Source organism: Acinonyx jubatus, chromosome A1 (genome assembly GCF_027475565.1).
Source record: "Acinonyx jubatus isolate Ajub_Pintada_27869175 chromosome A1, VMU_Ajub_asm_v1.0, whole genome shotgun sequence".
Classification (NCBI taxonomy): Eukaryota; Metazoa; Chordata; class Mammalia; order Carnivora; family Felidae; genus Acinonyx; species Acinonyx jubatus.
The window spans coordinates 2,153,464-2,297,642 of NC_069380.1; the positions used below are offsets into that span (position 1 = coordinate 2,153,464).

General features: G+C 40.6%; 2 protein-coding genes and 1 long non-coding RNA gene across 5 annotated transcripts in view; all 3 read right to left on the reverse strand.

Annotated features, from left to right (window-relative positions):
• Positions 1-16,260: 16,260 nt before the first annotated feature.
• On the reverse strand, positions 16,261-86,763 carry ZDHHC20 (zinc finger DHHC-type palmitoyltransferase 20). 3 transcript variants are annotated; one of them, XM_027064530.2, is made up of 13 exons: positions 86,420-86,761; positions 61,762-61,788; positions 57,244-57,347; positions 51,367-51,487; positions 43,657-43,726; positions 42,077-42,109; positions 40,884-41,004; positions 31,325-31,457; positions 27,423-27,549; positions 24,181-24,270; positions 22,666-22,781; positions 21,492-21,569; positions 16,261-19,761 (listed from the first exon to the last, which is right to left on the reverse strand). In XM_027064530.2, the coding sequence occupies exons 1-12, from the start codon at positions 86,535-86,537 to the stop codon at positions 21,532-21,534; spliced, it is 1,098 nt and encodes a 365-aa protein (XP_026920331.1). In that variant the 5' UTR covers positions 86,538-86,761; the 3' UTR covers positions 16,261-19,761; positions 21,492-21,531. The 3 variants fall into 3 exon arrangements, with proteins under 3 accessions (XP_026920331.1, XP_053062534.1, XP_026920333.1); XM_053206559.1 differs by lacking the exon at positions 21,492-21,569; XM_027064532.2 differs by lacking the exons at positions 16,261-19,761; positions 21,492-21,569 and adding an exon at positions 23,126-23,170 and having other exon boundaries at positions 22,660-22,781; positions 86,420-86,763.
• A 19,069-nt stretch (positions 86,764-105,832) lies between these two features.
• Positions 105,833-112,787, reverse strand: LOC128312506 (uncharacterized). The gene is made up of 2 exons (XR_008291908.1): positions 112,609-112,787; positions 105,833-107,159 (listed from the first exon to the last, which is right to left on the reverse strand). It is a non-coding gene; the product is annotated as an uncharacterized LOC128312506 (long non-coding RNA).
• Positions 112,788-115,263: 2,476 nt separating this feature from the next.
• The window catches only part of MICU2 (mitochondrial calcium uptake 2), a 137,764-nt gene continuing 108,848 nt past the window's right edge, over positions 115,264-144,179 (reverse strand). The window contains exons 8-12 of the mRNA XM_027064533.2: positions 134,632-134,729; positions 124,338-124,509; positions 119,132-119,240; positions 118,516-118,673; positions 115,264-115,915 (exon numbers count right to left, since the gene is read on the reverse strand). Coding sequence (XP_026920334.2) covers positions 115,811-115,915; positions 118,516-118,673; positions 119,132-119,240; positions 124,338-124,509; positions 134,632-134,729 — 642 coding nt within the window. The 3' untranslated portion in view covers positions 115,264-115,810. The remainder of the gene's footprint in view (positions 115,916-118,515; positions 118,674-119,131; positions 119,241-124,337; positions 124,510-134,631; positions 134,730-144,179) is intronic.

Consider the following 144,179-nt stretch of genomic DNA (forward strand, 5'->3'; position numbering starts at 1 on the left):
GATACAGAGTACCTAGAACACTTATATACTGATAAGAATATAAAATGGTGCAACCACTTTGGAAACAACTTGGAAATTCCTTTAAAAGTTAAACATAACAATTATCATATGACTCAGCCACTCTACTGCTGGGTACTTACTTAAGATTGATGAAAGCATGTGTCCATAGAAAGACCTAAATGTTCATATCAACCTTTAATAAAAAAGTAGAAACAAGTCACTTTCATCTGATGAATGGATAAACATTTGTTGTACATCCTTGTACAAATGTACACAAATGAATGACCTGATAAACACAATCGGATCTGAGTGAATCTGAAAATAATTATGCTGATTGAGAAAAGCCCCATGACCCCATAAAATACATTCCATTTGTATGAAATTCTAGGAAATGCAAGCTAAGCCATAGTGATGGACCAGTGGCTGCCTGGGTTTAGAGATGGGTAGGCAGGGAGGGTCAGGAGGAAGGGATTGCAGACTGGCATAAGGAACTTTTGGGGTGGTGGATTATTTTGTTATCTTGATTGTGGTGATGATTTTCATAGCTGTATAGATGTAAAATCTTATCAAAATGCACATTTTATGTATGTGCATTTTATTCTATGCTAATTATTCCTTAACAAACTTGTTTTAAAAGTTGTCGAATATTTCCCAAAGTGATTTAAAAGCAGTTTACGTTCCTACCAGCAATGTAGGAGAGTATTGTTAATTTGTACTTCTCTGATGACTAACAAAAGTTCAGCATATTTTAACATACATCTTGGCTGTGCAGCTTCTTTTCTGAAGTAACTATTCAAGTCTTTTGCATATGTTTCCATTTTTATTAATGAATTGTAGTTGTGTCTGGATACAAGTCCTTTGTCAGAAATTGTTTTGTGACTATTTCTTTACAGTCCGAGCCTTGTCAAATTCATTTTCTTAACAGTTTTTGGTTAGAATTTGCCAATTTTCACATCTCCAAAGGCAAGGGAATTAAAAACAAAAATGAACTATTGGGACTTCATCAAGATAAAAAGCTTCTGCACTGCAAAGGAAATAATCAACAAAACTAAAAGGCAACTGACGGAATGGGAAAAGATATTTGCAAATGACATATCGGATAAAGGGCTAGTATCCAAAATCTATAAAGAACTCACCAAACTCCACACCCGAAAAACAAATAACCAGTGAAGACATCAATAGACACTTTTCCAAAGAAGACATCCAGATGGCCAACTGACACGTGAAATGATGCTCAACATCACTCCTCATCAGGGAAATACAAATCAAAGCCACACTGAGATACCACCTCACACCAGTCAGAGTGGCTAAAATGAACGAATCCAGAGACTACAGATGCTGGCGAGGATGTGGAGAAACGGGAACCCTCTTGCACTGTTGGTGGGAATGCAAAGTGGTGCAGCCGCTCTGGAAAACAATGTGGAGGTTCTTAAAAAAATTGAAAATACAACTACCCTATGACCCAGCAATAGCACTGCTAGGAATTCACCCAAGGGATATAGGAGTGCTGATGCATAGGGGCACTTGTACCCCAATGTTTATAGAAGCACTTTCAACAATAGCCAAATTATGGAAAGAGCTTAAATGTCCATCAACTGATGAATGGATAAAGAAGATGTGGTTTGTTATTTTTTAAATTATTTTTATTATTTTTATTGTTTTTAAGATGTGGTTTATACATACAATGGAATACTACTTGGCAATGAGAAAGAATGAAATCATATCACTTGCAGCAACGTGGATGGAACTGGAGGGTATTATGCTAAGTGAAATAAGTCAGAGAAAGATACCATGTTTTCACTCATATGTAGATCTTGAGAAACTTAACAGAAGACCATGGGTGAGGGGAAGGGGAAAAAAAGTTACAAACAGGGAGCACCTGGGGGGCTCAGTCAGTTAAGCGTCCGGCTTCAGCTGAGGTCCTGATCTCGCGGTTCGTGGGTTCAAGTTCCGCATCCAGCTCTGTGCTGACAGCTTAGAGCCTGGAGCCTGCTTCAGAGTCTGTGTCTCCCTCTCTCTCTACCCCTCCCCTGCTCATGCTTGGTGTCTTTCTGTCTCAAAAATAAACATTAAAAAAATTGAAAATAAAAGTTACAGAGAGGGAGGGAGGCAAAACATAAGAGACTCTTAAATATAGAGAACAAACTAAGGGTGGATGGAGGATTAGGGGAAAGTGGGTGATGGGCATTGAGGAGGGCGCCTGTTGGGATGAGCACTGGGTGTTGTATGGAAACCAATTTGACAATAAAGTATATTAAAAAAAAAAGAATTTGTCAATTTCAACAAAGTCTAATTTATCAATTTTTTGTTGTTGTAATTGCTTTGGTTGTTTCTTGTGGGGCTTGAACTCATGACCCCTAGATCAGGAATCACATGTTCTACTGACTGAGCCAGCCAGGCACCTCTTGTATTCTAAGAAATCTTTACCTGTGGCCAAATAATGACGATTTTATTTTTTCCGCTAAAAGCTTTAGTTTTTCCTTGAATATTTAACTCAGTGCTCTCTCTCTCTCCTGTTGCTTGGTGTGTGGTATCCAGTAGGAATCAAAGTTCACTTTTGTTTTGTTCCCTCTGTTGGGTCAGTATTGTCTGTTCAAAAATACCCCCCTGCCTTAAATTCGTACTGCATCTCTGTTGAAAATAAATCGACTATATGAGCGTGGGTGTATTTCTGGACTCCGTTCTGTTCCATCCATTTGTTTTGTAGCTGTGCCTACGTCACACTGTCTCCATTATTTTTACTTCAGGGTAAATTTTGAAATGTAACTTCTGCAGCTTTGGTCTTCTTTTTCAAAGTTGTTTTGGTTCCTCTAGGTCCTTTATGGTTCCACAGACATTTTACAATCAGCTGTTCAGTTTCCTAAAAATACGAAAAGCCTGCTGCGATCCCACTTGGCGTTGTATCGAATCTGTAAGTACATCTAGGAGAGAAATGACATGTTGAAGATATTGAGTCTTCCACTCCCCCAATGTGTTAGCTCTTCATTTATTTAATCTTGTCTCAGCAATGTTTTGCAGTTTTCAGTGTGGAAAACTTTTGTTTTCCTTTAACTATTTTGTGCCTTTGATACTAGTGTATAGGGATACAATTCATGGTTTCTATTGACCTTGATCCTGAGCCCTTGCTAATCTTATCATAGCAATTTTTTTCATTGTTACTGATTCCTTGGAATATTCTAAGGAATTGTCATCCACAAATAGGGATAGGTTTACTTATTTTCTGTTGTTTTTCATTTTTCTTCTTGCCTTACCAAATAGGATAGGACCTCCAGAAAGGGATAGGAACCTCCAGTATTACCGTAAATAGAAGTGATCAGAGTGGGCATTTTTCCTTGTTCCTTATATTCCTGGTTTCCTGAGCATTTTACCATTAATAATACTGAAGTTTGTAAAATGCTTTTCCTGCATCCACTGATATGATCGTTTGGTTTTTCTGTATTATTCAGGTAATACGTTAGATTGTATTAGTTGACTTTTTATTCTTTTTAAAAAAAGTTTGAGAGAGAGAGAGAGAGAGCACGAGTTGGGGAGGGGCAGAGAGAGAGGGAGAGAGAGGATCCCAAGCAGGCTGCACGCTGTCAGTGCAGAGCCTGATGTGGGGCTGGACGTCACCAACTGTGAGATCGTGACCTGAAATCAAAAGCCAGCCACTTCACTGACTGAGCCACCCAGGTGCCCCTGTGTTAGTTGATTTTAAGATGTTTAACCAATCTTGTATTTCTGAGATAAAACCTGCTTGGTCATGATATATTATTTTTATTTATTGCTGGATTTGCTTTGTTTGGCTAAGGATTATTTTGCCTATGTTTATGTTGGAACTTAATTTTTTGTAATGCCTTTGTTAGTTTTGACATTAGGGTTATGCTGTACCTAAAATAAGTTGGAAACTTTCCTCCTTTATCTTCTGAAAGACTTATGTAAGACTGGTATTATTACTTCCTTAGATATTTGATAGAACTCACCAATGAAACAATCTGAGTTTGGTGTTTTCTTTGTGGTGAAGTTTTGCTTTGTTTTGTTTTTTCCATTTTATTATTCACCATGACTCATTCATTATAGTGAAACATCTATTCACTGCTTTCCAGCATTCCCTTTTTTTCTGCTAATAATTCTCTGATTTTCCTCCAGGGAATTATCCCTCCTTTTTCAGCCTTTTGCCCCAGCTGGAACTCTTGATTCATCTCAAACTCAGCCAGTGAGCACATCACATACCTATGGTTGCAACTGGTGCAGGAACGGTTATGTGATCCACCAAGGGTCCGTGGGGCACAATGATGCTTTTCCTTGGAATGCTGGGATACAGATACTTCATATTCCTATTGAATATGAACCTTCAAAGCTTAGTAGCTATGGCTGCTGTAGTCATATGGAAAATGGATCAGTCACATGGAAAATGGATCCAAACTCTGAAGAAACAGATCCAGGTCATTGCTGCTTCCTTCTTTTATTTTTCTTTCTTTCTCTCTCTTTTCTTTCTTCTTTCTCTTTTCTTTCTGATGTTGCAAGAATCCTTATCATTTTTTGTTTTTGTTGTTTAGACATTATCTAGGAATAGGTCTGCTGGCAATGAATTCATTTACTTTTTTAAAATTGAAACATAGTTGACACAGTGTTACGTTAGTTTCAGGTGTACAACACGTGATTCAATGTCTAGGCTCTATCTTACGCCATGCACCATTGCACCAAAAGTGTAACTACCATCTGTAACCACAAATTCACTTAGTTTTCATTGAGAAAGTCTTGATTTACATTTATTCTGGAATAACATTATCATCAGATATGGGATTCCGCATTGATAATTCCTTTCTTTCAGCACTTGAAAAACGTGTCGCTTCCTTCTTGCCTCGTATTTTCAGATGAGAAATCCAAATCCACTGCCATTCTTCTTGTTTTTCCCTACAGGTAAGGTGTCATTTCTCTCACTGCTTCCAAGAATCGTTTCCCTTGTCTTTTAGTTTTCAGAAGTGATTACGATGGGTGTTGGCTTGGGTATCTTTGTATTGTTTGAGAGTCACTCAACTTCTTAAATCTGTAGGTTTCTGTATTTTGTCCAATGTTGGAATGTTGGAATTTTTTTTTGTTCTAGGCCCACAGGTCCTTGAGGCTCTGTTCTCTCCTCCTCGAGGGGAGTTCCTTTCTGTTGTTCGGATTGGGTAATTTCATTATTCTATTTTCAACTTCACTCTTTCTTCTGTTCCCTCCATTCTACCTACTGTTGAGCCCATCCATTGTATTTTCTATTTTGGTTATTGTATTTTTCAGTTCTAGAACTTCCATTTTTCTTCTTCATAGCTTCTATTTCTTTGCTGAGACTATTTTTCATTTTGCTTCAAGCATGTTTATAATTGCTCACTGGAACATTTTTATGATGGCTGTCTTAAAATTCTTGTCAGATAATTCTAACATCTGTGCCAGTGCCTATTGTATTACCTCTGAAGTTGAGGTTTTTCTGGTTCTTGGTATGATTGATTTTTTATTGTATCTTGGACATCTTAGGTACGAGTGACCTCGGGTCTTCTTAGATCTTCTGTTTTAGCAGGTCTCCTCTGACACTACTCACCCTGCCCGCAAAGAAATAGGTAACGTCTCATTTCTGCCAAATGGGTGTGAAAGTCCAGGTTTTCCCTTTGACACTCCACTGGGGACAAGGGGTACCTCCTTATTGTCAGGCAGAGGTGGTATTTTGGGATCCTCACTAGGCTTTCACCAACCACACCTCTGGTCGTTGAAGCCTCATTATTACCCCCCACCCCACCCCATGTAGTCTCTAATGTCACTGTGGGAGGGGTGAGGTTTCATTATTATTAGATGGTGGTGAAAGTTCCAGTTTCCCTCCTGGTTTTCTCTGATACGACCCCAGCAGGATGGGGTGGGAGGGGACCTCATTACAGCTGAATGAGAGTAGAAATCTAGGCTCCTCACTGGGCTTTGCTGGTAGGGTAAGGCTAGGGCTGCATTTTGGTGGTTGTGTGTATGTAAGTGTGCTGTTTGACTCAGTAAAGTAGTTATTGTCTAAATGTTTTGTCTTGATAGGTGTTCCTTTCTCGGTCTTTTGGCTGCAGAACAGGCTGCTCCCATTGGTGTTCCACACTGCCAGCTTCTCCCACACCCAATATTAGATATATGTGGCAAAAAAGAAATGTTTCTTGGGTCCTGAGGTTCCTAAATGGTCTTTCTCTCCACTTTTTTGACCCTTATGTTTTTTATGTAATATCCAGAAATTTTTGTTGTACTTAGTGGGAGTCATAGGGGGAATTATTCAGTCTTGTTCTAGAGCTGGAAGTCCTGGAGAAATTTTGGATTACAAACTCACTGTCTTTGCCACTCAGATTTCCTTTCATCTTATCAGTTTTGGTAAGTTGTGTTTCTTTAGGGATGTTTTATCTAAGTTATCAAATTCATTGGCATAACGTTTGTAATATTCCCTTTCTATTCTCTTGATGTCAGTAGGATCTGTAGTAACTTCTTCATTACTGATACTAGTAATTTATGTATTGATCGAGACTTTGCTAATAACTTTAGTAATGCTTCCAGAGAACTTTTGGTTCTATTAGTTTTTGTGCTATTTTTCATATTCTACATCATTATTCTCTGGTCTTATTTTTACCTTCTTTTCGTTTGAGCTTCATTTGCTTTTCTTCTTCTGGCCTTTTAATTTAGATCGATTTTGAAGGTTCTTGAAAATACAAGCATTTAAATATTTAATTTTCCCCGTATGCACTTCATTAGCTGCACAAGACAGGTTTTGAAATTTTGTATTTTCATTATCATTCAGTTCCAAGTATTTACTAATTTCCTTTCTGATTTTTTTGACCCACTGATAGATTTTTTAAAAAAATGTTTAATTTTGAGAGAGTGAGCAAGCGAGAGAGCACGAGTAGGGGAGGGTCAGAGAGAGAGAGAGGGAGAGAAAATCCCTCTGTCTCTGCACTATCGGCACAGAGCCCAATGTGGGGCTTGATCCCATGAACCATGAGATCACGACCTGAGCCAAAATCAAGAGCTGGATGCTTGACTGACTGAGCCACCCGGGTGCCCTGACCCATTGATAGATTTATATGCTACGAAAGGACAAATCCTTCCTGAATTTTTCAGTGTTCCTACGAAGTCTTAACCTCCTGAGCTGTAAAACTGATTTTAAGGTGCTTACTTTTAACTCCCCTAGAAATAATAGATTTTCATATATCACTTTGCAGCCATTTGCCCCTGAAAGGTAGAACTAATGCTTACCATCCAAAAGATAAGAGAATAATCTCTTTAGGAGCCAAATGGTTACGTTCCAGAGTAGAGACCTAGGCTAATGGCAAGGGTGACTGAATGAATAACCCAGACCTCAGGAGTGATTTTGAACATTATTTTCCTTTTAGTCTCCCCTCCAGGGAAATAGAGTTACATTTCAAAGGGTAAGGACCCAGGATCCTTCCTCCTCTCATTGGACAGAAATTCTCTAAGTGCAGAAATTCATATTTTCAGGATTCCTCTCTGACAGTATAATCGCCCCGCCACATATGTAGGTATACACAGTCTGAGTTCATCGTCGGCACAGTGTTAGGCATGCGGGGACTAATAATACTGCAATGTCATTCTGGCTGTTCTTAATGTGAATTAGGCTGACCTCTGACCAAGGTGACTGGTGTTTCTGCTAGTATCTATACAAATACGTAAGAAAGGTAACATCACAGATCCTTCACTTAATCAGTGTGTCTTTTAATTTCCAATAATTTAAGCTCTTCTAGATGTCTTATTGCTATTAATTTAATGTTATGCTGTCACGGTAATAAGACATTGAAAACGATTTCAGCCTTTTAAAATTTATTGAAATTTTTTTATGGCTCACCATGTGGTCTTAGTGAACATCCCATGAGTGCATTCTAAGGTTAATGGGTGAGGTGTTCTGAAATGTCAGTTACGTCAAGGTGGGTAATAGTGTCATTCAAGTCTCTTTATATTCTTACTTTATATCCTGACTTTTGGTATAGCCATTTTATCAATTATAAAGGAAGGGGTTTAGAATATCCTATGACTGCAGGTTTGTCTGTTTCTCTCTTTAGTTGTTTTCATGTATTTGAAGCTTTGTAATTAGGCACATAAAAATTTGCAAGCATTATGGCTTCCTAAAGCCTTGATCTTTTTTTTTTTTTTTTTAATTTTTAATGTTTATTTTTGAGAGAGAGAGACAGAGAGTGTGAGCAGGGTAGAGGCAGAGAGAGAGGAAGACACAGAATCCAAAGCAGGCTCCAGGCTCTGAGCTGCCAGTACAGAGCCCGACACGGGGCTTGAACCCACGAACTGCGAGATCATGACCTGAGCCACAGTTGGATGCTTAACCGACCAAGCCACCCAGGCACCCCTAAAGCCTTGATCTTTTATCACTATGAAAGTATATTTTATCTGATGACTAATGTTTGCATGATGTATATTTTTTCATCCTTTGACTTTCAAATTATCTTTGTGTTTAAAATACATTTCTTAGAGATAGCATATAGTCAGAATAGGGTCTTGTGTTTTTTTTTTAATCCAATATGACAATTACTGTCTTTGTAGTATTTAGTGTATACTTACATTTAAGTATACATTTAAGCATACATTTAACTTACATTTAAGTTATGAGTAAAGTCTGCCATTTTGCTATTTGTTTTCAATTAGTCTCATTTGTTTTTTTGTGTGTGTGTCTCAGTTCCCCTCTTGACTTCTTTTGGGCTAACATTTCTTATTATTCCATTTTGACTCCTTTGTTCACTTTTTGACTATACCTCTCTGCAGTATTTTTTAGCGGTTTCTTCAGGAATTATGAAATACCTCTTTAACTTATCAGTCTATTTAGAGTTAATATTATACTATTTTCACTACAATTGTATAGTTCCATTCACCAACCCATCTTTTGTGCTTTTACTATGTTACAAATCTCACAATATAGCACTATACTTTGTTTTAAACAAGGACCTCTTAGAAATTTTTAAGTTTAGTTTATTTTGAAAGAGAGAGAGAATGCAAGTGAGGCAGGGGCAGAGAGAGAAGGAGAGAATCCCAAGCAGGCTCACACCATCAGCACAGAGCCCCAAGCAGGGCTCGAACTCATGAACTGCGAGATCATGACCCGAGCCAAAACCAAGAATTGGATGCTTACCCGACTGAGCCCCCCGGGCGCTCCTAAACAAATACATCTTTTAGAGAAGATAATAAAATATAATTTTACAAACTTATCTATACACTTACCATTACTGTAATCGTTTCCTGTCTATAGATCTGATGCACAAAATTTGTATTTCCTATCTAGATATCTCTTCTAAGCTCCAGATTAAAATATCCCATTATTTCACATCTTTACCGAGATGTTATCTCCAAGTTAAAATGTTCAAAACCAGGGGTGCTTGAATGGCTCAGTTGGTTAAGCGTCCAACTCTTGATTTCGGCTCAAGCCATGATCTCATGGTTCATGGAATCGAGCACTGCACTGGGCTCTGTCTACACTGTCAGTGCAGATTGGGATTCTGCTTGGGATTCTCCTCTCTGTCCCTCCCCGGCTCACGTGCTCACGCTGTCTCTCTCTTTCAAAATAAATAAACATTAAAAAAATAATAAAATGTTCAAAAATGTTCAAAACCAAACTATTCACCCCAAAGAATCTTTTCTCATTAACCTATTATGGAAATTCATATTTTCTCATACCAGAAGCCAGAAACTCCAAGGCAACGATTCCTCATATTATTATTCTTACTTATTTGCTGCCCTTTTTCTTTTAAAAAGTTGTTGTTAAAAATGGAAAACTTTCTGTTCCATCCATTTTTGTTCCTCCCTTATACCTTAACTTGAACATGAGTAATTTGCCCACTGAGTGATCTATATGAGCAGCACAATAAAGACCGTATGTATTATTTCACACTGACTTTATTTCTAGCCACAATTCTAAATCACTCTTATACTATGTTCAATAAATTATCCCTAACTGAAACCAAGAGAGTCATTTGCGGTGTCAGCGCAAATCCCACAAGCTTCGTGACATACGTGGGTGGGGGCGCCCGGGTGGCTCAGTCGGTTAAGCGTCCCTCCAACTTCGGCTCAGGTCATGATCTCGCGGTTCGTGGGTTCAAGCCCCATGTCGGGCTCTGTGCTGACAGCTCACAGCCTGGAGCCTGCTTTCCGATTCTGTGTCTCCCCCTCTCTCTGTCGCTCCCATGCTCTGTCTCTCTGTCTCTTGATAATAAATAAAAAAACATTTAAAAGAATTAAAAAAAAAAAAAAGCTTCATGACACACGAGTCTGATTGCAGCCGGGGAGCTTTATCTCCACAGTCAAGGATGGTTTTGTTGATTGTACTCTTTGTTTATGCTGACAACTTCTGTTTGTTGAAATTTCCAAGAAGCAGATGTTACTTTGTATTTATTTTGATGCCACAGGAATTTCACTGAGCTGATTCCTATGATGACTGAAAAATTCATGTAGTATATAACACACGAAGCAAAACATGAACGATCCCTTCACGGCCACCCTACTTACTCCTGCCCCTTTTCCAACCGTCTTGGTGCTTCCTTCCAATCTCCTTCAATGCTTTTATGTATGTTTTTCTCCTCAAGTTTAAAAGTATTATGTGCCCATCACAGAGAACTAAAAAGTAATTCGGTAACAGAACAAACTCGCTTATAATCACAAAATCAGAGCCCAGTACCCAGGCACACACACTTTGTCTATGACTGGGGGTCATACACATGGTTTTGCGTCTTACATTTTCATGTATTGTGAATAATGTCCTGTGTCAGAGTCTGAAAGCACTGGTAGTTTTATCAATATGACTTAACACCTCCAACTCAGACCATAAGGAAAGGCAGTTTAGTCTTTGCTAGGAGAAAAGTATGTTTCATCTTAGAAGCAGGAAAGAACATCAGGCCTCTGTAAATATTTCAATTAGAAGGGCCCCTTTTCTCTTAATAATCAGTGTAAAATACAGCACTAAGCAACAAAGCACAGAATATATAACTGAATGCTTCTAAGACTAATCATTATTTGATCTATATACTACTAGAGTATTAGCAAGAAAGCATGTTTTCCATTTAATTGCTTAACAATGTATCTATATAGTTACATAAAATGCTGATTGACATCCATTGATCTGCAGCTATAATCTAAATATAAACACATCTGTAGAACCCTAACCTTGTACTGCCTTTTCTCTCACTCACAAACCAATGAATAAGTACTGAATGGATACTTCTCAAAGGTGCTTTGGGGCGCCCGGGTGGCTCAGTCCATTGAGTGTCTGACTTTGGCTCAGGTCATGATCTCATGGTTCGGGGTTCAAGTCCCGTGTAGGGCTCTGCACTGACAGGTCTGAGCCTGCTTTGGATTCTGTCTCCCTCTCTCTCTCTCTTTCTCTGCCCCCCCTCCAAAATAAATAAATAAACATTTAAAAAAAAAAAAAGGTGGTTTAACAATTCCACCTATAAAATATGTCTCCAATTCTACATAAAACTAAACAAAGATATTTTAAAAATGTTATTCTACTCGGTGTTTCAAAACAAGAAATGTCATTTCACCCACTTCAAAGGCATGTTAAAGAAAACACACATATGTGGACCTTCTGGCTCACAGGAGGCCAAGGAGCAATTCTCTTCAGTGTTCCTGAATCTGGGTTCATCCAACACCAGCCACCTCCTCCATGCTGCGTAAGTTCAACCCCAAGGAGATCAAAGTCGTGCCACCTCTGCCCTGGCTCCTCACATCGGCCTCCTGGGTCAGTCTCCAAAAAGGTTGGTGATTACATCACCAAGGCAACGAGTGTCAGGAAGGGTCTGAGGATAACAGTAAAACTGACCATTCATCGGTATGACAGGTCCAGACTGAACTGGTACCTTCTGCCTCTGCCCTGATTATCAGAGCCCTCAAGGAACCGCCAAGAGAGAGAAGCAGAAAAACACTAAGCGCAGTGGAAATACCACTTTTGATGAGACTCAACACTGCCTGACGGATGTGGCACTGATCTTCAGCCAGAGAACTCTCTGGAGCCTGACACAGATCCTGGGGACTGCCCAGTATGTGGGCTGCAATGTTGATGGCCACCACCCTCGTGACATCATTGACGACATCAATGGAGGTGCAGCCGAATGCCTGCTAGTTAACAACTACAAAGGAAAAGTATTTCAATAAAGGATCATTTAACAACTGAAACAAACAAACAAACAAACAAAAAACAAAACAAGCCCCAGACCACCAAAAACCCCTCGCACATATGGAACGAAGTATGATTTGGAGTGTTTGCTAAAAGCAAACAGACTGGCAGCGGACCTTTCCTTTCATGCGTTCTTCTGTCACTTTTCCAGTAAAGAGTCACAAATGTGATGCACAGGGATGGACCAACCACATCGGTTCCAGAAGACAGTCCTCTTTTGTAAACCCCATCACAGGACCTTAGGTTTTGAATTTAACAACCAAGAAAAAAAAAGTATGAAAAACCACATTATTTTACTATTTGTAATGCACATCTTCACTTCAAAGTGTCTGGAAAGACCAGATGTTAAAATACGGACCCACAGTGTTCACTCTGCACACAGCCGTTTGGAATAAAGGGCACAAGGGGACGGCCGGCTACAATCTGAAAGTGTCGCCTAAATAGGAACATTCTGGCCAATTCTTTCCTTACTTCTTTGTCTTCACAGCCTATCTCAAGGACAAAATACAGGCAATGTTGTACTTCAGGGGTAGATGAAGAATTTCACTTCTAAAAGTAATGTTTAAAAGTCTTTCTTACAAACTTAACCAAGAAAGTATACGAAAGTATTTATTAGCTCCCTATTTGTTATATGAAATTAGAGCACGCCCTTTTCTGTTATATACACCACATATAAGCGACACTACAGTAAACGTGCATAATTCCCTTCTCACTCTCCTCCACCCACTTGGTGAATGTGTAAGTTATTTCTCAGAGTGATCTACTGTTTCTATTAGAAAGACAATCTAAGACTATTGAAATATTCACCCTATTGTTGTATATCATATGTAACATATGACAAGCACACCTAAGCACGTAGAAAAGCTACATATTTTAAATAAGGACTTAAGTTTAATCACTATATACACTACGTGCAGGACGCTGGAAAACCATGCACATACGGACAACAGTTCCAACACATTCTGGGGAAACCCTTCCCCATCCCTCACTGTCTTCTCTCCTTCCCTCGAACTCTGGAAACAAGCGTGGACCTGAATCCAAGAAGCGATGCAGAGATTGCATTTCCGCAAGTCGTTTCCGGATGATGTGTCTCTTGAGTGAATTTTAACAGAAAGACGATCGCAAAACAGGTCGTTTTTCTAACTGGACTTTCAGCATACGTCGACAGCTTCTCTGCATCGAGAAAGGCTACAGATTGCAAACAGGGGCTTGAGGTTTATTGTAAAAGGCTGAGCAAAGTGTCACCGCAGCTTGTCCACCCTGTATGCACAGGTTTGTCGTTGGCAAACCTTCCCAACAGGCGGTCGTCCCTTCCAGGCAGCCACGAGGTACTGTTCATGCCTGGCACCGAGAACGCCCGGGGGCCCGCTGACGTCCTGGGCCCGCTCCGCCTGCCGGCACCCCGGCAGATTCGGGCCTGGGAGCTTCCCCTGCCATTCCAGTGTGTGGGTCCTGGGGTCCCCGTATGTCTCCGGCGGCAGCCTGAGGGCAGGAGCAGCTGCGACCCCACCCGAGTCAGCCCCGGACTCCCCCTGGTCCCAGCACTCACCCATCCTCTGGAGCAGGTGCTCCACAAATAGGTGGAGTTTGAACCCACAGGTACACAACAGGTACTTTGAAGCCTCTAGGTGGGATCTCACCATGTGGGCAGAGCGCTGCGATTTGATTATTTCACGTAATGTCTTCAAGATCGTTCCAGTGGAGACACTTTAGTTTTGATGAAAATAGCTACACGTGGCCTCTTCTTCAAATGCCTTCATCGTGGTCTCTGGAAAAGAGTGACATAATTTAGCAGATTTCCTATAAATGAACACTGGTATTCCTTTCGTACTGCTTTTACCAAAGCCTCTCAAACAACTCGCCTTATGTGTGTATCTCTAAGTATGAAGATTACGCACAGTGAAACTTGGGACATGTATTGCCAAATTACTTTTTTAGTAAAGTGAAGCCATTTTACGTTCCCGCCAAAATGCTTCTTTAGCAACACTGGCTATTATCTACCATAGGCAAAAATACTCTTATTGGTGTTTTCACTTGCATTTCTTTAATTAATGAAGCCAAGTATCTTTTATCCGCTATTATTGATCCGTATTTCTTTCGTGAATTTCTTCTTATTGTTGTATCTCCATTTTTTCCTATTAGTGCTAATTTTCTTAATTTTGCAGGTATTCAAATCTGTCTTGCTTTACGGTCACCAGCGTTGTGCCCACTTAGAAATCCCTTTCCTAGCCCATTATTAAATCCATTACCCATGGGTTTGGGGATTTTTTTTTTTTTTTTTTGCAGTATTTGCTTTCACTATCTAACATATCATGACCAATTGAAATTTGTTCTGATGTAGGATGTGAAGGACTTTTTCCCCAAATGGCTAGCATATTGGCCCAGCATCATATATCAAATAACTGATTTCTCCCTCACTGATCTATAGAATATCTAACCCATCATTTTTCTTTTTTAAAAGTAACATGCACATAATACAAAAATACATTAGTGAGAGGGCACACAGTGAAATGTATGTAACCTATTCCACCCCCCCCCCCCCACCCGTTTCCTCTCTGGAGACACTAATAGTTCATTGTGTATCCTTTCAGATAGTCTCTTACATTAGGCCACCGTAAATGGCAGTGGACATGCGGTTTCCAGTCTTTTGTTGCTTTAAACAGCTCTGCAACGAACATCCTCATGTACCGCTTATAATGCGTAAGTAAATCTGTAATACTCCCCAAAGTAGAACTGCTAGGTCAGAGAACATGGACATTTGAAAGCCTGGTTTTTCCAAACTGCTCTCCAATGATGCTGCCCCATAAATTTATTCTTCCACTAAAATGTGTGAAAGACCGACTAGTATTTTTGAAGTTTGGGATAATTTTATAGGCTCTGATGCTCACTTGTGAGAGCTTGGGACATGACAGATTAATGAACATGAAATTCTTTCCTCCTATTGTTTTCTGAACTTCCGTGTTCATTTTGTGGGTAGTTAGTAAAAAAAAAAAAAAAGTCCTCAAGAGTTTATAGTCCAGTGAGTTGACTCCAAAGTACATGTGACTAATCTATGGCTAAATTAAATTAGTAATAGCACAGCGATGCTAACTTGGCCTGGAGGCCACGGGGAAGTATGATGTAAGTATGATTTCTACTGTATTGGGAATCCTGGATGAAGAGAATTACCTTGTATGGAGAATGGGCTGACAGGTGGTGACATTCTTGCCGGAAGAACAGCAGGAGGGGAGTTAAGGAACCTTAAATCCTCTTTATCAAATGGAAGGCACGGATATGCAGGGGTTCAAGAAAATGAGGCTAACTTCACAGAGCTGTTAAAACATTCATAAAAACCTGTTACACGCAAAAGACTAAATGTTAGTTTTCATCCCTCCAGATTCTGGAGTACCTGAGTATAAAACAGGTAAAAGAGGCCAACATCTTTTCCAGAATGGTTCCGAAAAGCTAACTTACGAGAAGTGAGAAAAGTAAGGCCGATGTGATGTCACTACTGCTCTTGGTGTCAAAATGGCCTCTTGACCACTTAGTAGTCTGTCCTCCTTCCTACCTCAAACACGGTGCTCTAAATTACCCCCCCCCCCACCCCCGCCGTCCTGCCAATTAAAACAGAAAAGGCTGCTGCATCCCTACCGGTTCTTGCAAACGTTTTGAAATTTTGCTAGTCTAAAAATTGGAATCACGGCTCTCAGAACCTTCCTGTTTTATCCAGCAGCCTCAAATAACAAAACCGCTGATTTGGAAGGGAATGAGAATACAAATGTCAGAAAGAACTCTACACAAGATAAAACCCATTATTCAGCATTCTGACAACCACAGTTCAACTTTTACAGGGTTTCCAAGGTACTTACAATCCTAAAGTGACTTTTGAATTGAAAGTTAACATGTTCAGAAAAAGCAAACTTAAAACGTTTTGAATAAGCAATCTCTGGCCTACATAAACTACAATACGTTTGCACTCAAATAGCACCTGTCTTAGATGTGGTTAGCGCAAATTATTAGCTACTTCTTTAACTAAACACTATTTTACCAAATTTCCAAAAGGATCAAAGTAACAGTTATTCTCTCATTTGATATATACCACTTTATAACAACAAAAATCTGTTCAAATACAAGACTTTATTTTTATTTATTAATAAGGTAAATATAATGATTTTTGAAAAAAAAAGTTTAAAAATGTTCAGCCTTCATGTTAATGTAGGTTAGGCCATCCAAAAGACAAAGCAGAGTTAACATTAAGTCATGGTCCAGGATTATACTTATGAGAAACAAATACAGGACTTACGGTACTTGTTAAGTAAAGACAACCAAAATAAACTGTATTTCAAATTTGTTTCTATAAAAACATATTAAAGACCATTTTAAAATAGTATCCATCTTTTCTTTCATATGGGCATATAGCTTCATTTGCAATCATGTACAAATATAATAAACTTGACTAATAGCTTTCGTAATCTTTTAATACAAATACAATTCCTTCCTCCTTTATGCAACCCAACAAAGTAATAGCAAGTGAAGTCATTAGAAAAATATGGACCTTTCTGAATCTATATTGCATTTGTAACTTAGATTGGAAAATACAGTTCAGATCATATGAAACACGTGGATTTCAGGTGTACACATCACCTGTGCCTTGCAAATGATCAGATATGGTCTTTATTTTGGCTGAAATGCAAAAATACGATTAATTTCTTAATAACAGATTAGTTAAAAATAGTTTCCATTGATAGCAGTGCTAGTCCTAGAACAAAATGTAAGCAAAACATATTTGTAAGTCACTGTCTATTCAGTGCCCCCAATATACAGATCCTAAGCCCTTAATATACATTTGCTTTAAAGATTAATGAATGGACATCTCACATGTCTGATAATCTTTACTTTAAACAATCCTGTAAACATAGTCAAAATCTTTCTAAAAGAAGTAAAATTCAAGTAAACATTGCATATTTGATTTAAACTAACCTTACAGTTAAATTCGCTTATGACACATTGGATGAAAATCATTCAATACGCAACAAGGTTTTAAAAAATCATCCACATGTAAAAATGGAACTGAACTCTGTAAACATGTTCATGTTTAAGAACTACTGTAGTGCAGCTGCTCTTTGGTTTGGCATAATGATACCGGTCAGACGCCTCAGGTACCGAACATTCAAGTAAATCTGTACCCAGGCAAAACCAAGACTCCTGGTGGAATTTGTCTTTAATGGCAATGGCAGGACCTGAAATCCAACTTTATTTTCCTTAAATATATCAAAGTGTTCGAAGGACCAAAGATAGAGTACTAATAGATTTCGACAGGCCTTCATTTTGACCTTTGCCCCTAAAGAGTTGATAGCACTAATCAATCAATACCAGTCGAAACACCAAAGAGGCAACCTTGCCGTGACTCCCAGGCCATTTGTAGGCCCCTGCTGAATGACCATTAACATGTATGAATAAATCAGCCAAATATCTAGAATGTGGCAAAGTGCTGGCCATAAATTAAACCAAAGGTAACTAAGGCAAAGGCTTTAAGTGAAAACTTTTGAAAAGGTGTTTGCTCTACTATTAAAGATGACGTTAAATAAAACTTAAAAGAGAAAGATTACGTCACCACAAAAGTGCCTGAATAGGTTAAAGGGGAAAGACTATGTTTCCTCAACTGTTAATCAGGTGCATGCAAATCCTGTGATCTAAATGTAGAAATACTCACAAAAAGTACCGGGAGAACATTTCTGAAAGTAGTCAGGTAAGTTTAAACGTTCACAATGTCCTTACAATACATAAACCGCCAAAGTGAAGTGATTTTTTTAACTCCCTTAACTCGCATACTTAAAGGTCTTCTAGAGTCAAGAGTATTAGGACTACAAAGTTCAAATAAAGGTATAGGAACCATTGTAATACTATTCCAAACTGTATTTTCAAAGTAACTCATTCCTTTGGTTCAAAGGGAGAAAACATTACTTCCTATTAAAATCTAATATTAGCATAGCCAATGGAATTAGACAAATCCTATAAACTGAAGATCTGGAACAGCTGACTAAAAATTTATGCTACATTAGGAAATTACAGAGCTATCCCTACAGCGTATGTTTGGCATACAGAAGGTACCTCCAAAATACTTGGTGGATGAATGAAATATAAGGCTAATTTTGCAAAATTAGGAGTCAAAGAATGTGAGAGGTCATCCAGTCTAACTCATGCATAATACCCCTTCCTCCAATCCTATTTTACAGAGAGATAAACTGTAATGGTCAATATTTACAGATGCTGGTTAAGATTCAGCTCTATCCAATACTGGAAGCAATCAATCATTTTGGTTTGTGTGTGCACACAGGACTAAACAGGACAAATGAGGTAACATTTCTATGTTGTTTCTCCTTTACAGGGTACAGTATTTCCCCTTAGAATTAATTCAACAATTCCTGTCGCTTAGACTGGATTTCCAAAGGAAAAGGATTTCCAAAGGAAGTCAGATTTCAAAATTGGCACGAATAGTGGAATCCACTGCTCACAGACTGGAAGTTTTAAATGGACTACTCAGGTTAGAATTTCTCTCCTGAAGGTAGAATTATGCTAAGCAGTTTTATTCTAGTTCAAATTGCATTTTAAGTCACCGTTTAAGCTTTATAGCATCGCTGTAAAAAGTTTCCAAGCAATTTTTAGTAATCACCTAAACTGACATTTGAAAGTCAACAGCATGTGTATCCTAAATACCTTAGGACGACAAGTAATTTTTAACAGCTTACAAAACCTGCCCATCTTCCTCTTTACTTTTCTCCTAGCCACTGCCACTGTTCTGTGTCCAATATTCCTATAGCACATGTGCCTTTGTGTTTCCCTGCCCATAAAAATACCCATGAAAGTTCAACAAAAAAGGAATTTGAAAGCAGAGAAAACCAAAAATATTTCTACTTAAGCCTTGGGCACAACACTACATTACATGGTTGTATTAATGCTTAGAACTAAGCCCTCAATGAATTATACAAATGTGCTCCATGTTTTAAATAACTATATTTAGATATCTGAATCTTTCTGAGTGTTGTTTTATAGCCAACAATAAAAAAACTTTATTATTAAAAATGTTGAAAAGTATAAAACAGTAATTATAAATTAGCAAACACCCAATAAAAAAAAGTTATTTTCTTTTCCTTACACAGTACAAGCAACAGTAAGTGGATATTATCGATCACCTTCAGCCACCACACTGCCCTACATGTACTTCACTTAAGACAACTTCTCAGCTTGTTGGAGTGAGAATTTATATGGATACAAAGAAACGACTCTAACAATAGAACTCAGGTGTCAAAAAAATACATCTGCCATGTTAACACGTGTTTTGATAGCTCATACTGTAGCATCTCATAACAGGTAAGTGTTATTTCCAAAATAAGATTAAGTCACTTTTGTAGCAGTCAGTCGATGTAGCACAAACGGGCTTATGTTAGATTAAGGCATCTTCCTGCTCTGGAGTAGTGCTTCTGTGGATCCAGCGATCTGTACAAAGGCTTCCTTTTTTAAAAAATATATCTTCTGTTATACTTCAATTATTTCATTCCATTGATCATTTTCTTGCAAATAAAACTGAAAATATCAGTCCATAATATGTTTTTATAAACCTACAAAATCAGAAACAATTGAGTTACTGGTTAAAACTTAATTTTATAGTTCTGAAAATAAGATTTATTAAGCGGTTCTGTGGGCTAAGGTATAAAGCTGCTAAAATAACAAGACCGGACACAGGGGCGCCTGGGTGGCTCAGTCGGCTGCGCGTCCGACTGCGGCTCAGGTCATGATCTCACGGTCCGTGAGTTCAAGCCCCACGGCAGACCCTGTGCTGACAGCTCAGAGCCTGGAGCCTGCTTCGGATTCTGTGTCTCTGTGTCTCCCTCTCTCTCTGTCCTTCCCTTCCTTGTGCTCTGTCTCTCTCTCCTTCAAATATAAACAAACACTTAAAAAATAATAAAATAAAATAAGAAGGAAATAAATACTTTAATACAACTAATACTGTAATAATAACAAAGATTTTTATAAGCAGCAAGTAAGGGGTACTGCTGGCTTTCTTCCTCAGAAGCAAACGAGAACATTTTAAAAGAGGTGGATTCTTTTGGTTCTCCCTTACTGTTAACTTGGACATAACCTGCGAGGACATCTTTACCCACCCCTTCCTAAGACTGCTAGAGCATATAGGGAGGTACCCACAGCAACATTTATAGATTGTTGAGGATTTTCAACAACCACTAGCATCAGACATTCTTCCACCCACATTAAGAATTCTAGAACCAAGGCTATACCACAGCCACAGTTCTTGGTGGGCATGGTCACCTCATGACACACAGTCACCACTCCTCTCCAGAGTCCAGCCTGACACAAGCCCACCCTGAGAGCCTCTGTTCTGATTCTGCTAGGTCTCACATAGGCTCTGCCTGTTACCTTGGACCTGGGCTCCAGGTCCTTTGTGAGGAACTGAATGCTAATGAAAACTGCTGAGCAAGGAAGCAGATGCTCCCCTGATTGAGACTGCAGATGAGAACTCCCTGAAAAGATGAACTCCTGCCACAGAAAAACTGACAATAAAGGGACATTGTCTTCAGTTGCTGTTTGTGGTCATCTGTTATGCAGCAAAGGGTAACCAATACAGGTTACGAGGAAGACTTCGGAACAATCTAATAGCTGCCCAAGATGCTCCCAAGTCATCGAGAGAGCCCCCAACTGAAACAGAGAGCCGTCTTTGTTTCAAAGCATCGGGAGACACGGAGCTCACTACATCCCTCACAGTTCAACTTAGTTACACCACCTACTTGCACTAAGGTTTGTGTTTAGTCTGTCTGGGAAGTTCCTGGTTGCCAGTGACATTAATTTCCTCTGGCTGCTGTCTCGGGCTGGCCAGACAGAGATCAGCTGCTCAGCGTGGCTGGCTACAGGAAACTGCTCTTTTGTTACCTCTTTTCCAACTAGATCGCATCAGCGAACCTCTGCAGTCTTTTCTGCAGCCACTCTTCTCTGGATCAACATCTTTCTAATAGTAGGCAAAAGCCATCTTGTTTTTCTTAAACTAATTAATAAGACACCGTTTACTGAAAAGATTAGTCGTCCACATACCAACCCAAAAAAGCTTTTATTAGCTTCTTCATTAACCTACCAATACATGTTTACTAGGACTGTGCTAGAAGTGGTAAGAAAAATGGGATTTAGGCAGCTGTTACCTTCCAATCTCTTCTTAACCACCTAATTTTGCTGATATAATTGAAAGAGTAAAAAAAAAAAAATGACTTGCAAATTGTTTTGAGATTAGAAAACATGAAAATAACTGCATTTGTTCAAGGAGATTACCTTTATACTGTCTTACCTTGTTCTTATTCAAATGGTTAGTTATGAACCAGTGGTACTCAATTTTCTATTGCCACTGTAACATGGTTATTTGTCCCTGTAAGCACATAATTATATACGACATGACACAAAAAAAGAAGTATTACGTTTCTGGCTAAATGGTAGAACTGATGATCACAGTAAAAGCAACTCTTACAAAAGCACTATATTATGCTTATGGTTATCAACCATAACCATATGCTCTTGGAGAACCCAGAAGCGCTAAGAGCTAAAAGTCTGGTTTTAGGCTTATATTTGTGAAAATGTCCATTGGCTTTGAAAGCAGCCATAACTGTGAAGCCCATGAATGAATTTTTCCTTTGACCTTATACATGGGGTCTGATGATCCTAATGAATACTAATTTAAGAGAATATCCTAATGATACGAATTCAAGAGAATAACTTAAGCATTGCGAAGAGCCAAAAACAAACAAAAAATCAGAAATTCTGACAGCAGGCTTTCAAGTCTTAGGGTATTTCCCTTGGTACAAAATGATCTGAATGTCCAAACCATTTTCCTACAGAGCAAGATGAGGACAGTGCTATTACTATCGCTATTAAAAACCGCCATGCAAAGAGTGTAGCTTGTAATGCACGTTAAATGGCCAGCCTATGTCATAAACCTGGCCTGGTTCGAAAGACCACCTCTGTCTTGTCAACTGTTCTACAATGAATCCATAATTCACGAAATGATTAACAGTCATCATGAAAAGGTTAAAATATTTTTGGTGCACTCTTTTTATATATTAAGGCAGCAAAGACTACAATGCATTTCAAAAATTATTTTCAAATAAGCAAAATTAAGACCCTAGAGAAAAATCTTGTTTAAACGCTATTCAGAATCGTGAGTGCCAAAAGAACTTTCTACATCTGAGGTCAAGAAACACATGGCTGGGTAACAAAAGGCAAGTCCAACTGTGTCAACAGAACAGAACAGAACACAGGAGTAGCCACTACACTTTCTCCAACCTTTTCTCCATAAAAGCTACCAATAAACACTGACACCCCATATGTCAGATATTCCATTAAAAAGTCTCTCGTATGTTAGTATTTTCAAATATGGTGTTATTTTGATTTTTCCACGTTTGGTAAACCTGGTTGACTTCATCTGAACCAGAAAAGGCAGTGTTTTCGAGAAGACAAGTAAGTATTACCTGATCTGACAGTGCCTTCCTCAGATTCATTCTCTGTCCACTGAGATTCACTGTCCAACAATCGGTTTTTTGATTCACTAAGCGGTTTGATAGGAAAGGGTTGACTTGAGCCAATACTGAAAAGAGGAGGAAAATAATTCAGTAACTAGTTTAGTGCTCAATTAATACTTAATTAATAAGCAGCAAATTAGCATTCCTTCTCCTACATATGTGAGGGCAACTCATGAGGTCTCAGCACTCTTAAAAAACTCTATCTTCGAAAGAAAAATATGCCCCCAACCCCCAACTGAATGGCTCTCTAGACCCAAGAATCTCCATTCCAACAGTGCCAATGAAAACTATTAGACGAAAGAAAAAAGTTCCAAAGGCTGGTGTGAAACTTTTAAAACGTGTTAGTCAAGAGCCGTTAAGGTAGCACAAGGTGGGGATCTAGGTCTGTGGCCAGGACAAAAAAAATTACCTGTCATTTCCCAAGTTTTCTGCTTTCTACCTCTGCAGTTTAGATCTAAGGGGAAAAAACGATTTAGTGACTCAGCGTAGGCTTACTTTTCTTGCTAAGAGACCCGGGGAGGGAGGGAGTGGAGGAACGGAAGGAGGAAAAGGGAAGTAGTGTTCCTTGCGTACTTACTACGGGCCAGACACTGTGCTGGGTGCATCAGACACAGGTCAAGCTTCACAATAACCCTTGGAGGCAGCTGTGATTGCCCTCGTTTGACAGAGCTGGAAACCGAGTGTCACACAGCTGAGGTGACTGGTTCAGACCCACAGTAAGAGTTAGAGTTCTAAGGTCCAAAGGCTGGAGGTTCTAAGGTCGACGTTCTGATATTAATGGGCCGGCCTGGAATTTAGAATCCCTCCTCCCCCGCAATTTATTTCTGTCTTAAATAAATTTCAACTGTTTCACTTTGACAGAAGCATCTCTATCTTCTTTAAAATTTCATTTAAAATGAGCTATTTCTCTGAATTTATGAATCGGATTGCTTGGCATGGAAATACCGAGAAAATATCTCCTAAGATGAATGAATGAGAAAAAATTTTACATTTGTATTTTTGACATCCTCATTAATATTATTTTCACACCGCAGTTAACATCTGTTTATCAAAATATAATGATGGATCGCATGACCAATTTCTTTGAAAAAAATAGAGCTGATACAAACCAACAGAATCAAATCTTGAAAGAATATCTTAGTTTCTAGAAAGATGTAGCATATTTAGGATAGCCATGTTTCCTGGTTGGCCCAGAGATTTCTAGTTCAACTATTAATAGCAATAGCAAGCATTCTCTTTCTTACTATTAAAAGTGTTATGGTTTGGATGATAAAAAATACGGCTGTCTTCAACATATTAGGTAAACACCCACATTAACTCTCAGTTAAAAACCTTTTATGTAGAATTTCTCTTTGCCTATGTTGGCTCACAAATTACTACTGTATTTATATGTGTGTACAACACACGCACACACACAGTTTGCTTTACAATGAATACAGAAAAACTTGATGACAAGAAGCACACCTTCTAGCATATTCATTTTGATCTGTAACAGGAGCTTGTTCTGGATCCATCCCCACAAGGCGAGTTGGAAAAGTGCACCCATCACCCAAGCTGCATAATGAAAAATATCAGCAATAATTTAAATCATATTAATGTAAATCAAAGTGTTCAAATTTAATAACCATTCTTCAAAGTCACAGTATAAAGAAATTATATGTTGTCATTACAGAGAATAATTCTTAAAATTTTCTAATTTAGAGGGTTGCTCTTCTCTTATAATTTACATGTATTTAAAAACAGTATCTTTCATGACTACTAAGATTATAATGCCTCTTATAAAACCTCAAACATAGGTATTCAAGTACCAGGGAAGCTGATAATGAAAAACTTGGGTAATTAAGACTATAATTATTATTAAGATTATGCTGCCTCAAACACAGGTAATCAGATATTTGGGTAAGTGACCTGCTCACCACTATCAGTTAGGACATCATAAAGGCACAAAATGGAATTCAAGATGTAAGTTCCACATATTTATTCATTTGACAAGTATTTATTAAATGCCTACAATGCTCTGGGTACTATTATAAGAGGTAGGGATAGAGCAGTGAACAAAGGAGAAGAAAATCTCTGCCTTCAAGAAGTTTACAATTAAAAAATTATAGACACATCTTCACATTTTAAAAATACCAAAAGTAGGTAAAACGGACTTTCACTTCCAGCCAAGATGGGTTAACTGGTAAATGTGACCTCCTGTCATGAACAACCAGAAAACTGAATACTATATACAATAACTATTTTCCAAACAGGCAACACAGAACTGTAGTGTCTGAAAGAAGAGAAACCAACCAAGTGAGTCCCAGCTTTCTGCCAGGACCTGGGCACCACCAGGGGAAGCAGAGCAAGGTCGTCTCATTGAATTGAGGTTTCAGAGATGCACGTTTCAAGGTGATGTGCTTGAATCTACTGGACAGAGCTGAGGAAGGGCAGATACGCAGAGGAAGGCCTATGGCAGTGTGCACAGCATTTCACTGGAGTCTCGTGGTGAATGCTAAACTACACATGTGAATCTGGGAGAAGAACAACTGGGAAGTACGAGAGAACAATCCATGAAGCTCCTACAGCACTGGAAGGCATTCGAATCTGACCAGCCACACTAGAGAGATCTTACTGTACGTCTGGATTCGGTAGAGACCCCAGCTTGCTCTCGCCTGTGTTGCAGGGCTAAACCTGCCCTAAAGAAAATGCTACTTTAAACCCAACGTAACAAAGCTTAAAACAGCCTCAAAAGGACCACACTAAAAACACAAGTAACTGCCAAAGGGAGAAAGCAAAATTTAACACACAAAATTCAAAATGTCTACCACCTAATAAAAAATTACTAGCATGAAAAGTAGGAAAATGGGATCCACAGCTAAGAAAAAAACAGTTACTAGAAAAGAATTAGAAATGACTATGAAAACTTGAAGCAATCACTTTAAATTAGTGACTATAAATGTCTGTGAATTAACAGGAAAAATGGACATAATGAGAAGAGAAATTTAAGATATAAAAAAAAGAACCAAAATGAACTTCTACAAAAGTTCAGAAGAAAAACACAATATTCTGTGCATTCTGAAAAACACAATATCTGAAATGAAACATTCATTAGATGAGCTTAACAGCAGAGCGGACATCACAGAAGAAAAGATCAGCGAACTATCCAAACTTCAGCAGGTAGAAAAAAAAGATGGGGGGTAGGGAAAAACAGTAACGACCTGTGGGTCACGATCAAGCAATTTAACATACATATATTTAAGGGTGCCCGAAAACCCAGTGCAGGGAGAGCATGGGCAGACATGATTAAAATTATTTAATTGTGATGAAAACTATAAATTCATAGATCCAAGAAGCCTAATGAATCCCAAAGAGGATAAACACAAAGAAACCATACATCATATCAAACTGCTTAAAATCAGTGATCAAGATAACATCTTAAAAGAAGCTAAGGAGGAAACAAAAGACCCGGTAATTTACAAATAGTGGAATAAAGATGAATGAGGCTGATTTCTTGTCAAAAACAATGCAATCTGTAAATTAATGGAACAACATCTTTAAAGAATGGGGGAAAAAACAACCAAACCAGTCAACACTGAAATTGCTACTTAGAGAAAATAATCTTAAAAAATACTAGTCCGTGTTCTACCCAGTCGGAGTGGACGACCTTGTAATACAGGAGACAAAGGAGATTGGTACACTTAAAGATACAGCGATAGGATCTGCCAAATGAAACACAGAAAAAAGACTAAGAAACGGGCAGCGCATCGCTGAGCTGTGGTAGAACTTCTCGTGTACGAATATACATGCATTCTTCTTATTTGAAGAAATAATGATTCAAACACTTTCCAAATCTGATGAAAGTTATAGAATCACAGCTCCAAGAAGTTCAACCAATTCCAAGCACAAGAAAAACGAACAACATACCAAACAATATATACCAAGGCGCATCCTAATCAAACTGCATAAAACTAGTGATGAAAAGCCCATTTTAAAAGCACTCAGTGAAAAAGACACATCACATGCAGAGTAAAAAAGAATGACTGCAAACTTGTCAGACAAAAATGTAACCCAGAAGACCATTAAAGCAATATCCAGAATTATGGGCCAAGCAGAATGTTTTTCAAAAGTGAAAACAAAACGTTATTTTCAGACAAACTATAGGAAGTGCAGCAAATGAAGAGAAGAAAATCCCGTAGCATGGATAAATATGTCATTCGAATTTCAAATATTTTTTTCCTTTTCTGTAGTGACTCTGATACATAGATAAGCCTAAGACGCCTGGGGTCTGGGTGACAAGGAAACTATGAATCATCTCAAGCATTTATTTTCATTTAAATTTGAAGTTAAAAATTGCATTATGTGTTGGGTCTTCGATTTAAAACACAACAGAATGATCTGTGATGGAATCTTTGAGATGTAGCTGGTAAGTATAAATTCTTACCATTTTCTACTTCAAACAACTTAATTACATTTTGCAGGAGAAAGTGATTGTTATTTTTATGAATCATTTTTTCCGCTTTCCAAATATATGCCCAAACCAAACCCTCTTTTGCCCATGTAATAAAAAACATGAAAAATAAAATATTTTATATAATCAAGATATTCTGAGCTTTCATTCTCCAGGCCCATAGGATGTCATATACAGTATCCTGTGAATCTTAACACATTTAGCCAGAGACTATCACAGATTCTGTAATTTCTGAGACCTGCGTTTTATAAATTACCTTGAAAATATTGGAAGTAGCCAGTATTTCTTTTCATCGCCAAAGACTTGTCTCCAATTTTTACTGCATCCAAGAGAAAAACCATTTCCATCAGGTCCATATGAAAATGTGGGTGAGCGGAATGATTCTGTTATAGATACACAGATTAAAAAAAAGAATTAATCCACTGAATAATTATATAAGGATGGAAAGTAGCAATTTTCTTGCTTACTCTTTGATATCAAAGTTTTATAAATATAATTTAAAACAAATATTTGTAACAATTAAAAGAAACTTCTCAAACTTATTTGGGAAAAAAATACTACCTCGGAGTATTTCATCATCTTTATAAAATGAAAATGTGAGAAGAATTATCTAATATTACTAAAAAATCTACTGAAGTGTGTTCATTATATCTCCCTTAAAAAACAAAAGTTTATGGGGTGCCTGGATGGCTCAGTCAGTTAAGCATCTGACTATAGCTCAGGTCACGATCTCACGGTTCCTGAGTTCAAGCCCTGCATCGGGTTCTGTGCTGACAGCTCAGAGCCTAGAGCCTCCTTCACACTCTGTGTCTACCTCTCTCTCTCTCCCCCTCCCCCGCTCACGCTCTGTCTCTCTTGAAAGAATAAAACATAGAAAAAATACTTATTTTGAGACAGAGAGCATGTGCACACGCATGCAAGTGGGGGAAGGGCAGAGAGAGAAGGAGAGAGAATCCCGAGCAGGCTCTGTGCTGACAGTGTGGGGCTCGAACCACATGGGGCTTGAACCCATGAACTGTGATAGCATGAGCTAAGCCGAAATCAAGAGTCAGATGCTTAACTGACTGAGCTACCCAGGCGCCCCTGTATCTCCCTTTTAAAAAAAGATATGCTAACTCTTGTGACTTCACTCATTCATTACTTATGAAATGCTTACCACGTGCCTGTTGGCACAGTACCAGATGTTTGAGATCCAAAGGTAAATCAGATGAAATTCTTAAAGAACCGACAGTCTAATAAAGTCTAACAAAACTGCACTGTGACACAGATACAGGTGTGAATGGGGGTGGCAGTACTTGAACATGATCTTGAACGATGAATAAAAAAAGAGGCAGATGCTAATCAGAGACCATTATTTCAAACTTGGCTGCTAAATGATCCATAGTGAGGGCTGAAGAAAGATACACTTCTCACCAGAAAAATGAAAAATGTTTTTTTTTCCTTTATTTAAAAGTACAATGCGTTTTAGCATGTTTTATAAGCTATGGGTAAGAAGCCAGGGAGAGAGGAATTGGGAAAGGTTGATGATACAGAACAGTAAAGTAAAAACTGATGCAAGAAAATTCTAGAAGAAATGGGACAGCCTCTAGAAGAGTTCTAAAGATTAACCTTAGATACCAGAAAAGACATTTGTCCTCAGAATTTGGAGGCAGCGTGACAGTGATGGGTTTGAAAGGAGAAATGTCTGTGTGAGGTTACAAGGGTGGGGGGAAGGCGGTTAAAAATTTACCTGTGGCAACTTCTAATTTTTTCAGAAACACACGACATGTGACTGCCAAAGAGAGTAGAGGACCCAAGTGAGGTCTGAGACCTGCACACATCACTGTGGGAGTAAGACTGCCTTCCCCAGCTTTCTGCACCTCGACATACGTGTGGATAAGGTGAAGCGCTGGGGAATGCAGGCAAATTCGGTGGCATACAGAAAAGGAGATGAAAGGATGAAGAATGGCCAGACAGTGGAAACTTCCAATGGAATTCAGGGACTCCTCAGGTCCAAGAGAATAAAAGGTTCAGCATTAGTTTATGGGAATGATTAGCCACCACAATCAAAGACAGCTTGCCTGTCTGGGATGATCGCAGTTGCCTGAGTATAGAAACTCTTTAAATTGCAGAACGGGCCTCAAGGTAGGTAGGTGACAGTAATGGAGAGGGGTAGAGGGGACACCTCAAAGGACACAAGAGCAGGACTCTGGAAGAAGCAATGCAGAACCAGCCCAAGGTCAGGAGTGTGGAAGGTGAGGCTGTAAAGGAAGTGGAGCGTCCGGGTAATGATTTTTCGAAGTGTGGGTTAAAACACCCGGATAGGTGTTTTCCACATCCAATAGGCTGTGAAATCGACTCAGTGGTTTGTGACCAGCATTTCTTTTCAATGAACTAGAACAGAAAGTATTAGAGTACATTGCAAATAAAGATTAATAATGTTTTATAAATTTTTTGCTTATTTTATTTATATAATTTTATAAATGTGTGCATGCACTAGGTCACGATACAAATGATGCCTTTCTTGCTGGAGTCACAGGCAAAAAAGTTTGAAGAAGACTATTTAAAGAGAACGGGTTTCCCATGAAACACTGCTCTCTCATAACAACAACGCTGGGCAGGAAACGAAGCAGGATTAGAACTGTAAGTGTTCCAAGTGTTAGGGTTAAAAAGTTGAGGTGCTCAGGCTCCCATCTGAAGCAGTCAGCTATGACTCAGCTTCAACTGAAGGACGCCAGATAGGAAACCGGGCCCACTGTTACCAGATTTACCAATTTCTGAAAAGAATTCTACTTTTCTATAGGAAATCTCTCCCTTTCTAGTTCGGGTGGTTCATAAGGACTGGACTTTCCATGTAGGCTGCCTTTTATCACTGCCGTTAAAGACAAGGAGATGGCAGGATATCTGTGAACAGGGTAATGAATTAACCACTAGACACCAGAAAGTTTATTTATACAGAAAAGGGAGGAATGCATGTTGGGACTGAAGGAGGTGGGCTGGGAAAGAAAGGGCACAGAAATCTTTACCATGGAGCCCATCATGCCTTAAATGACTCAGTAGAACACAAGGTTAAAATAACCTAGAGACATATCTAAAAGTCTCCCTGAGATGTCTTTATCTTTCTGCATTATAATCTATCTGCCTCTAATTCTCCTGTTAGACATATGGCTTTAGATGGCAGGGAGTCTTTGACTTTCCTATGAAACAATGTGACAAATCCCTATTTTGTCTTTTTTTTTTTTTTTAATTTTTTATTTGAGAGAGAGAGGGGGAGTGTGAGCAGGGTAGAAGGGCAGGGAGGATCTCAGTTAAGCTCCATGTTTAGCACACAGTCCAACGTGGGGTTCAATCCCATGACCCTTGGGATCACGACCTGAGCCGAAATCAAGAGCTGGATGCTCAACTGACTAAGCCACCAGGTGCCCCAACAAATCCTTATCTTGTACTTTGGTACATTAGCCAATGCCTAAATATTTCGATTAGAGCACGGTAGCTGCTTACACGCTAATAGCTTAGTTTGAGCAATGAATGCCACATCACCCTTATTTAGGAAATGTTTGTCCAATTATTTTAATACTTCACTGAGTTTCTCCCCTATATTGTACTTTAAAAAATGAACAACAAAAAAAAAGGAAATAAATACTGATATTAGTGATATAATACATAAATTTCACTGTCAACTGACATAAAGCCATGTTAAAAACACTACTCAATCAGGGAAAATGCCAGTCAGTGTGCAATCAACTGTGGGGGAAAAGAGTAAAAGACACATGTTTTAGCTAAAAAAAAAAAAAGCTGTAAATGAGGATTCAAAATTTTTTTTTTTTGCATTCAGAGAATGAACTTCCTTATAACATGTAAATCTACTATCTACCTTTATAGGTTGATTTTTGAAAAAGCATTGTATAAACACAAGAAACAGCTTTTATTTACTAAAATTTATGCAGTCGGTTCTTTTATATACAATGCACCACTGAAAATACATACAAAAGCCAAACTCATTTCCTCAACCTTCAAAATAATGAACGTTTACATTTATTGTACACCCATTGTTCTTATCCAGTCACAGTCTTAATACGGAACTGTTTTACACTTCTTTAGCATCTATCTTCTCATGATACTTCATACTCGTTTATGGTCATTTTCCTAAATAATTAGGATTTCTTTTAACCTACTTACCTATTGTTGTTCTGTTTCTTCCAACCAGCCAGCAGTGGTAGCTGAAAAGTGACAGGACGCTGATGAAGAACATTGTAGACACAAAGAAAAGAAAAAGTACGTGGAACTTTGCACGTGTATCAGAGAGTTCATTCTGAGGAAGGAAAAAAGAAGACTCAACTTTAGAATCGTCAGCCTCTAAGATATATTATTATCTGGTTCTTCCTAAAGACTGCCGAATCTACCAAAACTCTTGCCAGATATGAAGACTATGGAGTAAATTGAGGTAATAAATCCAAAGGCAACATCTCCAAAAACAGAAAATTGGCATTATCAAAGGAGCTTGCTTATATAAAAGGTGGAAAAAGTCATTTTAAAAATTACTCTTAAACATTTAAAAATTTTAGTAATGTTTTCAATAAGGATGCACTTTTTTGCTCAACATTTTCTTTTGTACTTTACGCATATCTTCATATGCTTTCCCCAATATCCAGGATATACAATGGCTTTCCTTATCTATGCCAAAATATTTGCTTATTTTAATGACACATGCTGCTAATCAGACACTAACTGTGATAAATTTATCTTTAATTTCTACTTTTGGAACACCACAGCAAATATCCCCATGCCCTCAGTTGTCTTGATTCCTACCTTTTTTATCCTCGTTCAATTCCTCCAGTCTTTTTCGGTAATTAGCAGTTTTGGTAAATACATTTACCACAAGGTATTAGTGAATGGAAACAGCTTCTCTGTCACCCGTTCTTATGGCAATATTCATTTTAACAGAAGCAAAACCTTAACCTGGAATTATTATCTATTAATAGGAGACAGAGGAAGCCCTTAAGTGTTGGCTCTTAAAATAAAACCGTCCATATGGTTTTCCACTAGAGCACGAGGTGGTTCTGCTTGACTGAAACATTGTTTACAGGGTAAATGGAAGGTTTTTAGCATTAGATGATTCTTTCATCTTTTTCTCTTCTCTCCCAGAGTAACCACAATGTGTTTTCAATACATCAAGTGATTCTTCTAACTTCCCATCTTGTGAAGCAAATGAGTTTTATACGTATTTACTAGAAATGTCACAAGAATGGCATGGCAATGATGTTCTTTTACCTTTGGACAACTCTCTGTAGATTTCCTGCGGCAAAGCTTGTACAAATAGAGATAATGTATTAAGAAACCAAATTTTATACAAAATTATCCTGAACACTACTTTTATAGATCTTTTATGTTTTGAAGGAACACTAAGATGTTGCTCTCTAAAGGTCGTTGACATTTCCTCCAAAAACACAAAAGAGAACACAGACACGAATATTTAGCTCTTCAAGCACATTCAAGGTACACTTTAAACAGACACTTTTACACTGTTTTTAAAAATGGAGATTTATATCTAGGAAAAAATAAAATTCATTTTTTTTTTTTTTAGCAAATAGCTCTTATTAAAAAACTTCTGATTAGTGGTTTCTTTCTAAAAACTGTATCTGAGAATTTCTTACCACCTTCACTGCTACCGCAACAGCCTTCTCAGAGGTGCTGTCCTTTACCCTGCCGTCTAGTTTCAGCTCGGCAGTCAGGGTGACGCGTTACAGTGAGACCACGTCACTCCTCTGCTCCCGTTTCACTCAGCGTGAAAGACAACATCCTTGACACTCTCCGAGGCCCACTGCCTGGGCTTCGCATCACTCCCGTTCTCAGTCATTTTACTCCAGCCACACTAGCCTCCTCGCTGTTACACGAACACGGTGGGGGTGCGCCTACAAAATTTGGGGCCTTTGCTCTGAAGTCCAGATGTTTTCTCAGAAGTCTTCTCTCGGATGTCCACTAACTCCCCTCAAGTCTTGGCTCAAATCTTATCCTTCTTATTGAGATCTACCCTGATCACACTCTTTTTCAAAAATTGAGATATAACTGACATGTAATGTTAGTTTTGGTTGTAAAACATGATTTTACACATATATCAAAATGATCACCACAATAAGTCTAGTTAACATCCATACCACAGGCACAAATTTCTTCTCCTAGTGAGGAGATCTTTTAAGAGGTACTATCTTAGCGACTTTACAACACATTTAACTATAGTCACTATGTTGTGCATTACATACTCAGGACGTATGTTATTTTGAACACCTTCACCCACTGTGCCCACCCCCCATGCATTGTCCCTGACAATCACCAATCTGCTCTCTGTGTCTATGAGTTCAAAAAGTTTACATTTAAGTGACAAAAACAGTATTTTTATTTCTCTGACTTATTTCACTTAAAGTCCTCCAGACCCATCCATGTGGTCACAAATGGCAGGATTTCCTTCTTTTTATGGTTGAGTAATATTCCATTGTGTACACACACACACACACAGTTTCTTTATCCATTTGTCTATTGATGGATACTTAGGTTGTTTTCATTTCTTGGCTATTCTAAATAAGCTGCAATGCACACAGGGTTACACATATGTTTTCAAGTTAGTATTTTCATTTCCTTTGGATGAATATCCAGAAGTAGAATTGCTGGACCATACAGTTCTAATTTTTTGAGGAATCCTTATACTGTTTCCATAGTGGCTAAGCCAATCTACATTCCCACCAATGGTGCATGTATCCCCTTTTCTTTATATCCTCGCCAACGCCAGTTATTTCTTATCTTTTGATAATAGTTGCTCTAAGAGGTATGAGTTGATGTCTCACCCTGTGGTTTTGATTTGCATTTCCCTGATTAGTGACATTGACCACTTTTTCATGTACCTGCTGGCCATCCATAGGTCTTTGGAAAAATGCCTGTTCAGATCCTCTGCACATTTAAAAAAAAAATTTTTTTTTAACGTTTATTTTTGAGAAGAGACAGACAGAGCATGAGCGGGGGAGGAAAAAGAGGGAGACACAGAATCCGAAGCAGGCTCCGGGCTCTGAGCTATCAGCACAGGGCCTGACACGGGGTGCAAACTCACACACTGTGAGATCATGACCTGAGCTGAAGTTGGATGCTTAACCGACTGAGCCACCCAGGCACCCCTCCTCTGCACATTTTTATTTTTTTAAATTTACATCCAAATTAGTTAGCATATAGTGCAACAATGATTTCAGGAGTAGATTCCTCAATGCCCCTTACCCATTTAGCCCATCCCCCCCCCCCACACCCCCTCTAGTAACCCTGTTTGTTCTCCATATTTAAGAGTCTCTTAGGTTTTGTCCCCCTCCCTGTTTTTGTATTATTTTTGTTTCCCTTCCCTTATGTTCCTCTCTTTTGTCTCTTAAAGTCCTTATATGAGTGAAGTCATATATTTGTCTTTCTCTAATTTCATTTAGCATAATACCCTCCAGTTCCATCCATGTAGTTGCAAATGTCCTCTGCACATTTTTTAATTGGTTTTTTGGCTACTGAGTTATAGGAATTCTTTGTATATTTTGTCTATTACCCCCTTATCAGATAATATGAGTTGCAAATATCTTCTCCCATTCAATAGGCTGCTTTTTTGATTTGTTAATAGTTTCCTTTGTCTTCTTAGTCTGATGCAGTCCCACTTGTTTACTTCTGCTTTTGTTGCCTTTGGTGTTAAATCTAAAAAACATGAAGGAGCTTACTGCCCATGTTTTAACCTAGGAGACTGACGGTTTCAGGTCTTATGTTCAAGTCTTCAATCCATTTGGAACGGATTTTTGTATGATGGAGGTAGGGATCCAGTTTCATTCTTTTGCATGTGGCTGTCCATGTTTACCAACATTACTTATTACAAAGATTGTCCTTTGCCCACTGTATATTCTTGGCTCCTGTGTCAAAAATTAACTGACCCAAGATTCATGGGTTTATTTCTGGCCTATTCTGTTCCATTGACCATTGTGTCTGTTTTCATGCCAATACCATATGGTTCTGATTACTATAGCTTTGTAATACAGCTTGAAATCAGGAAGCATGATACCTCCAGCTTTGTTCTTCTTTTTCAAGACTGCCTTAGCTATTTGGTGTCTTCTGTGGTTCCACATAAGATTGCTTGTTCTATTTCTGTGAAAAATGCCATTGGAACTTAGTTATGGGGTTCACTGAAATCTGTAGATGGCTTTTGGTAGTATGGACATTTTAACAATGTTAACTCTTCCAGTCCATGAGCACAGTTAACTTTCCATTTGTTTGTGCCTTCGACTGCCTTCAGCAGTCTCTTATGGTCCCCAATGTATAGGTCTTTCAACTCCTCGGTTAAAGTTATTCCCTAAGTATTTTGCCCTTTCTGATGCCAGTGTAAATGGGATTGTTTTCTCAATTTCTCTTCTGACAGTTAGTTACTAATACAGAAATGCAACTGATTTTATACCCTGCAAATTTACCAAATTAGTTTCCTAGTTCTAACAGTTTTTGTGAAGTCTTTTATTTTTTTTCTGTTCACATAATGTTTATTGATAGACTAGCATAAAAGGATGGCTGTGAAAATCATATAGGTATTTTCATTGAGAAGACATACCCACCCTGTACTTCCCAATTCTTAAAAGATACTTTATGAGGTTTCTAAAATAATGTAGAGTAAAAGTGTATTTATATCATCCCGTTTTTTTTGTTTTTTTTTTTAATGTTTATTTATGAGAGAGAGAGACAGAGCATGAGCAGGGGAGGGGCAGAGAGAGAGAGAGAGAGAGAGAGAGAGAGAGAGGGAGGGAGAGAGAGGGAGAGAGAGAGACACACACACACACAGATTTCGAAGCAGGCTCCAGGCCTGTCAGTACAGAACTGTCAGTACAGAGCCTGACACGGGGCTCAAACTCATGAACTGTGACATCATGACCTGAGCCGAAGTCAGACACTTGACTGACTGAGCTACCCAGGCACCCCAATCATCCTGTTTTTTAAATTTAAATCCAACTTAGTTAACACGCTGTAATAATGATTTCAGAAATAGAATTTAGTGATTCATCACTTTCATATAACACCCAGTGCTCATCCCAACAAGTGCTCTCAATGCCCATCACCCATTTAGCCCATCCTCCCCACCCAACACCCCTATAGCAACCCTCAGTTTGTTCTCTATAGTTAAGAGTCTCTTATGGTTTGCTTCCCTCTCTGTTTTTATCTTATTTTTCCTTCCCTTCCCTTCCCCTCTGTTCATCTGTTTTGTCTCTTAAATTCCACATGAGTGAAATCATATGATATTTTGTCTTCCTCTGACTTATTCTGCTTAGCATAATACACTCTAGTTCCATCCATGTTGTTGCAAATGGCAAGATTCCATTCTTTTTGATTGCCGAGTAATATTACATTACTTACACACACACACACACCACATCTTCTTTATCCATTCATCAGTCAATGGACATCTGGGCTCTTTCCATAATTTGGCTATTGTCAATAGTGCTGCTTAAACATTGGGGCGCATGTGCCCCTTCAAATCAGCATTTTTGTATCCTTTGGATACATTTTGGTGGAGTCTTTAGGGTATTCTAAACATATGCATTATGCAAAGATAATTGTACTTCTTTCCTATTTGAATTCCTTTTCTTTTTCTTGCCTAATTGCTGTGGATAGGACTTCCAATACATACCATGTTGAATAAAAGTAGCAAGAGTGGGAATCTTTGTCGTCGTCTTCTTTTTTTTTTTAATGTTTATTTTTGAGAGAGAAAGCATATGCAGAAGGAGGCGCGGAGAGACAGGAGATAATCCCAAGCAGGCTCCATGCTGTCAGCGTGGAGCCCAGTGTGGGGCTAGATCTCACAAACTGTAAGACCATGACCTGACTAGAAATCAAGAGTCCAACACTTAACTGACTGAGCCACCCTGGCACCCCAATCCTTATCTTGCTCTTAACCTTAGGGGAAAAACTTTAAGCTTTTCATCACTGACTACGATGTTAGCTATGGGCTTGTCATATATGGCTTTTATTGTATTAAGATATATTCCCTCTATAACTACTTTGTTAAGAATTTTTATCAAAAATGGACATTGAGGGGCCCCTGAGTGACTCAATCGGTTAAGCCTCTGACTTCGGTTCCGGTCATGATCTCATGGCTCATGAGTTTGAGCCCCGCATCGGGCTTTGTGTTGACAGCTCAGAGTCTGGAGCCTGCTTCGGATTCTGTGTCTCCCTCTCTCTCTCTCTGCCCCTTCCTTGCTCATGCTCTCTCTCAAAAATAAAATAAAACATTTTAAAAAATGGCCATTGAATTTTGTCAAATGTTTCTCTGCATCCAGGGAAATAATCATATGATTTTTTTCCTTCATTTTTTTAATCTGGTACGTCATGCTGATTGACTTAAAGATGCTGAACCAAACCTGCATCCCTAGAATAAATCCCACTTGATCATGGTATATGATCCTTTTAATGTATTCTTTTTTTAAATGTTTATTTATTTAATTTTGAGAGAGAATGCACAAGCGGCGGGGGGGGGGGGGGGGGGGAGGGGGCAAAGAGAGAGGGAGACACAGAATCTGAGGCAGGCTCCAAGCTCAGAGCTGTCAGCACCGAGGCCAACCCACAAACTGTAGGATCATGACCCAAGCCAAAGTCAGATGCTTAACTGAATGAGCTACCCAGGTGTCCCCTTTTAAAGTATTCTTGAATTCAGTTTGCTAATATTTTTTTTGAAGACTTTTATGTCTTTGTTCAACAAGGATATTGGCCTATGATTTTTTTTTTCCTTGTAGTGTTCTTGTCTACTTTGGGTATCAGGGTAATACTGGCCTTATAAAATAAATTTGGAAGTGTTCCCTCTTCTATTTTTTTTTTTTGGAAGATTCTGAAGACTGGCATTAATTCTTTAAATGTTTGGTTGAATTCACTACCAAACCATCTGGTTTCTGGACTTTTATTTATTGGGAAGTTATTAATTTAATTTTGTTACTAGCAATCTGTTCAGATTTTCTATTTCATCATGACTCAGTCTTGGTAGGTTGTATGTTTCTAGGAATGTATCCATTTCTTCTAGGCTGTCTAATTTGTTGCTGCATAATTGTTCAGAGTAGTCTCTGATGATCCTTTGCATTTCTGTGGTATCAGCTGTAATGTATCCCCTTTCATTTCTAATTTTGAGTCCTCTTTCTTTCTTGATGGGTCTAGGTAAAGGTTTACCTATTCTGTTTATCTTTTCAAAAAACCAACTTTGGCTTGTATGTTCTTTTTCTAGTTCCTGAAATGTAAAGTTAGGTCATTTGAGATCTTTCTCATTTGTGAGTTTTCCAGTTTTCGTTTTTGTGACTCTTTCTAGTTTTATACCACTGTGTTTTCTGTTTCTTTTGGATGGAGTGTTCTGTATGTCTGTTAAGTCCACCTGTTCTAATGTGTCATTTTTTCCCCCACGATTTAAACTGCCTCGTTGCTCTAATGTGTCATTTTAATGCCAATCCTTCCTTGCTGATTTTCTGTCTGGATGATCTATCCATCGATGAGAGCGGGGTCTTGAAGTCCCTACTATTACTGTATTGCTCCTATTTCTCCCTTTGGGTCTGTTAATATTTGCTCTGTGTATTTAGGTGCTCCCATGTTGCGTGCACATATTCCTTTTTCAGATGTCCACCAACTCCCGTCAAACCTTTGCTAAAATCTGATCTTCTTCCTGAGGTCTACGCTGATCCCTCTAACACTTCTGTCTGTCCTGGTCATGCCACCCCAAGAAACTTGCTGCATCCCTTACTCTGCTCTACTTTGACTTTTCTTCACCGTGTTTACTTTCTAATACACAATAGGATTTACTTATTTATTATGTGTATATGCCTTCCTCTTCTCAAAAGTAAGTTCTATAAAAACAGGACTGTTTTGTTCACTGATCTATCCAAAGTGCCTAGAACACTGCCTGGTACATAATAAGTACTCAATAAATATTTGTTGAAGAAAAGATTTAAGTTTACTAGCGTTTCCTTACTCATAATGAATCTGAAGGAGTTAAAAATATTTATTCTTTAATTAATAAATCATTATATGCAAACACTGGAGTTCCTGATAAAAAATGTAAAATTCTATAATCTAGACTTGATTCATCTGGCACTAAATCCTTTACTTAAACAGGGCCACTGAACAGGGTTAAGAGGGTTGTTAACTGAACAAAGGTGCTTAGAACCAGGGGAACAACAGAACCCAAAACTCGGTGGGCTGAGACCACATAGAACTGGGTGCTTTCTTCTAATATGCACAAAGGCACTGCAGGTACCAGCACCCCCTGGTTTTAAATGCCCCAAGTTGAAAACATCCAAAAATGTTTTAGTGAAAGTCCTTGTAAAATATCTTAGCTATTTCCTGGATAAATAATCATGCTTGGTGACTGAGGCTTTAATTATGTTACGTCCAAGGAACGCTATGAAAAGCAACTCACAGTGGAAAGTAGCTGGATGCTGAAACAGAAAAATCTACGTTCAAATTCCGGCTGGTTACCTAACTCGTCCAACCTCGGTTTTCAACTCTGAAAATCGGAAGGGCAACAGCTCCCTCTGCATTAACTTCATTTTCTTATTTTCTGTATTCTTCACACACTGGCACCTGGGGCCTTGCTGACTGAAGAGAGGCTGCCTCTCCCACAGCTTTCCGGTCCTTAAGCGACAGCAAGGAATAAACCTGTTTGTCTATGACAACCTGACCAATCCAGAGTTCGTACTCCAAGCCACCTCCTCTCTCTGGCTGTTACTCTGCAGGAGACAATACTGCCCTGCCTTCACCACTCCACGGAAAGGTGAAGACAACCCAGGGACTGCAGACATTATTCAAACTGGCTCCCCCTAAATCTGGTCACCCTGCCTGGTGCTTCCCACGTGGTCCTGCATGGCGCGGTGGGCCCCTCCCCTCAGACACCGTGAGGAACAAACTTCCTTTTCGATGATACCTAATCAGCTCCCGATCGCCTGGCTTCAACATGCCTGAGCAGTTCAGTCATAAAACCTACATTTTAAAACCTCTCAATAGAATTTTTAGGAAGGATAAATACAAAGTACTTTTTGACCACAATAATCCCCTCTTCAAAATCAAAGATTTAAATGTGAAAACAAAACTAATTAAAATGCCAATGGAAAAGGAAAACCTGGGTCAATATCGTATAAATGTATAGGGAACAGACTAAAGCCAGAAGTCATAAATGAAAAGCATGGCTTTTAAATAAATAGGAAAATCAGAAATCATAAAAATACTGCTTTAAAAATATAAAACTTCAGTTTGATAAAAACAAAACAGGGTTGTAAGATATAAACTGAAAACGTGGAAAAAAACCTTTGCAACTCATGATAGAAAAAAGATTAACATCTACAGAGGCAGGAAACAGATTAGTGGGTGTTTCGGGTATTGGCAATTTCACTTTTATTACTGTAAAACTGCAGGAAGTCTCTTCAACTCAACTAAAAGCAACTACTTCCCTAAAACTGGTGTATCTACTGTTACAGTGTTGGTGAAAAGAGTTTGGATCACTAAAGTTCACCGTATCTTGTTTACTATCCATTTATATACAAATAAACATAAACATATGAAGGTAAATCATAGCCGATCTACTTTCTGATCCATTATAAATTCCATCTAGTAAAACTGAAATGAAGTGGATCTATTTATAATAAAGAATGAAGGAATTCTTTATGAATATAGCATCTTAAAAAGTCTTAAATATAGGGTTTAAGATAGAAAAAAGACTTACCGTCCAAAATTTTATAAAGTACTGTAAAACTGTTGTAGCCACAAAAAGGCAATATAACAAGGAATACAATAAAAACAGCAGGAAGAATTTGTAATTAGAAAATCCCACACAGTTATTCACCCTAGAAGAATACAAAAAGTCACACTGTAAAAATATGACAAACCACAAACTCACAGAGACAAAACACAGAATGGTGTTTTCCAGGGGCTGCATGGGGCAGGGATGGGCACAGAACCTTAGCTGTGCAGGATGAGAAGCTCTGGACGCGGGGCGCACAACAATGCGAACGTACTTTGTACCTACTGAAGTGTACACGTAGAAATGGTTAAGGTGGTAAATTTTATGTCATTTTTTAAACCATAATAAAAACAACAATAACACATACGACAGATAAAAAACTTAATCATTATTACTTGGAAATGAGCCATTTGGGAAGTAGGAGAAGCAGTGTCTTCATTGTGGATGTGTGTTTTTAATAAATTCTATGAGGAATTTGGATTTTATTTTATTTTATTTTATATTTCTGAGAGAGAGAGAGTGAGTGAGAGGAAGACGGAAAGGACACAGGGAGAGGGAGAAAGAATCTTAAGCAGTCTCCAAGCTCAGTATGGGGCCCAACACGGGCCTTGATCTCACGACTGTGAGATCATGACCTGAGCCGAAATCAACAGTTCAGACACTTAAATGCCTGAGCTACACAGGTGTCTCAAGCAATTTGGAATTTTGATGTTTAATTCTTTTTTTTTTTAATTTAATGTATTTATTCTGAGAGAGAGAGAGAACGAGCAGGGGAGGGGCAGAGAGAGAGGGAGAGAAGAATCCCAAGCAGGGTCCGTGCTGTCAGTGTGGAGCCCGGGGGGGGGCGGCGGAGGGGGTTTGATCCCACGAACCGCGAGATCATGCTCTGAGCTGAGATCAAGAGTGGACACTTAACTGACAGCCGCTCAGGTGCCCCAATGTCAATTCTTATTATGTACTTACTTGGGTTAATACATCAGCTTTATGTTAAAGGAATACATCTAATATAAACAACTACATACATATATATGCATATAAATGACTACATCAATCTTGATATCTAGGAGTAATTACACTGACCTTCAAAATTTAAAAATGCTGAGGTAAATTACTCTTAATTCTCTCCTTCCCACCTCTCCACCCCCAATGAGATTTCCTCTATTTTTTATACATACCAAGGACAGTGATGATCCATCTTAAGAATACATCTAAAAAACAAATAAGCATAAGAAAATCCTTATAAACTTTCCCCTAATTCTAATTGCTCATAATTTTCTTCTTTTTGGCTTAAATTTTTACCTTTACAAGTAACATCTTAGAAGAACCAACCCAGTGAACATTAGGTTCGAAAATATTTCTGATATTTCGCCAAGTACTTTTACAGGTAAGAAACAATGATTTTTAATACTGGGAATTCAGTTGTGCACAGTCAACTGCTTTGAACCACATCAAATGATATTTTAATATACTGATATGGTACACGTAACACTAGGTCACTTAGACAGGCCCAGCTTACAAATTAGCTGAGGGAGATAAAATGAAACACAGAAATCCCTAGGCTGTTTTAACCACATGCAAGACATAAAAATAAAACCATAGGAGCAAATATGTTAAAATATTACCAACGATGGGCTTGTAGATGGTTATTTTTTCCACACAACTCACAAAATTGGATTCCATAGATGAGCATGACTATGCTTTTATAATTAAAAAAACCCCTCCAAATCTGCCTCCCCGCCAATACACATAATCCAGATTTGTATGAAGTCAGACCAGAGAACATCTCAAATATAGCCGTCTCCCCTATCTAGAGTTGCTTCTCCTCGTCTCAGCTCCCAGCAGTCACCCACGGTCTGGAAGCAGATGATCCTCCCTCTGACGCACCCAGAAGGTCAGCGGCGGCCAGACGCTGCGTCACAGGGTCTATGTCACCCACCTCCCTTCATCTCTTCCCAGTTGGGGTAGGTACACGGTAAGACATTTTTAGAGAGTCCACATTCACATACACTTATTACAGCCTATTGTCATAACTATTGTTTTATTATTAGCTACTGTTGTTAATTTCTTACCATGCATAATTTAGGAGTTAAATTTTTTCATATAGTTATGTATGTATAGGAGAAAACATAGTATATATAGTTTCAGGCATTCACTGGGGATCTTGGGACATATCCTCAGACAGATAAGAGGGGACTGCTGTAACATAAGAAATGAATAAACTAATACCCAGAATGTTAAACAACCTAACTACAGTTCAAGGACTAGCAGAGATTCCTAAACTATAGATCTTTCCTTCAACACACTATCTTCTCAAAAGTGCACATAAAATAAAATCTTTCAAATTTTTCTGGGAACGATGTCACAGACAGTAACTAAAAACAGTATGTTTGTGGTTTGTTATGTTTTAATATTAACAAGATAAACAAGAATATTGTCATGATAGTCTTTTTAATCCGCGAGCTAAAGTTATCTTTCTCAAAGGGGTTATTACTTGCTCATCAATGTTACATTAGGCGTAAGCATAGGAAGTACATTTAAAAAACATTCTATCAACTAGTATAGGAAGCGAGATTACTTCAAAGTATATTCTGGCTTATATAAATATTTTTGTTAGCCCAGCATACATAGCAAGTAATTGGAGAGGATGAAGCGTTTTTGCTAAGCATAAAGCATACAAAATATTCCATCCCCTACTATTCTCCCGTCACCAATGTGCAGTGCTAGGGTTAAATGAAAACAAATGAGTCATACTTACATGTCACATGCTGAGCAGTGATGTGCCCGGTCAGGTTTAATCAACTGACATCTTTCACAATATCTGATGGCTACATTTAAGAATTAAAAGGAAACTGTTGAAGGATGTACAAGCTGAATCTGACTATAACATTTGCTTTCATTCTTTTACAAATAACTGTGAAACTGGCAACTAATTTAAAAAAAATTTAATGTTTACTTATTTTGAGAGAGAGAGAGAGAGAGAGAGAGAGAGAGAGCAAGCCAGGGAGGGGCAGAGAGAGAGGGAGAGAGAAATCCCAAGCAGGCTCCGCCCAATGCAGAACTCACAAACCGTGAGATCATGACCTGAGCTGAAACCAAGAGTCGGATGGATGCTCAACCGACTGAACCACCCAGGTGCCCCTCAAAAAGTACTTTTTAAAACCATGATTATGGATGAATAACAACAATATCATCATAGTTAGATGCTCACTGTTCTCTGCGTGACGGCCTCTAAAGCAAACAGATTGTACCGACCTGGCAACAAGGCCAATGGTCTCTCGCAAACTGTTGAAACTTTTACAGATTAGAGCAATTAAATGGTAAATGCTCTACTTGATATTCTAAGTGTAGTGGGCCTCTTTGGGGCGTATCTGCCTGGTCGAAAAGCCACTCTCTCCTCCTCTGGGGAACAAGTTCAGACCACCCTTCCCCCTTCTAGTTCGTGCTCTGTCTCCCGCGGATGCACCACAGAGCCGGAGCGCTGGAGCTGGGAAACACGCGACGGTGATAGTCTGCCACGTGACTTGGGAAAAAAATGAAAACTCATTTGGAGGCAGACAGTGTTACAAATCAAACAGCTCTACAGGGACAAGAAGAAACAAGCTCCACACAGTCCCAGCTTTGGCTCTCCAATTCTGGTTCCAGTTCTGTCTTGCAGTCCTGCCCTTAAGATACTGGAAATACCCACCAATTCCTGACACCATTTCATATTTTTCGGTAGTTTTTTGGGGTGAGAGTTAAAAAGCCTAAGTTGCTGCCTATTACTTGTGATCCTATTTGTTTGAGCCTATTTTCTGTACTATTACTGTTTGTTTCCTAGCACAGAAAATAGGTTCAAATAAAAATTTAAATTAACGATACCCTCTAAAAATTGCACGGACGATGTCATGTGTTACAATCTTTTTGGACGGAAATTTGGGAGCATCTATAAAAACTTAAGATGTATATGTTTTCTGACCCAGGATTTCTACTTCTAGAAAATTCTACAGACATGTTCACTATAGCATTATTTTTAACAATAAAATATTATGAATTACTTAAATTATGTAAATGGCTAGGCATTTTATATCTATCCATACAGTGGAATACCATGCAGACTTTAACGAGAATTTTCCATACAAAATACACACATACCCTAAACTGGAAAAATGCAAATATATCAGATGAAAAAAAGCAAATTGTAGAAGTTTGAATATACAGCATGTTTCACATCTCTAAGGGAAATAAGTATATTCTTTTCTCTTCACATATCCCAATAAAATATATCCACCTTATAGAGGTGAATTAACATGTAAGAGAGACAAAGTGCTATTCTGAAGCTTTGAAGCAATGTTATACTTGCTAAAAGGCACTATCCAGGTAACTAAATCTGTATTGGTTAATACCTATCCACTCTAGTTGTTGAAATATATTAATTGCATGTAAGTTTTGTAATACTCTGCCAAGTATGAAAATTTTCTGCAAGGATGTAACAGGGTCCCCCCGGAGAACACTGCCAGGGTGAAGGGCAACCTCACTTTTCATTTGGTGCCCTAAAAATTTTTTTTTAAATCATGTGCATGTATTACTTTTGTAATTTCAACAAAAACGTCTTTAAAATGAAGGGGATGTAGGTAAATACCCGCTCCTTAAATGAGTAAGCCATACTACACTGAGGGCCTTCTAGAGGGCCTTAACCCCATCACCGGGGTTGGACACTAGGGAGGTAAAACCAGACAATGTAGAAAAAGTAAAGCTTTAGGACCGTAGGAATGTGCTAGCTGATCTCTCCATTCAACAGATGAAAAACACCCCAAAGTCGAGAGGAAGTAATCTGCCCAAAGGCTAAACACAGCTGAACTGGCGGTTAAGTAAGATGAGGGTCAAGGGTATCTTAGTTTCTTTTTCCTCTATTCTTCTACTCAAAATTCTGAGATGGTAATTTTGCCCTGAGAGGAGACTAAACTGAACAGACTTTTTTTTTCAGTTTTTATTTATGTGTTTTGAGACAGAGACACAGTGTGAGTGGGGGAAGGGCAGAGAGAGAGGACCCCAAGCAGGCTCCGTGTTGTCAGCACAGAGCCCCGTGCGGGGCCCGAACTCACAAAACCGTGAGATCATGACCCGAGCTGCCACGGAGAGTCAGACGCTTAACTGACCGAGCCAGCCAGGCGCCCCTGAACAGACGTTTGAAGAAGACTGGTGGTGGATCTTGAGGACTGAGCAGATAGAGGAACCGAGGAAAAGGAAGCAATCAGAAAACTTCAGTTTCTGGTCTAGGGCACCTAGATGAACGAGGCGGCAAACCACCGAAGGGAGCCCAGGTGAGGGCGGGCCGGGCGGGTAGCCTGGGGTAGGTGTTTTTCATGGATTCCTTCTCTCACCCATTCAGGCAGCAAGTACTGTATTCACAGAGTTTCTGCCATGTGGCAAATACTGCTTGACGGTATTAAAGTCTGAATTGATGCGCCCAGTTCTGTTTGGGTTTGTAGGTTTGGATAACAGGTGGCTCGAGGACAGCTGTCCTGGGGGAGGCCTGGGAAGACGATGGAGCAGCACGACCCCGAGCTCACCTCATCCCACGGACACCCACAGATCACAGACACATCGGTGCAAGAAACCCAGAACAGGAACCAAGCGGGAGATGCTGAACTGGGCGGCGCAGGCCAAGGAGAGTGGGAAGCCTTAAATGATGGGTCCCGGGCCCCCAGGGGGAGAGGGCTGCACCTTCTTCCCTTGCATCCCTGGGGAGGACGCTGCAGCCCTGGGGCAGGGAGGTGGGAGGCCTCCAGGCAGACAAGCAATCCTCGTGTGTAGCTGCAACTCTGCCCGTGTACCTGACGTACAAGAAAGGGTCTGGGATACAGGTGAGTGCTGGTGTGACAGTGTCCTTGAATCTGCTCTAACTCATATGAGGAAAGTGAACTCCTTCTTGAAAACTATTAAAGAAAACAAATTGAGACACAATAAACGAATGATCACAATATCACAGTGTCAGAATTCCGTAACTGAAAACAAAAGTTGAAGGAACAGTACAAAACGAATTGGGGCAGGGCACCCTTGTGAAGTGAAGAAATAGAAAAATAAGGGGCGCTTGGGTGGCTCAGTTGGCTGAGCATCTGACTCCTGAATTTGGCTCAGGTCATGATCCCAGGGTCGTGGGATCAAACCTTGTATGGGACTCTGCACTGAGAAGGGAGCCTGCTTAAGATTCCCATTCTCTCTCTCTCCAAAAAGAAAAAAGAAAAAAATTAAATTAAATTTAAAAAAAAGGAAAAAATTTAGGAGGATGAATCATCATTCAAGGATGCAGAACAGAACTATACTAGAAAAGCAAAAAGAAGAAAGCTTCTCAAGAAGTCAGAGGGCAAAAGCCACTGAGCTCAAGTAGGGAGAATGGAGGCCAGCTGTCTGGAATCACGTGGGAAGGAACACAGGCCCTGGGTACAGACAGCTTACCAGAGGATCTAACTCAAAATATAATAGTGGTTAGAATATCAACAGAACCAAATTTTTGTTGTGACTGTTGTTTTAAGTTTATTCATTCTGAGAGAGAGAGAGAGAGAGAGAGTGTATGTAAGTGGGGGAGGGGCAGAGAGAGGGGCGGGGAGAGAATCCCAAGCAGCCTCCTTGCTGTCAGCACAGAGCCTGATGGGGGGCTTGAACCCACGAACTGTGAGACCGGGACCTGAGCCGACGTCAATAGCTGGATGCTTAACTGACTGAGCCACCCAGGTGCCCTGAAATTTTTGTTGTTGTTTTTAAGAGAGACATACTTTGACGCATACCTGAAAGCAGAAGGAAGAAGTTGCTTGTAATTTATTAAGTGGAGAAGCAAGAGTTTTAGGAGAAAACTGGGGGAGAAGAGAGGAAAAAGGTCAGCAATCTCCATGCAAATATACGAAAGGACGAGGGGTGCCTGCGTGGCTCAGCTGGTTAAATGTCTGGCTCTTGATTTCAACTCAGGTCATGATCTCACGGTTCATGAGGTTAAGCTCCACGTCAGGCCCTATGCTGACAGTGCAAAGCCTACTTGGGATTCTTTCTGTCGTCTCTGCCCCTCTACCGCCCTCTTCTCTCTCGAAATAAATAAAATCAACATGAAGAAAAAAAAGGAGAGGAACACAGACACCAAGAGGAAACTGATAAGCTCTGGAAAAGCCAGCCTGTAAGGGTGTGGTGACAGTGCACTGTGCTGGGAGCAGCAGGGACTCTGTCACCAGTCAGGTGAGACGCCAGTTCTCCCGCCAACCGCGTCAGTGACTGGGTCAGTAACTCGCTTTCCACGAGCCTCAGTTTCCTCCTGTGTGAGTGCAAATAATACCACGTGTAAGGGACTGCCGTACAGATTAAATACAAAATCTTCTAGACCGTATCAGATTCTCAATAAAGCGGGTGTTATTCATAGGATAATAAAAATTATTTCTGGTAAATGTATGATTACAATTCCTGATAAAATAGAAATTCGGACTACGATGGGAAAAATCACGGAGAGAAGGCTAGTTAGATTCTCAAGTGCACAAACGGTGCAACACTAGAACTGGGATGACACAGGGAAGGTTGGCAAGGCCCCCGCACGAGAGTGACGTGCAGGGAGCACAGGAGCGGCCCCGGAGGAGGGACAGATTCATTCAACAGACACCTACCGAGGGCCTATTAATGAGACACTTCGTTAGGGACCATGGGAGAAACTCCTGACTGCCAGACTCTTAGAATCAGGTCGAGGAGGTGAGATAAACAGAAATGACTATGAGGCTGTGATTTGTGATCGACAAGGTAAGAATTTGAGAAGTTCCAAGCACTTTTAAAAATTACTTCTTGTTCAAGTGAATAGAAATGGGTGAAAAGTAGACATTAAAACTTAAACTGGATTTAAAGAGGAAAAAGCAATCATTCTAGGCAGAGGAAAAGACATTTCAAAAAGGTGGGGAAAGACAGAGTGCTTCAGCACAGAGTTGATACAGGGAAACAGTGTGGGACAAAGGGACAGAGACATTGGTTGGATCCACCCTGTGGAGACTAAATTTTGTTTGTTTGATGAATAGATAATAATATGTCCACATGGTTCAAAAAGACCAAAGAGGAAGTGAGTGAAAAGCTTCCCTTCTGCCCCCGGAGATCCTTCCTGTGGAGGCCGCTCTGTCACTTTCATTCGTCTCTGGTCTATGGAAGGTCCACTTCCTATAATACGTGTTTCTGTAATTTTGTTTTTTAAAGAATGAATAGATTTGACTTCTACAACAAGAAAAAAGAATAAAAGTCCCCAAAGTTTGGAATTCTAAGCAGCAGAAGTGCAGTATAAAACAGTGCTCCAGAGCTAGGACTCTGCCTGTCGTCAGAAGGTAAGAAGCTGTAAATCTCAGACCTTATGACTCAGGGACTTTGGACCCCTCATTGTGCCTCCTGTCCTCATCTCTAAAATGAGGACAAGTGCATCACCTACCTCAGAGTTGTCCCGAGGATTAAATAATCACCAGCAAAGTGTGTAAGACTGAATAGATGAAGGATATTATTCAGATTAGAGGAAAGTCATTATAATTAATGAAAAATAATAAAGCTTAAAGTGTAAAGATTTTACATCAGCGGCTATTAACTCTTCAGGACACATGTACTGCTCTGAAAATCAGATGATCTTGCTATGAATGGGCTACTCTGAAAGCTACACGTACCCACAACTTTGCATATTATCTCAGGATTCATAAATTCTTCAAAATCTTGGATTTTAGGTTAAGAACGTCTAATCTACAGAACTAGAAGCGCAAATAATTATTATAAACCACACTTTTCATGATTGAATAGAGAAAGGATTATTCTATATTAGCTATCCTTTACTGAAAATTTATAATTATATACCAAGATCTACACTAAATGCACATCTCATTTACGTATCTCACTTAGTATTTCCACTAACCCAAAGACGTAGATATGTTTAGCCTTGTTTTAAAATAAGGACACAAGCACTTACAAAGCTAGTGACTCTCGCTACACTAGTAATAGAAAAGCTGGGGTCTGATCTGATATTCACGTTTTCGTTATGTATGGCAACGTGTTAGTCATGCAAAATGAATAGTATTAAGCGCACGAAAAATTTAAAAATCAAAAACCCCCTCCTAAAATCTGGCACAAACTTTGTACTTCCTTAGTCACAACTTGTATGTGACTATACGAAAGTAAAGTTCCTTTTGCTTCCCCGCGGAGTTCAGCAGCATAGTGGGTTCTAGGGCCACAGCACCTCGATTTTATGCCAATTTTTCACATAGACCTTGTCTGACCTTGAACAAGTTATCAACCTCTCTGTGTCTCAGTCTCCTCGCCTGTGAAATGAAGACAACAGTGTCTACGGCACAGGGCTGTTGTGAAGTTTAAATGAGTGTGTGTAAAGCACTCAGAACTGAGTAACTGTCGGCCATTACAGTATCTGCTATTTGAACAAACTCAGGAGGTTCGTAATACATAACGTAAAACAATTTCCTATATTGAAGTGACCACACTGGTCACTCAGAAATTCATCCCTATCGTAAGACTCTCACCTGAGAAAAGGAAGGTGCTGGAGGAGCACCCACCTCAGTGCAGGAAGTGGGACAGCGGAAATACCAGTGGCTTTGGAACCAGACTAACCTGAGTTCAAATTCTGGCTCTCTGAATAGTAGTTTTAAAAACTGAACAGAGAGTACCCGGGTGGCTGAGTCGGTTGAGCGTCCAACTTTGGCTCAGGTCGAACTCACAGTGAGTTTGAGCCCCACCCTGGGTTCACTGCTGTCAGCGCAGAACCCACTTCGGATCCTCTTTCTCGCTCTCTACCCCTCCCCCAGCCTCAAAAATAAACAAACATTAAAAAAAAAAACTGGAACAGGCTTCCTCCCCTTTGTGTCTTTTATTCCTATCCATTCTAAGTTCGTGCATTCTTGATTAAAAAAAAATTACTCTTGTGATGACACACGATATTCAAATTCAAACCAGAATTTCCAAAAGATGGTTCACTAAGAATAACAAATGAAATTTTTAGCCATGATGTTGAGTTGGAAAATAAATGCACAGAGACTCATAGTGAGCCCCTTAAAAAATCAATTATCAGGGCACCTGGGTGGCTCAGTCGGTTGAGCGTCCGACTTCAGCTCAGGTCATGATCTCACACTCCGTGAGTTCAAGCCCCGCTCGGGCTCTGTGCTGACAGCTCGGAGCCTGGAGCCTGCTTCAGATTCTGCGTCTCCCTCTCTCTGACCCTCCCCCATTCATGTTCTGTCTTTCTCGATCTCAAAAATAAATAAAAATTAAAAAAAAAATCAGTTATCAACATAGGTACATATATGGACATATCTCTGAAATACCACAGAAGATACAGAACACGGGAAAATCTTGTTCTTAAAGACATTATCTGCAGCAATTACAATATCCATTTAATAGTCAAATCACGCAGACATATCTTGGCAGGGTTAATTATATTTTAAAACTTCTACGGAAAGGAAAACTTAAGACTGGTTTTTCTTACTCCTTGAAGCTGATGTGGTGTAGATAGGTAAGTCCCTTGCCGCTCTTCTCAAAATTTCTTGTTGTCTTTCTTGGCTGAATTCCTTTTCGTAACGTTCCTTTTCAGAATTGGACAAATAGAACTATAAAAGGAGAAATAACTATTAATTCTTTTTAATCCCATGATCATGAACTATCACACTCAGAAAAAGAAAGTTTTATCCAGAACAAACAAAAAACATTTTCTTCCATGAAGAAAAGGCAAAATTTGTTTTCAGATTTAAGAGGCTAAATCAAGAACATTTTAACAAAACTACGTACCTTTGACATTAAAAAATATCTGCCCTCTATTCTAATGATGGGAAAGAATATGAACTAGAAAATTGTGTATCTTTGCTTTCTACAGACAAAACTAAATACCTCCCAACCAAAAAGGGTTAAGTATACACTTTCTACTAGAAAAACTCTGGTGTTTGAAAATTAGTGTCAAGAAATTTTTAATTTTTGGAAGGATGCCCAAAGATTCACTTGCTTTGGGTAACAGGTTAAATCGCGGGCATGGGGTCCAACTATTTTCTGGCCAAATATTTCAGTGAGGACAACCCATTCTTTTACTACTTTGTTTTAGCTTTGAAAAAGCTAACCAACAGGAGTACTTTCTGCAAAATGACTAAGGATTGTCAAGGCAGGCATAGTCTCCTTTTCTCCAAGAGCGATTCCTTTATGGAGTTATTTCTAGTTTCCATCTCTCACGTCTTTAATCCCACAGTGTGGCCAGCTTGCAGTTCGTTTCCTTGAACAGCACCTTCCCCACAAAGGACTGTCCAGGCTGCTCTTCTTGTCAGGTCGTGGTCATCCCAGCATCTCAAGGACCCTGAGTCTTATGCCTTTATAATTTCAGGCAGATAGATGCTTTCAGTTTCTCTCTCTTTATTTCACAGAATTTCTTTTTCAACTAAAAATGGCTTGAGACTTGCTCTGTTTCTCAATTTTTACTTACAGGGTTTTGCTTGAATGGAGTTTCATCTCTTTCCGTTCAAGTATTTTGAGCCACCTGCTAACTCACTACTAAACTTTCATACTCCTGGTGCCCCACCATCAATAATAACAGTATTAGCTTAGCAGTGCAGTCTCTCCTATTACAAACAAGGCAATAGTTTGGCATGTCTGAAGGAGCTCTGGGTTGAGGAACTTTCCAAAACTGCACATCTACTGACAGAGCTGACATTAAGATACAAGTCTTTTGAGTTTTACTCCAGCATGCGTCCCTCCATACTGCTAACGTAAAATAAATGTTCTTGATTTTTGCAGACTATTACTCTAACCTGACCAGACAGCACAGTTCAGGATGTGGAAGTCTATTTAGATTACCTCACCTGGTTCTCACACTCAAATCTTGATGGCACAAGAAATCCCCAAATGATTTGCAAGGAGTAATACAGACAAATAAAAAGGACAGAAAGCAGTCAGAAAAGATTCCCATAATCTTAACCTGAGACTGTGGAGGTCATTTATCTAACCTCCCGGGCAGGTAGGAATCTTCAGATGACGTTTCTGAGATCCAGTCCCTCTTGAATCAGATAATGAAGTACTTCCCTGCTTTGCAAAATGGCCCATTCTCTTTTAAGAGAATTATAACTTGTAACTTGTTTGAATTAAATGTTCTTTCCTGACATGATGTGCCCCTGTAGCATTCACAGTAAAGTATAAGAACCATATGGTATGATGATAAATATGTATTTGGAAAGGAGACATTCCTCGTAAAACGTGAACAGATTTCCCTGGACCGTCCTATTTCTAGCCAGGCCTCAACATCATCACTCTGCCTTAAGGACCACTGTCACAAACTATGAAAAACTTAAACGAAATGAAAATCTCACGAGACACCAGAATTTTAGGTGAGGAATGGAACAAAAAAAATGTTAATGGGTTCGAGTTCTGAAATTATTATTATGATTCTGGTTTTCATTAAAAGCTATGACTATCATTCAAACTATGAAACGCCAGTATCTTAAATTCAGTGTTCAGATGGTTCCATTTAAATACACATTAAATACCAGTTAAGAACCTGGCACTGTTCCAGGTAACAGGAATCCACAGATAACAACGTGGCCCTTGCCTCCAAAGTCCGTTTCTACAGTCCAGTCGGAAGGTCAGCCATGCCAACAGAGAAGTACAAATTACAAATCAGCGTAAGTGCCAGGTACGATAAAAGCTCCCTTAGGAGAGAGCGGGAACTGCCAATGAAAGTGTCTTGGAGGAAGTGGGGTCTGGGCTGGGTTCTGAGAGATAAACAGGAATCTTGCAGGAAAACAAGGAGGGGAAGAGAATCTCGGTAACAGGCGCAGCATGCAGAAAGCACAAAGACGTGACCCCAGCAAGGTATAGTCAGCGCGAGATAGGACTTGGCTGTCGAGGGCCAGGAAGAAGCAGTGGAGATGACGCTGCTAAGATGTTAGGTCACGAAGGGTCTCGTGCACCGTGCAAAGGAGCCCGGCTTGCATCCTGTAGCTGGCCGGCAGCCGCTGCAGGGTGATGGGAGGAGCAATGGGGCCGTATCTTGTCCTTGGAGAGAGGACGCCTAGTGACAGAAGATGCCTGCTGGCTCTTCAGATGCTGCTGCTCCTCACCGTTCATTCATTCACATATTTAGCAATCTGCCTGCTGTGTAAGACGTCTGACTCGAGGCAATGGGGACAGAGCAATAAACAACGAAGATCCTCCCTTCAAAGAGCTAAGACTTCAGTGAGAGAGATACTGTGCTTATAAAGGTCTCAGTTTAGGTGCCACGTCCTCAGAGGCTTCCTTGACCATACGACCCAAAGTAGCTTTTCTGCCTGGTGGCTTTTATTGTTATGCTTTACTCCATCATCATATTCTCACTCTAAAACTAGGTAAATGTATCCCAGTTATAATCATTTGTTTACCATCTGTGTCTCCCTTTAAAATGTAAGGACCATGTCTGTCTTGTTCCCTTAATTCCCAGAGCCTAGCACAGTCTGGTAAACAGGAGGTGCTAAGTACTTGCTGACAAAGAATGAAGAATATACCCAGGGGCGCCTGGGTGGCTCAGTCGGTTGAACGTCTGATTTCAGCTCAGGTCACGATCTCCCAGTTTGTGAGTTCGAGCCCCGCATCGGGCTTGCTGCTGTCAGCGCAGAGCCCCGCTTCGGATCCTCTCCCCCTTCTCGTTCCGCCCCTCCCCCGCCTGTGCACGCTCGTGCTCGCTCTCTCTCTCTCTCTTAAAAATAAAAACACTAAAAGGAAAAAAATAAAAAAATAAAAAAATACCGTATGTATAACTTAACTTTCCTAAAAATGTAGAGCTTTTTAGAGTCAAACGATTTCCCTGCGTCTGATGGCCAAGTGTTTTTCTAACCTCTCAGTTCACAGAGTCCTTTTAATGCAGTTACTTTAGGAGCCACCTCACAGCTTTGTAACTCCTACAAGGAGCTACCTCAGTCAGCCATCAGAGAACCACAAACTCCTGCTCTTTTCTGGCTGTCACCCTAGCTTAACTTAGCCGCCCTTGACGATTTCATAATCAACTCATTCAGTAGTGAACACCTACTACGTGCTAAGTAGTGGGGAGACGGGTGTAGCACAGAACAGCATGAATGTGATCTCTGCCCTCAAAAAACGGACAGTAAAGTGATGCATTCAAGGCACCAGGCAACTATGAAACTGGACGGTAAGTTCTATGACGGGAAGGTAGAGCGTGCCAGGGCAGGGCCACTGGCCACAGGCCGGGGCAGTCAGCTCACCTTCTCAGAAGAGGGAGCGTGAAGAATGGGGGTGTATGTAACGGCTTAGGTCCTGGGCTGAATGCTAGATGGATGCAATATGACAAAACAACCAAAATAAGTAAATAACACTCAAATGGTGCTTATTACGTGCTGTGTATTCTTCAGAGCACTTTACATACACTATTAACCATATACTGTTATTATAAACATTACTAACCACATATATTATTAATTTATTCAACGTTTACAACAATCCCGTAAGGCATATACTAGTATTGTCCTCGTTCTACAGGACAGACGTGAGGTACAGACAGTTGAGGGAAGTCTCCAATGTTGTTGAGCCAGGGCAGTCTGGGGCCGGAGCCTGAGTTCTTCACCTCTACACTGTACTGCTTCTCAAAAGCATTACCGACTGTTTTTCTTATTCTATGTTTTCTTTACTATAATGACAACTATTTACTTCTACACATGCTATATTTTCAACGGCCACCACTAGTATTAAGTGATCCAATAAAATCAGTTCCTTTTCAACTCAGAGCTTAAGGTATGGATGGCAGTTTGTAACATAACTTTTAAGGGGCGACTAATTATTGTCAAATGTCTGAAGAATATATGAAGAAACACAAAGTTTGATCGATGATTTCATTACCCCTTAAAACAAAAGCACCCAATAGAAAAAAAGGGCAAAAACCATTTGGCATTTTCTTAATGCTCAATTACACACCACATATGATCCAGCAGTTGTAATCCTAGGCATCTACCCAAAAGAGCTATATATGTACGTTTGTAAATATGCATGTATGTGTGTATAATATGCCTATGCAGAAGAATGTTTACAGCAGCCCTATTTTTAACAGCCTTAAACTGGAACCCACCCAAATGCCCTTGCCCATGAACAACAGACCAGCTAAACAAACTGTTATTTACCGCAACCGAATACTCAACAAGAATGAGAATGAATGCTTCACAGCTATATGCAACGACACGGATGAATCTCGCAAACGGAATGTTAATGAAAGAAGCCAGACACACAAACACACAGAGTGTAGGATCCCATTTACATGAAGTGCAAAACCAGGCAAAGCAAACTGATGCTATTGGGGGGCAGGAGAGTGGTTTGTGGCAGGTGGGTGCCTGGAAGGGCGCACGAGGAGGCTTATGAGATGCTGGAGATGTGTCGTGTCTTCGACCGGGTGGTGGTTACTAAAAGGTGTTCAGTTTGTGAAAATCCATCAACGTACACTTATGTTTATACTCTTCTGCATGTATGTTCTACAAAAAGTTAAATGAACGTTGATATCATTTTTAAACACAGGGTCTATAATTCTGAAAGAATTTGATAGGAGGGGAAATAATTACCATCGTCACCTAATCACTGGTTGCCAACCATGTGGCAGGTACTGTGTTAAAAGCTTTACGTGAATGAATCTCACTCAATCCTCACAAACATCTTACGGAAACAGGCACTATTTGTTAGCTCCATTTTCCAATGAGAAAACTGAGGTTCAGAGACATTATGTAATGTGTTAGAGCAGAAAATCAAACTCAGGTAACCCTAACGCCAGAGAGCATATTCTTAGCCATCTAGCTATACCAAATGTCAGTCAGCTATGTCAAGGCAGGAGAAACACACTGGTCTTCAAACTTACTCTACATGAATATTTACTCACATTATTTTTCCCAATGGAACCTCAAATTAGAAGAAACACTAGACATACTAAAGTATAACAAACAATAGCCTCGACAAGTTGTTCTCCACAACCAAAACTTTCTTCTGTCGCAGCATATTTGTTCAGGCCTGAGAAAATACGTTAAGGTGTCCAAAAATAAACTCTACTTCTCTAATTCAATTCTCTGTTCCTTAAGATTTTTTACTCCAATAAAAAAAAAAAATACGTCTTTAAGAAAACATAGCATGGCAGAAAAATACCAGTATAAGCAAACGTTAGCACTATTCTCGATCTCAGCGAGCTGAGCGGGTTGTATCTGAGACCGGGCTGACGACTCACATTCACAGTGTGGAGTCACCAAGCGAGTTCATGAGCGGAAACAGAACAAATGCATTATGTAATAAAGTTTTAACGAAGGTAACACAGGGAAAATAATTCCACAATTAGCTACAGCATTTGGCAATTTACCAACATGAAATTTACCTCTTTGGAGGGGGAAGCGGGAGATGTGAAAATTGTCATCCAATAGGACCATACAAACATAACAAAGAACAGATGGAAAGCCACAAGGTAAACAACGGCCTTTCCTGGTAAATAAAAACAAATAACATTTCATTGAATCCAGGTGAAAACAGGAAGAAGCTTTACATTAAAACACAATATTTAGGGTCAGGAGGCTTAATCCAATAAATAACCTTCATTAAAATCTACTGAAGACATCAAATATGTAAACGCCTTTGTCTGCATGACGTCACAATTACAGATATGAAGAAACATTCAATTCCTGCATTTAAGGGTTATCAGCCTGGTTTATAAGTAAAGACTGCAGTCTAAGAGATTTGATTTTATTAAAACGCTTAAGATTCAAGTTGAAACACCTTCTCTCAGTGTATTTCAAGGTCTTTCTAAAAGTTACATCTAAAAGTTACATTTTAAATGATTTAAAACTTATTTAAGACAGAAGGCACCACCATGAACAGTAAGTCCAAGGAACTATCAGCTGAAAGTAATACAGGGAGTTCCCATCACAGTGAATAACGAGTCATCTGAAAAACTCAGTTCCTGGATTGTCCAGAAAAGTTACGCTAAATTTCATTCTCCTTTCCACAAAGGGTACCCAAGAACTTTCAGCCCCTTAAAATTCCTGCCATAACTGGTTCCCAAGTAGATCAGCGTAACATTCTAACACCCTTAGCTCCAAATATTAACTCACAGATATAATTCAAAGCTTTTTGTTGTTTCTGCAGTTTTTCTATTTGAAAGAAGCAGAACAGGTTTCCGAAAGAAGCAAGGACTGTTTACCAGGTGCCTAAAGTCCTTTTCCATTTGGAATGTGGCACCACAAACCACCGAACAAAACCAAATAGACACAAGCATAAAAGTCTGCAATTCTACTCATTTTGAAAGTTGAGATCAAATATTACTTCTTCCACATAAGCCTTCTCCATTACTTTTGCAACTCATTACCTCTTCATACCATACTCCCTCCAAAATCTGCTCAGACTTCAGTTAAAGCACTTAATTGGTTTCATTAAAGTTAGCCGCTTAATATTGATGACCTAATACATGCAAAACATTTAAAACAGTGCCTGGTACATAATAAATCCTTAATAAATACTGGCTATTTTTTTAAGTAATCTCTACGCCCAACGTGGGGCTCGCACTCACAACCCTGACATCAAGAGTCGCATGTCTACTGACTCAGCCAGCCAGGAGCCCCAGTACTGGCTGTTATTATCATTACTATCCAAGAATCTTAATTTCCTCTCAAAATTTGGTTCTTTTTGCACGTTCCCTATTTCAGTGTTTCCCAAGTTAAAGAAATGATAAAAGTTTTCACTGGTCTGCAGTGAAATGAGAAACATTAAGAACAATGTCGTGAAGTTTTCATAAAGCTAACATGTATTGAATTCGAAGTACTATTCTTCCTTTGGTCTGAGGTTATTTTTCTCTCACTTCTGGTTTAAAAAGTGTTCTTTTGAAATAAAATAATGATAAAAAAATTAACAATCGTTGGACCCAGCCTTTTCTTTTGCTGTTATACTGGTGCATGTGTGGCTAAGAGAGCAGAACCACCAGTCCCACAGTTAACTGGCGCGGGAAGCCCGGGCCCAAGGACTCCTCACATCGCACCGCTGATCGGCACAAAGTCCTTCAAATTCCAATTCCTAAAATCTCTTTCAAAGTAAACTCTCTCTCGTTATTTTCACTCTCAGTGTAACAGCTCATATCCTGTTGCTGATCTCATTTGGTTCACTGCAAAAGCCAACTGGTCTCCTTGCCTCCAGCCCATCTCAATGGCCAGTGTAAAATGTGTTGTTCAGAGTATCACCTTGGCTGTGACACGGCTGGGAAGGAACTCCACGTGCATGACTGGTGTATGCGCTGTAACTGGGACTTCTTAGTAGCCACGTTTGACCACAGCTACTCAGATCACTAATTCCACCCACTGAAAGCCTACCTGAAGGTATATAATGTATACCTTATTTCTAACCCTCCCTATAGTCCTGGAAGGTGTTCTTTCAGTTTACAAACGTGAAACCTGAGGCTCAGAGAATTTAGTATCTTGCCCAATGTCACTTAGTAAATGATAAAGCCAGAATTCAAACCCACATCCGCTTGACAAAAATCCAAGGTTCTTTTCATTACGTCGTATTTTCCAAAAGTATATTTTCCTTCACTTTACCCACCATCTTAGTAGTTACATCCGATTTCAGAGCCAACATCTGATGCCAAGATAAAATCTTTCCCACAACTCCCATCTATCTTCAAATTTGCTTTCTTTTCAACGTCCACTAGAACTGATTGTCACCCTCAATGAAAATTCTGGTTTCTGAAAATCTCTGCTCCCTTCAGGTTGAACCCCATGGTCTACCCAATGGATTCATTATTATTCCTTCATTTGACTTTCCTTTGGAAAAGTATACTGGAGCTCAGTCTCCTACTGTTACATGAACAGTGAGGCATTTACTGAGTCTGCAGTATTATTTTTACTTAGCTTGCTTCACTTCTTCATATTTTTGCCTGGCCTCCATATTCAATCAAATTTGTCAATCTTTGTCTGTATACTACTGTATAGCTTTGAGATAAACGGTAACCTTGAGGTACTTTAAACTTCTTAATCATTTAGTTACTTACAACTAAGGTCAGCATATGAAACAATATACTCTCAAAATATTTTTAAAGACATTTAATATATTTTTAGAGTATTTCTGCTCTCCACAGAACAAAATGGTTTCTGCTTTAAAAAATCTCAACCCTCAGCTAAAAGAACAAAACAGATAAATCTCTTAGCACAATGCCTGAAATATAATAAGTTCTTAACAAATGGAAATTATCCCATTATAATGTAATGAAACACTGCTTTTATTGATTTATGTTTATTTTTAATCTTGAGAGGGAGGGAGAGAGAGAGAGACAGACAGACAGACAGACAGAGCACAAGCAGGGGAGGGGCAGAGAGAGAAGGAGACACAGAATCCAAAGCAGGCTCCAGGCTCTGGGCTGTCAGCACAGAGCCCAACATGGGGCTTGAATTCACGAACCACAAGATCATGACCTGAGCCGACATTGGACGCTCAACCGACTGAGCCACCCAGGCGCCCTGATGAAATACTGCTTTTAAATAAATTAGAAATAATGTGATTGTTAGTAAGAAAACTTCTGGTCACATATATATGCTATAAACCATTGGTCAGAAGTAACAAAGTAAAATCTTAGTTAACTAAGCAAATTAAATAAAAGCAAAAAAAAATCTATAAATCAAAAAATCTGATTCAAAAATCACCTGTAAGTGAATTTAAAAAAACAAACAAATAAGCAAACAAAAAAACGCCATCAAAAGAATCTTTGAAAGACATGGGTAAAATAGCCCCAAGAAATAATAAGTTAGATGTTCTTTTATAAATACTTCAGAAATTTCTCTGCTTTCTGTATCTGTGCTATCACATATAGAAAACAGTTTTGATTTAAAGGAAGAAAATCAAGCCTACCAAGGGGAAGTCTATATTCCTCTCCAACCCTGGCTAGAACTGACAAATTAGAGTCAAAGGCAACTTGAGATCTACATGCTTAATGCCTAATTCTTTCCAATAAGAATAAGTATTTATCAGTAATTTCTAACTGTTCAACTGTTTTAGAAATCCTCTGGATTTTGTATCTCAAATCAAATTTTATTTTTGAAATTTGATTTCAATAACTTAGTATTTTCTTTTATCCTGGTGAAATACTGAGCAATGATTTTTCCCTCTAGGCATTATCTCGTTGACTAGTTGTTACAAAAAGTAGAATTCCCATTCAAAATAAACTCGTAATACAATTCACAAATTTAGTCTGGTTATTTTGTAAGATGTCTGTGAGCAGTAAAGCATTATTTTTAACAAACACATTATCAAGAGAACCATCAGTAAAATCTGGGCGTCATGAAACAAAATCCCCTCTTCAACCCTAGCTAGAACGGATATTAAAAATCTTTGGGGGTGCCTGGATGGCTCAGTTGGTTGGGCACCTGACTCTTGATTTTGGCTCAGGTCCTGACCTTGCGGTCCTGGGACCAAGCCCTGTGTCAGTTCCATGCGGAGGGTGGAGCCTGCTTGGGATTCTCTGTCTCCCTCTGCCCCTCCCCCACTCAAGCTCTCTCTGTCCCTCTAAAATAACTAGCTAAACATTAAAAAAAAAAAAGAAAAAAAATCTTTGAAGTACTACTGTCAAGAGTTCTGAAGAACATACAAGGCATAAATATGTACATAAATATATCAAAGAAGTTTGGGTACTAGGTGCCTTACAAAATAACAGCTACTCCAATTTATATAAACACCACAAATGAAAAGATATCGAATGAATACGAATAAACACAATACTGTATCTCCTACTTAAACTTTAAAAACATAGATTTTATTTCTGAAAACAAAAACACATATAGTCATCGCTAAATAAAAGCAAGCGGGTTGCAATTACGATACCATAAATATTCTACTTAAATTGAGACTTAAATTGCCTTACCGTTTTCTCCATTTCCAGAGAGAGTAACTAGAATAGAAGAAAAATAGTGAATAAATAATATACTTTAAACATTTTGTACATAAATTTTATTTCAGAGCAACTATTCATCCTAATATCTTTTTCACAAAAATAAAATTTAGTTATAATATGTAAACACTAATGCAAATTCAAGATTGCACACTTTTTATTATTTTTTAAAATATAATTTATTGTCAAATTGGCGAACATACAGCGTATACAGTGTGCTCTTGGTTTTGGGGGTAGATTCCCATGATTCATCACTTACATACAACACCCAGGGCTCATCCCAACAAGTGCCCCCCTCAATGCCCATCACCCATTCTCCCCTCTCCCCCACCCCTCTTCACCTCTGTTTGTTCTCTGTATTTAAGAGTCTCTTATGGTTTGCCTCCCTCCCTCTCTGTTTGTAACTTTTTTTCCCCTTCCCCTCCCCCAGAGTCTTTGTTAAGTTTCTCAAGTTCCACATATGAGAAGACTGCACACTTTAAAAACACTAAAATGCTAAACATAAAATTTTTTTTCTCCTCAACCAATCACATTAAAATTTTTTTCAGACCTTTGTTACTTTCAAACCTATCAATATGTATACAGTTATGTTTTCTTTAGCTCTTTCCTGAATGCCACCTACAGAATAAACAGGACTCTCCTCTATGGCACTCATATTTACGTAATCAGTCTGGGATGTACCTTACTAAACTTTGTGAAAACTATACTCAAGACAATTTGTCTTTTTCTATAGAAAAAAGGAAAGGAACCCATCCCTATAATTTTTAGAGTGCTTTTAATCTCTAGCCTAAAACCCCGGGAATTGCTATTTATTCCTTCTCTCCAGGTAGTCCAATGGCTTTTAGGTCCTGTTAATTCTACTACCTAAGCCTCTTCAAATCTGTCACCTCCTTTCAATTTTTCCCATTACCTTATTTCAGGCCCTCTTCAAACACAATGGCTTAAAGACACTTTCAACTGTCAGTTTCAACACACCTCACCACCAGCAAATTTGATGGCTGAATATTCTTTAACACTTCCTAGCAGCCTTCAGAATAAAGTCCAAGATCTTCAGGGTAGCAACCACAGGCCCTCTGTGATCTACCTCTCCAGTCTGTCATTTGCCCATACCTGTGGTCTAATTATCCTGAACAAACAGCAGTTTCCTAAATGTATCAAGCAGTTTCACATGTGCTGTGTGCCTCTCCAACTCACACTCCAAGGCACAGTTTAAATACTACCTCCTTTATAAAGCCTTCCGGAGTCCCTCTTTAGGCAGAGCAGACACTCCTTTCTATCATCACTCTTTCATCTCTACCATGCCACGCCATCTTTTTTGCAATTACTTGGTGATATGTGTCACTCTACTGGACTGCACAGGTGTGGAATCATGTCTTAGATCAACAACCCTAAAAATTATTATTAACTGTATTTTACAGACAAGTAAGCTAAAGCTCAAAATATTTAAGTGACTTGGCTAAAGTCGCAAAACTAGTACATGTAGTGTAGCTCAAGCCTCCTTGGACTTGTATTCTGTCCTATAGTGTCTCTCACCTTATTCATTGTTTTAGTTCCAAAGCCTGGCATACAGCAGCAATGCTTAAGAAATATTTGTTAATTCAATAACCATTTTGGACTAAAATCTGTTGATAAAAGAGAGAAGTACCTGGACACCTCCTTAATAAACTAAAATATATCTACTTCGATCCCCAAACCAGCATAACTAATGAGAAACACGAGAGAAGTATTCCCACTAACATTCAGGAACAAAATAAACAAGTTCATGATTTTTTTTAAAGCATTGTTTTAGAGAGGCATAGGGCTTCTTCTCAACCCAGCTCAGATCAATCAGGTAGAACAGCGGAGTAGTTAGATCCTGGGCTGGTCCCCCCTGGCCTCACAGAGCATTCCCCATTTATGCTAACATACACTAAAAATATAATTTTCAATACTGTCCTGATGTGAAATGATTAGGAAGCACTAGGCAAGCCACACAATTATGAGAAATAAATTAGCGGTATACAAATGGAAAAGAAGCAAATGTATCACTAGTTGTATATTGTAAGACTACATGCCTTCATAGCCAAAGAAAACCAACAGAGAAACAACCATAAACGAAGGTGGTAGTGGTATACAGAAATCAGAGCTTTCCCAATATACATGCAATCACTCTGTAGAAATTATAAGTGAATAAAACTTTTATTTATAAAGCCACCTAAAAAGATAACATTCCTATGGATGGACATAAGAACTGGGCAAGATCTACACGAGGGCTCCCCACAAGCCTCCACTGATACCATGGGGACGAATGCTTCATTCCTGCCCCGGGGGAATGGACATCTACCAACTGCCCAGGCCTTCACCTGCTCTGTTACGGCCCCAGTAGGAAAGTGGGGGAGGAGATACAAGAGGGTTTCCTTGTGAAAGCTGGGCCAGGGGGAAGTCTAAGCCCACGCTCAGCCTCTGCTGGAGAAAGTGGGGACAGAGTGTAGTTTTCCCATGGTTTTTGGCTGCAGCAGGGCAGTTACTGTCTAGTTTGTCTTCCTAGGTTGCCCTTCTCCTGGTTTGGCTAAAGAAAACCAGCTTTCTTGGGGTTTTTCTGTCTGTGCCCATGGTGCTTCCAGGTTGGCAGCTTCTCTAGCATGCAGGATGGGACACATGAAGCAGGGAGTTTGCCTCAGTATCATTCCTCAGGCACCAAGGTCCCTCAGCTGATCTGCCTTTCTCTCTCCACACTTCAGCATCTTATGTTTGTTTATGTTCCAGGGTTTTTATTATTATTATTATTATTATTATTTTAATGTTTATTTATTTGAGAGAGAGAGAAATAGAGACAGACCGTGAGCAGGGGAGGGACAGAGAGAGAGGGAGTCACAGATTCTGAAGCAGGCTCCAGGCTCCGAGCTGTCAGCACAGAGCCCGACGCGGGGCTTGAACTCACAGACTGTGAGATCATGACCTGAGCTGAAGTCGGACGCTCAACCGACTGAGCCACCCAGGCGCCCACCGTACAATATCCAGGGGTTTTCGTTGTACTTAGCAGGAAGAACAGTAAGAGTGTGTATTCACTCGTCCCAGAACTGGAAATTCCAATTTGTTTCTTTTTACTGCAGAGTAGTATTCTATTGTATGGAGGTCCCACAACTTATTTATCCATTTACCAGTTGATAAGACATTTGCTTTTGGTTTTTGGCTACTATGAATACTCACATACAAACCTTTGGGTGGACATATATTTTCATTACTTGGGTAAATATTAGATACGAGATTGCTGGAGCTCTGTTTAACTTTATCAGACACAGCCACACCGCTTTCAAAAGTGGCTGTATTGTTTTACATTCCCCACCAAAAATGTATGTTACAAGTTGCTTCACACCCTCATCAACACTTGGAACTGTCAATCTTTAAACTCGCAGCTATTCTAAAAAATATATAGTGATACCTCATTGTGATTTCGTGTTTCCTTAAAGACTAATGATGCTGAATATCTTTTTACATGCTTATTGGCCAGTCCTACACTTCTTTGTGAAGTTGTGTGTTGAAATTGTTGGCCACATTTTAATCATTATTTCCTTTATTATTGAACTGTAGGCTCCTTATATATCCTAGATATAGTCCTTTAACCAATATATTGTGCAAATATTTCCATCTAGTCCATATTTTATCTTTTCACTTATTTAGCAGTGAGTTTTATTTATTTTTTAAAGAAACACAGTAAAACAGTGAGTTTTAAAGAGCAGAAATATTTTGTTTTGATGAAGCCTAATTTATCATTTTTTTTTCTTATATGGTTCATGCTTTGGGCCCTACTTAGCAAATCTTTACCAACCAGAGGACACAAAGACTTGCTCATATATTTCTTTCTTGAGGTTATACAGGCTTTACATTGAGGTCTGTAATCAATTTTAAAAGCTGATTTTAAAAATTCGGTATAAAAAAGATGGTATGAACAGGGCTGAAATAAATTTTATTGCATTTAGATGGCCAATAGTTCCAATCTTTTTAGCTGAAACTATCCTTTCCCTGTTGAATTGCCTTGAAACTTTTGATCAAAAACTAATTAAAAATTAAATTAATGGGGGTTATCTACGTGGCTCAGTTGGTCAAGCATCCGACTTTGGTTCACGTCATGATCTCATGGCTCAGATTCTCTGCTGTTAGTGCAGAAACCGCTTCAGATCCTCTGTCTCCTCTCTCTGCCCCTCCCCCATGCTTTCTCTCTCTCAAAAATAAATAAACATTTTTTAAAAAGTAAATAATTAATATGTGTAAGGGTCTGTTTCTGAACTCTTATTCTGCCTATTGATGTATATGTGACCAATCTTACCCCAATACCACACTCACTTGATTATATATAGCTCTTAGTAAATCTTGAAATCAGACAGTGTGAGTCCTCCAACTTCTTCTTTTTGAAAGGTGTTTTGGCTATTTTAGGTCCTTTGCACTTCCATATAAATTCTAAACTTATCTTACTGATTTCTTTAAAAAAAAAATGCCTGCTGGGATTTTGGTTGGCTTGGTGCTGACTTCATAGATCAATTTGGAAAGAACGGACATCTTTGTAATAATCAGTCTTCCGTTCCGTGGACACAGCGCATCTCTTCGTTTTAGATTTTATCTCATCAATACACAAAATCTTGTATGTATTTTGTTACATTTATCCCTAAAGTGTTTAATGTTTTTGATATGATTATAAATAGTGCTTTTAAAAAATTTCAATTTCTAATTCTTATTAGTTAGAAATATAGCTGAGTTTTGTTTAGTGATCTTGCATCATATCCTATGAACTTGCTACATTCACTTATTAGTTTTTAGTAGTATTTTTGTATATTCCTTGGGATTTTCTACATATATGATGTCTATTAACAGTTTTCCTCTCCCTACTATCTATGTATATGCATATACATGCTTTTTTTTAAGTAAAACATCTCATGAGTTCATACTAATAATTCAAATTCAAATTCAAGTCTACAAAGTTTTTATCATTTATCTTGTACTTTTTTTTTTTTAAGAACTGAGAATCCTGGTTCTCAAAGACAGGATGAAGAATTAGGATATCCTATATTACTCATTTTATTTTTTTAAATGCTTATTTTTGAGAGAGAGAGAGAGAGAGAGAGCAAGCAGAGGAGGGGCAGAGAGAGAGGAAGACAGAGGATCTGATGCTGGCTCTGTGCTGACAGCAGCGGGTCCAATGCAGGGCTCGAACTCTCCAACCACGATATCATGACCTGAGCTGAAATTGGATGCTCAACTGACTGAGCCACCCAGGCGCCCCTTATTACTCATTTACTTTATCCCATATTGCCCACCCAACAACTTCGATAATGAGACCAATATGATTACTGAAAATATGATTACTCATTTAAATAATTTTTTCACACTGCTGTCCATTTTCTAATAGCTCTACTATATCTACATGTTGCAGCATATACCCAATTACAAACTATAGTCCCTTTTCCTTATTACCTTTACTTATAGGTCTTAGGTCTCTAAGAACAGACGTATTTAATGTTCATATCAGAGTTTAAGTTGATATCTCTGCAGTCACTCTGGTTGTCTAAAACTCATTCCCATTCTCTAGCAAACTGGTTTTGTCATAGATATTATTCAATTTGTCGAATGTTTTTGTGCTCTGGGGAGACTCAAAAATAATGCACCATCACCTTCCCAGAATCTCATGACAGTGACTTTTTGAAAAGAACAGACCAGAGGTGCCTGGGATGGTTGAGCATCCGACTCCCGATTTCAGCTCAGGTCATGATCCCAGGGTCATAGGACTGAGCCCCAAGCTTAGCACAGAGCCTGCTTAAGATTCTTTCTCTCGGGGCGCCTGGGTGGCTTGGTCGGTTAAGCGTCCGACTTCGGCTCAGGTCACGATCTCGCGGTCCGTGAGTTTGAGCCCCGCGTCAGGCTCTGGGCTGACAGCTCAGAGCCTGGAGCCTGTTTCAGATTCTGTGTCTCCCTCTCTCTCTGCCCCTCCCCTGCTCATGCTCTGTCTCTCTCTGTCTCAAAAATAAATAAACGTTAAAAAAAATTTTAAAAGAAAGATTCTTTCTCTCTTCCCCCACCCCTCTCCCCTGCTCTCCCATGGGCACTCTCCCTCTTCCTCTCTGAAAATAAATAAGTAATGAAAAGAATAGGCCAGACGCCTTATGAAATGTACCAGATTTGTCTGTTTCTTTTTGGTGTCCTCAACTTCATACTCTATCCCCTACCCCAAACTCCTCTTCCTATTATTCCACTCCAAGTGTAAAGGTTTCAATGTAATTTGGGGGTGGGAGGGAGAGAATGGACAAGAATATTCAGATCTGAAGTATTCTGGGATCAGGAGGTATATTATTGAAGTTTGTCACTCTGCCACACTTGGATCACTTGACAAGGTAGCAACCACCAAGCCTCTCCTTTGTGAAGGCACATTTTTCACTTAACAATCATGAAGTCTTTTGTGGGGTAAAAGTTAACAATATGTGAATATCTTCTTCACCCAACACGTTTCCCCGAATGGTGTTAATATCCGCTGATGAATCAATTATTTTGTAGAATTTGAAAATTACCATTAAAAACCCTCTTTTATTTATTTCTACACTTTTAAGCAGGCATTCTTCTATAAAGCGCTTTCAACTAGTGATTAACTAGAGCTTCCGAAAAAGGCAGCACAAAAACTTAATTATTGCCCTTTACCCACTTTCAGAACAGAATGTTGATATAACATGCAACTCCACTGTTAGCAAATAAATTCAAATTTTCTCTTTTTGAATATCAATGAGGAAACTTATGGATTTTTATTTAATATGCCATTATTGGCTACCCTCATTCTTTTTTAGGCTCAAACTGTCTCGTCTTTGGCCAATGCTCTTCCGAGGGACCCCTGCAACCTCCTGAATGGGCCCTGTTAGTCTCTGAGCACGTCTTTGCTGTCTAGCACAAGATGTCCCAGGGCTCACTTTACATCTTCCCTCCTGCAGACCTGAAATTAGCCATTTCTCCAAGGGGCACTGGTTCTTTTTTTTTTTTTTTTTTTTTTAAGTAGGCTCTAACCCTAATGTGGGTCTTGAACTCACGACCCCTACCCATACCCCCCCACCAAATCAAGAGTGGCATGCATTATGGACCCAGCCAGCCACGGTGCCTGCATTGGTTCCTTTTAGTAGTATTTGGAAACCAAGTGTTGAATACTAGGGGTGCTCATAGCTACTGGAGTTTCATTGCTTTTAGGCCCTTTGGGATGACTGAAATAGTGTTACAAATCCATATTTATATTCACATTGATATTTCCAATTCAAATAGAACATTATGAAGTTTTTCCTTAATTTTCTTGGCATTATATTTGTATCTCTTTGCATTTATGTACAGTGAAAATCTTAGTTCCTAATTAATTTACTTACTCAGCTCATCCTAAAATATAAACAAAATAGTTTAAAAACTGCATACTAGTTTACGGTTTCTTTGTAGTTTTAAAATTCTGCTTCGTTTTGGGTTTAAACTATATCCCACGAAGGAGTACAATATCCAAAAGCCACTTGAAACGATTCTTTCCTGTGTATAGTATCAATTTTACGTAAAATTAAGTTATTTGTGTCATGGTCCCAAACTTTACAGTTTGCTTTTGCCTCCTGTTTAATTTTATTTTTTGAATATGCAAAAAATATAAATGGCTTAAAAGTCAAAACTACACAAAAAGGTACTCAGAAAGACCTAGCTTTCCTTCCTTACCCTCTCACTCCAGGTAGTCATTTTTATTAGCCTCCTTTATCATATTTCTTTTAGCAAAGTAAACAAATAAAAATGTATTTCTAATTTCCTCCTTTACATATTTATTCTGCATCTTGCTTTTCTCATTTAACACACCCTGGAAATCACTGCACATTAGTACATAGAGACAATCATTGTTTGTGTTTTAAAGCAGTGCACAGTATTCCATTGTGTGGGTGTTCCAGTTCTACAATCAGGGCTCTATTGATAGACACTTGGGCAGTCTCCAACCTCTACTGTTACAAACAATGTGGCAATGAATAACCTTATGCATGTGTTGTTTATTTGTGGAAGTTTATTCTCAGTGTCCATTACTGATAATGAAATTGCTGGACCAAAAGTAAATCTGCCTGGTTTCCCCAAATCCCTGTTAGAAGGGTTGTTCCATTTTGTACCCCTCCCAGCAATGCTGGAGACTGCCAGTTTTCCCACCATCGACCCAATACAGTGTTTCTAAACGTTTTGTATCACAGGGTGATTTTACTTTGCATTTTCTTCTACATGAGAATAAGCATCTTTTCATATGTTTATGAGCCAGTCCCTTCCTTCCATCCTTTCCCCGCAACTGTTTCTGTCACTTATGCACTTTTTTTTTTCTATTGGGCTTTCCTCACTCCCCGCTTATAAGGCCATCCACCCATGTTTCCTTCCAGTACTTGAATGTTTTCATTTTTTACATTCAAATGTGGCCCATTTTGAAAGGGGAAAAGTATCAGGTAAGCCTGAAAAATCTTGTGTCGCCAGAAAGTCAGGAAAGGATAAATGATGGCGACATGTTGAAAGAACATGGAAAAGTTGAAGGGGCTCCTCCCGGCCAAATCCGGGACAATACGAGAACAGATTACAGAGTCTTAAGGTATTTGCCCACAAAGACACCCATCTGGAGTCAGATGCCGAGACACCGTGCGGGCTACAAGCCGTGTACTAAGGAGAAATCCAACCGTGGCACAGGCTTCTCAAAACCTTGGCCGACTACAGAGAGCTCTAGAGCAGGCGGCCCCTTCTCACTCAGACACGGGATGGATGCAGGCTGGCACAGGAAGGGGTGACCGTGTGTGCAGTTAGTCACATTGACAGAGCTGACAGCCAGAAGCTGACACAACTGAGCGGCAAGCGCTTCCTCGAAGGATCTGTGTGGTACGTCTGAGTCTACTTATTAATTACAAAGAAACGCTGTACCTTTACGGGATGGAGAAACTTGGCCTGAAGCGCCTGAAGTGGTAACTGAAGTTAACATCCGAGACATGGTACAATCAATGGCACAGCGTCACTCTGGGGTACTCCTGCTAAAAATATGCGCCTTGAATCTAATCGTGAGGAAACACCACCTAATTTAAGGGGCCTTCCGCAGAGGAAGCCTGTCCTCGTCAAAACTGTTACGGTCATGAGAGAGAAAGCAATACTGAGCAACTCTTCCAGATGAAAAGACACTAAGAGACAGGAGACTACCCGCAGTGTGATCCTAGGCCGGACTGTGGAGCAAAAGGGATTAGTGGGGCACCTGGTGAAATCTGAATAAGGCTTATAGACTGGGGTAGTATTTTATCAACGCTAATTTCCTGATTTTGTGAACTGTATGCTGATACTATGTAAGAAAATGTTCTTTGCTGCGGATGGAAGTTTGTGTCCCCCCCCCCCCACCCAATTCATATTATTTTTTGAAGATGGGGCCTTTGGGAGGTGATTAGGTCATAAAGGTGAAGCCTTCGAGAATGGGATTAGTGCCCTCATAGGAGATCTCAGAGAAATCCTTTGTCCCTTCTGCCACGTGACGATATAGTGAAAAGATGGCCATCTATGAACCAGTAAGCGGGCCCTCACCGGACAACAAATCTGTGGTGCCTGATGTTGGACTTCCCAGCCTTCTGAGAAATAAATTTCTGTTGTTTATAAGCCACCTGGTCTGCAGTGCTGTTACAGAAGTTTGAACAAACTTTTTCTTAGAAAATATCACTGAAGTATTGGTGAAGGGACGTTATATCTGCGACTTACTCTCAAACTGTTTCAGAGACAATGACAAAGAACGTGCAGCAAATAATAACATTCAGGGAATCAGGGTGAAGGACATATGAAAATCCTTCGGACTATTTTTCACAAGTCTGAAATTACTTTGAAATTAAAAGTTTCGGGACGCCTGGGTGGCTGGCTCAGGCGGTTAGGCATCCAACTCTTGATCTTGGCTCAGGTCATGATCTCACAGTTTGTGAAATCAAGCCCTCCATCGGGCTCTGTGCTGGCAGTGTGGAGCCTGCTTGGGATTTTCTCTCTTGCTCTCCCTCACTCTCTCTCTCTCTGCCCCTCCTCAGCTCTTGCTGTCTCTCAAAATAAATAAATAAACATTAAAAAAATTAATAAAATTAAAATGTTGAAATAGAAGAGAAGAAAAAATAAGATTTTATCAATTTGTAGTTTATTCTTGGAGTATCATGCGAGGTATGGACTAGATTTTATCTCTCACCAAATATCTACCCAGTTGTCCCATCTGTTCCTCTGTGACTTGAGATGCTACTTTTATCATGTCCTACATTTCTATAATTACTATTTGTGGACATTCTAGTCTGCTCCATTGGCCAATACTTCTATCCACGCACCATACCATACAATTGTTTAAGGCTTTATTTTCTAGAGCAGCTTTAGGTTCAGAGCAAAACTGAAGGGACAGTAGAGTGAGTTCTCAAATAACCCACTTACCCCAACAGGTTTTTTTAATTTAAGAGAGACAGCGCACGCACGGTGCATGAGCAAGGGAAGGGCAGAGAGAGAGAAAGAGAGAGAATCCCAAGCAAGCTCCATGTTGTCAGCCCAGAGCCCGATGTGGGGCTTGATCCCATTAACCATGAGATCATGACCTGACCCGAAATCAAGAGTCAGACACTCAACTGACTGAGCCACCCAGGCTCCCCTCAACAGATTTAATTATAGAGGTTTTGTAGTTTAAAATCTGGTGGGGTTTGCCCTCTTTATGACTCTTCTTCAGAGGTTTCCTGGTTCTTTCTTGTTTGTTTTTCCCAATGACTTTTAGGATCGACTTATCTAGTGCCAGAAAAAAGACAACTTTGTTGAGAATGGAATTAATTCATTTATATATTGACTTGAGGAGATCAGAAATCTCTGTAATGTTGAGTTATTCTATTCATGAACATGAAATATGAAATGTCTTTCCACTTATTTAAGTCTACTTTTGTGTTTTTCAAGAATGTTTACCCCTTACAGATTTGTCATATTTCTTAAGTTTATTCTTAAGTATTTTATCTTTTTGATGTTAGTGGAAAAGGAGACTTTTCTTCCACTATGTTCTCAAACAAATTATTATGTATATACAGAAAGTATTGGGTTTTTGTTTGCTAATTTTACTCAATTCTTTTGGTTTCAGTGTTCTGCTGTTATTGATCCTCTTGGCTTTTCAACATATACTATCACATCATCTACACAGAGAAGTAGCTTTTTCTATTCCTTTCCAATGTCTTATGCTTCTAATTATTTTCTCGATTGAATATAGCAGTTGATTTTGTCAATACAGTACGATGGTACACAGCAATGGCCATGGGAACAAAGCATCTTACTTGTTCCTGGTTTTAGCAGAACGTGATCAAGTATTTTGTATGTGCGTAATTTTGTCCAAAAGTCATTTATTACTATTTTATCAAGTCTTTTTTTAAAATGAGAAATAGGGGCATCTCAATGGCTCAGTCAGTTAAGCATCCGACTCTTGATTTCAGCTCAGGTCATGTTCTTACAGTTGTGAGTTCAAGACCCACACTGGGCTCTGTGCTGACAGTGCAGAGCCTGCTTCGGATTCTCTCTCTCCCTCTCTCTCTGCCCCTCCTCTGTTAGCACTCATTCTCTCTCTCACTCTCTCAAAATAAATAAATAAACCTTAAAAAATACATAAAATTAGAAATAGATGTTGGCATTTTTCAAATAGCTCTTCATCATCTACAGCAATAATGACTTTTCTTCCTAAATGATGAATTTAATAACAAAAGGTAAGTAGAAGAAATTAGCTACTACCTCCCAGATGTACTGTAATACCACTTTTTCCAGAGGCACAGTCTTTTCAGAAGTGATGTGCTCCCCACCCTCCACCCCCATCACCACTATTGGTAGCTTTGTTCCCAAAGATCAACAAGTCTAAAAGAATTTAAATAGGTATTTCATGAAAAAAGAATTCTACGGCAAAAGTTTAGAAAAATACTGGGTGAAACAGTTACTGACTTGGTTATGGCAGGGCTTCTTAAAACTTGTAATATGCATAAAATATCTAGGAATAAACTTAACAAAAGAGGTGAAAGACCTGTACTCTGAAAACTATAAAACACTGATGAAAGAAATTGAAGATGACACAAAAAAATAGACATTCCATACTCGTAGACTGGAAGAACACATATTGTTAAAAAATATCTATTATTACCCAAAGCAATCTACACATTTAATGCAATCCTTATCGAAATAACAGCATTTTTCAAAGAACTAGGACAAACAATCCTATAATTTGTATGGGACCACAAAAGACCCCAAATAGCCAAAAAAAAACTTGAAAAAATAAGAAACAAAACTGGAGTTATCACAATTCCAGACTTCAAGTTATATTACGAAGCCATTGTGATCAAAACAGCATAGTGCTGGCAGAAAAACAGACACATAGATCAATGGAAAAGAATACAGAGCCCAGAAGGAAATTCCTAATTATATGGTCAAATAATCTTTAACAAAGCAAGAAAGAATATCCAATCAGAAAAAGACAATCTCTTCATAAATGGCACTGAGAAAACTGGACAGCCACATGCAAAAGAAACTGGATGACTTTCTTACACACAAAAAATAAATTCAAAATGGATCAAAGACCTACATATGATACCTGAAACCATAAAAGAGCAAAGACAGTAACCTTTGACATCGGCCACAGCAACTTCTTAGATGTGTCTCCTGAGGCAAGGGAAACAAAAGCAAAAATAAACTATTGGGATTATATCAAAATATAAAGCTTCTGCATAGCAAAGGTAACAATCAACAACCTAAAAAACCTACCGAATGGGAGATGTTTGCCAATGACCTATACAATAAAGGGTTAATATCCAAACTATATGAAGAACTTCTACAACTCAACACCAAAAAAACAAATAATGCAATTAAAAATGGGAGAAGACATGAATAGACATTTGTCCAAGAAGACACACATTTGTCTAACAGACACAGGAAGATGTACTCAACGTCACTAATGATCAAGGAAATGCAAATCAAAACCACAACGAGAGATTATCTCACTCCTGTCAGAATGGCTGAAACCAAAAACTTAAGAAACAAGCATTGGTGAGGAAGTAGAGAAAAAGGAACCCTTGTGCACTGATGGTAGAAATGCAAACTGGTACAGCCACTGTGGAAGACGGAGGTTCTTGAAAACATTAAAAATAGAGCGACTCTATGATCCAGGAACTGCACTACCGGGTATTTACTCAAAGAATATGAAAACGCTAACTTGAAGGGATATATGCACCCCTATGTTTACTGCAGCATTATTTACAATAACCAACTATGGAAGCAACCCAAGTGTTGACAGATAAATGCATAAAGAAGCTGTGCTATATATTTACAATGGAATATTACTGAGCCATAAAGAAGAATGAAACCTTGCCATTTGCAACAACACGGATGGATCCAGAGGGTACAACGCTATGTGAAATAAGCCGGTCAGAGAAAGACAAAAAGCGCATGGTTTCACTCATCTGTGGAATTTAAAAGGCAAAACAAACGAACAAAGGCAAACCAAAAATAACTGACTCTTAGCTACAGAGAACAAACTGATGGTTACCAGAGGGGAGGTGGGCGGTGGATGAAACAGGGGAAGGGGATTAAGAGGACGCTTATGCTGATGAGAGATGCGAAGTCTATGGGACTGCTGAATCACTACACTGAACACCTGAAACTAATACAACACTGTTAATTACACTGGCATTTAAAACGGAAACTTGTAATATGCAAATGAGCACTGTGATATTAAAGAACTACCGTATGAAGTACAAGTGCACATTTATACATCTTTGTATTCCCAGTGCCAAATACGACACCGAGAACACTATACGCACTTAATGTTTGTTAAATGACGAAATCAACACGGAGATATTCTTAAGGTCGGGGGCATATCTGTATTCAAGATTAATTGTGAGCTATCTCCTATGTGAATACATTCAATTCTCTCTCTTCTACTAGCATGGGAATTGGTGCTATATAATCAATTCACTCAGTCAACAAATATCTGAGTACATATTAAGCAGGACCTGTTTTTAGGTTCTGGAAATAAAGCAGTGAACATATTACTCAGGAGAGAAACATAAATAACTACATTAAGCAGCAGTAAGTGCCATGAAGAAAAACAACGCAGGGTAAGAAAGTGAAAGAGGAAGTACTTATGTTCCATGGCGTAGTCAGCAAAGCCTCTCTGACAGTTGAGTATTCTGAAAGAAACCTAGATGGAGACAAGCAGCCCTTCGGAATCTGGGAGGAAAGCATCCCAAGCAGAAAGAGAAGGAAGTACAAAGGTCCTCAGGTGGGACGTGTGTGGTCTGACAGGTAAAAAGCAAGGAGGCCTGTTTGGCTGAAGCAAAGCGGGCAAAGGAAGAGAGGAGTCAAAATCAGTGGCAGACCAGAACACTTAGGGCCTGACGGACTACAGAAAGAACGTTGGATTTCGTGAGGAGCAAAGAGGAAAGCCACTGGAGGGTGCTGGACACAGAAGTAATCATCTTGCCTCGGATTTTTAATGATTCCTGCTGACATTTGAGGGGGGGACTGTTAGGAAGCTACTGCATATGTGTACATGGTATTTCTCATAGCCATGACCCCTCACTTCTCCTTTTTTAATACTTGTAAAAAGTATGCCACTTATCCACAGAAAAATAAGAATCATACAGTACCAGGAACAAGAAACAATCAGTGTAAATTCACACCAGTGATATATGCGATCCGCATGTGCAAAAATAACATTTCGGTGTTATTAATTCCTCCAGGTGCTGATGATATCCTTTTCATGCAATTAGTTTAAAAAGCTTCCCTGAAGACTTCACATTTAATAAGTTCATACTTAGTTTTATATGTTGTCCAATTAGTACGCTAATAAAAATGTCTCCTCCTATGATTCCAACCGGGTGGGCCTACGTTCACATTAGTAAGCATAACGAAGCATTGGAAGAAGTGAGAGGACACGGAGAACAGAAATGTTTTAAAAATAATTTTAAACGATCTTTTATCATCAAGGGGTGTGGATCTCAACTTTAGAGAGACCTGTTTTCCATCAAAGCATCATCACCGTTACTTGGGACCTACTACTTGAGTTCAGTGGAGAGGCCCATCCCCTAAAGACGACGTGCTGCGTATCTCAGCAACACCTAAATCTGTGTAGCTCATACACCTGCAAGAACAGTGCCAGGTATCAATCTTCTTAAAGTCCCATGTGACGTGGAGGACCCCCCTCTCTCAGCATACTCCCCCTCCCCCCCACCCGCTCATGCCAGATAGGCACACGCTTTTGCAATATGATCTTCAGATACAGTCAATTAAGAATTAAAAAAGACTGTAAGAAAGTGCTCCTTCATTCACTGAAGCCAGAGGGAGGAAGGGATAAAAACTCTAAGAATTAAAAATAGAGAAACAAGGGGCGCCTGGGTGGCCACCTGGTCAAGCGTCAGACTCTTGGTTTTGGCCCAGGTCATGATCTCCCGGTTTGTGTGACTGAGCCCTATGTCAGGCTCTGCGCTGGCCGCATGGAGACTGCCTGAGATCTTCCCTCTCCCTCTTTCTGCCCCCCACTCCTGCTGGTGCTCTCTCTCCCTCTCTCTCAAAATAAATAAATAAACATTCTAAAAAACTAAAAATAAAGAAACAAAGAAAACTGCCCAAAAAAGGAAGACAAGAAAAAATACGCTAGTGGCTACTTAAATCTTTGCCCCACCTCCAGTAATATTTGAAAGCCTGCTCTGCTAAAAACTTTACATTATTTTGCAAGACCGGTATTATTCCATTTTATAGCATGGCAACAAGCACAGGCAGGTTAAATAATTTATGAAGATCATCCAACAAGTATTAGTATGGCCAGGAGGCCAGCGTGTAGCAGCTGTCGAAACAAAGGAGGAATGGAGAGGAAATTATGTCGGAGAAGTCGTGAGGGGAGGAGGCCATGGTAGGGACCTTAGGTAGTCCACTGAACAAGACAGGAAGCCAGCCGAGGTTTTCAGAAGAGGAGTGACGAATGTGGTATTGATTTTCAAGGAGTTATTCTGGCTGCTGTGTGGAGAATGGACGGGGTACGGGGTGAGGAGAGAGCGCCAAAAATGTAGAGTACTACAATGATGTAACAAACCACCGATAACTCAATGGCTTTAAAAAACCACCATGTATTATTTCCAGGAATCGTGGGGGTTAGCAGTTCAGGCTATGATCAGCTGGACTGTTCTCCTGCTCGTTACAGTCAACTGGCAGCTCAGCTGGGGCAGGAGAGTCTAAGATGGTCTCATTCACACATCAAGGCCTTTGGCACTTAGCTCATCTTGGCTGGGCCTCTCTCTCCATAGAGTCTGACCTCCCTTAAGGCAACAGGTTTCAAAGAGCTGAGACAGGAGAGGCATGCTGTCTTGATGCCTCGGGTCCAAATCTCACACATCACTTCTATCACATTCTATTGATCCAAGCCAGTACAACGCCAAACCCAGACTCACCGGGCAGGCAAAGACTCCCTATCCTGACGAAAGGAGGTGCAAATTGCTGGAATCCGGTTTTTCAATCTGCTTCACAAGACAGAGATTTTATGGTGGCTTGAATGAATATAGTGGCAGGAGTGATGGTCAACAGGCAGATTTAATGCCAGGATTTGCTGATTAATTGGATATGGGATGATTTGTCAACCAAGAAACGAGAAGGATGAAACTCATTTACTGAGCTAGGACAGGAAGAGCTGGTTCAGGGGAGAGAGAGAGAGACAAGGACAAAGAGAGACAAAGAAAGATACATGCTCTATCTTCTGTGTCACAAACTAGAAGAGGCCAGGGGAGAAGGAAAGTTTTATTTGTATCACTAGGGCATCACCCTCTTCCAAACAGTCTGCCTTGGTTTCTAAGTTGTCCAGTACCTTCTCCTTCATATCTCCTGTCTTATAAGAAACCAGTGAAGACACAAAGGATCAGTTTATATAAAAGAATATATAAAAGCTCTTTCTGAGGGCGCCTGGGTGCCTCAGTTGGTTGAGCATCTGACTTTGGCTCAGGTCATGATCTCCCAGTTTGTGAGTTCAAGCCCCGCATTGGGCTCTGTGCTAACAGCTCAGAGCCTAGAGCCTGCTTCATACTCTGTGTCTCCCTCTCTCTTGGCCCCTCCACTGCTCGTGCTCTGTCTCTCTCTTTCTCAAAATAAATAAACATTAAAAAAAAAAAAAGAGCTCTTTTTGTTCATTTGGGTTGGGCTGTTTTTGTTTTTTGGCCTTTTTTTTTTTTTTTGGATACTTGTTTATAGAGCTCTCTCTGACCAGTTTGCTTTCTGGTCTCAACAGAGAATAACATAAGAACAGATTAATTCACTAGCAGTGAAAAGAAAAAAAAATCTGTTCTTTAGAAAAAGAAAAAAAAGGAAAGAAGGCTGGGATAATTATAGAATGTAAATAAGGCTTGCAGGGCACTATAGCTTTCAAAAGGCAAGTTATATAGAAAATTACTACACTCCAGGATCTGAGAACAGATAGGAAAAGGAAATAACAAAATAAGAAGGCTTTTAAAAATATTCTAAATCACATCTTAAATTTTCCTATAATTACGTCAACCACTGGCGATGAGACATAGGGAGCCAGAATTTTTTCTTAAATAACATGAGCATAATTTCAAAGAATCATTGTTTCATTATCCAAAACAAAGACTACAGATACAGAACCAAAAAGCATTCTCATCTAGGCTTCAACCCTGAAGACTACTGAAATATATGTCAGGTAATTACAATTTAATTAATATTATTACTGTGGATGTTTGTTCTAACATATTCAAACACAATTCCAGTGAGTTTGAAGACCCTCACTGTATGGTTCTATTCAACTGAACACACATTAACTGATGTCAAATGGAAATTAGACTCTCTAAGGGGCGCCTGGGTGGCTTAGTTGGTTGAGCATCTGACTTCAGCTCAGGTGTTGGTCTCACGGCTCATGAGTTCAAGCCCCGCCTCGGGCTCTCTGCTGTCAGTGCACAGCCTGCTTCAGATCCTCTGTACCCACCCCTCCCCTCACCCCTCCCCTACTTGCGCACATGCTCTCTCTCTCTCTCTGTCAAAAATACATAAAAACATTTTTAAAAATGTATGCTCTAAACCCTAATGCAAATCACTAAAATAACAGTTACAGCTGATAAGCCAACAAAGGAGAGAAAATAGAATCATTTAAAAAAACCGAAACTCAAAAATCATTTAAAAATTAACTCAAGGGGCGCCTGGGTGGCTCAGTCAGTTGAGCGTGGACTTTGGCTCAGGTCATGACCTGACTACCTAACTTAAACCTAACTACATCATAATCACACTACATGTTACTGGTTAAAACACCTCAATTAAAATAGATTGTACAGCAGGGTGACTATAGTTGATAATATTATTGTATATTTGAAAGTTGCAGAGAGTTTATATTTAAAGTTCTCAACACAAGCAAAAAAATTACTTAACTATATGTGGGTGATGGATGTTAACCAGACTTACTGCAGTGATCATTTAATTATGTCAAATATATTTATATTTTAAATTATTATGTTGTACACTTGAAGCTAATATAATGTTATATGTCAATTTTAGCTCTATAAAGCACCCCCCAAAAAGGGGAAAAAAGGCCAGACATTTCAGACTGGATTGAATTAAAACAAACAAACAAACAAACAAAAAACCCAACTACATGCTGCTTATAGGAAATGCATTTCAATTCTTTTTTTAAAATAGGTATCACACCCAACATGAAGCCCAATGTGGGGCTTAAACTCACATCCCTGAGATCAAGAGTTGGGACGCTGAACCGACTGAGCCACCCAGGCATTTTAAATGCATTTTAAATATAAAGACACAAACAAGTTAAAAGGGTGAGGAAGGATCTGCCATGCTAACACTAATCACAAGGAAGATTAGTGGTACTGTTTAATCTGCCAAACTAGATTTGAAAGCAAACAATACCAGGGATAAGAAAGTCATTCCATAATGACAAAGGGTCAATTCACCAAGAGAACACAATAATCCCAAACATTATATGTACCTAATTACAGAGCTGAAAAATGCATGAAGCGAAAACTGCCAGAACTACAAGGAGAGACAAATGCGTAATTATAGTCATACCTCTCTCAATAATTAATTGCTAGAACAAAGAGCAAATCAGCAAGAACATAGGAGACCTGAAAAACACTGTCAACAAACTTGCCTTGACATCCACAGCACATTATGACATAATAGAATACTCTACCTAATGGCAAACAGCAAAACACACGACTGAACACTGAATACGTTTTCCTCAAACACAGATGAAATGCTTCTACCACAGACCACATTTTGGGCCAAAAAACAAGCCCAGGTACATAAAGACTCGTGTCATGCAAGGTATGTCTTCCAACCACATGGAACTGATTCAAAATCAGTACCAAAAGGTATCTGGAAAAATCTTCAAATAACTGCAAACTAGCATAGTTCTAGCCTGAGCCATGGGTCAAAGATGAAATCAAAAGTGAAATTAGAAAATTGTTTTAACTGAATGAAAATGAAAGTATAACATATCAACATTGATGGGATGTGAATTAAGCAGTATCTGGAGTAAATTTCCAAGACTAAACACGTAAGAAAGGACTCAAATCAGTGACTCCAGTTTCCATATTAAGAAACTAGAAAAAGAGGGGGCGTACCTGAGTGACTCAGTTGGTTGAGTGTCCAACTTGAGTCTGGTTCAGGTCATGATCCCAGGGTCATGGGATGGAGCCCCACCTTGGACTCCACGCTGGGCACGGAGCCTGCTTAAGATTCTCTCTCCCCCGTCCCCTCAGCCCTTCCCCTGCTCGCACTCTCTAAAAAGAAAAAAAAAAAAAACAAACCTAGAAAAAAGAGCAAAGGAACCCAAAGTAAAAGAAAGAAAAGAAATAATAAATATCAGGCAAGAAATCCATGAAATAGAAAATAAAATCAAGAAAAATCAAAAGCTGGTTCTTTTGAAATCAATAAAAAACACTGGAATCAACTGTGGCAAGAGCTATGCTCAATGTTGACATTTCAACTATTTATCTTGCCTCATTCTAAATTTGAAGAAATTACGAAGGAGACACAGGAATGTCAGATACACAGACTCAGAGGTTACGTTTCTACTCTACACACTTCTCTCCGAGAAAAGAGGCATATCCATCCTCGGGCAAACCACACAGCTGTTCCATGCAGTAGTTTCTTCATCAGTTAAATAAATGGAATGATTAGATCATCTCTAAAATCTCTCTGGGCTCTAAGATCTTCTACATGCCACATAAGAGGTACACGTCTACTATTAACAGCTCTAGCTGACCTGAATGACACATCCTGATAAAACCCTGGGAACCTGAATTAGCACTTTCCTCAGAAATAACCATCTTGACCAAAGTGTAAAAATGGGGCAATCCGCCCATAAATTCATGTTTAAATATCAGCCTTGGGAGAAAATCAAAAGAGGAGTTCAGCTGAACACCAAGCACCGACATGACTAATTACTTGATCCTTATTTCTCTGCTTATCACCCTTGTAACATGGCCACCTTCGATTAATTAATTCTTACTCAATTTTGTCCTCAATATTATTCCGTCTTGTAACAGGAATTACACATTTCATACGTGTGTGTATGGAATTACAAAATTAGAAACTTACAGAGGCTAAGATGGAATGAGGGCCTCTCATAACCCATTTGTCAACTGTCTTCCTGTGGGCCAGGCATTTTAATTGTCTGAGATATTTAGGAACCCTCTGCGGCTACCTTTTAGGAGAAAATTACCTTCTATACATATATTACAGATAAGACTGAAATCTGCCTTCAGTGTACAGATCCTGATAACCAAGTAGACTATTCTTGCATAGTAGTTAATTTTATTTTTTTTAATATTTATTCATTTTTTCAGAGGCAGAGAGAGACAGAGCATGAGCGGGTAAGGGGCAGAGAGAGAGAGACACACACACAGAATCCGAAGCAGGCTCCAGGCTCCAAGCCGTTAGCACAGAGCCCGACGTGGGGCTCGAACTCAAGAACCGCGAGATCACGACCTGAGCCGAAGTCGGAGGCTTAACCGCCTGACCCATCCAGGCGCCCCGCATAGCAGCTAATTTTAAAAGCACGGGTTCTAGCTCCAAGCCACTTGACGCCACTTACTGGTTGTATAACCCTGGACAAATTATTTCACTTCTGAGTATTAAATGAATTAACACAGTAAAGATACAATCATCCTTTCCCATCTGGTTTGATAAAAAAATTACCAGGAACTAAGAAAACTCTATAAAAATTATTAAAACAGCACTTTATTTTTTTATTTTAATTCATGTAGTTAACATACTAGTGTTGTATCAGTTTCAGGTGTAAAACAGGCCGATTCAACAATTGCATACAGCACCCCGTGCTCATCAAGTGTACTCTTAATTCCCTTCACCGACTTTACCAATCCTCTCACCTACCTCCCCTATGTTCTCTGTAATTAACAGCCCATTTTTTGGTTTGCCTTTTTTTTTTCCTGTTGTTCATTTGTTTTGTTTCTTAAATTCCACCTAAGAGTGAAATCACATGATATTTTTCTTTAACTGATTTCATTTAGTATAATAGTCTCTAGCTCCGTCCATGTTGTTGCAAATGGCAAGATTTCATTCTTTTTTATGGCCGAGTAATATTCCCTTGTATATATACACCATTTCCTCTTTATCCGTTCATCAACCGGTGGATACTTGGGCTACTTCTGCAGTGTAGCTATTGTAAATAATGCTAAAACAGCACCTCAAGTAAAACTCACACTTCACTCAACTTAAAGCAAAGTTATATAGCGATATATTCTAGCGGCAGGGTCCGTGCTATGAAAACAAATATATATAAGCAGTAAAGATAGTTTTACTATGAAAGTGAATGAGCTTTTATGCTCAACCAGACAGTCCCGTGACACTGCACACCTCCCAAATCCTCCCTAGTTAAACTCAGATAACTTACAAGTATTAAAATTTTTTTAAATATTTATTTATTATTTTGAGAGAGAGAGGGACAGAGGGAGAGGGGCGGAGAGGGAGACACAGAATCCGAAAGCAGGCTCCAGGCTCTGAGCTGTCAGCATGGAGCCTGACGTGGGGTTCGAACCACCAGACCACGAGATCATGATCTGAGCCAAAGTCGGACACTTACCTGACTGAGCCACCCAGGCGTCCCAAACTTGGAAGTATTGAATGCAGGCCCTATGGAAGACCTTTCACTACTGAATATTTTAAAATTTTGTCAAGCACTGGGCCTTAATTGTTGCAGAATGTGTAACTTCATGAAATCCTGGGGTATGCTCTCTAAAGGATGGGCCTAAAGCCTAACTCAAGTTACGATCTCCAGAAAGGGCAACCACTTATCCCCACCGAAACCCCTTCCCCAATCATGGAACAATTATCGTTGCACTGACTCACTAAAGGTTACCTGGAGAGTATAAAGATGTGGATCACAGTACAACGGCCACTCCACAATTGTGTGACCAAAGGACGACCTATGTGCTCAGTCTCATTTCCTACATCTGTAGAGACATCTATGCTATGAGACACTGAGGATTAAAGGAGAGAATGAATAAAATGTCCCCTCCACCCACACTCGCACCCAGCACTTCCCAATTCATATTCATTTCCTTTTCCTTATGTTTAATGTCACCTTTTGATATTCTGGACAAAACCCAACTATAGGTTAAGACGTGTGATTTCAACGTAACAGCGTTCCTTCACAAGATGCACTTCGAAGCCACTGTGGCATTAGAATGGCATGGGAATAATCTTCTGACAGAATTAAATGAGACTGGTACCACTTCTGGAATAAACGCCCACTTCAGAGTAAATAAGACCAAGTATTATCAAAAGCGGAAGAGAATCAATCCTATGATCACTATCACTTTTGGGAAGCAGCTTCAAGAAATACCTAAATCTAGTCAATTTTAACGGATTCAAACATCATTTTTCAATCACATTCAACAGATGAACGCTATTATTATTGACAGCTAATTTATTCTGGGCCTAGTCGCAGGGGTAGTTTTCTGTATAATTTTTTTTAATTTTTCTTAACGTTTATTTATTTTTGAGACAGAGAGGGACAGAGCATGAATGGGGGAGGGGCAGAGAGAGAAGGAGACACAGAATCGGAAGCAGGCGCCAGGCTCTGAGCCGTCAGCCCAGAGCCCGACGCGGGGCTCGAACTCGTGAGCCACAAGATCGTGACCTGAGCCGAAGTCGGACACTTAACCGACTGAGCCACCCAGGCTCCCCTGTATAATTTTTTTGAAGGTGGCTATTTTCATTTAAAAACCGACCCTGAAATTTCCTGAACCAAAGCATTCTTTCACGTGCAGAACTCGGTCCAAACCAAGTAGAGAGCTGCACAGATCCCAGAGCCACAACCCGACGCGTCCTGGGTTTGCCACTTGCAAGAGGACTGGGTGGTGTAACTACTTTTCATTTCATCCTGTTGGGATCAGTCTAGCTCAGGTGGCTCTTTTATTAAGTGCATGTCACAAGAGCCCTCTGGATAGCTTTGGCCTCAGTCTGGGGACGAACTAGATCATTCTGGGAGGCCAAGGGACTGCTTTTACAAACACCACTTCCCACTCGGTCCTGAGTTTTCACCAAGCACTGGTATAAACAGCAGACATACGGGAAAGCAGAAGGCTAGCCTAACTGTCTAGCCTAACCCTAGAACAGCCGCACACCCAAAGTCTACGAACATTTAAGGCCGAGCAACCAATCACTGTGACACACACAGTCGGAGCCCTCAAACAACGTTTTGATTACAAACAATTCCCTTCCATCTTAACGGCAACTTATTCAAATCGGAATCGGACATCCTCGAAGCGTACCGCCATGCTACTCCTCTTTTTTTTTTTTAATCCCAGGGAAGCTGGTGAGAAACTGGGTACGAAGAACTAACGAGAGAATCGGCAGTAACGAACATAAGACCTCAAACCCCCAGCATGGACGTAATATAAAAGAGAATCAGGCTAGGTCTCATCTCACTCATTCTTTCGGTCTTAAAAATGGCATTTTCTGTAAGTTCCTGGATTCAGACTCGAAAGAAATGAACTTTAAAACGGGTCCCGCGCCACGAGAAATCAGAAGCGGGCGCTCACTCTTGGGCCGCTCACCTGCCTGCGGTCAGCAGGGGACAGCGAACAGACCACCTGTCCCCACCCCGCCCCCCACCCCCCACCCCGGCCCCCAGCCTGCTCTTCGGGTGGCACAGTTTTCCTCTCGCGCTGGTTAGGCGATCTAGGAGGGACAGATTTCTTTATTGCCAACATTAACAAAAGCAAAGAATGCAACACACACACACACACACACACACTTGGACGATGTGCGGCTGCTCCTTTCGAGGAAAGCCCCTCTCTGAGCGCTCCGCCCCAGGAGAACGAGGCGCCCGCGGGGGACCGCAGACCCCAGGACGCTCACACCGCCTCGCTCCGCCCCGACCTCGGCCCCGAGGAGCGCGGCGCGGGGTGTCGCGCACGCCGGAAGGCCGCGCCGCCCCGCACCGCCGCGACAAAGCCACGGGCGCGGCGGCCCGGCCTTCCTCCCGGGTCTGGGCCGGACCCCGGCCGCCCGGCGAGCGCAGGCGCCGGCCGGCGGGGCGCGGGGCCGCAGAGGCCCGGCCTTCCGCCCGCCCGCAGCCCGGCCGCCGGGTACTCACACACGCACAGCTCCACCACGTACGCGTAGTAGGACCAGACGACCACGAAGGTGATGAAGAGCACCGGCACCCAGCCCACGCCGCGCTGGCAGCAGCGCCAGAACGTCCACGGCGCCATGTTCCGCCGGCGGCTGCAGAAGCGGGCGCCCCACGGTCGAGGGGAGCGCCAGGCCCCCGGCGGCGGCGGCGGCGGCGGCGGCGGCGGCGGCGGCGGCGACTCGGGAGCTCGGGGCCGCTCCTCGTCCAGGCGCCCCGCCTCCGAGGCCGAGCCCGAGCCCGAGCCCCAGGAAGAGTAGATGGGAGGCCCCTCCGCGACTCCTCCCCGCGCCTCGCCCGGCCGGGTCCCGCCCCGGTCCTGCATCCCACCGCCCCCACCCCCACCCCGCCCCCGCGCCCACGCCCGCCCCGCCTCCGCGCGCCGCAGCCCGCGCCGCGCCTCCGGGGGCGTGGCTCCCGCCGCCAGAGGAGGCGGGGCCCGGGCGTGGGGGCGGGGCCTGCGCCGGCGGCGGCCGTTGGGGCGTGGCGGGGCTGGGTGCGGACCGGCCCGGGGGGCGGGGGAGGCCGCGGCGGCCGAGAAGGAGGCGAGCCCGGCGCGGTGCGCGCGGCGACGGACGCTTCCTGGATGGCTGCCCGGGAGAGGACGTGGCTTTCGTGGATTGCGTCTCACGTCGGGGGGCAGCTGGGAATGATTTCCTTGGCCGGGTCGTGGGCCTCGGGCCACGAAGTACGGAACTTGCTCCCCTGGGGTCCTGCGGACTCTGGTCGGGGCCCATTTTCCGATAAGGAGCAGACCGTGCCCCCCTCAAGTGCGGGCGAGGAGTGGGTATTGTTTTAAGCTCCTCCGATGCTTACGATGACATCTCAGGTTAGGAACCCCTGTACTTGGAAGTAATATGCTCCGTATTGCAGGCCGAACTGAGAGGTGAAAACACCCCTTTGATCGATCCCTCCTTCCCAGGAGGAGGAGGTGCCCAGGGGCGACCTCAGACCCCAGGGCGTTATCATTTTTCGAAGATGGAACTGGTAGTTGCCTGAGATTTAGTATAGAAGCCATGTAGCATCTGGCAATTTGGTCTGGAACCCAAATTTAAGATCGGGTTGTGAGAAATGGAGGAACTACGGGCTCCCTGCCCCCCAAACGACTACTGAATCTTCGAGAATTAATTTACAACTGGGGCACCTTGCTAAATGATGCCTGTAGTCATAACAACCCTGAAGCATCGCTGTGAAGACATCATAACACAAGGTCAGGAGCATGACGAGTTATTCCACGCCGCCTTTCCAGTTGCTCTCATGTCTATTTTGGTTAGACTAAGATTTTCATAAGCTACTGCTCTCCACGTCTCCGCGAGATGGATTTCCCCCTTTTATGGGTGTGATAAAAAGCTAGTGAGAGCAAATAATATTTAACCACCGCACACCGGTGCTAGAAACAATAAAGGATGTGGGAAATATTTTGTTGTCCCAGATTCTGTGTCTTGAAAGTGGTGTTAGTGGCAAAACTGACAGCAGGTTGAAGGCATTAAAGTCGAGCAAATTCAGCTTCTTGTCCAGAGAGGCTTGTCAAGGAGGTTTAGGCTTCAGGCTGGAATTTGGATTGACAGGCAAGACCATAACTTAAAGCCTTTTTCCTCCCTGCCGTCTCTGTATATAAAAATCATCCCACTAAAGCTCAGTACAAATGCCATGTCCTCTAGAAGTCATTCTTAATCTGGGAATGATTCATTTCCATTGTGCGTTTTGCTCATAATACACGTATTGGTTTCCTAGGACTGCCGTAACAAAGTACCACAAACGGAATGGCTTAACACAACAAAAATGTATTGTCTCAGAGTTGTGAAGGCTAGAAGTCCTAAATTAAGGTGACGGCAGGGCTGTACTCCCTCTGAAAATTATAGAGGATAGTCCTTGCCCATTTCTGGTACTATATCACTCTAATCTCTGCCTCGATTGTCGCATGATGTTTTCCCTTCCTGTGTCCATATCCGTCTTTCTCTATTGGATTAAGGACCCATCCTACTCCAGTACTACCGCGTCTTAAGTAACAATATCTGCAAGGATTCTATTTCCAAATAAGGTCACGTTCCAAAGTACTGGGGGTTAGGACTTCAACATATCTTTTGGGGAACACCATCCGACCCACTACAACACACATATTTTTGGTCGTTAATTGTAAATGTCACCTTGCCTAGTACCTTGTGAGATCCTTGAAGGTAGATGGTATCTACACATCTGATTTTCTCCACTGTGCCTTGTGAGTGGGAAATTTTCAATAGCTTTTTCTTGAGTGGATGTTTAAATGCTTCCGTTATGATCTAGCTATTCTTCCTAACTTTTGGAGTCACCAACCGGATCACATTAGTTTTGATTTCTAAATGATTGTCACGTGTCCTAAGAAGGTGTCGATTCTACATGGGATCGAGAGAATGTTTCTGATCTATTGCCTTGTCCTGAGATCATTCCACATTTTCAGGGAGGTAATAACATTTTCATTCTTTTGAGAATTTTTCTATCTTAAATGACGAGACATGAGTTAATGTTCCTTTGCCTGGAATCACTAAGAACCTGCAACTTAGATTCCTTCCTTCCTTCTCCACGTTGGGCTGGTGATTTCTCACCATCTCTGCTACTGATTGTGACAACAGAGTATCATTAAAGACTTTAGGCAGGGTAGTGGTGTGAGTGGAGTTACATTTTATCACAATCCCCCGGCCTTAGGGGGAAGAATGGACTGGAGGAAAGAAAGACTAGAGGCAGAGAGACCAGTTAGGATAATGCCACAGTCATGCCAGCAACAGGTATGGTGGCCCGAACTTGGGTGTGGCAGTGAAGAGAGTGATAAGAAAGCTATTTAGGGCTTCAGATCAACTTTGACATACCCACTCTGCTCCAAAAACACATCAATAGTAAATATAAATCTAAACATAGAAAACTAATCAGACCAACTCAGGTTCAAACCTCCAGTCCCAACTTCTGTTGTCCCCAGTCCTCAATAAAGGGGACAGAAAAAAGTGCTCAACCCCTTGGATCACGGCTTTTAGCAGAGGCCGAAGGACACAGTGCAGCTCCCTGACCTGGAAGTAGACCAAACTGCCAGCTGTGACTCGATATGGTGTCCCTATTATTACCACCATCTAGGAACCTCAAAATGCCATTTCAAGTTCAAGTTTTGAACTACAAGACGGAGAAGAGCAAGGGCAGCTAGAAGCAGCTATGGAACCATTAGACAGGGTTCACGGAAACCATGTGGATATGGAAAGAGTGAAGAAAAAATACAAACTCACAAATTCAGAATCAAGTAACAATGCCCAAACCCACAAAGATACTAAGAAAGAATGCAGGGACGCGTGGGTGGCTTAGTTGAGTGTCCAACTCTTAATTTCAGCTCAAGTCATGATCTCACGGTTGTGGGTTCGAGCCCCATGTTGGGCTCTGTGCTGGGCATGGAGCCTGCTTGAGATTCTCTCTCTCCCTCTCCCTTTTCCTCTGCCCCACCCCTGCTTGCAATTTCTCTCCCTCCAAAAAAAAAAAAAAAACCAATGATCACACAAAAAATTTAATTCATTCAAAACAAAATTAATTTTACGAAGCAATCTTAAAAAGACTTCCAAACTCTATATTGCATGCCCAAAGAGGTAAAAGAATAACTTCTATCTAAATAGAACAAGAAAATATGAAACACATAATAAACAAAAACGGAAAAAGAGCAGGTGCATTTGAAAAATATTTAGGAATCTTCAAGATAATGAAATACTGTTGTCAAATTTAAAAAATTGATAAAATAAGTGTAATCTGGACACCAGAGAAGAGGGACTTAGCAAGTTGGAAGACAGTGCTGAGTAACTCATGCAGAACACAACACAGACAGTTTTCTTTAAATATGAAAACACATGGAAAAACACTTATATTAGCAGGCTTCAACATAAATCTTTATTAAGAGTTCCAGAAGGGGTGCCTGGGTGGCTCAATTGGTTGAGCTTCCAATTCTTTTTTTTTTTTTAACTTCTTTTTATTTTATTTTTGTATTTATTTATTTTAATATAATTTATTGTCAAGTTGGCTAACATACAGTGTATACAGTGTGCTTTTGGTTTGGGGGTGGATACCCAAAATCCTAGAGGAGAAAACAGGCAACAATCTCTTTGACCTCAGCCGCAGCAATTTCTTGCTCCACACGTCTCCAAAGGCAAGGGAATTAAAAGCAAAAACAAATTATTGGGACTTCATCAAGAGCTTCCAACTCTTGATTTCCGCTCAGGTCATGATCTCATGGTTCATGAGTTCAAGCCCTGCATTGGGCTCTGTGCTGACAGTGTGGGGCCTTGCTTGGGACTGTCTCTCTCTTGCTCTGTCTCTGCCCTTCCCCTTCTCTCTCTCTCTCTCTCTCAAAAAATAACTAAAAAAACTTTTTATTTAAAAAAAAAAAAAGAGTTCCAAAAGAAGAGCATGAGGGGGCGCCTGGGTGGCTCAGTCAGTTAAGCGTCCGACTTCAGCTCAGGTCACGATCTCGCGGTCCATAAGTTCAAGCCCCGCGTCGGGCTCTGGGCTGATGGCTCAGAGCCTGGAGCCTGCTTCCGATTCTGTGTCTCCCTCTCTCTCTCTGCCCCTCCCCCCGTTCATGCTCTGTCTCTCTCTGTCTCAAAAATAAATAAAACGTTAAAAAAATTTTTTTATAAAAAAAAAGAAGAGAATGAGAATAATATTAAAGAAGCAAGTTTTGAAGAGATTATACATGAGAGTATTTCATAATTGAAGAAAGATGTAAGTCTTATGTTAAAAGGCACTTGAATATCAACCAGGATAAATAATGATAAATCTTTACCCAGACGAAGAGTAGTGAAACTATTGAACGTTTAGGAAAAAGAAAAAACTCTTATAGAATTCCAGGCATAAAAGTTAAATTACCAAAGAAACACCAATTAGACTGATGGCTGACTTCTTATTAGCCATGACAGATGCCAGAAGAGAATGAAGTAATATTTTCAAAGTGCTGAGAGAAAATAATATCCTTAAATTTTATCCCCAGAGAAACGATTACTTAAGAATAAAGACAAATTGAAAATGCCATCAATGGAATGGGAGCAAATACTTTTAATCATATATCTGCTAAGGGATTGATATCAAGAATATATAAAGAGCCCCTACAACTGCACAACAACAAAACCAGACAACTCCATTAAAAAGTGAGCAAAGGAGTGCTCACTTCTGCAGCACATACACTAAAAAGTGGGCAAAGGAGTTGAATAGATATTTCTCCAAAAAGTTATATACAAATGACCAATAAGCACATGAAAAGACACTCAACATTACTAACCATTAGGAAAATGCAAAACAAAAAAATGAGATACCACTTTACCCCCATTAGGATGGCTATTCTGAAACAAACAACATGGGTTCCTGGGTGGCTCAGTTGGTTAAGCATCTGGCTTTGCTCAGATCATGATCTCATGGCTTATGAGTTCGAGCCTCACACCGGACTCTCTGCTGTCAGCACAGAGCCCGCTTTGGAGCCTCTGTCCCCCTCTGTCTCTGCCCCTTCCCCACTCGTTCTCTCTCTATCTCAAAATACATAAAAAACAACAACAAAAGAAGGAAATAACAAAGTTTGAGGATATGAAGAAACTTGGAACACTTGTATGCTGCTGGTGGGAATATAAAATATATTTATATATAAACAGAAAATATAAAACTTGTGTAGCTGCTGTGGAAAACATATGGCAATCCCTCAAAAAATTAACCATGGAATGATCCTATGATCTACTTCTGGTGTATCCCCCAGAGAAAAAAAGCAGGGACTCACACAGATATTGTACACCCACGTTCATAGCAGCACTATTCACAATTGTTGAAAGGTGGAAATGAAGACACCATCCAAACACCCATCTTATCAGTTCAGAGCACTAGAGGTCATTTCATCCCCAGGCATAGCTGAAGGAACCAAGAACACATAGGCCTAGGCTCAAGGGATGGGAATGCTTGCTTATCATCAAAGGAACTTGTAGAACAAGTAGTTAATCAGCACTTACCCTACAGATATTATCACCACATGTTCCTAATGAAGTCTCTAGCATGAAAAAGAAAGTGTTTTTTTTTTAATGTTTATTTTTGAGAGAGAGAGAAAGAGAGAGAGAGAGAGGGAGACACAGAATCTGAAGCAGGCTCCAGGCTCTGAGCTGTCAGCACAGAGCCCAAGGTGGGGCTCAAACCCGTGAGCTGTGAGATCATGACCCGAGCTGAAGTTGGACGCTTAACCGACTGAGCCACCCAGGCGCCCCTATTAGAAAATAATTTTCAATATGCAAAGAAGTTACAAAGATGCTACAGAGAGTTCCCATATAACCTTCACCTAGCTTCTCTAACGTTAGTATCTTACGCAACGATGGCGTAATTCTCAAAAGTAAGAAATGAACCCTGGTACGACACTTTTCACTAAACTACAGGCTGGTTTTTACCAGTTTTTCTGCCAATGTAATTTTCTGGTCCAGGATTTGCATTTAGTTATCATGTCTTCTTAGTCTCCTTCTGTGCACTCAAACTGCAGTAGGTGACTGATGTCAGCCTTCTGTGACCTCTTCAAGAGACCTCAAGGAAATGTCAAAAGCAGGAAGAACCGGGAAGCCAGTTAAGCAGAAGCATGCGGGCAATAATTTTGGACAATCAGATATGATAGAAACATAATGTATTAAGATGCCCTAAGGGTCTTTCTCATGTCTATGTGGAAATCCGAAAACCTTAAGTTTTACAACCAAAGTATACCTTGTGAAGCTTACAAGCACATGTACCCCTATACGCTTTAAATTCTAGAATCCCTGTTTTTAATTCTAGAATCGTTTTTAATTCTGGAAGCTGTGGGGCAGTTCTTCAGGGCAATCTGAAAAACTCCCAGTCTACTGTCCTCGGGAGGATAACGAATAAAGTGCTTCCTAACCTACTTGGAGGTTGGCTTTCAGTCAACACTTCTTTCTCTGACCATTTCTCAGACACTCCTTGCCTTGCATGGAAAAACACTTTGGAAAGGACTGATCAGGTATTTTGTGGAAGGCCCCTCAATTTGGGTTTGTCTGATGCTTTCCCTTGACTAGACTGGGGCTATGGGTTGGGGGGAAGAAAACTGAAGAGATGATGTGCTTTTCCCCTCCGATCATGTCGGTGTGGACATGCTCTTACTGGTAATATTAGTCTGGCCTCCATCCCTTGGATAAGATGCTATGGCTACCGTAAAGTCACAATTTCTCTCTTTCCCTACACTATTCATTGGAAAACAGTCATTAAGTCTGGCCGCACTCACGGAGTGGGCAGTTAAATTCTACCTCCCGGAGGGAGGAATGTCAAAGAATGTGTGGACATCTATTCCAACCGTTAACAGTAACTGGAGGTACTTTGAGGCCATGCAAATATCCTGTTTCTCTGTGAGGTTTCTCAAATGTTAACATCCATCTGGGGACCTGGGCTGCGGCGAGGCCTTTTTCTTTGCTGCATCGTTGACTAATGATCTGTTTCTTGACTAATGAGATACAGCCAAAAAGGGAGTCCAGAGATTCAGCTGTCACGCTGAGATGACAGATAGATTCCTGACCCTGATGACCGCAAGAGTTTCTGGCTTGGTTACATTTATGTTTGCACATCTGGAAGTCTGTCCTCCAGAAAGCTTCTTGGCCGCTTGTTCACCTGTCAGTCCAGGCATGTGTCACCGATTGCATTGAGCCGACAGAGAAGAGTCTGGGTGTGGCAGCTGCCGTTGCAAACATCGATTGACTCCTTGTAGGAGGAGAGCAGATTTCAGGAAGCATTCACAACTCCACAGTGTCCACTGTTGTGATCTCTCTCTCTCTCTCTCTGATCACTTTGAATTAAGAGCTGACAAGTTCTTGGAAAACAAAAGCAGAAAGGACACACCAACTCGACAGGAGATGGATAGACGCCACATTGTGTGTGTGTGTGTGTGTGTGTGTGTGTGTGTGTGTGTGAGTGTGTGTGTACAGGGGGTCCAGCTTTTGGAACTGCCCTGTAATCATTCTGTTTGTCCCTATGTAATACACTCAGGTACCTCTCCTATGTATGATTATTTAATTAAACACAGTCACTTTTGGGGTGCCTGGTGGCCCAGTCGGTTAAGTATCCAACTCTTGACTTTGACTCAGGTCATGATCCCAGGGTTGGGGGATCAAGCCCCAAGTCGGGCTCTGTGCTGAACGTGGAGTCTGCTTAAGATTCTCTCCCCCCACTTTCTCTGCCCCTCTACCCCGCTCGCCTGCGTGTGCTTGCTCTCTCTCTCTCTCTCTCTCTCTCTCTCAAAACAAACAAACATAGTCACTTTCCCCAGACTGCAAGCTTTTTAAAAGAGTGACTAGGTCTGTTTTGCTTAGCACTGATAGCCCAGCGCATTGCCAGGGACATAAAAGGCACTAAATCATATTAAATGATCAAATGAATGATAAGTACCCTGGAATTATGTATGTCCATGCTTTCCTGATTCTTCTAGAACTCCCCATAACTTCAATCACAGAGGCAGTCTTGTATATGATGGTTATATTCTCTAGGTTATTAGAATAGTGTTATAGTTTATATTATGAGGTGAAAAAAAATTTGTGGATGAGCCTAGGGATTGAACTTTAATATAGAGCCCTATTCAGGATAAATTGACTTTGGGCAGACTAGAAAAAAAATTGTGGAGTCAGTGATATTTGGACTCAGATTCCAGCTTCGTCACTTATCAGCCATGTAGTATTGGGAAATTTGTCTCAGCTCCCTGAGACTTTTTTCCTTTGTATAACAGGGGTAATAGCATCTATCTCTTAGCATTTGCCAGGACTAGATGAAGTTTTAAGTACAATGTAGGCATATGGGTATTAATGTAGTATACGTAAAACAAGTATATGTATATACTTGTCTGTATATATACACACATGTATATACACACATACATTTTCATATGTATATATGAATCCGTCTATCATCTACCTATATTATATATCTATAGTTCCTGGTATATATATAGCAACTGTATCGGTCAGGGGCCACATTAAGTATTTCAACAGACAAAGTGTACTATGAAGGAATGGGTCAAACAGGTGTTAGAGAACTAACAAAGCAAAGGGAAAGCACCTGCAGCAAGGGCTACCACTTCCAAGGCCAGGGGCACAAAGGGGAGAGGTCAGGTGTGTTAAGATCTCGAAGCTTAGGGGAAAGGCCCTGTCCTGCTCAGAGAGGGGGGCGCCTGCCAGTCAGTACTGGCCCTCCAGGACACAATGGGCTGGTTCTGGGAGCTTCACAACAATAACAACAAGAGCCCGAGACTGGTACCAACAGCTGCCAGGGCGAAGGCTGTGACCGTGGGGACACCACCAGGACAGCAGGCCAACGGGAGCTGCTCCAGCCCTGAAGAACCTCCCAGCAAAGGGGAACAGGCTTTGCAGGGTCTGCCCAGCATCAGAAAGCAGAGGGTGTGCAAGGGAGGGGTGGGAGCCGAGAGACAATAGCTTAGTGACCAGCGAAATCATGTAACTCTATTCGATTCATTCATCATTTTGGCAGCTGCCTAGAATTCCACGGTGCAGCTGTAGAACAGTTTATTTATCCATTTTCATGCTGCTGGATATTCAAGTCGGGTCCAGGGTTTTCTTATCTGGAATGATGCTGCAATGAGCGTTTCTTTAATATTCTTTGGATTGTAAAACTTGCGGTTGGGGAGGGCTTTATGACGTTCCACAAACAATAACGGAGTTATTAATCAGTACTCTTTTCCTGCAATATTGGATGTCTCATAATTATGTAAATCCAGGTGGTATAAATGCTATAACCAAAATATCTTCTGTTTCCATCCTTTTGGGAATAAAACTCTTACAGAAGGACGATTAGCCCCTCAGGGAGTGCCCTGAACAGAGAGTTTCAATAAAGATTTGATGGCAGTGCTGCTGAGGACGTAACCTCCCCAATTCCGGTGCATTAGCTGCAGATTCCAAAGATTAATTTCCTTCCTCGCTGAATCTAACCAAACACAAATAGCACATGTTAGTGGTAAATATGGTAACTTACTGTGTTTATTTCTCTGAGAGCTGGTAAATATTTAGCTAAGGCATGTCAGTCCAAGGTCAGTCCAAGGTCTCCCAGAGTGCTTTTCCTTTAACAAGGAAGTCCTCTTTGAAACGTTCTGTAATTTTCTATACATTTGCTTGGTTTTTCTCTTAAAGATCATGCTTGGTGCTCAGGGCAGGTGAAACATTTTGGAAAAGCAAGAGTGCCATCTGGTGGAACATTGGTATTTAATTTTCTTTCTTTCTTTCTTTCTTTCTTTCTTTCTTTCTTTCTTTCTTTCTTTCATGATTTTAAGTTAACTGTAGAGCTACTACAAAAGATTTGCAGGATTCTTTAAATTATTCTCAATATTAATTTTTCTTTTTAAACATCTCATCCTTTTGGCATTGGGGTAGTATTAGTATTGATTTGCATCCCAGCTTTTGAGCACAGGTAATTTCCATGAAATGCAATTTAATGTTCAACACGTGCATTTGCAGATACCGATTCTGCTTCTCTTTGGTACCCTGTTGGTAGGGAGGGTGGGGTCTGGAGAAAGATTGCACATGTCAGTAAGAGAAGGATTCCAGGCCCTAGTGCTTTGACTGGTATGTGGGATCCTTACGGGCTTAAAAAGGAAGACGCAGGACCCAAAGACTTCGCTAGCTGCTCTCTGGCCAAATCTTCCTTCTCTTCCACCTCCTGGCCGAACACAGAAGTATAAGACGTGCCATAGCAAGAGGAGGAAAAAAATAAAGTATGCAAGTCAGATTCAGACCTCTTCCATAGCTCTTAATTTATTCCTTTCCAATACACTTGTGGAAAAAGGTTAAGCATATCTAATTTTTGGAGGAATTTGCCTAGTTGTATCCTTTTTTTGGCCAGGCAGCCAACTTCTTGCAAGTTCTCCTGAAGCCTGTTTGAGTTCTACCTTGCCCTGCATGCCTCTAGAGACTCCTGAACTGGTTGTAGTTTACATAATTTCATTTTGAGGAGAAAGAATCTACTGTGTGCCTGCCCGGTACCTTCCCATTCTTCTGAGAGTGTCAGTCCACTGTTTTAGAAAAGGCCCCTGCTCGGCCACACTCCGACCACGCGGCCTCCTAGAAGCTGGCACCCTCTGGCCACAGTTGATTGGTCTGGGCTGGAACCTGATCCGGCTGGCCAGCCAATCAGCACCATTCCCAGGAGTTTCTGAATTTCAGAGAGAGCAGACCTGGTCCTTTTCTGGTGCATGTGCAGTGAAAGAGAATGGAATTGTTACCCAGACAGAGCAGAGCAAAGGATGGTAAAGTTCTGGTGGTTTTCAAGTCCTTGGTTGGAGTTTTTCTAAGTCTCAGCTGCTCCTCTGACTTTCCCAGGGCTTGACTATGTGACACAGTTCCAAAAAGTTCCTCTTTTGTCTAAGTCTAACCTGTTTCAGAGTAGTTTTCTACAGGGGCGTCTGGATGGCTCAGTCGCTTGAGTGTCCGACTTCGGCTCAGGTCATGAGGTTGCGATCTGTGAATTCGAGCCCCGCGTCGGGCTCTGTGCTGACAGCTCAGAGCCTGTTCCAGATTCTGTTTCAGATTCTGTGTCTCTCTCTCTCTCTGCCCCTCCCCTGCTCATGCTCTGTCTCTCTCTGTCTCTCTGTCAAAAATAAATAAACATAAAATTTAAAAAAAAAGAATAATTTTCTACTGTCTGTGTCCAAGAGTCTTAATGAATGAATACACATGGAAGGACCACATCAAGGTCACAGAGTGATCAGGAAAGGTTGGCCAGACCAGAGTATTTCAAAAAGATATGTGCATATACCCTTTTAGGTGATGATACAGTTCTATGAAGAAAAAGTGGAATAAGAAGATGGAGAGGGGTTGGAGATCACAAGAGGATGGACATTGTGAGAGTCTCTTTAGTAAGAATAGCTTGAGAGAGGGTAGAGGCTGAGAGAGGGGGGTCCCATGGAAGACCCAGCGTCAGAACAGTGTAGGCTAAGTGAATAGCAGGGGCAAACATGTCGAGGCAGGAGTGAGCTTGTAGTTCCAGAAGAAACAAAATGGCCACGATGGCCAAGCAAGAAGAAGAATGGGCGGCAGGATGGGGACAGTCGGGGCAGGGCCTGGAAGAACCTTGAGACCATGGTAACATTCATATTTTATTGTTACAGGAGGCCTTCGAAAGTAACCTAAATATGTTATTTACTTTTTTAGTGGTTGTTCCAGAGTTTTCAATATACATTTACAACTAATCACGCCCTCTTTCAGAGAACACTATATACTTCATGTACGACAGGGTGTTCCCAATTTCTCCCTCACACCCAATAATGATAGTATTGCTGTCATTTCATTTCACTTACCTATAAACTGGTGATCCAGAATCACCCAAGACATTGTTGCTATTATCGTTTTGAGCAAACCGTCATCTGTTAAATCAATAAAGAATAAGAAAAAAAACCCTTCACTTATTCCTTCTTTAATGTTCTCCCTTTATGTAGAGCTGAGTTTCTGACTTACATAATTTTTTTTCTTTCTTAAGGATTTCTTTTAACATTTCTTGCAAAGCTGGTACCCTGGCAACAGATTCCCTGAATTTTTGTTTGTTTGCTTCACTTTTGAAGGATGATTTTGCTAGATAGAAAATTCTAGGTTGGTGGGGTTTTTTTCTTCCAACTCTTTTTTTTTTTTTAACATATATTCATTTTTGAGAGACAGAGAGAGACAGAGCATGAGCAGGGAGGGGGAGAAAGGGAGACACAGAATATGAAGCAGGCTCCAGGCTCTGAGCTGTCAGCACAAAGCCTGATGTGGGGCTCGAACTCATGAACTGTGGGATCATGACCTGAGCCGAAGTTGGACGCTTAACCGACTGAGCCACCCAGGTGCCTCCTTTTTCTTCCAACTCTTATAAATATTTCACTCCATTCTCTTCTTGCTCACATGGTTTCTGAAGAGAAATCCAGTGTATGAGCCTGAGAGAAAAAAGTTTTTGGATATATTAATATTCTATTAAATTATAACATGAAGCCATCTCATTAGGTGATGTTGCCTGCATCAGATCCTATTTGTTTTGCTTTATATTGGACCTCAGGTCCATAGCGTTGAGTTAGTCATACTCCTTATTTTGACGCACGCCATCATTATTAGTCTCATTTTATTTCACTGCTGTTTGCTTTCCTCTTTATTCCTTTTTCTCATCGCCATTCCCTCCCCTCTTCCCCTCTGCCAATGTGGTTGCTCTTGTATTTTAAATTTATGTAAGTTGTATTTGCTATCAATCTTATTTTTTTTTCTGTTTTAAACTCAATATTATATTTTGAAGATCTATTCATGTTGTTCCATTTTATAGTTCTATTTTGTACCTAGTATTCCACAGCATGCACTCCCCACATTTTACTTATGCAGCTCGTAGTGGTGGACACCTGTGTTCCTCCACCTTTCCCCCAGTTAATACTGGGATGAACATCTTTGTACATGCCCTCATGGAGGTGTGTGCTTGTTTTACTGAGGGCATCTATCCAAGAGTGAGACTTCTGAGTCACAGGGTGAACACGTACTTAATTTCACTTAAGACCACCAGATTGTTTTAGAAAACAGCAGCATAGGAGGGACTCCATTTCTCCATGTCTACACGAACATTTGGTATTATCAGATTCCTATTTTTCGCCAGTCTGATAAGTGTAAATTGATATCTTGTTGTTTTAATTTGTATTTCTCTGATTGCTAGTGAGCAAAGATTTCTTTTTCAGTCAGTCAGATCCATCTCCTACTTACTACTTCATTTTCCTTTTGTGAGTTACCCAAATCGGTATTAACTGCTTATTTTCCTACCAAGAGCCTTTCTTTCTTCTCCTTCCTTCCTTCCTTCCTTCCTTCCTTTCTTCTTTCTTTCTTTCTTTCTTTCTTTCATCCACCCACCCATCCATCCATCCATCCATCCATCCATTCATTTCATGTAAGCTCTACGCCCAACATGGGGCTTGAACTCATGACCCCAAAATCAACAGTTGCATGTTGTACCAACTGAGCCATCCAAGCACCCCTCATTTATTTACTTTTTTGTTGTTATACATATTCAATATTGTACTGAGACTTGGAGGTATGTTGGAAATATATAGATATTTTTCTTTTTTGGATCTTCTAGTAGAGTAGTGCCTGAACATATGCATATTGATTACATGTTATTTTATTATAAATTCTTTAAAACATTTGCTAGTGCTTTATGTTATTTTAAAAAAACCTGTGTGTAAGAAGGTTATATTACCTATGAATTTTATTTCAGGAGAGGAAAAAGGACATTACAAAATATTTTTAAAAAATAGTGATGGTGGTAGGGAAGATATTGGGTCTCATCAGATTGAGAACCACTGATCTAGATATTAATCCCTTGTTGACTTCTGACATTTCCAAATATGTTTTCTCAACCTACCATTGGCTAACCTGGTGTGTATTATACATTATGGTTTCTTAAAAAAATAGATTGAGATATAATTCACATACCATATGGTTCAACCATGTAAAGGATAAACTTCATTCATTGGTATATAACATGACTAATTTTTAAAAATTCTGTAAAATATATAACAACATTTTCCATTTTAATCATTTTTAATGTTTATTTTTAAATTTATTTTTGAGTGAGAGAGACAGAGAGAGAGCACAAGCTAGAGAGGGGCAGAGAGAGAGAGGGAGGGAGAGAATCCCAAGTAGTCTCTATGCTGTCAGTGAAGAGCCTGATGTGGGGCTCAAACTCACAAACCATGAGATCATGACCTGAGACAAAACCAAGAGTCAGATGCTTAGCCAGTTGACCCAGCCAGGTGCCCCATTTTAACCATTTGAAAAACAATTTTTTAAAATGTTTTATTTATTTTTGACACACACACACACACACACACACACACACACACACACACACAGTATAAACAGGGGCAGGGCAGAGAGAGAGGGAAGCACAGAATCCGAAGAAGGCTCCAGGCTGTCAGCAGAGAGCCTGACACAGGGCTTGAACTCATGAGCTGTGAGATCATGACCTGAGCTGAAGTCGGCCACTTAACTAGCTGAGCCACCCAGGTGCCCTCCTAATTTATTCATTTTTAAGTATATAATTAGTGGCATTAATTACCTTCACAAATTTGTGCAACTATCATCACTATTTATTTCCAAAAATGTTCATCACCCAGACTAAAATTCTGTACCCTTAAACATTTCCCCATTCTCTTTCCTCCCCAGCCCCTGGAAATATCTAATCCACTTTGTGTCTCTATGAAGTTGCCTATGAAGTATCTATGTAAGTGGAATCATACAATATTAGTCCTTCTGTGCCTCGTTTATTTTACTTAGCATGTTTTCAAGGTCATCCATGTAGCATGGCAGAGCCTTACTTCTTTTTGTGGTTGAATAATACTCTGTTGTATGGATATACCATATTTGTTTTTCCATTCATCTGTTGATGGATACTTGAGTGTCTTTTGGCTAAGTATATAATGATGCATGGACAATAATGAATATTGTCATGCAAATATCTGTTTCAATTCCTAGAGGTGGAATTCTTGGATCGTATGATAACTCTATGTTTAGATTTTGGGGGAACCACCAAACTGTTTTTCATGAGTGGCTGCACCATTTTAAATCCCCACCAACAATGAATAAGTGTTCCCATTTCTCCACATTCTCACCAAAACTTGGTATTTTCAGGTTTTGTTTTTTTTTGATAATAGGCATCTTAATGGGTGTGAATTGGTTTTGATTTGGTTCCCTAGTGGCTAATGATGTTCGGCATCTTTTCATGTGCTCAGTGGCCATTTGTGTATCTTCTTTGGAGAATTGTCTACTCAAGTCCTTGGCATATTTTTTGAATCTGGTTGTTTTTGTTGTTGAGTTGTAGGTCTTTATATATTCTGGTTTTTAATCCCTTATCAAGTATATGATTTGTGAATATTTCTCCCATCCTATGGGTTATTTTCATTTTTTTAACATTTTTATTTAATTTTGAGAGACAGGGAGAGACAGAGCACAAGTGGAGGAGGGGCAGAGAGAGAGGGAGACACACAATCCAAAGCAGGCCCCAGGCTCTGTGCTATTGGCACAGAGCCGGACATTGGGCTCAAACCCATCAACTGTGAGATCATTAGCCCTGCCGAAGTCAGAAGCTCAACCTACTGAGCCACCCAGGCACCCCTCTTTTCATTTTCTTGATACTTTCCTTTGATAAATATATCTTTCTAATTTTGGTGAAGACTAATTTACCTAATTTTTCTTTTGTTGCTTGTGCTTTGGGTGTCATATCTAAGAAATTATTGCCAAATCCAATGTCATGAGCTTGTTCCCTATGTTTTCTTCTAAGAATTTTATAGTTTTAAAGTTCATTGAGTTCCTTGGATGTGTATATTCATGACTTTCATTAGATTTGGGAAGTTTTCAGCTATTATGTCTTCAAATATGTTTTCTGCTCCTGCTTTTTTCTCTCTTCTGGGATACCTATGCATACCGTGGTATGTTTAACAGTATCCCACAGGTCCTTCAGACTGTTCTTTTTTCTTCATTCTTTTTTATTTCCATTTATGAGACCACATCATTTCAAATGCTTTGTCTTCAAGTTCACCCATTCTTTGTTTTGCCTGTTCAAGTCTGCTGCTGAGTCCCTCTAGTGATCTATTTTGGTCCTTTTCATAATTTCTCTTTATAGACCTTCTTATTTTGTTCAGACATCAGTTTCCTGATTTCCTAAAGGAAATTGTCCTAAAGGTCTTTGTCCATCGTTGCCTTTAGCTCATTGAACATATTTAAGACAGTTAATTTAATGTCTTTGAGTATTAATTCCAGTATCTGGGATTCTTCAGGGATGATTTTTGTGAATTTTTTTTTCCTGTGAAAAGATCATACCTGCTTGTTGCTTTTTATATTTTATAATTTTTTGTTGAAAACTCGATAGTCCATGTTATAGGAACTCTGGAAACCTAAATTCTTCCACTCCTCTGAGATTTTTTTTTCTTTGGATTAGATCCATCCACTTGTGGCTTTTCCAAACTATTTTTTGAAGTGTATACTTTTTGTTTTGTAGTCATCGAAGTTTCTTTTCCATTTTCTCTGTGGCCAGCCCTGACCTGACAAAGATTTCCTTACATGTCTGGCTCCTAAGAGTAAGGGGAAAAAAGTCTTGCTTCTTTAAATTCCATGTGACTCAGAAGCTGCTCATAGGAAGTGGGTGTTGAAAAATGGCTGACCTCTGCGTTGGGCCTTCAGTGACCAAAGGCAGCAATCAGCTATCAACACGATGAACTTTTTGCCCCTCCTGGCTCTAGTAGGCCACATGAGGAATGTAGGCTGCTACGTCCACAGCTGCCTGCTGCTGGGATGTGGGCTGGTAACTGCAACCTTGCAAAAGGCTCAAATTCACCAAAATTTGTCAGCCTCTTCCTTGAGCTCTCCCACAGATGCTGAACTTGAGTTCCACAATAGTAACTTTAGACAGTTCCCGCCAGCTCAGTAGTTATTTATGTGGAGAGACAGATTCTTGGGACTCCTACTCTGCCATCTTTCCTGACATCGTTCTCTATGTTATGTTTGTTTATATTCTTGAGCTCCCTGATGGTAAACCTATTTCTGTCTCGGGAGGGAACTTCGCCTTTGTTTCTGTGTGCAGCACCTGTTCTGCCTTTCGACCAGATCAGAGCCCTGGCCAGATTCTCTCACTTGCCCTCTATGTCCAAGGCAGAGACCAAACCAGAACTGTCTTGTAGTTCCGCTAAGACAGATCCTGAGAGAGTGGTCTTCTTTTTCCTGTCCATCCTATAACAGAAAAGCTGAACTACCAGGAAAGGCCATGCACATATGGGGATATTACTCGTCTCATTTTTTTCTTCCTCCTTCCTTCCCTCCTTTTTCTTTCTGATTTCTCACATATTTTTGAGCAACCACGATGTGCCAGCTCTTTGATGGATGCTGGGGAGATGGTCTTAAAAGAACCATAGATCCTTGTTCTTAATGAGCTGCTAGTTGAGTCTGAGAGGCAAGAGAAAAATGTCAGTATACTTGGTGAGGTTTGAAAGAGGTGGAAAAAATGTTGAGGGAGCTAAGAGAGGGACTTCCTAAATGAGTTTGAGGGAAAAGCTGGGAGAAAAACGAGTAACTTCACAAATGAAGTGGCACTTGAAGAAGTTAGCCAGGTGGGAACATCTTCAGCAGAAGCACCAAGTCCAAATACATGCAGAGTGAGAACACAGCCAGCTGGAGTGCTAACAAGTAATTTTGGTGTGAGGTGTGGGGTCCGGGGAGGGAGGGTTAGGAGATGAGGCCAGAAAGGTAGGTGGGGCGAGATCAGGTAGGAATTGAATTTTATTTTATTTAAAAAATTTTTTCTTTAACATTTATTTACTACTGAGAGACAGAGAGACAGAACATGGGTAGGGGAGGGGCAGAGAGAGGAGGAGACACAGAATCTGAAGCAGGCTCCAGGCTCTGAGCTGTCAGCACAGAACCCGGCACGGGGCTTGAACTCACAAACCATGAGAGCATGACCTGAGTCGAAGTCGCGAAGATGCTTAACAGACTGACCCACCCAGGTGCCCCTTGAATTTTATTTTGTAGCGACTGTAGTGTCATAGGAATGGTGGTAGTGGAGTAATGTGATCAGATTTGTTTTTGAAAAATCAATCTGTTCTGAAGGCGGATTTGAAAGAAGTTAACAACAGTAGTTTAACACATAATGAGGATGTACTCCCATGCATTTTACATATTATCTCATTTAATCCTCATAAAACACTACCACACTGGAATGATAATCATTTCCACCTTTTAGACGAGGACGGGGGCACTTAAAAGTTAAGTACTTTGCCAAAGGCTAGAAAGTTGGTAAGTGATGGAGATTTAAATCCAGTCTAACATCAGTTTGGATGCTTAATCACTGTGCTTTTACTGGGGGTGGGGCCTGGAGGGTAACAGTTGGGATTCTGTTGTGGCGACGTCAGTAATAACTAACTGCTCCAGGCCTCTACTAAGGCGGTGGCAATGGGGCTGGAAGGTGGAGAGCACGTTTGGGAGATTTTGAGGGAGTAGAATTGACAGACCTTCATTCAATATGGAGGAATAGGGAAGTAAGATTCTAGGACAACCCCCTGCTTCCTGGTTTGGCCACTGAAATAGAAATAGAGGAACTTGCTCAAATAGAGGCACACACGTGAAGAAGGTTTGGGAAAAGAGGGGGAGGTGACCAGATCAATTTCGGACATGCTGCGTTGGACCAACCGAATGCAGACATCCTGAATGTAACTGGGCCAGGAATTCAGGGGAGGCAACAGAAGCCAGAGGTGTTCATGAGATGGCAGTGGACAAGAAGACAGGTGGAGGCAGGGCTCAGGAATGGACAACCACCCCCCTCCCTGCCTTCGAGAAGCAGAGAAATACAAGCTAACCACCAAAATAGTAGGAGACTTAATGATCATTTATTCAACATAATCACAGTAAAGGAAAGGCCTGAAAATTCAGCACAGATTAGGAAGTGCAGCTGCTTTCAAGGTGACTGTCTCCAGACTCCTACAAGGAGACGCTGGGAAATCTAATTTGCTTATTTGATACAGATATTTTATCCATATTCTTTTCAAGTGGGATCGAGTTGTTTGCAGCAATCATAGACAGTGATAATGAACTATTCATCTCCAGACTTTTTGCTTAGAACACTTTTTGTCTTAGAAAAATTGAAAACTGTATCCTCAATTCCTGGAAACTCTCGGTTTAAGAAAGTTCATTGCAGTTCCCCAAAATTGCTTTATTTCTTAAACATTTTTTAAAATGTTTATTCATTTTTGAGAGGCAGAGAGAGACAGTGCAAGCTCTGAAAATTTCAGAGTGTGAAATCTGAAACAGGCTCCAGGCTCTTAGCTGTCAGCACAGAGCCTGATGCAGGGCTCACACTCACAAACCAGGAGATCACGACCTGAGCCGAAGTTGGACGCTCAAACCGACTGAGCCACCCAGGCGCCCCTAACATTGCTCTATTTTTAAACAATCAATTTATAATGGTATATTTGAATTTTTTTGCTTTTTTAGAAATAAACATTCGACTGTGTTCCATAAGTGACCATTTGTCTTAATTCACCATTGTATGCTCACCAACCTCGTAGGTCCTCGTTTGCACCGTTATTGGCTGACAGACGTTAAAACCCTTCCTTCCCTCCTTTCTCTTCCACTCTTTGCCTTTCTCTTCTGTTCTTTTCTCCTCTTCCCTTCCTTTGTTTAACCAATATTTGTTGGATGCCTTCTGTGTCAGGTAGTCAGCTAGATTATATAAAGATGACAAAGTCACCGTTCCTGCTCCTAATTTTAACAGTTTAGTAGACACAAACTTGATATGTAGACAGCAACTTGAGGTCTAAAGCTTCACCAGGAGGACAGGAGAGGGAAAAGCATTGCCATCAGAAGTTGGGGTGTGTGTAAAGGCGTGGGGGTGGGGAAACGTGACAATGAAAAGCACGTGGCCTGTGTGGGGAAAGGCCAAGGTTTTATAGGGTGGGAGCAGGGTATTCATGGGATGGTGTGGAAAGTAGCCCGGGGGGTCGGCACCAGGGGAGGGGCTGGAAAAGTTGAGACTCTGAAGACACCAGAAACTATCCTAGTTTTTGGTTTTTATACCCCTAAGTACAAGTGAGCAGACAGGTAGGAGAGACTCAGTATTTTCGTGGCTAACAGAGGAAATGATGGTGGATGCACATTCTCCATTTGTACTGTTTCTCCTTTCTCTTGGTTTGGTTCTACAATAGAGAAATACAAGAATTAGTTATTTCTAAAATGAGAACAAGTTTGTTTCCTAATCAGCAGCAAAATAAGTGTTTTTTTATAATAATTGGACAAAAAGTTTTCACCCCTTGTCATTCTCAAGCATTAAATCACACGAGTCTCCCACTTAGCAGGCTGGCGTATTTCAAGGCCTTACCATTTGACAGCTGGAAAGGGAGGGGTTTCTCTTGTCCCATTAATCAGTCAGTCAGTTATCAGTGTAAGCTCATGGATTATTTATTTATTTTTAATATAATTTATTGTCAAATTGGCTTCCATACAACACCCAGTGCTCGCCCCAACAAGTGCCCTCCTCAATGCCCATCACCCACCCCGCCCTCCGTCCCACCCCCCATCCACCCTCAGTTTGTTCTCCGTATTTAAGAGTCTCTTATGGGTTGTCTCCCTCTCTCTGTTGGTAACTTTTTTTCCCTTCCCCTCCCCCATGGACTTCTGTTAAGTTTCTCAGGATCCACATATGAGTGAAAACATATGGCATCTGTCTTTCTCTGACTGACTTATTTCACTCAGCATAATACCCTCCAGTTCCATCCACGTTGCTGCAAATGGCCAGATTTCATTCTTTCTCATTGCCAAGTAGTATTCCATTGTATGTATAAGCCACAACTACTTTATCCATTCGTCAGTTGATGGACATTGAGGCTCTTTCCATAATTTGGCTATTGTTGAAAGTGCTGCTATAAGCATTGGGGTACAAGTGCCCCCATGCATCAGCACTCCTGTATCCCTTGGGTAAATTCCTAGCAGTGCTATTTTTGGGTCATAGGGTAGATCTATTTTTAATTTTTTGAGGACCTCCACACTGTTTTCCAGAGCGGCTGCACCAGTTTGCATTCCCACCAACAGTGCAAGAGGGTTCCCGTTTCTCCACATCCTCGCCAGCATCTATAGTCTCCTGATTTGTTCATTTTAGCCATTCTGACCAGCATGAAGTGGTGTCTTAGTGCGGTTTTGATTGGTATTTCCCTGATGAGGAGTGACGTTGAGCATCATTTCATGTGTCAGTTGGCCATCTGGATGTCTTCTTTAGAAAAGTGTCTATTCATGTCTTCTCTCCATTTCCTCACTGGATTATTTGTTTTTCGGGTGTGGAGTTTGGTGAGTTCTTTATAGATTTTGGATACTAGCCCTTTGTCCGATATGTCATTTGCAAATATCTTTTCCCATTCTGTCGGTTGCCTTTTAGCTTTGCTGATCATTTCCTTTGCAGTGCAGAAGCTTTTTATCTTTGGTGAGGTCCCGATAGCTCAGTTTTGCTTTTAATTCCCTTGCCTTTGGAGATGTGTTGAGTAAGAAATTACTGCGGCTGAGGTCAGACAGGTTTTTTCCTGCTTTCTCCTCTAGGGTTTTGATGGTTTCCTGTCTTACATTCAGGTCCTTTATCCATTTTGAGTTTATTTTTGTGAATGGTGTAAGAAAGTGGTCTAGTTCCATTCTTCTGCATGTTGCTGTCCAGTTCTCCCAGCACCATTTGCTAAAGAGACTGTCTCTTTTCCATTGGATATTCTTTCCTGCTTTGTCAAAGATTAGTTGGCCATACTTTTGTGGGTCCAATTCTGGAGTCTCTAGTCTATTCCATTGGTCTATGTGTCTGTTTTTGTGCCAATACCATGCTGTCTTGATGATTACAGCTTTGTAGGAGAGGCTAAAGTCTGGGATTGTGATGCCTCCCGCTTTGGTCTTCTTCAAAATTACTTTGGCTATTCGGGGTCTTTTTTGGTTCCATACAAATTTTAGGATTGCTTGTTCTAGCTTTGAGAAGAATGCTGGTGCAATTTTGATTGCACTGAAAGTGTAGATTGCTTTGGGTAGTATTGTTAATACTTTGTTAAGTATTTTAATAATATTTATTCTTCCAATCCATGAGCATGGAATGTTTTTCCATCTCTTTGTATCTTCTTCAATTTCCTTCATAAGCATTATATAGTTATCAGCCTACAGATCTTTTACATCTTTGGTTAGGTTTGTTCCTAGGTATTTTGATTCTTGGTGCAATTATGAATGGGATCAGTTTCTTTATTTGTCTTTCTGTTGCTTCATTATTAGTTTATAAAAATGCAACTGATTTCTGTACATTGATTTTGTATCCTGTGACTTTGCTGAATTCATGTATCAGTTCTAGCAGACTTTTGGTGGAGTCTGTCGGATTTTCCATGTATAATATCATGTCATCTGCAAAAAGTGAAAGCTTGACTTCATCTTTGCCAATTTGGATGCCTTTGACAAATTTCCTTTTGTTGTCTGATTGCTGATGCTAGAACTTCCAACGCTATGTTAAACACCGTGGTGAGAGTGGACATCCCTGTCGTGTTCCTCATCTCAGGGGGAAAGCTCTCAGTTTTTCCCCATTGAGGATGATGTTAGCTGTGGGCTTTTCATAAATGGCTTTTATGATGTTTAAGTATGCTCCTTCTATCCCAATTTTCTCAAGGGTTTTTATTAAGAAACAATGCTGAATTTTGTCAAACGCTTTTTCTGCATTGATTGACAGGATCGTATGGTTCTTATCCTTTTATTACTGTGATGTATCACATCGATTGATTTGCAAATGTTGAACCAGTCCTGCAGCCCACGAATGAATCCCACTTGATCATGGTGAATAATTCTTTTTATAAGCTGTTGAATTAGATTTGCTAGTATCTTTTTGAGAATTTTTGCATCCATATTCATCAGGGATATTGGCCCGTAGTTCTCTTTTTTTGCTCGGTCTCTGTCTGGTTTGGGAATCAAAGTAATGCTGGCTGCATAGAATGAGTCTGGAAGTTTTCCTTCCCTTTCTATTTTTTGGAACAGCTTGAGAAGGATAGGTATTATCTCTGCTTTAAACGTCTGGTAGAACTCCCCTGGGAAACCATCTGGTCCTGGACTCTTATTTGTTGGGAGATTTTTGATAACTGATTCAATTTCTTCACTGGTTATGAGTGTGTTCAAATTTTCTGTTTCTTCCTGTTTGAGTTTTGGAAGTGTGTAGGTGCTTAGGAATTTGTCCATTTCTTCCAGGTTGTCCAGTTTGTTGGCATATAATTTTTCGTAGTATTCCTTGATAATTGCTCACATTTCTGAGGCATTGGTTGTAATAATTCCCTTTTCATTCCTGATTTTATCTATTTGGGTCCTCTCCCTTTTCTTTTTGAGAAGCCTGGCTAGAGGTTTATCAATGTTGTTTATTTTTTCAAAAAACCAACTCTTGGTTTCATTGATCTGTTCTACTGTTTTTTTTTTTTTTATTCTATATTGTTTATTTCTGCTCTGATCTTTATTATTTCTCTTCTTCTGCTGGGCTTGGGTTGTCTTTGCTGTTCTGCTTCTAGTTCCTTTAGGTGTGCTGTTAGATTTTGTATTTGGGATTTTTCTTGTTTCTTGAGATAGGCCTGGATTGCAATGTATTTTCCTCTCAGGACTGCCTTCGCTGCATCCCAAAGCATTCGGATTGTTGTATTTTCATTTTCATTTGTTTCCATATATCTTTTAATTTCTTCTGTAATTTCCTGGTTGACCCATTCATTCTTTAGTAGGGTGTTCTTTAACCTCCATGCTTTTGGAGGTTTTCCAGACTTTTTCCTGTGGTTGATTTCAAGTTTCATAGCATTGTGATCTGAAAGTGTGCATGGTGTGATCTCAATTCTTTTATACTTATGAAGGGCTGTTTTGTGACCCAGTATGTGATCTATCTTGGAGAATGTTCCATGTGCACTCGAGAAGAAAGTATATTCTGTTGCTTTGGGATACAGAGTGGTAAATATATCTGTCAAGTCCATCTGATCCAATGTATCATTCAGGGCCCTTTTTTCTTTATTGGTCCTGTGTCTAGATGATCTATCCATTGTTGTAAGTGGAATATTAAGGTCCCCTGCAATTACCACATTCTTATCAATAAGGTTGCTTATGTTTGTGATTAATTGTTTTATATATTTGGGGGCTCCCATATTCGATACATAGGCATTTATAATTGTTAGCTCTTCCTGATGGGTAGACCCTGTAATTATTATATATTGCCCTTCTTCATCTCTTGTTACAGCCTTTAATTTAAAGTCTAGTTTGTCTGATATAAGTATGGCTACTCCAGCTTTCTTTTGACTTCCAGTAGCATGATAGATAGTTCTCCATCCCCTCACTTTCAATCTGAAGGTGTCCTCAGGTCTAAAATGAGTCTCTTTTGGACAGCAAATAGATGGGTCTTGTTTTTTTTTATCCATTCTGATACCCTATGTCTTTTGGTTGGAGCATTTAGTCCGTTTACATTCAGTGTTATTATTGAAAGATATGGGTTTAGAGTCATTGTGATGTCTGTAGGTTTCATGCTTGTAGTGATGTCTCTGGTACTTTGTGGTCCTTGCAACATTTCACTCACAAAGTCCCCCTTAGGATCTCTTGTAGGACTGGTTTGGTGGTGATGAATCCCTTCAATTTTTGTTTGGGAAAACCTTTCTCTCTCCTTCTATTCTGAATGACAGAGTTGCTGGATAAAGGATTCTCGGCTGCACATTTTTTCTGTTCATCACATGGAAGATTTCCTGCCATTCCTTTCTGGTCTGCCAGGTTTCAGTAGATAGGTCTGCCACTAGTCTTACGGGTCTCCCTTTGTAGGTTAGAGCCTGTTTATCCCTAGCTGCTTTCAGAATTTTCTCTTTATCCTTGTATTTTGCCAGTTTCACTATGATATGTTGTGCAGAAGATCGATTCAAGGTACGTCTGAAGGGAGTTCTCTGTGCCTCTTGGATTTCAATGCCTATTTCCTTCCCCAGATCAGGGAGGTTCTCAGCTATGATTTGTTCAAGTACACCTTCAGCCCCTTTCTCTCTCTCTTCCTCTTCTGGAATTCCTATGATACGGATATTGTTGTGTTCGATTGCATCACTTAGTTCTCCGATTCTCCCCTCATACTCCTGGATTTTTTTTCTCTTTTTCTCAGCTTCCTCTTTTTCCATAATTTTATCTTCTACCTCACATATTCTCCCCTCTGCGTCTTCAATCTGTGCTGTGGCCGCCTCCATTTTATTTTGCACCTCATTTATAGAATTTTTTAATTCATCATGATTATTTTTCAGTCCCTTGATCTCCGCAGCAATAGATTCTCTGCTGTCCTCTATGTTTTTTTTCAAGCCCAGCAATTAATTTTATGACTATTATTCTAAATTCTTGTTCCATTATATTGCTTAAATTGGTTTTGATCTACTTGTTAGCTACTGCTACTTCCTGGAGTTTCTTTTGAGGAGAATTCTTCCGTTTCGTCCTTTTGGCTAGTTTTCTGTCCCTCATGTGTTTTAAACGCTTGTTGTGTGCTCTGCACCTGCGAGCACTGCTGTATTAAAGGAGGCTCATGTACTGTCCAGGGCCTGGCCCTTCAGCAGGTGTTTTTTCGGCGATTGTTACTTGCTCTCTGTTGTGAGTTTATTTTATTACCCTACTCGTAGTGACAGTTTGGACCCTCCACCAGGTGTGCTTTGATTTGTTCCTTGGAGTAGCCCTGGAAAGGAAAACAGATAGACAAACAGGAGACAAAAACATGCAAACACATAAATGACACAAAGAAAAACAAAAACCTAAAGACTAAAACCAAAAACCCAAAAAACACTGACTACAAGTAGAGAAGAGGGTGGGGGCGGTGCTGATGGAAGAGTACAAAGAGAGAAATGACAGGGGGGAGAAAAAAATAAACATTGACCAGGCTGAGAGACTAAAAGCTTAATCATGAGAGAGAGAAAGGAAAATAAAGGAGGCAGGGAAAATGAAACAAAGAAAAAGTTACTCAGAGCAACTATATGGCTTGATAATTCCAGAGAGAGAGAAAGGAGTGTAAAGAAGGAGGTGTAGAACATGTGCAAGACAATGGATTAACTATGCCTGTTTAGAGAGACCAATGACCAGAGTGACCAGCCTAGGGGAGGGAGGAGATAAGGAGGAGAAATGGGGTGGGGGTGGGGGGGGAGAACATATCTACTCATCCAGAGTTGACCTAGAGTCAATCCAGGCAACGCTGCAGCGCTCGTGGGGAGGAGCTGTCCGCAGGGTTGGTGCTGCTCCGGTGGATACGCAGTTGCCCAGGGCAAAGGGGCGTGGCTTGGTGTAATCTGGCCCCACCTCCAGTATGGGCCCAGGGGTGGTGATCCCTGAGTCCCCTCCTTGGGGGGAGGGGGGAAGGGTGAGCCCCCAGTCTCTTCTCCACAGAGCCCACCTGGTGGCCTCCGTTTGAGTCGTCCTCACTGTGCCAGGGGCGCAGACGTTGGGGGGGGGGGGGTCCTTCCTTCTCCGCCAACACCTCTGACCCTGCGCTTGGCTAGGATTCCAAGTCCCGCTCCGTGCGCTCTGGCGCTGGGGAAGCGCCTCTCGTCGTGGCCACGTGTGGTCCTGGTGGCTTCGTCTCTGCCGCCGCACTTCAGGGACGACCGCCTTCTCCTACTGCAGACGGAGAGCCGCTGCCCTTGCCTCTGCGAGCCCCGGGGTGGCGGACTCCAGGGACACGGCGGCCTTTTCCTCCTGCAGACTGCACGCTTGGCCCAGCCACTGCACGGGGGTGGGGGTGGGGGGTGGAGGGGGGGTGGGGGGGTGGACGCAGGCGGGTTCTGTGCTATCGCGCAGCCCTCCAGGCAGGGAACCGCTTTCTCCAGCTGCGGACTGAGCCCCTGACCTACCCCCACACCCAGGCCCCTGGCTCCCCTCCTCCCCAGGTGCGCGAACAGGGAGCGGGCCCCAGGCCCCAGTCCGAAGAAAGCCCCCCAGGCAGAGATCGGATCCCTCTGTCTCAGTCCGAGGCCTGGCTCCTGTCCGGATAAGGTCCTGCACTGTCCTGGCCACTCTTTCCCTTCCCTTCGTCTCTCCGGAGAAGGGGGTCCCTCCCCTCCTCGCCCGCGCGGCCTTTTGTCTCCCCCAGCTCGCAGTTACGCACCTCTCTTTTTTCCTGCTTTCCCATTTTCTTCCTGGTAGATTCAGACTCGTTTCCTCCCAGGCTCTGGTGTTCAAAGTCCTTTGGCTTCGGCACTTCTTTGTTTGAGAGTCGCCGGACGTATGGATCCCCCTGCTTCTCCGCCTGTTGGCCTCATGGATTCTTAGTAGGTTACGATCCATTGCTGACATTAATTACTTTGATACTCAATTTGTACGGATTCGGCCAGGGGGAGCCCCTTCAAGTCGGCTCTTGCCTTTTTGCTACATTTGGGACATCCTCATTATTATCTCTTACTTCCAGGCTCATCTTGTACTTTCCCTGCTCTGGTCGCAGAATCAGCCATTTAACCAGGGAATGGAACATGTTTTAGTTATTTATTATTATTACTATTTTTAAAACTTTTTTTTTGTTTGTTTAATTTTAGAGAGAGACAGAAGGAGAAATGGAGGGGTGAAGCAGAGAGAGGGAGAGAGAGACTCTTCAGCAGGCTCTGCGCTCGGCTTGGAGCCCGACGCCCGGCTCAATTTCATGAGAGTGAGATTAGGACCCAAGCTGAAATCGAGTCGAACACTTAACTGACTGAGCCACCCAGGCACCCCGAAACATGTTTCAAATATTTGCAATATTCTTATTTAAGTAGCTTATTTTTAAAATACAAATTTCCTGCGTTCGGCTCTGTGCTGACAGCTTGGAGCCTGGAGCCTGCTTCACATTCTGTGTCTCCCTCTCTCTCTCCCCCTCCCCTGCTCATGCTGTCTCTCAAAAACAAATACACATTAAAAAAATTTTTAAGTAATTTTCACTTATTGTGTTTAAAAATGCCATTTTACTTACAACAGCATTTTATATTTAATGCCAATTAATTTTTAGTGCCATTTTAAACATTTACCCACAACCCAATATATGCCATGAGACCCCGATCTTGTGTTCAGGATTCTCCCAAAAACACTATAGTTTGTTTTTTTTTAAATTTTATTTTAAATGACATCTACGTCCAGTGTGGGGCTTGAACCCACAGACCCCGGATCAAGAGTCTTGCTTGCTCCACTGACCGAGCCAGCCAGGGGCTCCCCCAATTATGCTAGTTTTTAAGAACCTGAACTAATGTGGTTGGCAAGGATGAGAGTATTTATATTTATAAAAAAGTTTTAAAAAACACATTAAAAATGTAATTTTTGTATCTGTGTAAATACTTTATTTGGTTTCCACACACGATATTGAAATTCACACATTATTTTTAGGACAATTAATATACAGCTAACTGAAATAAAATGTACAAGAAGCTTATGAGATATGAGACGCAGACAAGAAAATCTGAAATGTTCTTAACTGAATTTGTGCTACTGGGAACACCAGGACTCCTGGCCTTGATCTTAGCCTTGTGTGTCAATTATTTTTTTCTGTAATTACTAACTGACACCCTTCCAAAGAGATGTTTTACTACCGTGTCTAAGAAATCAGTGAACAATGAGGTTTTCAATCTTATCAAAGTACAAAGCATGACTTCAATTCTAGGCCCTCTGACAGAATCCAGTACCTGTATTTACTAAGTTCTTTAATGAAATTTTATCAAGAAATTACTGAATCAGGAAGTAAATACAAGGCGTCTTTATATTACAAAGAAAATCAATGAAGACTCCAGAAGACAAACATCTAGTACTTAAAAAACAATTCCAAATTCTGACATTCGGAGCAATGTAATTCCCGTATTATCTTTTTCTAAAAGAGACCTCTTCCGGCTTGTTTCCAGACTTCTTTTACTCCTTTAATGCTTTCTCTTTTCACACATTTCCAGTATTCTTGTATACTCTGCTGCTGTGGTACCTGTTAACACAAAGTTAAAGTAAAGAGATCATTCTCTTCAAGGTTAAACACGATTTCATGCGAGCTCTGTTACCAATGATTTCCCACGTGCCTCCAGAGAGTCCCTGAGACGGATTACGTTGTGAAAGAGGATTCCAACAAAACTGTACGTAGGACAGGGTAAAGGATAAAACGTGAACGAGGTGTAAGAACAGCCTTGGGTGACTCAAGAGTGGAGGCTAAGTGCACGTGATTGGAGCCTCTTCCGTTAGAAGATAATGAAGATCGTGGGCAATTTCTTTCATATATTGGTTTTATTATTTAAAAAAAAAATTTTTTTTTTCAACGTTTATTTATTTTTGGGACAGAGAGAGACAGAGCATGAACGGGGGAGGGGCAGAGAGAGAGGGAGACACAGAATTAGAAACAGGCTCCAGGCTCTGAGCCATCAGCCCAGAGCCCCACGCGGGGCTCGAACTCACGGACCGCGAGATCGTGACCTGAGCTGAAGTCGGATGCTTAACCGACTGCGCCACCCAGGCGCCCCTCATATATTGGTTTTAAAAAATGTAATTATTTCATGACGCTTTATAATATTTTATAATGTTTTCCTTTTTATGGTGAACTTTATTTAGCTATGTGGAATATAAATTATAAGCCTAAAGGTCTGATTTAAACCTACCCAAGTTAAAAAGAAACAACATATTTTATAAGAGGCTTTAAGAAAAAAGACTATAATTCACCTAAGTGCTCTGTGAATTAAAAAGTTCTATGAGTATTATTCCTCTGTTAAAGAAGAAAGTAAGGGTTAACAAACATTTGTATCCTTGGTGAGCACAGGAGGACAGCGTTGCTGGGTATCTCCCAAATGGAAGCAAATCTGCCAGCTGAAACTTTTTTTGAGAGAGGGCGAACGAGTGAGCAAGCTAGCGTGTGTGAGCAGGAGAGGGGCAGAGAGAGAGAGAGAGAGAGAGAGAGAGAGAGGGAGAGAGAGAGAGAGAGAATCTTAAGCCGGCTTCATGCCCAGCGCAGAGCCTGACAAGGGCCTCTATCTCACGACGGTGAGATCACAACTTGGGCCGAAATCAGGAGTTGGAAACTAAACCAACTAAGCCACACCGGTGCCCTGCTAAAGTTTTAGATTTATTTAAAAAGCTTATTTATTTGAGAGAGACAGGGGGAGAGAGCATGCGTGCACAAGTGGGGGAGGGCCAGAGAGGGAGGGGGAGAGAGAATCCCGAGCAGGATCTGGGCTATCAGCTATCAGGGTGCAGCCTGACTCGGGGCTCCAATTCACAAACTGGTGAGGTCATGACCTGAGCCGAAATCAAGAGTCAAACGCTTAACAGACTGAGCCACCCAGGTGTCCCTCTTTTAGATTTTATATATATTCTTTTCCTGATCGACTTACAGCGCTATTTAATGTCTTCGAGAAATGGCGGAGGCTCGTGGGTATGTTAAATTGTTACTGCAAAGGCTAGTTTCATTTTCAGGGACAGGATTATTCACGACGAGATGCTGGATGCCCACAAAGCTTGTGAGACACATTTGCTAACAGAAATCATATTCACTCATTTTCCATTAATAATGTGGGTAGCAGGAAAGTGATGTGCTTTTCCGAGGAGTAAATGAAGGGGGCTGTTCATGAATCCACCACGTTCTCTCCCTCATTCTCTCCTTTCTTCTGGCCGAACTGCCTCTTACCATACAGCTCTCTTTCCACCCTTGTTTTCAACCTGCTTTTATGAGGGTGCTTCTTTTTTTTAATTAACAATTTATGTACCTTTTGATTTACATCCAAATTAGTTAGCATATAGTGCAACAATGATTTCAGTAGATTCCTTAGTGCCCCTCCCCCATTTCGCTCACCCCCCCCCCACAACCCCTCCAGCAACCCTCAGTTTGTTCTCCACATTTATGAGCCTCTTCTGTGTTGTCCCCCTCCCTGTTTTTACATTATTTTTCTTCCCCTTCCCTTATGTTCATCTGTTTTATCTCTTAAAGTCCTCATATGAGTGAAGTCATATGATATTTGTCTTTCTCTAATTTCGCTTAGCATACTACCCTTATGATGGTGCTTCTAAGCAGATTCCGATTTAAACAAAATTTTGAGTTTTATTTGTCCCACAATTATAGACTAATTTGTGAAGAGTCTGAATACAATAACAATGGCTAACATTTACTTCAACTGTCTCAGGCACTATCCCAAGTATTTTACGCTTAATTCTTACAACATTGTTTTCTGGTAGATTCTATTAGTTTCCTCATTGTACAGACGAGGAATGGGAGGCTCTGAAAAGTTAAGTGGCTTTGCAAGATTAGGCAGCTGGTGACAGAGCTGGGATTTGAATTTAGGTGTGTCTAACTACAGAGCCCAAAGTAAAATGATTTCTGAATAGCAGTTTCTGATTAGATTCAGATTAAAAAAAAAAAAAAAAGCAAAGGAAAATACTGGATCTCATCTGAAGGAGACATCTCCGTTTGTGATCATGGCTTATAATCTCTTTACACATGATAAAACCTCCATTTACGACCACACACACATCGCCCAAATTCTAGGTGTAATGCCATTCACTTAATTACATGTAAACATGTAGTTATTAAAAACTCAAAATCTTTACCCATAAACCTCGATGCATCCTGTTTTTTAACACCCCGAGAAACTCTCCATGACTAAGACATTCATCACCATCCACATCAAAGATCTTGAATACGGTGTCCAAAATATTGTTTGAGAGTTCCTGCCCTGTTGCTACTTTCACGGCCCTCTTAAACTCCGCTGAAAAAAGAAAACATAAAACAACTCATCAACTGTGTGAAATAGTCTAAGTGGAATTAACCTAAATTTTATTATTTGAGAAGCAAAATTAAGTCTCAATGTTCATTATCAGGGAAGTAAAACAAAACAAAAAATACTCATTAAGGATATGTTGAAATAATACATTTGGCTGAGAAATGTCTTGAAAGTAACTGAAAGAGGCAGGCTACTTTAATCAATGTTCTAAAGAACATATTTAAATATTCCCTTTTCCTTTTTAGGAAATTAGAAAGTAAAAGCAAATAACGTAATTGTTAAATGTGAGAGTCCTTGTAAGTCTAGAGTAACCACACTGAATTAATTAAAAGGCTAATCAACTGTTTCACTGGTAATTGGCTCCTTGACTGGTATGTTCTAGTTGAAGAACAGAGTGATGTTATTTGTAGATGATAAAAATTAAACGAAGTCACGTAACTTACCCAGTCTGACAGGACGGTGAGCTAAACTAAACATTTGCATGGCAATAGCAAAATCTTCTAGGTGGGTGGCAAAATGACAAAAGGACTTGAACTCATCCAAACTAATACTCTAATAAAATAACAAAAGTGAGTGTTAATTACGATTTTGTAAAACTGATCTTAGAATATAAGCAGAAGCGTAAGTCCTGTTTCTATCATAAAGCTTGTCAACTTTTATGGCCTTCTAAGAAAGTCTATTAAAAAGATGGGCAGGGCCACCGTGCATGGTTGTGCAGACTGCACACTGTGTGCAAGGCGTCTCCTGGATCGCGCAGGGCGAGAACTGGGGTGGCCCTGTGTCACAGACCGAATTGTCTCCGCAAGATCCACAGGCTGAAACCCAAACACCCAACGTAACTGTACTTGGAGACAGGACCTTTAGGGAAGCAATTAAGGCTACATGAGGTCACAAGGGTAGGACCCCACTCTGATAGCACCGATGTCCCGATAAGAGAAGGGGACAGCAGCGCATGCTCACTCCGCACATAAGCACAGACGACAGGCCTCGTGAGGACAGGGTGAGAAGGCTGTGGTGGCCTGCAAGCTGGGAGGAGAGGCCTCACCAAAAACCAACCTGCCGGCACCTTGATCTTGGACTTCGGGCTCCAGAGTTGTGAGAAAATGAATGGGTTGTTTGAGCCATCCGGCCTGTGGCATTTTGTTACGGCAGGCTGAGGAAACTAATACCCTGTTAAGTGCTCTGCCTCCTTGCTTTTCTGCTTTATCTGTGGACACAGCACGGAGTAAGAGCACTGGGTTTTGGAGATAGAAAAGCTGTGCTTTAATTCCAGTTCTGCCATTTACTGTGTACATGGTCTTAGCCTCTCCAAGCCTTAGCGAAGTAACCTTTCAGGAAGGAAGTAATTTGCTCAAGATCTACCAAGTGGAACAATCAGGATTTGAACCTTGGTTCCTAACTTCAAAACCTCTGCCCATAAAAACAAAACAGAAATAAGTTAGAAAAACTAGTTTTTCCACTGAAAAAGTAAACAAAGTATGAAAACTGTTAATTTGAAAGTAAATTCTTCCCTGCCTAAAAAAAAAAGTTTCTCAGGCACCTGTGTGGCTCAGTCGGTTGAGCGTCCAACTCTTGATTTCAGCTGAGGTCATGATCCCAGGGTCATGGAATGGAGCCCTACGTGAGGCTCCATGCTGAGCAGGGAGCCTGCTTGAGATTCCCTCTCTCTCTCCCTCTGCCCGCTCCCCTGCTCACACTCGCTCGCTCTCTGAATATATATATATATATATATATATATATATATATATATATATATATATATATATATAAAAGGTTCCTTTTGTAGGCACCTTCAGGATCATGTCCTCTGCATACAGGTGGTGGTCTTATTCAAGTTTCACTGCCCACAGCCTTGGTAAATTCATGGAATTTTTACTTTTAAAATTTAGTTAAGTCTTTGAAGAGGTAACATATACACATGGTAAAAAAACAAATTCTAGAATGGATAAAAAACAAAAAGTCTTTTTCCCTCCTTTGACCTCCAGTTCCCTTTCCCAGAGGTAAAGCACTGTTACCAATTCTTTGTGTATGCTTCCAGAAATATTCTACTCGTATAAAAGAGCGTACACACACCCCTGTTTTACACAGTGGGAGTGTCCTCTTCACACATTTCTACACTTTGCTTTGTACTCTTAAGAATACATCTTATTAGCAGAAGAGTGGCCGTTCCTCTGTATCGTAATCTCAAAGCCGCCACTTGGTGCAACCTTCTGATTTTTCCTTTACTGATAGGTGAAAAATAGCATGCCATCAATGTTTGAATCTGTAGGTCTTTAACTGTGAATGAAGTTTAAACACTTTTCTCTTCTGTTCTTATTGGTGATTTGTGGATTTTTATTCTTGTGTCTTTTTTATGTCCTCTGCCTAGATTTTTAATGAGCTGTTATGTGGCTTACTGCTGAGAGACAAGTCTCCATGGGTCTCTCACGTTTCTGCACATCTTTCAAAGAGAAGCTCCAACTACTTCATTATTCCAGACTATCTTTCTAAGGGCATTTGTATAGCGAACAGCCTAGAATATTGACGATGTCTGCTTTGGAAGTAGAGCACAGTTTTGCTTACTGCCCATTATAAAAGATTCAGACTCCTGAAGATGAGCTTTCTTGGCTATGTGTGTGGGCAGCATCCACAGGGTACTCAGCATGGACCCCATGGGACTTGGGAGGTGACAGAGGACTGACACAAACATGATGCTCATGCTGTTGCTATGCTATGAATAATAATGTTCTTTGTCTCTGACCCAATAGTCTTGTATCTTCGGTCAGCATCCATGAAATGGTACAGGCTAACTTCCAAATAGGTAAAATCTCAGATACTTTACATTTATTAACACATTGGTTTTTAGGATCCCTTTATACATTAAATAGGGCAAAATTTAAGACCTTTCAAAGTTCTTGATTTTTAAAGATCTCATGATAAATTAAAGAAATGGGCCCATTACATATGATGCCAATATTTCTTCCCTCCCCCCAATTTGTTAATTTTTTTCTTTTGACTTTGATCCTAGTTTTGAGGGGGATGAGGGGAAAGCAACAGAATTTTTAACTTTTAGACAGCAATTTCATCAACTTTTCCTTGAAAGCTTCTGAGTTTTGCCTAGAGAAATATGCATACCCTACTCTGAGAGGATTGTTTCCAAGTTTCCTTCTCTACATACTCAGTTTCATTTTCCCCTGTAACATTTAATTCTTAGATCTATCTGGAATTTTAGAGTAAGGAGTGAGGCAGAGATTTACGTTCATTTCTCCCTCAGATGGCCAGTCAATTAACCTAATGCCATTTATTAATAATTCCTCTTTTACCCAGCTAATTTACAATATGAATTCACGTATACTAGATTTCCATGTGTATTTGGGTCTAGTTTTGGACTTTATATTCTGTTCAATTGATAGGTCTGTCAAATTCATTGTAACAGGCTGTTCTAGTTATCAATATTTGGTAATATATTTTAATATCTCAATATTCTTTTTTTAAAGACTTAATTTTTTATTTTATTTTAAAAATTTTTATTATTTAAACTTTTTAAAACATTTATTCATTTTTGAGAGAAAGAGAGGCAGGGTGTGAGTGGGAGAAGGGCAGAGAGAGCGAGAGACGCAGAATTCTAAGTAGGCTGAGCTGTCAGCACAGAGCCCGATGCGGGGCTTGAACTCAGAACGGCAAGATCATGACCTGAGCTGAAGTCGGACACTTGACACACTGAGCCACCCAGGCACCCCAAAGACTTAATTTTTTAAAAGCCATTTCAGGTTCATAGCAAAACAGGAGAAGTTACAGAGATTTCCTGGATATCTCTTGTCCCTGCAGCATTCTTTTCATAGAAACTTTTACGGCCTGTCTAGTTCACTCATGACAATCTGATGACATTTTTATTGAAACCCATTACTGTCCACCAATACTTTTTGGTTCCTGCACATAGGAAAGATTACACCTTTCTGCTTCTTTGCAGCTATGTGGGGTCATGTGATTAGTCTGGCCGGTAGCCAAGTGTGATGTTTCTAGGCCAACACACTTAATTGCTGGAATGTACTCACGCCTTTCTTTTCCTGCCACGGCCTCTGAAGATGATGTTTTTTCCAGCCGGTAAAGCTCCAAGGTGGCAGAGCTTGAAGAGTCTGGGTCCCTGAGCAACTGAGTGGGCAGAGGCGCCTGGCAGCCCACAGTGGAAATGTAGCACGACTGAGAAAGAGATCTTCCTTACGTTGGCCACGGGGACAGCACGGCAGTTTTAGAACTGCAGCAGACCCAGGCTGTTCCAGTATAAGCGTTACATTTACAGATGACTCCAAGGGACAAGTGCTACATCTATAATACTAAGACTTCCCATTCAATAATAGGAGACAGCGCTATAATTAGGCAAGTTTTCTTTTAGATCTATCAAGACTTTAAAGTTTCATGTTCACGTATTTCTTGTTAAATTCATTTTTAATTTTATGTGTTCCTATTTCAATTACAAATGAGATCTTAATTATATTTTATTATCTTTTCCCTCACTATAGAAATAGCTTTAAAAAATTATATAGGGGCGCCTGGGTGGCTCAGTCGGTTAAGCCTCCCACTTTAGCACAGCTCATGATCTCACGGTTCGTGAGTTTGAGCCCCATGTCGGGCTCTGTGCTGACAGCTCAGAGCCCGGAGCCTGCTTTGGATTCTGTGTCTCCCTCTCTTTTCTGCCCCTCCCCTGCTTACTCTCTGTCTCTCTCAAAAATACATAAACATTAAAAAAAAAATGAAAAAATTATATAAAAACATATGCCCACTCCAATATTATGTTTTGGAACAATAAAGTAAAAGCAATATATAAAGTAAAAAATCACTTCAAATCTTACAACAGTATATTAATCATTGTCAATAGTTTGGCAATCATTACTTAATATACATATATATAAACATACACATATACATTAAAAAAAAGTGTATATATACACACTTACGCCATTACATTTTCTTTTTTTTTTTTAATGTTTACTTATTTATTTTGAGAGTGAGAGAGGGAGAATGTGGGAGGGGCAGAGAGAGAGAGGGAGAGGGAGGGAGAGGGAGAGAATCCCAAGCAGCCTCCACGCTGTCAGTGCAGAGCCCAATGTGGGGCTCGATTTCACGAACAAGTGAGATCATGACCTGAGCTGACATCAGGATTAATCGACTGAGCCACCAGGTGCCCCTGCCATTACCTTTTCTAACCTGTAATTTGCACATAGGGCAGCTACTGCTAACATACTAGCATTGTAACAGGCACTTCACTGAATTTTTGCTGTTTCTAATAGCTTTTCAGTGTGATTCTCTTGGGTTCTCTAGGCATAGAATCACATCTATGCAAACAAAGCCAACTGTCCCTCCTTCCAAAGGTTCATACTCTTTTATTCTGTTAATTTGTACGGGCTGAGACTTCCAGAACAACAGTGGTGACAGTGGACATTGTTATTACTGACTTTACCGGAAATGCAAAACTCCTGTTTGGAATACTGATTCCACCTGGGCAGGAATTCATTCATAAGAAAATGTAAACACCATTTCTCACCTTGATTTTACACTCAAATAAGAGAGTAACATGGTTTGGGTTACTCTGAAAGTTACTTTATTTAATTATATAAATGTTTTTAACATGATTTCATCTTTACCAAAAGCATAATAAAAAGGCATACGAACCTCTCCTGCTGACAACTTCTCTCTTACGTTTTTCCAATAGATGTCTTTATTTTCAGTGTTAGTGAAAAAAAGTAGCCATTCTGCAAAGTCTTCTTTTCTCATGAAACTCAAACCTTTAGAAAACTGAAGGAATTCCATTTCTTGGACCTCTGTTTGTAAATTCTCCATAAATCTAAGTGTTAAAATATAAACTTGATGTCAGGAACCAGTGGCATTCGATTTTAATATTGTCAGTAGGCCCGCGAGGCACCTCCGGCGGTACCCACGGAGCGGATGGCCTCTTGACATGCTGGATCAAACAAAGCATTAGTGTGGTGAAAGGGGTGTGGGGAGCAGAAGATGAAGAGAAGCTGATTTAAAAAAAAATTTATTTGTTCTAACTTTTGGCATGCACCACTGTCTTTCTCAAGAGCTTTCCTCTTCATTTCCAGGAACTCTCTTTTTTTTTTTTTTAAATGTTTATTTTTGAAAGAGAGAGAGCATGAGTGGAGAAGAGGCAGGGAGGCAGGGAGACAGGGAGACAGAAGGATCCGAAGCAGGATCTGCACGGACAGCCGACAGCCGGACGCGGGGCTCAAACTCATGTACTGTGGGATCATGACCTGAGCGGAAGTTGGACGCTTAACCGACTGAGCCACCCAGGTGCCCCCAGAGAAGCTGCTTAAGTCCAATACTTGCTCCAATTTGTCACACTCTATACTCAATTTGTTTGTGCAACTTGCACTTGGTAACCTACTTCTGATAGAGATTTATAAAAATTATGTAAAATGTTGCTCTGATGCATCTGTAACAGTTTTTTTTCCAATGTAGAAAAATTATCAAGATCAGAGAAACTTAAAATTCACTTGGGTTACTGCCTTTAGAATGTTAATCATAATTAGGGGCGCCTGGGTGGCTCAGTCAGTTGGGCGTCCGGCTTCGGCTCAGGTCACGATCTCGCAGTTCATGAGTTCAAGCCCCGTGTCGGGCTCTATCCTGACAGCTCAGAGCCTGGAGCCTGCTTTGGATTCTGTGTCTCTCCCTCTCTGCCCCTCTCCTGCTCATGCTCTGTCTCTGTCTCTCAATAATAAATAAATGTTAAAAAAAATTAAAAAAAAAGAATGTTAATCATAATTAATGGTTCCTAATATTTTTGGATACCAAAGTTGATCAAGTAATCAATGGCTTTACATCAAAAGCTTAGATTTACTTAAAAATATTTATAATCATTTGGACAATAACATGTGAATATATGACTCAACATTCTTTTTAAAATAAAAACATGGCACTTTGAGCAAACTCTCATCAACAGCTCCCTAGAAAAGTACAAGTTGAAAGGATATCAGATTAAAAAAATATTGTCTTTGAACAAGAACTCAAAACCACTGCACTTGATTTATTTATAAACTAAGTGATGTGAAAAGTATAATCTCCATGTGTTTTAATACGTTGAAGATTGCTTTATTCACCTTTTTACATGTTAAAAGAAATGTACTGTCATGCCACAATTTAATGGAATTATACATGGGGTAAAAAACAGGTCTATTCCAGTTCAATGGGAGAAAAACAGTCACTGTTAAACAACGACTTGCTTTCGGTTCTACGCTTATCCCATAAACCTTAAAAGCATGGGGGAGTTTGATTTTAGGCTTCTATCTGTGTGATAGGTAAGAGTCTGTTACCTGCAACAGTTTCTGAATGTACTGGAGACACAGATTTATCAATGCCACGTTTTTCCGGGTCAAGGCAGAATTTTATCTACCACTTGAAGCATTTCCAGTGGGGGCTAACACATCAACAAAACCTTTTGCTGATATACCTTGTTCTCTGTTTTACTGAGTTTTATTATATTGTATATTGTGATGACATTCAACTTATTAGGATCGTTAACAAATTTAACTGCTGTTAAACTACACATTGTTTGGCTTCAGCTACTTTCATCTTACTAATTACACTTGTTTTGTTTTGTTTTTTGAAGATTTTATTTTTAAGTCATCCCTACACTCAGCGTGGGCTCGAACAACCCTGAGATCAAGAGTTGCGTTCTCCACTGACTGAGCCAGCCGGGCACCTCGCTCATTACGTTACTTTTGAAGAACAAAAGTATATTTTAGGATAGCCATCTTTCCTAACTCTGAAATTATAGATCTTGTTATGACTTGAAAATATTGAACGTGATACTGGACTTAAATGCATGAATTGAAGAATTCATACTATATAAGGTCTCCAGATAAATTCTGAACAAGTTAAACAGTTTATAAATTAGTGGATTAAGTGGGAACATTGGGAAAAAAATCTTTTTCTTACCTGATTTTTTAAAAAATTGTTTGGGTCATGGGTGGGTGGCTTAGTCGGTTGAGAGTCCGACTTCGGCTCAGGTCATGATCTCGCGGTCCGTGAGTTAGAGCCCCGCGTGGGGCTCTGTGCTGACATCTCAGAGCCTGGAGCCTGCTTTGGATTCTGCATCTCCCTCCCTCTCTGCCCCTCCCCCACTGTCTCTTTCTCTCCCTCGTGCGTTGTCTCTCTCTCAAAAATAAAACATTAAAAAATTTTTAAAAATTCTTTAGGTCATGGGGCGCTGGAGCTGGCTCACACCAGCTCTGAGAATTGTCTACACACGTTTTCCCACCTGTATTTCATGTATGGCAGCTTGAAATTGGCCTGGTAGAGTACTTACATTACTTATGACCAAATGCTACAAATCAGGCTGTTCTTCCTGAGAGCAGACTGTCACGTGTATTTATTAGCACAACACTGCTTATAGACATCTTTGAATGTATGAAAGCTCTATTCGGGGATACAGGCAATAACATTTCTTTTTTTAAAAAGTTTTTAAATGTTTATTTGTTTTTGAGAGAGATAGAATATGAGCGAGGTAGAGGCAGAGGGAGAGAAAGAGACACAGAATCTGAAGCGGGCTCCAGGCTCCGAGCTGTCAGCACGGAGCCCGACGCGGGGCTCAAACCCACAAGCTGTGAGATCACGACCTGAGCCAAAGTCGGACGCTCAACCGACTGAGCCACCCAGGCGCCCCAACAAATCACAGATTTATCCACATGCTCCCTCGTTAACTGATATGTTTCTCTCGACATGTGGTAGTGTCTACTTAATATGGCTCTCTCCCTTCGGTCACCTGGTCTAGCACCAGCTCCTTGAAATCCCATTCAACGCACCCAACCACCTGCCAGGGAACTGTGGGACTACTCCTTTTAGAAACTTTGTGGCTACTGAAGCCCTTAAAGAGAAACCTGGGTCTGGACCTCATGTCTTCAATTTCTAAGACATATAACCCTGGACGGAGTCCCTTATGAATGTCATCCAACCCCTGCCTCGCTTTCCAAGGACCGCTGGAATAATGTACGTGAAATACCCAGACAAGTGCTAGGCGCGTGGAAGCACTCAGCAGTCAGCCGCGGGACGGCACTGAGGCTGCAGGTAACCACCTCCCTTTTCATCCTCACTCAAGCCCAGACTCCAAGCCCTCGGCTTCCTCGGGCTGTCGAAGGCCTTCTTCGGGGGCACCTTGAAGAAAATCCCTCAGAAACTGCGCCTAGTGCTACCGGCATAAACGGATGGTCTGCATCCGTAACCAGGTCCTCAATGCTGCCAACAGCCTTCTGCTAGGCCAGAGGGCTCTCTTCCGTCTTTCACACAGTGGCCATCTCAACTTGCGTTCGTTCTCGACAAATCTATCCCATGGCTACTTGTCTTCAGCACATGGCTTGCCCCCAGTTCCCAGAGCAACCAGAGGTCACTGCGTAGGAAACTCTCTCACTTTCTGGCTGTCACTCCAGGGATGTAACAACACTCATCCCCGTCTCCTTTCTGTCCCAGTGACAGGAGGAGTCCCTTTCCCGCTGACGGCTGATTTATCTACCTGCGCTCTGAATTCCACCTCTATTTTCCTCCTCCTCAGGGCCCTTGCTGCTCTGCTGACTCCCATTCACTCCTGCATTCAGTCCTTCCCTCTTTACATCATTGTTCAAACACGTGTGGAAACCTCTTACGTTCCCCTCCTGCTCCTGCCCCCCCTTCCTTTGCTATGGTCACCCTTACCCCTCCCCCCCTCCTCGCCTCCTGCCCCCCACTTCCTGTGCTGTGGTCACCCTTACCCCTCCCTCACTCCTTGCCCCACTGCAATCTGCCTTCTGCTCCCCCTGAGCATGTCTACCCTGCATGCATCACCTTCCTTGCTGAGCTTGTTCCTACTCGTGTTCTGTCTCAGTGAATAGGTATCACATTGTTCACCGGCTCCACACACACACCAGGCGGCGGCCTGGACTTGCTCCTCACTCTTCATCCCGTCAGTCACCACTATTATTAACTCCCTTCTCCTAAATAATCCCTTGGATGCTCCACTCATTTCTGTTCCCGCCGCCACCACCTCGGTCTGATCACCATCCTTTCTTCTCTGTTGATGCAACGGCTTCCAACGGATCTCCTTGCCCTCTGCTGGATTTCCCTGGCCAAGCTGCTGGCTCCGATGACCGCCTCCCTCCCCCCTGCTTCAAGGTCTTTGGTGACTCTCCGCCCTTCTCCACAAGGCACAAACGCCTTCACAGCTGTGCCTATGCTGATCTTCCCACCTTCCGCTCTTACTTCTGCTTCAGCCACGGTGAACTTCTCGTTTCTGAATTTGCCATGTCTTCTGCATTCAGACATATGACTTTATCTATTTAGTAATCACTGGGTTCAGATAACACTGGTTGACAATTCCTACCAACATTATGCAAATTTGGACTCTTCCTGAGAAATTAAAAACGAAGTATCTGAACACAGCAGTAGTCTGTCTACAGTACATCAGTTAAATTCTTCTGTGGAATGACAGTAACTTAACATATTTCTGATGATGTTTTTCTAACTTAAATTCACTGTGTTTTGGCTGTATCACACAATGAACCTGTCTAGTACAGGATTTCTGCATATTATCAGGCATAATAAGAATTTAGGGCCAAAGAGTTAGATAGAAACATCAATATTTTGTAAAGTAAAAATTGACCTGGAGATTTATTTATTTATTTATTAAAAAAAATTTTTTTTTTAACGTTTATTTATTTTTGAGACAGAGAGAGACAGAGCATGAATGGGGGAGGGACAGAGAGAGAGGGAGACACAGAATCGGAAGCAGGCTCCAGGCTCTGAGCCATCAGCCCAGAGCCCGACGCGGTGCTCGAACTCACGGACCGCGAGATCATGACCTGAGCCGAAGTTGGCCGCTCAACCGACTGAGCCACCCAGGCGCCCCTGACCTGGAGATTTAAACAAAATTACTGTTTTACAGGATGTAAAACAGATTTTTAAATAATTGCTTTTCCCTAGTGTCAAGTCTACATTTACTAAGAAATGTTTTTGTTCCAGAAACTTCTAAATTCTTTTGTGTGAAGTATTTAAACTTATAACAGATTCTAGAATTTAAATTAATAATGCATGAAACAAAATCTGGAATATTGACTGGTTCAATCTGACCTATCTTTTCCTATTGATAAAAGAACACTAGAACAGAGTAAGCACTGAGGAAGAAAGTCACTTCAAATGGAGTGGGGAGGACACTGAAGAGGTAGGGCCTATGCATATTTCCCGGCTCAGGTCTTGGAAGAATGCTAACCTTGGCTTGTTGCCAAACTGCAAGCATTCGAGACGAGTGTGTGTCACATGCAAGAATGGACTAAAACGGACTTTCTGCCCAGCACTGATCTTGGCAACGAATCGCGTACAGGACAGTGTTACCCTAAGCCTGCCACAACCGACCTAAGAAGCAAAGAACCCCCCAACTTATGTAATGTGCCTAAAATTCCTCCTTTGCCTTTAAAAATCTGAGCTCCTTTGTCTCTTTGAACCATGATCTGGGTTGCTGCCTTAATGTCTGTCTCCTGATGCAGTTCCTAAGATCGCAAAACAAATGTGTTTTTAGCCTTGCCTTTTCTTGACACTTTAGATATATTAATTCTTGCTTTTTAATTTTGTATTTGTTCATAAGTTTAATTATATTACTAGAGCATTTTCAGCAGATTCTATAAGGACTAGGGATCCTTCATAAAACTGATACAAGTTCTCAATATTTTGTCTTAAAGTGACACTACTGAATTTTCAAATACAAAAATTGATAATAAAATTGGAAATAGTTTTGTCATCTGTGATGAAAAATACAAGTAGTATCTAGCTTTCTGTTCTAACTTGAAAAATCCTTCTCTCTGAATTTTAAAGCAGTCAGTCCTTGGGGGAAAAGATGGGAATATACTTTTAGTTTTGATTTTTTTCTTTAGATGTTGGATTAAGGAATACTCTGGTTTCTCTTCAGATCGAATAAATCTTTCGCCTTTTACTAAAGATGTTGGATTAAGGAGCCTTTGGGAAAAGAGACTGAGGAAACTCTTAGTGGAAGAAGTCTCTTGGCCAAGAGAGCTGGGGAAATGCAAACAGAGGAAGAAGCCAGAGGAAAAGAATTCCGTAAGGACACAGATCTGGGAGCTGGGAAACAAACTCACTAGAAACTCTAAAACTAAGGTGACATGAGTTTGGCATGTATTCTGAATGCTTACCGTGTGTTATGTTGTATATACTTTAACCTATATTATCTCATTTAATTCTCAGATCAACCTCAGACTTTTCATGTTGGGGGATAGTATATTAATGTAAATGAGAGTAGAAATAAAAATGATTAGGAAGGAGGATATTTGCATGAATTAGAGATCTGCTCTTTTCCTTTATTATATTATTTTAAAATTATAATTTGTAATTTTTAAATTTACTTTTAAAAAATATATTATTTTAAGTTTATTTATTTTTGAGAGGAGCAAGTGAGCAGGGGAGGGGCAGAGAGAGGGGAGAGAGAGAGTCCCAAGCAGGCTACGTGCTCACAGTGCAGAGCCCAACGTGGGGCTTGAATTCACGAACCGTGAGATCACGACCTGAGCCAAAATCAAGGGTCAGACACTTAAGTGACGGAGCCACACGGGTGCCCCTAAATTTACTCACAACTCTTTAAAGTGGGCAGGACAAATATTGCCATGTATATTTTTACAAAGACTAGAAAAAGGTACATGATTTTCCCAAGACCATACAGCTAAATAAATCGCACACCTAGGATTTACAGCCATCTGGACCTCATGTCCAGCGTTCTCTCCCTTCTATATTGCTACCAACTTCTCAGACTGTGGCATTTAATTGTTAGCACTTGTACTTGCTTAGTAAAGCTTAAAGTGGTTTTAGAGAAAAAGCAGCTGAATTTTAGGAGCTGAAGTGAAGTATGCCTCCTTGCTTAAAACTGTGATTTTAGTTGTTCTCTACTGACAGGATGCTGTAAAAAAAAAAAAAAAAAAAAAAAAAAAAAAAAGCCCGTGAAATTTATCGCTGGTCTTACTATAATTGTTAAGAATATAATTCTTCATGTTACGCAGTGTCCTTTTTATAAAGCCCCTTCGGAAGATTTCTTTCTGACCTTATGATGAAGACCGAATGTCTCCGCCCCCCTGGCCCCTTATGCGGAACCAGTGAGCTTTCAACTCAGGGACACGGTGAGTTGGGCAACTGATGTGTATCCCCCTTCATGGTGCCTGCCAGAAAGCGCGGTCAAATCTGCGGTGTGTTCTTAGCAAGCACACAGAATCTCACGGTTTGCACTTAGTGTACTAGCCTAATTAGTGGCTCCATTTTATGACACTGCCACTGTCTTTCTTTTGTTCGTTTTTCTTACCCACTTCTGATATCGGTGTTTACATTCTATTACGAGTGCCTACTTAGAGCCCGACCCTTGTATAGAGTAAGTCGACATATTAATCATCATATATTAATCAACACATTCATTACATGAATAATATAATAATTATATGATATGATGCAATATAGGATACAATAATATATGATAATGAATAATGGATAATCACACAACAAATTCACATATACATATATAACCTTATTAAGTAGATATTTATCATCATCACTTCACAAATGAAGGAACAGAGAATGGAGCCTCTGGTTAAAATGCTTGTTCATCAAGTCCCACTTAGTAAATGATGAAGTTCCACATCTGAACCCAGGTCTGTCTAAATCACAAATATGTTTTTTTCACAATTGATACTGTTTCTCTAAATGAGAAGCTAACGTCTATAGGCAAATGTTTTAAGTAGCCCCAAAGCTATAACTTGGTGGCACCTTCCTTGCTTTTCCTTGAAACTAATAAGCTGTACCTTCTAAAACAATATCCCTTTATGAGAGAAGCTGGAAGGAGGTGGCTGACACCAAGGACAAACATCTCTTTGAAACAATTTTTTTGGGGGCACCTGGGTGGCTCAGTCAATTAAGCATCTGACTTCGGCTCAGGTCATGATCTTGCAGTCTGTGAGTTCGAGCCCTGCGTCCGGCTCTGTGCTGACAGCTCGGAGCCTGGTGCCTGCTTGGGATTCTGTGTCTCCCTCTCTCCCTGCCCCTGCCCTACTCATGCTCTGTCTCTGTCTCCAAAAATAAATAAACATTTTTTTAAAGTAAGAATTTTAAATAAAATTATTCTGTTTAAAGAAAATTAAAGTTAGAACACCTTTTTTTTTTTTTTTGAGTAAAGCAATAGAGTTTATTGAGAGAAAGTATAAAGCTCTCAAGAGTGAGAGGGGTCGCAACTGGGTGGCCGCCGAGGATTTTTGTCCCTGACTTTTTATTGGGACCTTATCAGAAAGTTTGTGAGATTTCATGCATGGCACCTAGACTGGGCAGGTCCAGAATACTTTTATCTTAACCTCTTTTTCCCCAAACTCTGCTGCCTTTGCCAATTCCTCAGCCAGGTTCCCCCTTGCAGCTGCAGCCTGCCTTCCTGGAGGTCCCTTTCTTCCTACCTAATGTTACACCTTTCCCCACTCATTACAATTTGGGAATCTACATAAACTAAATATTTAATTGTTTTAATAGATACTCTTAACTGTTTTTACATTTCTTAGTTAATTTATTTATAAATACTTCTATTTCATTTGCTTCCCAGAACACCTTTAAAATTAACTAGTTTAGGGAATCTTAAAGTGAAGGGGAAGTGGTGTATTAGTCTGAATAAGTACAGCTGATATAATAGCCTGGCTTGGCTTTAAATCATGGTATTTATTTTGAAATTTTAAGAAGTGTTGAGACAGTAATATTTTTCAAGTATAAGAAAAGACATTTTAAAAAATGTTTGTCGAGAAAAACTATTGTAGAGAGGTTAAATGACTTACTGGAGTTCAGCTATGGGGTACATTATGATTGGACAGAATTCAGAAACTTGGGCATTCCTCATTCCTCAATCACTGGGCCCTACAAAATTTCTTTTTAAGTTTATTTATTTATTTTGAGAGACAGAGAGAGCATGTGCAGGGGAGGGGCAGAGAGAGAGGGAGAGAGAGAACCCCAAGCAGGCTCCGGGCTGTCGGCTCAGAGCCCGACGTGGGGTTTGAACTCATGAACTGTGAGACCGTGACCTGAGCTGAATCCAAGAGTCAGATGCTTAACCAACTGAGCCACCCAGGCGCCTCTGGGTCCTACAATCTTATGTCCTAACTATGTCTTAAAAACTCTCCCACTTCAAAATCCTTGTTACTACATTGGTTCAAGGCTCTCATCATTTCTTGTCTGGGATATTTGAATGGTCTTCTCTCGCATAAAATCTATCCTTTATTCTGCTACCACACACAACGATGGGCACATCTGACCAGGTATCCTTCAGGCATCACCCTTCAGGATCTTCCATCGCCGAGTCAATTCAAGCTTGATCCCGTGGAGTACAAAATCTTCCACAGGCAAGCACACCCTTCTCCAGCTTCTCTTCTCACCTTTCACCACACCACCTTCCATTTACTACTCTAGATGCGACTGCTTATAATTCCCTTTACAAACCATACATTTTCATGCCTCTACGTCTTTTCTAACGCTGTTCTCGCTCCCTCAGATGCTTTCCTGCCAAACCATTTTTGCCTGGGTATTCCTGCTCATCTGTCAAGGTTCAGTTTATGCACCATTTCCTTCAGAAAGCCTCCCCTGATCACCCACTCCCCAACTCCAAACCAGTACATTAGTGACCTGTGTTACCAGACAACTCTATACATCTATGACAGCATTGACTTAAAAAAAATTATGGTATGCTATAAAACAGATATTACTTTTCATATAGGTTAGATATTTTTGAGGAGAGTACTTTAGTTTATATTTCATAGGTTTTGTTCTCAGAGATAAATACTATATAGTTCTGCATAAGATGTTCAGTGTTACTGTCTGCAGATCTGTGAGAGGAGTATATTCAGTTGTTTTGTCACTTCTTAGCTATAAATTTCCCTAAATGAATATAAATATTTACATTTACCTTCGAAATTCTCTATAATGAAGTTTTCTTTCTCCTCTTTTTCCAAAGAAAAGTATCTGAAGGGTTGTGGTAATTTCAGGTTCTTTCACTGTTGGTTCCTATAAAAAATGAGACGATAATTCCAAGTAATTATAACCAAGAACAAAAATGGACCTTGTAGCCTGGAACTCTTAGGACAATATCCATAAAAGATTCTCGTAATAGGGGTGGAAGAATGAGATGTGGCCATCCTATCTGTTACTTCGCATCATACAATTCTGTAATTGTCTTTGCTCAAGCAGGAGAAAAACAACGAGGGCTAAAATTCTCCAAATACTCAAGATGGACTTCAGCAGTAAACAAAATCTTAGATCAGTCCAAAAAGAAAGCTTAGAATAGTGAAAAAAAAATTATTTCAAAATGTGATCTCTAGGCATTTTTTAATGAAGCAGGACTGAGCACTAAAGCCAGAAGGTCTTTGAGTTTTTGCTGAATATTAGAAATACTTGAAAAGCATCTGCTTTTCATAATTACAAAACTAATAGGTAAGAATTCGATTAATGAGTAAAGCAGATTCATGGATTCTTCCTCCTTCAAATCTCTAACAAAATAAACAACAATAACAAAACTGCTAAAAAGATGATCAGCTGCAACAAAACAAAAAGGGTTACAAATTTAAACCAAATATTTTGAAAAGGGGCAGTTGGAGAAAGAAACACCAGATTCAGGTGCTGTATGGTCCCCATGTCCCCTAATCCTACCTTCTAATCCTACTTCTCAGAAATAGCAGTGGCACTGAGACTATTACATTAGAAATTCATTAAAAACGTTAATTTAGTGACAGCAGAGTAGTGGGGACAAGTAAGGCCAACTCCAAAAGAAGCTCCTCTAGAGCTTGGGGAGACTTATGCAGAGGGAAGGAGGTCTCGAGGGCACAGACTCTTTCAGGGGACTATGTTACAGAGGGACCAACCCTAAGCCCACAGAGTTGAATGTACTTCGGCGGGGAGGAGTGAGCTGTGCCTCAGAGCCTTAAGGAGATCAGGAAGATCAACAGAACACAGGCTCTTCAGCAAGGGCTGCATTTGCCCAGGGGAGTCTCCTCCCCCTTGCCTCCACCCCTTTTGTGCATGGAACAGCGCACCTAAATGCAATGCCAGCAGCAGAGAAGGACAAAGATAAATTAGCTCCAGATCAGGTGGGAAGAGTAGCAGAGAGAGTTCCATTTGTGCTCCACTGCAGCGATGAGGTCTGGGCAGGGCATGGGCAGGAACGAAAGAAACAGGAAGACAACTAAGCACAGGCACCACAGCAGGAAACAGAACAAATCAGCAAAAGACACAGAACATCCAGTCTTGCGGTCCGTAACACATAATACAAGGAACAAATGCGTGTCCCCATAAGCCCCTTATTTACATTAGAAGTTTCTTGTATTTTGAGATAATGGTAGATTCACATGCAATGGTACAAAATAATGCAGAACGATCTCTTGTACCCTTTACTCAGTTTCCTTCAGGGGTGACTGATGACATCTTGCAAAACATCATCAGATAACTCGATACAGTCAACACACAGAAGAACATTTTCTTCACCATGATGACCCTTCATCTGCTCTTGTGGCCACACTGACTTCTCTCCAGCCCCGACCCTCTCTTTGACCTCTGGCAACCACTAATCAACTTCCTTTTCTATAATTTTGTCATTTCAAAACGCCACATACGTGGACTCAGTATGTAGCCTTCCGGTATTGGCATTTTAATTCTCTGGATAGTCACTCAGGCTGTTGCCGTATCAATCGTTTGTTCTTGTTTCTTGTAGGACAGTGTTCCGCTGTATGGATTACCAGTTGAACCATTCACCTGTTGAAGGACATCTGGGTTGTTTCCAGTTTGGGGCTATGACAAATAAAGCTGCTCGAAACCTCTGTGGACAGGTGTTAGTGTGAGCACGGTTTTTATTTCTTTGGGACGGATGGCCAGGCGTGCAGTTACCATTTTATCGGAGCAGCAGCATCATTTTACGTTCCCACCAGCCGTGGACGAGTGATCCGGCTTCCCTGCATCTGGTGGCCAGTGCGATTGTCAGTTATTTTATTTTAGTCACTTGGATGTACTTAAGAGCCTCTTATGGTTTGCCTGCCTCTCCATTTTTATCTTATTTTTTTTTAATGTTTATTTTGAGAGAGAGAGTACACACACATGCCCACGAGCAGGGGAGGGGCAGAGAGAGGGAGGGAGAGAGAGAATCCACCCTCAGCGTGGAGCCTGATGTGGGGCTCAGTCTCACAACCGTGACATCATGACCTGAGCCAAAATAAAGAGTCTCAAAGTATGTACTTCTTGATCCTGTGTCACTCCCCCCAAAACACACCGTCCCCTCCCGCAACCACCAACTTGTTCTCTGTATCTATGAATCTTGGGGTTCTGTCCTGTTTTTTAGATTACATATATAAGTGCAATCCTGTAGTATTTGTCTTGCTCCGACTTATACTACTTAGAATGATACCCTCAAGGTCCATCCATGTTGTGGCAAATGGCAATATTTTCTTATGGCTGAACAGTACTGGGTATATAAACCACATTTTCTTTATCCACTCATCTCTCAATGGACACTTAAGTTGTTTCCACACTTTGGCTTTGAAAATAGTGCTGCAATGAAACAAAAGGGGTACACACACCTTTCTGAATTAGCGTTTGTTTTCTTTGGACAGATACTCAGTAGCGGAGTTGCTGGATCATACTGTAGTTCTACTTTCAATTTTGAGGAACCTCCAAGTGGTTTTCCATAGTGGCCGCACCAATTTACGATCCCAACAATGCACGAGGTTCTCTTTTCTCCAAATCCTTGCCAGCATTTTGTTATTTCTTGTCATTTTGATACTAGCCATTCTGACAGGTGTAGGTGCTATCTCATTATGGCTCTGATTTGCATTTCCTTGGTGATAAGGATGTCGAGCAACTTTTCATGTGCCTGTTGGATATCTGTGTGTCTTCTGTACAAAAATGTCTATGCAAATCCTCTGTCCATGTTTTAACTGGATTATTTTTCCTATTGAGTCATATGAGTTCTTTCTATATATATATTCTGGACGTTAACCCTCATTCAGATATATGATTCTCAAATATCTTCTGACATTCATAGGTTGCTTCTCTGTTTGGTTGAGGGTTTCCTTTGCTGTACAGAAGCTTTTTGGTTCGATGTAGTCCCGTTTGTTTATTTTTGCTTTTGTTTCCTTTGCCTTTGGAGTCAGATAAAAAAAAAAATTACTAGGACTGATGTCAAGGAGCTTATTGCTTATGTTTTCTTCTTGGGCATTTTATGGCTTTAGGTCTTACATGCAAGTCTTGAATCCATTTTGAGTTAATTTTTTGTATGTGGTCCAGCTTCATTATTTTGTGTGTGGTAGCTCTCCAATTTCCCCAACACTGTTTACTAAATAGACTGACTGCCTCTTCCCCATTGTATTTTCTTGCCTCCTTTGTTGAAAATTACCTGACCACATACATGTGGGTTTATTTGTGGGTTATCTACACGTCTAGTTCCATTGTCCTCTGTGTCCATTTTTGTGGCAATACTACACGGTTTTGATTATTATAGCTTTATAATCCCATTTGAAACCAGGCACAGTAACCTCTGGCTTTGTTGTTCTTTCTTAACACCGTGCTTTGGCTATTTGGGGTCTTTTGTGGTTACTTCCACGTAAGTTATGGAATTATTCCAATCCGGCAAAAAATGTCATTGGAACTTTGACAGGGATCGCAATGCATTTGTAGATTGCTTTGGGTTTATGGACATTTAACAACATTGATTTTTCTAACCCCTGACACAAAATATCTTCCCATTTATTTGTGTCATCTTCAATTTCTTTCATCAGTGTCTTGTGGTTTTCAGTGTATAGGTCTTTCACCTCCTTAGTTCAATTTATTCCTAAGTTTTTCATTCTTATTAATGCAATTGTAAGTGGGATTATTTTCTTGATTTTCCTGATATTTTGTTAGTGTACAGAAATGCAACAGATCTTAATTTTGTATATTAATTTTGTATCTTGTAACTTTATTGAATTCACTTATTAGTTCTGACAGTTTTTTTTTTTTTTTTTTTTTTTGTAGAGTCTTTTTCCATACACAATATCATGCTGTCTGCAAATAGTGAAAGTTTTACTTTTTCCTTTCCAATTTGGATGTCACTGATTTTTTTCTTTCCTAGTTGTTCTGGCTAGGACTTCCAATACTATGTTGAATCAAAGGGGCATGAGTAGGCATCCTTATCTCGTTCCTGATCTTAGACGAGAAGCTTTTAGCTTTTCACCATTGAGGATGATGATAGTTGTGGGTCTGTCATTTACGGCCTTTGTGATGTTGGAGTACATTCCCTTTATATCCATTTTGTTGAGTTTTTCTCATAAATGGATGTTAAATTTTCTCAAATGCTTTTTTGTGCATTCACAAAAATAATATGATTTTTATCCTCCATTTTGCTGATGTGTATACCGTCTTGATCGATTTGTGGATGCTGACCACACTTGCATCCCTGGAATAAATCCCACTTGATCGTGATGTAAGATGTTTTTGATGTATTGTTATTTTGGCCTGTTAATATTTTGTTGATTTCTGCATGTATGTTCATCAGGCATACTGGCCTGTAATTTTATTTTATTTACTTTCATTTTCTTTCATTTTCCTTCCTTCCTTCCTTCCTTCCTTCCTTCCTTCCTTCCTTCCTTCCTTCCTTCCTTCCTTCCTTCCTTCCTTCCTTCCTTCCCTGTGTCCTTCTTCAGTTTTGGTATCAGGGTAATGCTGGCCTTGCAAAATGAACTTGGGAGCTTCCCTCCTTTTCAATGTTTTTGAAGAGTTTGAGAAGTATAGCCATTAAATGTTCTTTGAATGTTTGGTAGAATTCACCAATGAAGCCATCTGGTCCTGGACTTTTCTTAGGAGGTTTCTGATTACTGATTCAATCTTTTGTAATATTTGACATGTGCCTGCACTCCTAGTTCAAAGATGTTTTCCTTTCACCACTTTGAATATGCCATGCCACTCTCTTTTGGTCTGCAAAAAGTTTCTGCCAAGAAATCTCCTGATAACCTTATGGGATTTCCCTTGTATGTAACAATTTGTTTTTCTCTTTCTGCTTTTAAGATTCTCTCTTTAACTTTTGACATTTTAATTATAATGTGTCTTGGTGTGGATCTCTTTGGACTCCTCTTATTTGGAACCCTCTGAGCCTTCTGGACTTACATGTCTATTTCCTTCTGGTGAGGGAAGTTTTTAGCCATTATTTCTTCAAATACTTTCCTGGTCTCTCCTCTCTCTTCTCCTGGGACCTTATAATGTAAGTGTTATTCTATTTGATGTTGTCTGAGAGGTTCCTCAAGTTACCTTCATTTTTTAAAACTTCCTTCCTTTTCATTACTCTGCTTTGGTGAGTTCTACTGCAGTCTTCTAGGTCACTGATCTGTTCTGTTTCATCTAGTCTGCCACTGAACCCCTCTTGGTCCTTTCTTATACTATCTCTTTGTTGAAGCTCTCACTGTGTTCATCCATTCTCCCCCCAAGTTCTTTGAGCATTTTTTCCCCCTCCAAATGTTTACTCACTTTTTGAGAGAGAGACAGAGTGTGAGTGGGGGAAGGGCAGAGAGAGAGGGAGACACAGAATCTGAAGCAGGCTCCAGGCTCTGAGCTGTCAGCACAGAGCCTGATGTGGGGCTTGAACTCGTGAAACGTGAGGTCATGACCTGAGCTGAAGTTGGCCACTTAACTGACTGAGCCACCCAGGACCTGTTCTATGAGCATTTTTATGTCCATTACCTTAAATTCTTTTTTAGATTACTTTTCTCCATCTCATTAAGGTGTTTTTCTGAGGTTTTGTCATACTTTTCTGTTTGGAACATATTTCTCTGTTTCTTCATTTTGCTTGACTCTCGGTGTGTTTCTGTGTATTAGGTGAAACAGCTCTCAGTCTTCAAGTAGTGCCCTGTGTAGGTGATGAAATTTCTCTTCCAACCTTGCTCTTTGCTGTCTCTTGAACCTTTGTAATTGTCTAAACCACCTGATTCGTTCTTGATATGTCCCTGGTGTTAGGGTGTGCCAAGACCTGCCTGTTTCAAGAGAGGAGTCTCATTTACACCGAGTTTCACGTTGACTGGAAGCACACTCTTAGGCAGCAGCTTTTAACGTATAAAAGTATAGGGGTGCCTCGGTGGCTCCGTCGGTTAAGCGTCCGACTTCGGCTCAGGTCACGATCTCACGGTTCGTGAGTTTAAGCCCCCCGTCAGGCTCTGTGCTGACAGCTCAGACCCTGGAGCCTGCTTCGGATTCTGTGTCTCCCTCTCTCTCTGCCCCTCCCTGACTTGTGCTCTGTCTCTCTCTCTCTCAAAAATAATTGAACATTTAAAAAAAAAAGTTTTAAAATATAAAAGTATATATAGTCCGGTGGGGCTACAATCACAGTCCCTGCTGCCTCCAGACCAGGAGATTTAGAGGTGCCCCCTGGGTGGCAGCTGTAAAAAATTGGGGTTCCAGATAAGTGTAAAAGCTCCTTTCTCAGAGTTGAGACCTGGAAGGCCGAGGGGGTGTGCAAGGATGGTGTGCCCCTGCTTAGGTTCTCTGGGAGCACCTCCTTCATCTATATATGCATGGGAAACCCGAAGCCTGTCCCTTAGACTGAAGCTCCGAGCTAAGTACATGGGCCTTTTTTCCAGAAGACGGGCTGTGTTTCAGTCTGCTGTCTATGCAGTGCCCTGATGGTGGTGGTCTGCCAAGAACTGTGTTAGCGTTCCTGTGGCGCTCAGGATTGTTGGCCACTTCGGCCACCAGGGCCAGGTGATTGCGTGGTGGCCCGTGTGGACTGCATGCACCTGCTGGCGTTAGCTAGGCAAGGTGTACGGGGCAGGGCATGCTTGCTGGCTTCAGACAAGCAGGGGAAGATGTCTTGACTACAGAGCTGTGGACTTCAGGAGTGTCGTGGGAGGCCTTCTTGTCTGTGCACGCATGCTGGCTTTAAGCTGGGAAAAGGACAGCCCGGCCAGTGGGGGAGTGCTGCAACGGTCCCCACTCCCCAGCTTTATCTAGGGAGTGAGAGGGTGCCATGGATGTTGTGCCTGCCTGCCCCAGCTAGGGAGGGGGGCAGTGAGCCCTTGTGTGCTCTCCAGCTTCCTCGAGGCAGTGGGATGGTATGGTGACCGCTTGCCCCCACCCGTCTTAGCAATGCAGGAGGAGGGTGCCGCCTCTGAGCCCACCCACGGGTGCTAGCAGGGTAGGTGGAGCGTGCAAAGTTGGCTTCTGCCAGCACCTCTGTCCCCGGGGAGAGTTTCGATGGTCCCTTGCTCTCCCAACAGATGTTCTTAGATTATCAACTGGTTTCTTTTATAGCCGTGGTGCTTTCCAAACTGCTATTTTTCTGCTGGGTCGTGGGTAGGGCGAGACTGCATGTGAGTTCCTTAAAAGGGGAATCTCGGTTTCCTGTAGCACTTCGGGCCCCTGGGATGTCGGCCCTTTGCATTTTTTAAGCCAGGTGTTTTGGGGGCTCGTCTCTCTGGGTCAGGTCCCAGGGACAGGGGTGTCTTGCGTCACTTTTCTGGGAGAAGCACTGGACTGGTGAGAACCCTCACTGTTATGCTGCAGTGTCGGGGTGGGGTTTGGGTGAGACCCTATCTCTGCCTCTCCCACCATCTCAACGGTCTGTCTTTTGTTGTGGGGAAACAGTTCTTCCAGTTTCAGATCTTCCTCACAGGGACATGACCCATGTGCACTTACGGGTTCGTGTCCGTGTGGGATGGGCTGCGTTCTGCATTTTCCTACGCCGCTATCTTGAGAGAAGAGCCCCACCCGTTCTAAAGTATTTCCACAGTTTGACTTTGACATTATTTTTGACCTCTTTGGAATTTATTTTGCTATGAGAACTGAGATACACACTCAGAACTGTTCAGCCAGTCACCCCAGGAGTCAGTCACATACAAGGATGTAGTGAATGCCCATCATGTGTCAGACACGATGTCAGGCCTTGGGGCTCCATGGTTTCCTGTTCCTCGTGGGTAACTGGGCATTAAACAAGTTATTAAAAATAGTAATCCAACCATGGAAGTATGGGGAAGAAATTCAAGGAGCTATGAGGGCAGCTCAGGGCAGGCTTTCCTAAGAAAAATACCATTTAAATGGAGATCTAAGGTTTGAACTGAAGTTAAGAAAATACGAAGTGGTGGTGGGGGGGCACCTGGGTGGCTCGGTCGGTTAAGCATCCGACTTCTGCTCAGGTCACGATCTCAGCTCATGAGCTCAAGCCCCACGGCGGGTGAGCTCGAGCCCCGCTTTGGGCTTTGCACTGACAGAGCAGAGCCCGCACAGGATTCTCTCTCTTGTCCTCTCTGCCCCTCGTTCATTGGCACCCTCTCTCGAAATAAATAAAAAAGTTACAGATAAAGAGAAGTGGGAATAAACTTTGCAAACAGGAACAACAGAGCATGGTGCTGTATGGCTGGGGTGTAGAAAGCAGTAATAATAAATATAATAGCAAATGCATATATATCGCTTATGTGTTAAGCATAGTTCTAAGAGATTTAAATATATTAACTAATTTAGTCCTCAAAAACACCTGAGGTAGATTACTATTATTCTCACTTTACAATGAAGAAACTCAATTTTATGCAAAGAGAAGTAAACTAATTTGCCCAGAGCCACACAGCTATTAACAGATGAAGCAGCATTTGAACAGTCTTCCTGGGCCTGAGTTCTTAACCACTGTGGTATATACTACAGAGAAAATGGGACAGCTGGAGGCTGGAAGAATGGCTGGCCTGAGGGCAGTCACATTTTACTTGTGCTTTTAGGTCACCTGTCTATAATGTGAAAAATGAACTAGAAATGACATAGGTGTGCTGTTTCAAGGAGGCACATGCACCCCAATGTTTATAGCAGTGCTTTCAACAACAGCCAAAGTATGGAAAGAGCCCAAATGCCCATTGATGGATGAATGGATACAGATGTGGTGTACACACACACACACACACACACACACACACACACACAATGGAGTATTATTCAGTGATCAAAAAGAATGAAATCTTGCCATTTGCAACAACGTGGATGGAATTACAGAGTATTATGCTAGGCTATCTGAAATTAGTCAGAGAAAGACAAATATCATATGACTTCACTCATATGTGGAATTTAAGATACAAAACAGATGAACATAGGGAAGGGAAGCAAAAATAATATAAAAACAGGGAGGGGGACAAAACAGAAGAGACTCTTAAATACAGAGAACAAACTGAGGGTTGCTGGAGGGGTGGTGGGAGGGGGGATGGGCTAAGTGGGGGAGGGGCATTAAGGACGACACTTGTTGGGATGAGCACTGGGTGTGATACAAAGGGGATGAATCACTGGGATCTACTCCTGAAATCAGTAGTGCACTACATGCTAACTTGGATGTAAATTAAAAAATAAATTGAGTAATTGAAAAAAAATGACCCAGGTGGATGCAGAGAGGTCAGTCAGGAGGCCCCTGCAGTAAGTCGAGTGGGAAACGAAGCTGGTCTGATAATGACAGTGGTGGAAACAGAAGCCAAAGGGATG

Coding starts and splice junctions, on each gene's coding strand:
- ZDHHC20 (XM_027064530.2), bottom strand. CDS start 86,537: ATGGCGCCGTGGACGTTCTGGCGCTGCTGCCAGCGCGGCGTGGGCTGG. Junction 51,488..57,243: donor CCGCTTCCCCCTCCAAAGAG/GTAAATTTCATG, acceptor CTCCTTTTATAG/TTCTATTTGTCCAATTCTGA. Junction 22,782..24,180: donor CAAAATGAATATGCTAGAAG/GTGTGCTTCTTG, acceptor TCCTCTTTTCAG/TATTGGCTCAAGTCAACCCT.